The sequence below is a fragment of the Diadema antillarum genome, unplaced genomic scaffold (genome assembly GCF_040938485.1).
Source record: "Diadema antillarum isolate AM-2024a unplaced genomic scaffold, OU_Dant_1.0 scf00000036, whole genome shotgun sequence".
In the NCBI taxonomy this organism is placed as follows: domain Eukaryota; kingdom Metazoa; phylum Echinodermata; class Echinoidea; order Diadematoida; family Diadematidae; genus Diadema; species Diadema antillarum.
In genome coordinates, this window is record NW_027270925.1 from 819647 (window position 1) to 963825 (window position 144179).

Below are 144179 nucleotides of genomic sequence, written 5' to 3' on the forward strand. Positions count from 1 at the left end.
TTCTCATCTAAGCCAGGAGAGAGAGAGGTGTTGACAGGTTGTCCTGGAAGTGATTCCACCTAGGTCAATCCGATGGTTTTGATGACACTTTGGCATCGATAAGGAATTGTGTGGTGAGCCATGGCTGATAGAGTCAAGTCAAGATACATTTGAGATTGTGGAAGGTTGCAGCTCAGGCCACACCCGTGACACGCATTTGATAGTCGTCAATAACAGTGAGAAGGAAGTGGTGCTACATCCTAACACAGTGTTGACTACTGCTGTTCGGCTTGTAGCGCAGCAAGAAGTTCACACACGTATCACAGAGGAGACAGCTGAGGTGAACATATCTGAGATTCTTGTTGCAGAACATGATAAGCCAGTTGGGACATTGACTGAGAATGATGGCATCCACCGCAAACGTGAAACAGTGCATCGGACGGAGAGGTTTACCACCAAGGATGGATGGACCATTTTACTACCTGCTGGTGTCACTCTACCAGCAATGAATCCAGATGAGACAGAGGTAATCGCCCTGTTGCTCCAGGATAATGAAGGTGCTTTCTCAGAGGATGACCTAGATGTGGGAAAATGTGATATGATATGATACCCCACGAAATCAAGCTATCTTCAGAGAAGACAATCAGGATGCCTTACAGAAGGATTCATCCTAACCAAGTAACAGAAGTGAGACAACTTCTTCCGGATTTGGTTGACAGAGGTATCATCCGCAGCTCTTCGAGCCCATTTGCAAAGCCCTGTAGTGTTGGTTCGCAAGAAGTTGGGTGCCCTCAGATTATGCATGGACTACAGGCAGCTGAAGTTAACGTGGTTAAATCAGATTCATTCCTGCTCCCGAAAATTGAAGACACCTTGGAGGCAATGACTATTCTATTTATGTGTTACAGTAGTGTACAAAGACATTTGCTTGTCCTTTATTTTGTTTGCTAGAAATCTAATCTACACAGACCTTGAAAACAACTGCAATTTCATAAAGAACTTGACAGTACTGAATACCATTATCACACATGCACTTGTGAAGCACACTATACACAATATATGGAAAACCCTGATCACATTTCTTTTAAACTTTCTAATATTTCATTTGGAAATTCTTTACAAAATCACACACACATAAAAACATCATTATTGTAGTGACTTTTACAACAGTTTTGGAATGTAACGGCTATATCTTGTTACATTCTGACAATATACAGGCTTCTGGGTCAGAATATGTGCAGAATAAAAGGGCTCACCTGATAGCCAAGACAGAATTAGCCCTCTAAAATGGTTTGGACGGAATACTATGTAATAAAAGTCTTTAAATCTAGGCTGCAACTGTGCTTCAAATATGTCAAAATATAAATGAATGATTACAAGCACTTACAATTAATACAAACAAAATTGATTTCGTTTGATTTCTTTTCTGTTGCCTTCTCACTGAAAACTATTTGACAATCATAGGCTACTATAGAGCACTCCGGGTTATAATATGTACGAAATTAAGGGCTCACTTGGTAGCTAAGACAGAATTAGCCCTGTCAGAAGGTTTGTACGGAATGTGATATACATTACAGTGGACTCCTACTATAACAAATTCCTCTGGACCTGCAGTTTTCTTTTGTTCTGTTAAATTTCATTTTAGCTGAACGGTAAAGTATATAGAGATGAATATACATGGTAATATTGGGACCTAGATTTTTACTTCGTTGCAACAAAAATTTTTCAAATTCATGAAATTCTTCTGTCAAGAATTTTTTTCACTGCAATTGAATGACAAATTGCCCTTCATTGACCTAAATAAGCACTGAATTCATCAGTGTTTTAGAACCAGTAGCCATGATAAAAGAAATCATGGGCATACATACTCGAACAGAATTCAAACCTACAACCTCCTGATCTCCGGACAGGCATCATCTCCCCTAGATCACCAAGCTTTTACCTGACAGCAAAAGTTGATTCTAATCCTTATAAATGCAGCCGGTACTGCGTAATTATTCAAATTCACAAAATTCTTCCGTCAAAATTTATTTTTCATTGCAACTGATTGACAAATTGCCCTACATCAATGTAAATAAGCACTGAATTGATCAGTGTTTTAGTAGTAGCCATGAAAGAAGAAATCATGGGTGTACATACTCAAGCAGGATTCAAACCTACGACCTCCTGATCACCAGACAGGCGTCATCTCCACTAGACCACCGAGCTTTCTTTTATCATGGCTACTACTAAAACACTGATCAATTCAGTGCTTATTTATGTCAATGTAGGACAATTTGTCAATCAGTTGCAATGAAACAAAAATTTTGTTATGACCCAGTTTGTTAGAATAGGAGTGCACTGTAATGTAATGCATCAAGATAAAAATGCAACATATCTTTTCACAGTGAAAGAGTTTTATTGATACATTAGGTATACATGTAGTTATCAGATGTCATTTGAGATGAACACAGAGCATGACTGAAGATGGGTGTACATCCTAAAGGATGACAACTGAAAGACAAATATATCTTCATCATGATCAGTGCCCAGGAATCTTTCTCAAAGGACATGCTGTTCTTCAAGCTACCCACTTTATACATATACAAAGGACATTTCATTTCATTAATGTGAGCTATGACTCTGCAGTGTCTAGCCTCAGATCAAGGATGAATGTAGCCAGCAGGGAGAAATTTCACAGGACGGAGCAAGGATTGCACAGGTGCTGAAGGATTGTACCATTCTACAGTTTGCGAAAGACTCGGGATCCCGCATCATCTTCGGTTGCCTGAGAAGGAGGGAAGAGAGGATTGATGGCATACGTCATCAATCCAGCGATGAGATCTGGCAGAAGTTTTCTGCAGGAAAAAATAAGGAAGAAGAAAAGGAAAGAAAAAACATTATGAAGGCATAATTCCTGCAGTACATTACGACACATATTATGCGCATACATGCAAGCACACAGATTAAGCACATCTGTGAAGCATTGTACTAAGGTGTGACTTTACTTCACTAAACGAGGCTGTTATTCAAGTATACACACTAACTGGGGTATAAATGTAAAAAGTCCAGCAAGACTTACTACGTGTATCTTGTTTCTGTATCAATCATCACATACTGTAAACTCAGAATTTTTTGCAGTACATTAATTTTTGCGTATTTCGGGCTCCTTTCAGCTGGCACAAAGTCTAAAACCTGCAAAAACCTCTTTATAATGTTCAAGACTCCAAGAACATGTTTTTGAGCGGCTCAGTGTGAAAAATTAATCATGTAAAATATCAGCATTTACAGTAAGCATGTTGTATACAAACATATACTGGTATACCTAAAAAAAATTGTTGACTTTTGTTCCATTCTTGGACAAAATAACAAATGTTGTGATTCTGTGAAATCTTCACATGACATCAATTCTGACGGTGTATGATTTTTTTAAACATGATTTTGAAAGCAAAAAAAAAGATCAAGGATCTCAATTTCTTACACAAACACTTGAAAGCTGAAGATGGATTTATGTGCCAAGACCTTTTGGCAACAAATTTTTCATACTGTAGGCTTTCTGAGTTCCCCTTATGAGTGCAAACTGGCATCACCTGTGCTGCTCTATATCCCATTCATTATAGTATTTCACCACATACTCACTCTGCACAAGCGGGGGCGCTGTTCACCTCCAGCAGCCACACATTCAGACGAGAATCCACCATGAAGTCAAAACCAAACAGCTGGAAGCTGTGGTAGGCGAGTCCTTCAGTGCTTAGCTCCTGCCACGGCCAAGGACAAAATATAACCAATGTCACAAGGAGTACCAACTACCCGATATTCGTGTGGTGTTACCTGTGGGGTTGTTACACATTTTCTTTAGGATAGAGTCACATAGATGAACTGAAAATAGTCTCCACATGAGTGTGTATTAATACATTCACATGTACAGAAGACTGTGTACACCAGTTATAACTTGGGCACTTTGATTCAGAAAATCTTGACTTAAAAAACACACATAAATCACAAACAAACGAAAAAATTATTCATCTCTAGAAAAGGACAGTGTTTTAGCATTCTCTAGCAGGCCTCATAACAGGTCTGACAATGACTATTGCTTACACGATAATGATACTCAACTTCATATGATGTCCAATATTTAGTAAGCACAGAGAGAAAGACATTTCCAACTTACAAAAGCAAACTTATATTTGTGGTTGAAAAGAGATAGAAAAATTCAAGCAAGCGCTAAGCATCAGGGAAAGAGCCAGAAAATCCTACTTTAAAAAAATTTCAAATCAGAACAAAATCATGATATTTCATCATTCCTAGAAGTAACAATCTCAATGAATTTACTTTAATCATAGGAATAAGCCTAAAAGTAGTCGGGTCTATGATCATCTATTTTCATTAATTTCTAGATAATGACAACTGCCAAGGAGTGAATACGAACCTCTTTCACTGCCAGGCAGCAAGATCTGATTATATGTTCAATCTGAGGTAAGAGTTTCTTCCTGAAGTTAACTTGCCAGTGGTCCTCTAAAGTTCTACAGAAATGATAAAAAAAAAATTATAACAGTGGTAAACAGCTTCAGTATTTGAAATCTGTTATGTAATGAATAAAACTACAAATACTTAGTGTATACAGACATGAAGCACTGGTATTTTTCCACAGGAAATGGCTATTCATAACATTTTGAAGGTGTCAGTTCAGTGAAAGGGATGGTGCAACCATTTTCTTTTACAAGTATATTATCAACTTGGTTATCATATCAGAATTTCCAACTCACTAGTTTGATATTGTGAATATGAATTAGTTCATGGATGTGAATAGAGTACTTTGTGGTCCAAAAACATACAACTTTACCATCAACCAATCCCTTATTCTACAGGTTGATTGGAATATCCCATGACTAGTTTGGATTTGCCAATTTAGGAAGCAATAACTGTAAAAAGGAATATTTTAATGTGATTAACTTTTTTATTCTGATCGAGTAAAATATATTTGCTTTATATTTAATTTAGCTGTCTACTGACAAGTTTCTAGTACTGTAACTAGCAGATATCTATGCAGACAAAATGAGGTACCTTAAAAATGGCTATTATTATAATTATTACTACATGTATTACTACTACTACTACTACTACTACTACTACTACTATTTTAGTGCTGATATCATATCACATCAAATGCACATAAATGTCTACCTCGCCAATATTTCATGATTATAGTAGTTCTTGGGAGCTTTAAGTTTTTATTTGATTGATCAGTAAAATCTACGTTTCTGGGACTCACATACAAACATTGACACGCTTGTATGTAAACTCTTTTCTACTTGAGGAAAAGGAAGAGATATAGAAAAAAAGACATTATTTCACCAACCTGTTGAATTCAGGATAAAACATCTCGTTCCCCTCTTCATACTTTCCAAAATCTTTGGAATGAGCTTCCTGCAGTGAGATTTAAAAGAGAAAATCTAATATGTAAGTACTGTAATGTTTGATCAAGTGTGTCAATAAATCAAAAGTTTCAGACCATTCTCAAGCAAATATGCTACGTCAATATGGCATTCTGGATATGTATTTCATCTAGTTACAGTGGAATCACATTGTGTTCATTTCCTGTTTTCCTGAAATATCAAGAATTGACACATTAGTTCCTCAATGAATGACTTGTCAAGTGCTTGATATTCAAACAGGGGTGCATATTTTTACCAGTATTTTTAAAGACTCTTTCTGTTGTGTAGTTGAAAATTCTAAAGATACATGTATTAACATTGCATCACAAAACACCACGGGTATTGAAAGTATGTCTCACCTGAATACAGTGATTGGTGAGATGGCACACAAGATTGATGAGATCATGTGACTGGTATGGCTCTGCACATGTCCGTAGAACTCCTTCCTCCATCAGGTGAATGTTGTATTTGTGATCCAGCAGCACCCAACATCTACATGCAGTACGAATCACACAGAACAAATCACTGTATTACAAAACCTCTATTACATATAAATCATGTTGCTCGACAGAGCAAAGGAAACCATCTTCTTATGTCTGAATTGTAAGCAGCAAAGATAGTGATTTGGTTACCTTTTCCTGAGAAGGATACCAGAATTGAACAGGTACAAATATTTGAATCTATCTTGGAGGGAAAGATCTTGTCTGAGCTAAACACTTTAGATAATCATCACACACATACATAAAAAGATACTTTAGCAGACAGATTCAGTTGTCATAGATTCACTGATCATGGCCTTACAAACAATTAATTTGCCATTTTAAATATCAAACTTCTCACTTTAAATTGGATTTGCGGCAAAGTTTGCTGAAAGCAATGAAAGAAATGTAGTGCCTCCTATCAAACACAAATATAAACTAAAAAAAAATAATAACTTCATCCTGTGAACGTCCAGAACAGCCTGCACATCTACGTTTAGAATCTTTAACACTTCTACATCCAATATGACAATTAGCAGGGAAAAGTTGATCTGCACAGGGAAATATTTGAAGTATGTGACACTCCACTGAAGGATCCATGTGGCTGAACAATTTCTCAAATTACTGAAGGGACACATGCCAAGTTCTGAATATACATGATTCTGGTGTCACTGAACAAAGAATTCTTGCTTTTTTTACCGACACAATGCCATAAAGCACTCTCAAGGGCAAACCTGATGTCGAATTTCCTTCTTCCTGGCAGAAGCAGAGGGTCCTCTATGTACTTCTGAATGACGTGGGCCTGGGTTTGGCGATCTACGAAGGTAAGCAGCTCCTCACATTCTGAGGAGATTAGTATACCCTCCCCTGAAATGTAGAAAAGTAAAGAAAAGAAAACAACCAAGGGCATTTACGAGATTGCTCTTTACTAATGTGCCAAAAAATGGAAGGTTGCAGCTCCTATTTGTGCAGTGCCATTTCAAAATTTAAAATGGTTGAAGTCATTGTGCTCTGTGAAGACGACTCATAGAAACAAGTTCATAACATTCAAAGAATTTATCATTATACAGGAGTAAATGTACATGATAAACAGCAAACTTAAAATGAGTTCTCCATGTTGACAGAATGAGAGAGGAATGCATCAGTACATGGATGGAAACAGGTTCATCTAACATTTGCCTTTGGCAAAGGCTACTTTTATGCCATGTTGATGAAATTGTAACTTTAGTAGGAGGCAGTTTTTTTGCCACATCCTAGCAGCTTTAAATGATCACTCTGTCTAATAACTATCTTTCAAAATGATAGGCTGTCTGCAGCTCTGAGCTTAGTAAATGTTTGTGTGGATGTAGTTAGAACATATAGCATTTGATTACGGAGTATTGAAGGCAAGTTAGTCAATCAAAAGGACACACCTTTCAAACCAGCAGTTGATTTTGCAATCCACACTTCTCCCAAATTTGCATCCCTCCTTCCAGCATACGCTGATCTGAATGCTTCTCTTTGGTCAGACCTGGGAACTTTGAATGGTCTTTTCTTGACCACCACTCCAGCAGGGTCTTGTTCCTCCTCTTTGGGTTTTGGTCTAATGATATAGGTTTCTGGTAACCATGACGATATGTCCTCCCTACTCCTTTCTCTCCAGCTTGTCAGGGCATCAATGAGAGCAGCTTTCCGACTGAGTCTTCCAGAACCTCTGTAGCAGTTCACGAGTTGAAGGATCCCATCATCATGACCTTGATAAAAATGATATGATCTTGATAACAACACAGTGGACTCCCATTAACGAAGTCCTCAGGACCAGCAGTTTTCTTTTGTTATATCGAAATTTTGTTATAACCGAATAAACAATAAAAATACTTCGAGTGGATAATGTTGTGGCCTGAAGTTTTACTTCGTTGTAACCGGTACCTGGTATTTCATAATACCATGTTCGTTATAATGGCAGTGCACTGTTTTTACTATTATCATAACATTATATCAAAGCATAAATTCTATTGACGACTAACCGCACCAGTGACCCCAACACATATACGCGACTGGTTTCTGCACCCGGCCCGGGTTGACAACCAGTCTATTGAGACTCATACAATAGCAGATGATTACTTATGTTATGTAGAAGTTATTGTTGGGACTGCTCGACTGTCATTGACCATGTAACATGATACGTAAGATTATGATGAGTGCATAGTCTAGACAAACCTGCACGTCTTTCATTCAAGCACACAACAGAGTAGCACTATTAAACAACAGTAATCTTTCCAATTAGAACATGAGAAGTAGCAAGGAAAAAAACAAACAAAGTTGATTGTTATTCATTATTGGCATATTGCTGCAAATTACCCGTGGTATGACCAAAAAAAAAGAAATAAAATAAATAAAGTTAGCACACTTACCAAGCCTCCCAAAGGGAACCTTTATCGTGTTTCTTTCTGCTATGATTAAATTAGCCTTAACGGTGTCACCCGTCTTACGGATCCAGTCTGTCCTTTGAGAAAGAGTCTCAATAAGAGCGTGGTAAACGCTACCTTTGTCCTCGCGAACAACGTATGAATACATTTTGCTAGATTGCCTTTGGGCTTTGTTGAGTTAAAGAAATCTCATGGGATTGACTATGCAGCTGCAGATGTCAACAGAATGCTATTGTTGATTCAAAACTCAGAAACGCACGTTTGCTGGTATTTTGAAGAATGCATGATGAGATCGACGCTTGTCATTAACATTCAAAGTTCTTGCCAGTAGCGAGAAGACTGTCAGTGTTTCAATCTCGATCAACCACCGCCCCGGGTAGCGCAGCGCAGATCCGCTGAAACTGCCCCGAAGCTTCCCCGATCATCTTGTGGTCGATCGCTGTGAATACTGACGTTCGTGCGCTCCTAGCGCTAACATTCATACACATATTACATATGAGAGATGCGCGCGGGCTCACGCCTCCCGCCATAGCGAGGAGACTCAATGATCATGACGGTACACGAGCAGACTAAATTCTGTACTGCCAAGCTAAATATATTGAAGGTCTATGGATTATACTGACTGTTTAAAACATAAAAAGTAATAATTGTACTTATTATATATCTTTCAAAACAAAAAATATTAAAAAAAGATTTTTAGATTGATAAATAAATTGTAAAGATAAAAAAGCACAAATTTAGGCTATCAACGCCGATACTGGAATCTCATCGAAAATGGCGATTTGTCAGCGTAGCGTGTCTCAACTCTGCACGATTCTTGCAAGAAGTAAGCTGATTTTTACTAATTACAAACCATTTTCAGAAGTATATTCCGTCGTTATATATGCAATACAGTTTAGATTTACGTTCTATTTTTATTTGGGGTGTAGATTGGTAAGAGTAATTTAGATTGAGATAGTCAATGAGAATGAGACCATCGTCAACATGGTCAATGATCATGACGACTATGAGTGATATACTCTAACGAGTTATACAATGACATATCGAAACATTCACATTGATCTTCCAAGTATTATAAATGTGAATCTCTGACACAAAATGCTGAAAAATGGAGGAAGCTTGTTTGAGATTTGCATAGATACGTTGAATTACAATCAGGCAGGCAAATGAAATCTATTCTACTTGAAACAGCTGGTCTCACAAATGCAATGTACCAGAAATTCTTTTTATCAGTATAAGTTTTTACATTTCTCATATATACATACTGAACAAATCTCGACATATCTGGTATCGAAAGATAAGACGAATAAAACGATAACGTTATTCAAACTCATTGTCACAAAATGCATGCAGTTTAATGTACACCAGCATATTTACAAATAATTTCACGTATATCTTCGTGATATCTTTAATTGTATAAGACAGGAACAATTACATTCATATGGAATGTGTATAGGTCTATAGTATATGTAATAGAAACAGAATGATTTAGCATTTGAGTTTGTACTCAGATTATCATCAACACAGGAAATAATTTATATATGCTTGTATGTTTGTTGTTTTTTTAACATTCAGTTGAGATTAACTTTTGTATGTGAAATTAGTGAACAGCTACATCATAGTTTCAATGCATAAATGTGATTAACAGTTATACACAGATATATATATATATATATATATGTATATATAGCATGCAACAAACATTTTGATAAATGTAGCATATGTCGTAGTTGTTATGGTTCCTGACTTAAATTTCAAATATTGTCTTGTGAAATAAAATGATGTGTATCACTTGGTTACACAAATGTGCTGTAAATAAATCTACACTAAACATAATGAATGAATATATTATTTACACTGACAATGCTGCTAGTTTATCTTCCAGCATTGCATTACTCTTGGTACCGCGATGGGGGTCTGACTTCACGTCCATATCGCGTTATGTACCGGGTAGAGACTGATTTCCTATCAGATTGTCTTTGTCTTCTGTCTGGATGTTGTCTCCTTTCCTCACTCCTGTCGTCGTCTTCGAAGTGAACCCGTTTTGAAACTATTGGCTTCGTTCCGGTTGGCATCTCTCTCAGGTGAGATCTATTTCTCCTCAAGATGCTACCGTTGGGAGTTGCTACTTCGTAGGATCTTGGTTCCTGACGTACTTTGCTCACTTCGGCAGGAAGCCAAGTGTTGTCTTTGGGATTCAGAAGTCTCACTTTCTGTCCAACGTGCAGAGGCGGTAAATCTCTACCTCCATGCAAGTCGTGATTGTGTTTGATGTTCTCCTGTCTCTGAAACAACAAATCAGGCGTAGACGATTGTCTGGTCAGGTGGTGACTTGGAAGTGTTGTCCTGATTGGTCTTCCAAAGAGTAGTTCAGCAGGTGATGGTAGGTTGGAGTCGATTGGTGTGGCACGAAAATGTAGTAGTGCTGTCTGGATGTCTTGTCCAGTTCTGGTACACTTGGTCATGATTCCTTTCACAGTTTGTACCATGCGTTCAGCGAGTCCGTTGGATCTTGGATATCGTGGAGACGATGTAATGTGATCAATTGACCATTTCTCACACATCTCTTGGAATGGTCTTCCAACGAATTGTGGACCATTGTCTGATATCAGAGTTGCTGGTGGTCCGAAAAGACTGAAGATACCACTCAGTATGTTTGCGACTGCCGCACTGGATGTATCCTTCAACTTGCGAACGATTGGATACTTTGAATGGTAGTCGGTCACCAACAGGTATTCTTCCTTGTTGAAAGTAAACAAGTCAGTTCCAAGCTTCGTCCACGGCGAAGTTGGTATGTCGTGAGGTTGCAAGGGTTCTCTTTGTTGCTTGACCTGATTTTCTTGGCAGGCGTAGCAATTCTTTGAGATTTGCTCAATGTCTTTATTGATGTTCGGCCAATACACGGTTTCCCTTGCTAGTCTGCGGGTACGTTCAATACCTTGATGACCCTGATGAAGTTGATTCAGGATGTCTTGTCTGAGGTCTGTGGGAATGATGACTTGATTGCCTTTGAAAAGTACACCATCTGATACTCCGATTTCATCGCGGTATGGCCAAAATGTTCTGACCTCTCTAGGTATTTCCTTGATTGTGTCTGGCCAACCATTCGTGACGATTTGCCACAGAGCTCGCAAGGTAGGATCTCTCGACGTCTCTTGTTGCAGCTCATTTCTCTTCTTTTGTCCAAAGAAGATAAGGTCAATCTGTGATATGTCGATTTCCTCACAGATCTCTTCCACATTGACATCAAGGGGAACGTCTTGATTCTTGCTTGGATTAGGCATTCTGCTCAAAGCATCTGATATGATCATCGATTTGCCTGGCTTGTACTTGACATCATAGTCATAGCCTTGAATTTTGATGAGAAGTCTCTGCAAACGTGGTGGCGCACATCTCAGTGGCTTTCTGGTGATCATCTCTAAGGGTTTGTGATGAGTTTGGACAGTGAACTGGTTTCCGAACAGGTATGTGTGGAAACGTTGTATTCCAAACACGAGGGCTAGCGTTTCTCTCTCTATGTTGGAGTAGTTAGCTTGTGACGATGAGAGAGACTTTGAAGCAAATGCGACAGGTTTGCCTTCTTGCATCAAACAAGCTCCTAGGCCTTTTGATGATGTGTCGACTTCTAGGATCGTTGTCTTCCTTGGATCATAGTACTGCAAACAAGATTCTGCAGAGATCGCTTTCTTGAGTTCGTTGAAGGCATGTTGATGATCGTCTTGCCATGTGAATGGCACATCTCGCTTCAGTAGTTCACGTAAGGGTGATGCCTTTTCAGAGAAGTTGGCGATGTGTGGAGCGAGATAGTTAAGAAGACCAAGGCACTTCTGTAGATCTTCTTTGTCTTGAGGTGTTGGCATGGCATGAATGTCTTCAATCTTCTGTGGATCAGGGCGGATGCCATCTCTGGTATATACAGAGCCGAAGAAGTTGATGCTGTCAGTTTTGATGATACACTTCTTACTGTTGAAGATAAGTCCTTCTCTTTGGGCAACTTCCATCAGTCTGTGGAGGTTTTTGTCATGCTCTGCCTCGGTACGTCCAACAACTGCAATATCATCAGCGAAACAGATGCATCCATCTACTTGACCAACGATACGGTCCATGTGTTGCTGGAACAAGTCTTGGCTGACAGAAAGTCCGAAAGGTAGGCGTGTGTAGCAGTATCTGCCAAATGGAGTACGAAAAGTTGTCAGCTCCTGGGATTCTTTGGATAGGTGAACAGACCAATATCCGGATTTCGCTTCGAGCTTAGAGAAATACTTTGCTCCGGAGAAAGCTGGGTTGACCTCTTCAAGAGTCGGAATCTTGTGGGGACATCGTTTGAGATTCTGGTTTAATCTCCTGGGATCTAGGCATACTCTCAAGGATCCATCTTTCTTGAGAACTGTAGTAATCGAACTGCACCAGTCGGTGTGATGGTCGATTTGTCTGATGATGCCTTGCTTCTCCATTGAGTCAAGCTCAGCCTTGAGTTTGTCTTTGATGTGGACGCTGCACTTTCTTGGAGCATCAATGGTGGGAACAGCTCCTTCTTTGACATGTAGTGTTGCTTCTCCACGAAAGTTACCAATACGATCACACTGTTGCGGATAGAGCACTTGCAGGTCCTTGACAGATATCAACGGAGACGGTCTGTTAGGTGGACTACGACTCTGAGGGTGCATCTCATGGATTGTTACCACGTGTAACTCACTGCACATAGGTAGTCCAATTATCACTGGTCCTGAGACATCGACCACGTAGAAAAGTTGATCTCTCCACTCGGAGTCTTTGTACTTGCACGTGATCTGAAGGGTACCCAAACAATGTATCGGGGAACCGTTGTATGCGGTAAGACGTGCTGAAGTCGGGTGTACAACTGCTTGCCACCTGCTTCCATACATGGCCTTGATTGTCCGTAGAGGGAGTGTATTTCCACTCGCTCCGGTGTCGACCTTTGCATGTAAGATGTGTTGTCCACGTTTGCTGGGACAGATAATTCCAATCTTCACGAATGCTTCTTTCTGATGCACAGAATCGATAGATGCGTCTAGGTCGTTTCCCAGTACGATAGTGTTAAATTCCTCAAAATCTTCCTGGGTTTCTCCTTCTGGCTCTTTGGAGAACTCGGCTACCTTTTGTTTGGTTGGCTGCCTGGTGGGTGTCTTCTGTCTTCGTGGTGAAAAACTGCGGTTACCACCTTGGCGTCGTCTGCTTGGACTTCGTCCTCGAAGCACTTTTCCGTGTTTTGTCTTTCTGCAGCATTTAGCCCAGTGTCCTTTGGAACCACATGCTTTGCAAATGTCTCTGTAGGCTGGACACTTTCGTGGTGGATGATTCAAATTACAGTTACCACACTTCTTGCGTCTATCTTGGTTATGTGATAGAGCATCTACGTTGCTTGCGGAGGAGTCGATCGAACGAAGACACTGTTTGCCTACGGCTATGGCTTCGTATTTCCTGCCTTCATCAAGGAGGTTTGCTATCTTGTAGCCTTTGGGTTGGTCTAGAAGATCTTTCTGGAACGCCTCGATAGGTGTAGACGCAATGACTAGCTCTGTCACGCGTTCTGAGAGCTCATTTTCGGTAAAGTCACATTCTTTGGCTTTACTCCGGCATCTATTTAAAAATTCGTCGATAGTTTCATTTGCGTGTTGACGATATCGCATCAGCTCCAGTCTGTGGATGCAAAAATTTAGCTTGACTTTCAATTGACCTTCAAGAGTAGACCACAACATTGCAGGTTTTTCTTGATCCTCATTGGATAGACCGGATGCGTTAATTCTACGCAAACCTTCATTTCCTACTGCAATTTTGATTTTGATTGCTTGCTTCTTTGGGTCTTGGACATCGTTGTCTTGGAAGCATAACTCCATGCGTTGTTTGAATAACTTGAATTCTTCCGGCACATCAGCACTATTCCAATTCATTTCTGGATACTTTGCCATCGTGCGTTTTGATTTAGATTGAGTTGGAGATACAAATGATACAATGCTTGATATCAACGTCACACTGTGCAAACTTACGGCTGAATGGTTATAGATATAGTTTACAAAGTAAACAAATCAATAATAGTTTGCAAACACAGAAATATGTGACACAAAATCACTACTGATATACATGTATCAATAGTGTACACTCTCCAAAATACATCGAAACATGTCTAGATGTCAAGATTACCACAGTAATACACAGATGCATATGAATATGTCAAAACATTCATGTACACAAATAACGAATGTATGTAATTGTCCACACGCAAGTGTTCAAATGTCTGAGATAGTTTAATGAATTGTACTCATTCTCATTTCTTTTATCTGGTTGCATGGATTCAATGTTGATATCAGTCTGGATCGTGCCGTGTCTTGATTGTCCGTCCTCGCTACGTTGTAGCTTGCAGGGTAGATGAACTGCGATTAACGGAAAACTGCGTATGCTCTGTCAGAAATATCCTTCCGCTGAGTGATGGTCTCGGTAGAAGCAATGATGTCGCAATACACGTTGCTATGCCGATAAGATAAACACATTTCTGGCCAGTCCAGGATAATACGCGTCTATCTGCGTCTTCTATTGTTATGTCAACAATGGATGTCAATGGATACGGTGCGCTCAGGTAATGCGAACTTGGTCTATTGTTACGTCAACAATGGAAGTTCCTGGTTGAAACGCTCGGGTATTGCGCGTACTTGGATACAGTGCGCGTCGATAATGCTTGTTTACTACAGAACTGCAACTGTCCAATGTGGCGAATGTCAGTGATTCGTGCGACGAAAATGTTCTGACAACATTTTGTACGAGCTACACAGCTATATCTTACGATGTAGAAACGAATATAGAATGCTCTGCAAAGCGTTCATCAATCCGATGATATGTATTCGTATCGTTATTTGTTGATGAGCAGCATGGATGATAAAATAATCGGTTTATTCACGCACAGTGTTACTCACAAGACGAGTCGTTAAGCTAGTCCATGCACGTATCAGCACTAGACGTAGACGTGTTGTGCGCAGTGTCCTCTCGGGCGGTTTCAGCACAAGTCACTCATGATGAATTTCCCTAAGAAAACTTTAGTTCCGTGCTGATTTGGCATAAATCCGTGTCGGCACCGCTGCCACCATGTTGTAATAGTGGACCGGATTCAATGATGAACAGAGGACTCAGTTGTTTAACGATAAAATGAACAACTTTAATCCACTATCACAAACTAGCGTCATGTAATGACTGCTGCTCTGACCGTATCACTCAAATATAGAATACATGGAATATGCGTACACTTGTGATAAATGTAGTGCGCTCATATAACACAACAGTACTGTCTAGTATAGCTCATGTGTAACGCTAGGGCAGCAGGGCGCAGGGGGAATGCTGCCGCATGCACTTCAACAATAAATAGATTGTATTATACTACAGTATAAGTAGCCCAAAAAATTACACATGTTGATCATCAGATGTTTTTATTCTCTTTTATTGTAATTCTTGGGTGTGAAGAAAATCAATATCTTCGGTGAATATATATGACAACAAATCACAACATGAAATTAAATTATTCCAACTCTAATAAAATTTGAATATATAAATAAAGTGTCATATTTAATCATACAGGTCTAGCTACTGTGACCATGATTAAAAAAAAAAATCATGAGTTGAATTATATCCCAAATAGCATGTTGGAATAGTAGTAGAAGGAGTCAGGAGTCTGGATCCCTGTTTGTGGGCAGTTTCAATAGGGAGCTTTAGATTTTGACGCGCGGACGTTTGAAACGACGGGTGGGCTGGACGTTCTCCTCTCCCCTACGTCGCGTTGAAAAGTAGCTTTAGATTACGCTGGGACGCAACGTATAAAAAATAAAATTGCGCCCCCATATGATCGGTACCCGTACATGAAGTAGCTCTCTACGTTGCAAACTGTGCGGACGTAAAAATAGCCCGGTACACGTAGTGAAAATCTCAGGTGACGCAAGCTAAAAATAGATCGACTTGACGCATGCTTCTGCGCACGCTCAGATCATGGTTTTTTTCTTTTGAACGTCCCCACGTCTAAAATCTAAAGCTCCCTATTATTTAATAATGACGGCTTTTCTTTAGTTATTCCACAAAATCAATGGAACAATCTCCTTTTCAAATGGAATTTATCCAAGAATGTTTCTTAAATTTTGCTCATGTAACGCAAGCCGCCCATGATTCGACCACGACACTGTCTAAAATTTGCGTGCGCATGGTTGAACCTTGGCATAGGAGGTCAAACCTTGGACCCTTGGTGCTGGTGCCAATAATTGTATGCACAACTGCTTATTTAATTCTTAGAATAAACAGGGATTGGATTGATAGAATGATACCTTAATTCAGTACTAAATAATAAAGAATAATTTGTATGTTTGTCTTTGTCAGTGTTTAAATTCTTACAGTGCTTCACCTGCCATCTATACTGATTCTCTTTCCGCCAAGGTGTTGTCTTTTTATTTCTCCAAACTCATTGATATTTACTTTTCTTCATGCTTTGCAGGATTAGTCATAGGCGGTGGAAGCTCAACTTGTTATGGAAGACAGCTGTCTGTGTTAACATCCAAAGAATGCAAGCAAACCAGCCCAAACCTAGACCTATCTAGGCCAATTCCATGCCTCCTTCAGTCTTCCCAAAGCTACCAGATACTGAAGAGGTACACTAGTTGGTATAACACATGTGAGTACAAAGTCACAATGTCTGTTTTCTTGTGTGGTTTTGAGGAAAGTGTGCTTCAGGTGAGGGTGAAAATGTATCATGAAATCATGAGTTTTAGTGAATTCAACTTCTTTTATAAAATTAGATCCATATATTGTACCTCTTCATTAATGTCATTTGCTCTCTCTGTCACCCTAACAGTCAAATGTACAGTAGAACCTGGAAATACACGTAGAGATGAATTGGAATAGTGTGTTTTTTGTTCTGTTTAACTAGAGTGTAGGTAGAATGTACTTTTGGCAGGGGGGTGGGTGTGGAGTAGAGATGTCTTGCTGATCAATTTGCCAAGTAAATGAAAAGTTGAAACATACCAAATCGATGTGAAAATATATTTTTAAAGTTCTATGATTCACCAATATGAAAGATAATCAAGAAAGAAGAATGTAGGTTTTGAAGTTGTGTTTGATAATTTTGTGCTAGATTGACTTGATACAGGAGAGATTCTATGTCTTCACTGTCTCGTCACAGCCGTGGAACAGTCCTGAATATTGCTAGAAAGGTGAAATCTCTTCATACTTTATTTGCAGTGACTGCTGATCAGCTATGGAAAGGAATGGTGGCAACAACAGGGAAGGCTGCTCGCAAGGCCAGGGGCAAGAGACCAGCAAAGAGACTGAAAAAGGATCTAAACAGGGGACAAATCATCGGTGAAGGTGTGTACATGATGATTACACATTGATATCAAAGAAGTAGAACAGTGATGGGTCTGATCATTTGATAAAGGGACAGATAACTGTATGTGAGCTCATTTCAGGAAATAATGACTGGTTATTGTTCTGGCAGTCTGTTTATGATGACCATGAATCATCATGGCAGAGGGTCTGCCCCAACAAGATTTCAATCTTTAAAACTTCGAGATTTGTATATCTCCCCCCCCCCCCCCCCCCCCCCCCCCCCAGCTCCGGGGGAGGGGAGAGACTTGGGCCCTGCAGTACTTTTCAACATGAAGATCATGGGGTCTCAGGCTTATGCAGTATATCGTATGTAAACTGTTTTCCAGACCGTCTTTTTTTCTGATATGTGGCATGAATTTAATGTGGAGCTTTTCTTTAATGCATCAAGTGTCGGTAATCATATTTCTGTGATCTGGTCCTGTTTCTTTTTATCATAATTTTATCTGTTCATTGAGAGTATTTCATATGAAGATAGAATAAAAAAGTTCTCTTCCATTTGAACTCTAGTTTGATAGTGTACCATTGTCTCTTTCAGTTGTAGAATTATCAAAAGCATCCAGATCTCTAGGCTGTGTAACTGATTGGCTAATTGGCAACACATTTTAAATATCGGAGTTAATGATCATTTTGTCTCAAATTGGCAAATCTTTGTGATTTTGTTTCTGATTTCATGCACACTCAGTTGATTAAACTAGTTCCATCTAATCTTTCTCTGATATCCGAGACATGATAAAATTCAGAGGTGCTAATTTAATGAGGACAAGCTGAAAAATTTTGCAGCAAGAGTACCCAAGCACTTGTTGGGTTTGAGAAAATCAAATTTTCCTTTTTGCAATGCTGATGGCATTTTGTGTTATACCAGGCAAAGCAAGGATAGCATGGCCTGGTCTGAATGCACCGGTCACCCAGGGCAAGGAGGTATTGACCATCCAGCGGAAGCAGCCTGACCCGGAGCGAGAGGAGCGGCTGAGGCTGATTAGAGAGCAGTGGGACAAGAAGAGGAAGCGCAGGGTACCCCCCGAGGAGAGGGGATGGACCTCCAAGAGCTGGGGTGGACGCTCTCTTGGTCCTCCAGACCCGATTCCTGGAGGTGAGTTAAATCATGCAGTGCAATGATTGAAAATCAAATTATGATATCAGACTGTCAAAGAATCCAAGATAAATGTGTGTTGAACATATCAAAAGTACTGTACAAGCTGAAATTTTCGCCGTGGTTTTATTTTTGTGAATTTTGCAAATCGCCTTTGAACTGCAAAAATAACAACAGGCTAAAATAACAATGCGCAAATAACCAAGTTCAGTTAGACCCTCGCAACCGTGAAATTAACAACACGCGAAAATGTCCTCCAAGTATCAATTCACGAAAGTATCTGTACACAAAGATTTCAGCTCGTACAGTATTTGTTTTGTGTCTTTTAGTTGCAATTTGGAAATGCTTTATCATTATGATTTGAATGTTCTTGCCCTCTGTTTGCTTCTTCCATTTGATGTCAGATGGAAAAACGTCAAACTTACAATCAAACCCCATTTGGTTTGATTGGTAGAAATCTGTTTGCATTTCCATTTCATTTTTTTTTTTCATGGTTGGTTTTTTCTGTATTCTTTCAAACAAAGCAGGCACTCCTGGAGATAAAGGTGATGAAATTGAATAGTGTGACATTACTATACATCTTAGTGTTGATTTTAAACCATGATGAGCTCAGTGGAGTCAGAGACTTCTATCATATCATCCAGAGGAGGGTTATTACCTTGTCAAAGCATGATAATCAGACCGTCATTCCCTTTCTTTAATATGAGGTGCTTGAAAATTAATATTCGCATGTGAAATATGTGTCTTGGATTATTTTCCTACATAAGATTAGGAGTCATGTAATTGTCTCTACTTGAGGTGTGGAATTTTCTGCATAAATCATTGTGACTTCTGTCAGCTTTTTATGTCTTTTACTGATGCATGGAGATGATTTCATATTTTAACATAATGAATAAATCAATCACATTTGCTTGAGGAAAAGAAAAAAAAAAAGTTGTGACAGTACCACATGCATCATGAGCCTAAACACCCTTTGCTGTATCTTTCTCTGACCAGAAAACTTTGAAGGGTTTGATTCCCGTGTCATCACAGTCCGACGGGTCTTCAACATGACAGGGTCTGTGGGAAGGAAACGGTCCATGTCAGCTCTTGTCGTCGTCGGCAACGGAAATGGGGCTCTGGGTGAGCACATGTTTGCTTCTGTCATGCTAAAGGCTCATTGCCTATTGAAAAACCTGTTGTCCAAGCACCGTCTGTAAACTTTTGCTGTATCCTACCTACCCCTGTGGCACCTCTCCAGACAGACTGTTGTGGAATATTTGACATTCCTACTATCAGGATGAAATTTATTTGTACTCTCCTTAGATGCCATGTGTGAAGAGATCCCATCCCTTAATCTGCTTTGTTTAAAATTTCATTTTGCGACCAGCATGTACTGTTTGCTAATACTGCTACTATGTATAAGCCTACCAATCTAACACTTTCATGGGTCATCATTAAGTTGTGAGTTACATAATCCTTTGTAGATTTCTTCTCAGACAATAATTTTAAAGGCATTATTAACCATTTGCAGATAAAACAAAAACCAAGCTTTAGTGCTTCAAAATAGTTCTAAAATGTGATTTAAGGATGTAAACAACCAATACAAAAATTTTAATCAGTATAATCAATGTTAAGTATTGTTAAATCTACAAAATGTTAACAATAGTTATAATAAGATTGTTTCTAGAATAAACCATCTATAGTTATGGTTTATTGAGAAAAATAGTGATATTTCCTTATACTTTAGGTTTATTGCAAAATTTTTCTATGGTAGGATGTTTTGTGATACAACTGACCTACTGCTTATGTATGCATCAAATGTGAAACTCAAACATTTTTTTAGATACTGCTCCCAATAGTAAACAGTACCTTTAAAGAGATTTTACCCCCCCCCCCCAAAAAAAAAAAAAAAGAAAAAGAAAAAGTAAAGAGTATAACCTCATTGTGTGAACAGTTCCAATCCTGACCTAGTTTGCACTGTCTTTGATTATCCTCCAATTTTATCAGGTTACGCCATGGGCAAAGCACCTGATGTCATATCGGCTCTGAGGAAAGCAAAGAACAAGGCAGCCACCAATCTGCACTACATTGAACGATATGACGGCCACACAAGTAAGATCAACTTTGATACCCAACTGTATTCTGCATACTGTTCTGTTGTATTCTACATTTAGTTTTGATGATCAGTTGCAGATTATAAGAGGGTTATTATGCAAATATGTCTGTAAGAAATGAAGAGACTTTTGGCTTCCGTCTACTGTCGTTAATATCGTGTTGCGATATACCTGGTGAAAAACTTTGAAAACTTCAGATGTCAACTCTAATGGCAAATGGTGTTTGTCCAATGATATGCTAGTATTGGCTCACTGCTGTATGTGGTGGATGTCAATTTCACTTTTGAATGATTCAGTCTTGATACATAATGCTTCAGTAGAGAATGAGAGCAGATTGTTGTCACTTTTAACTTTAAAGACTGTTTTACACATGTAAACTTTAAAAAAAAGAAAGAAAAAAGAACTTTTGTTGCTTCAGTGTGCTTCATAAAATGATGGTTTTCTCTCTTTCTTGTCTTTGATTTTTGCAGTATACCATGACATTGAAACCAAGTTTCAAGTGACAAGAATACGCATGCGCAAGCAAAACAAAGGTGAGGTGACATATGCTGAGAAATTGTACTCACATTTATGCTTTAGCAGTACACGTAGCTTAGTAACATTTTTCATTTTTTTTCTTTTCTAAATACCAAATTACTGTGGAACATGATATTTTCGTGGCATGAAATTTTTGCGAATTGGAGCCGACAGCCTTTTTCGCGGCAAGAAATTTTCACGAGTTGCCTCTAACATTCAATGCATATAGAGTAGACAAGAACTTTCACATGCATTTTAATTTCGCGAATCTTGGCTCTCGCGAAATTTGCGAAATTAGAATGCACGCGAACATTCCTCGTTTTACAGTACTTAGAAGAATCAATGAAGTAGTTCTTTTTGTTAGTGTATGAAGATTGTGACTGGTCCGTCCATTATTTTCAGCCATTTTTTGTGCATTGGCTCATGGTAGTTTTTACCCAAGTTCATCAGGCATTCTGCTTCTTCACAGGTATAAGAGTATGGGAGTCTCGGGCATTGTGAATCAGTTTCCTTTTGCAAGAGAAAAACAGCTCAGTGTTGAATGAGTGTGTGTTTAGGAAGCATGATGTGTATAAAAGTTCCACAATATAAGAGTCTGGTGCAATATGTGGCTTGAATGCACTTTGTGAAAGATGTGATTATGATAGTCAGAGATAGTTATTCTTCCACAGAAATGAAAAATCTAATAATCTAAGAATCTTTACTTCGTTGGAGCAAGCATTTCGATATAACTTTGTTCGTAATAACGGGAGTGCCCTATGACTAGAACACACTGTCAATGTCATACTCACTGTACAGGCTATGGTCTGAGATGTCACCGCGTCATCAAGGAGATCTGCCGATTGGGTGGGATTAAGGACCTCTACGCCAGGGTGTACGGCTCCATGAATCCGATCAACCTGACCAGAGCAGCCATCAATGGATTTGTGGATCAGGTACACATGTGTTCCCTCGATGTGTCACTTATGAAATTCAGTGCAGTCGACAGCACATATCTCTAATAACCTGAACAAACAACAGGTATTGTAGACTTTGATGTGTTCTAGTTATTGCATGTACTGCACTCTTGGAGATACATGCGTGTTCCAGCAAGAGTTTAGTTGACATGGGAAAATGCCCCCCCCCCCCCCCCAAACCCTTACAGCATGATTTGTGCTATTGAGGTGTCTTGTATTTAACAACTGCCCTATACTTCAGACAGGCCATTCATTCTACTTGCCCGACTGAATTTTAGCTGCCCGGGCCAGTGGCTTTTGAAAAGTAAGTTTCGTAGCAGCCTGTCAGTGAGGCATGTCTAGCAATTCAAGAGGGAGAAATATTTTGCCCAAGATTGACAAGGTTTGCACAATTGGTGTATTCACTCTCATGTACAGAACTTGATTTTTTTTTTTTTTTTTGGTAGTATAGTGTACCTGTAGTGTTGAAAACTGAAACTTGAAGACATTGACTTCAACCTTTTAACCCTTCACCTTCACTTAATTTTACTCAGATATGTTTATCAATGAAGTGCACTGTCTTGTATCATGTTTGGAAATTAATGGAATAGCATGAAGTGGGTTTGAATCTGAACAGAGAGATGTCTAAATGGGCAAGTAGATGGACAACTGGTATTCATCTAGCATGGTGGTTGAACTAGTATGGAAAAGAAAAAAAAGTAGACGAATTGAAATATACTGCCAAGTAATGTCAACAATGCCTATTCCTCATTGCACCATGTACATATTCCTAGCAATTATTGAAGATTTTTCATATTGTATTCAGATCAAGATTCCATTTTGAATATTTGGCTGCTACAGGAAACACACCAACAAATAGCAGACAGAAAAGGGCTACACGTGATAGAGATGCGTGCCGAATGTGGACCGCTCCCCATACTGGTGGCATCGCCCCGGTCCAGAGAACCTCGAGACGACGTGGAGGAGGAGTCATGGGATAAAGAGCTCCCTCTGGAGTGGAAGGAAGAGAAGCCTCGCAAGAGGAAGAGCCACTTTGAGCGCGAGGGAACCATGATATTCTAAAGGGACAACTATCGGGTCATATTGAGACCATATAAAACTGACCTCCTGTGTTGTGAAAGATTGCAATGTGATAGCTTTGTGGACTAGAGCAGAGCAACAACTGTAATGTAGCTGGCACAGGATCCAGGATTCAGCAGTCTAGACTTCTCATCAAGTTACCTGTCTATTCTGTCTGTCTGTCTGTATGTGCATAGCAAGGTTTCAAGTGGAGTTTAACACAAGGCACTATATCATGCTTGCCTGCCAAATTTACAAGATTTCTGTAATGATGACTTTTGGTTTCTATCTTGTATGTCAATGTACAATAACTCAAAATTAATGTCTAATGAACAAGGCTATTAAACAAAACAAAAAACAAAACAAGTCAAACCTAAATATTGACTACTCTGTGGAAACCTTATTGGTCAAATGAGGTAAAGTGAGGATAGGGTAGATTAGAAATTATTGTAAACTATGAGAAAATATTTACTTTATTCCAATATACATTGCAATAACACAATGCAAAAGAAATGGAAATTGTGCTAAAGAGTGTGTGCTCAGATTGGTAAAGAAAACAGTAGAAGCAACGCTGCACACTAGATCTGGTTGGACGGTCCAGACCAGTAAAAAATCACTGTCGGACCAGTAACTTTTTCAGGAATGAACCAGTAAAAAAATGGAAAAACTGGCCTCTTGGTCTGACAGGGACAGGTCAGACCAGTAGAAGAAATGGGTTAGTGTGCAGCCCTGGTGAAAGTTATAGACTGTTAAAGACAGGCTAATGTCCTTAGACTAAAGAATAGCAAAAGGGTTTTGTTACATGCTCACAGATATCAATTTAAGGCAAGACAAACCTGAAACACCAATGAATATTAAAAATACCAGAATGAAAGGTACATGTATTTGTATTACGTGATTTCCTAGAAGTCTAAAGTGGCCATTGCATGTGCTGTACATGTACATTGCCCTACTTGGAACATCTTGAATGTGTATTATTTTGCACAGACACATCGATTTATATGTTATCATGCTTTCAAAGGTAGACCATTGTCTTAAGTTTATTTATTTTTTCTTAAAGTATGGAGACCCGTTATGATCTTTGCCAGTTTCTTTTTCTTTTGTATGAGTCAGCTGCAGCTATTCAATATCGTTCAGGTGTTCTAACCACATTTTGATGGCAGGATTCAAGTTTGGAAGGTCCAAGTTGAAAGGGGACAAATGCCACTTTCTTAAAACACTCATTTGTTTGATTCTAGATTGTAGTTTTTCCAGTAAGCGTGGAGACGTGTTTTGATCTTTGCTGGTTTCCAGTCCTTGGTTCATACTTAGTCTACTGTCCCATAAAAAATGAGTTGTGTGGATTGATCACTGCTCTGTCTCAAATTGGATCTATCTTGTAATGTCTACCACCAATTATTTCTTTATCAGTAATGCAGGTGTGTCGATTCTCTCACCCTTTTTTGGCCATATTAATTGATTGTGAATAAAACAACGAAAGTCATGAAGACATGATGTATCGCCAAAGAGCTAAGTAGCCTGTCTACATGACTGACCATGTTTTCAAGAAACGGGAAGGATAATGGAGTTGCAATGATGGTATGAATGATATTCACACGCTCAAACCCACAATATAGACAAATAATTCAACTTTAATACACAACTTACACAAACCTGAACTTGTACACCCATTTTTTTTTACAAGAGCAAAAACAAACTTCAAATGTATTCTGCCTGCATATAAAAACATGCTGTCACACATGTTTTCATGCATATGAACATCTGAATGTAGTGCAGTCTTGAACAAGAAATGGCCACTTTGTCATAGAGTGTGACAGTGTGTGATGTGACCATTGTGCAACTTTTCATTTTGCAAAGTGTGTCAATTGCAAGCAAGGAAATTAATGTGTAAGAGAACTTTCATATTATCAGAGGAAGTTAGAACCTAACAATTTCCCAGCAAGACTTACAAAGTACCATTCAACATACAACATAAATGAAAGCAAGTGGGACTGAATGAGTTACTAGTGCTGCAAAGACAAAACTGAAAAGTCACTGCCATTTTACATGTGTACCTAACTTCAATATGTATCAGTTCTTGCAGAACAACTTGTTCAGCAAAATGTGTAGTCAGTGCTTTCACACAGTTCACGAAAATCAATGACATTGGTGTAATATCAACTCACACTGTTGAGTCTTGTGTGAGAAATCAAAACGTTCTTTTGTACTGTAAAATTTTGTTTCTGTTTACGGCGTGAGTGGGTCTGGTGTATGTGTGTGTGTGCGTGTGTGTGTGTGTGTGTGTGTGTGTGTTTGTCCTGATAGTGTGTCAAGTGAAATCCTGCATAGCACTCTCTGTGACGGTGTAGCTGCCCCTCATACCTGTACACTATACCACAAACCTGTAGCCACATGTACAGTCCTGTACAGATATATGCATTCATATTTGCATTACACCAAGTATACCGACACCAAAACCACACACATTTCACCAAAGAGAGAGTATAGCAGTGCACTCATTCAGTGATACACAGCAGCTAACTGCAGGAGGAAAAGAAATGCGCAAAATGAGGTTGATTTTCTTATCACATCAAGTTCTATGAGCAGTGTTTGTCCAGAATAAAATAGCACATGATTAATTTCATTGAAGCAGGGGCAGCCTCCTTCCCCACTTTCAACCCTCCTTTTTCTTTAAACTTGGATCGTTGATTTTTCAAACAATTTGAATAGTAAATGAGAAAATCACTCAAGCATTATTTAAAGTACAGTGTACTTAGCTTGTTTTATATTTATGAATGTTGAAATGCAAAAGCCATGGATATCATGATTTCAAAGACATCATTTAAATACAGGATACAGTGCAGGGCAATCAAACCCAAGCATTCTCAAGCATTACAGAATCAATACATGTACAAGGCTCAATATTCGTGGTAACCCAAGATAACTAAAAATTGGTGTCGGACCATCAAATTTATCTTTTGGTAGCCCAATCGGGCAACTTAGATTAATAATGGATTGTTACTTTTGCTTGTATTTTGGGCCACCAAATTCCAAATTTAGATATTTTAGTGGCCCGAACAGGCCAGCAGACAAACACATTAGTCTTGGGCCCTGCCATGTATAAACTATTCTTTCAGTATCCACGTTAAAGGAGACCTCCGGATGATTTTCAGATTTTTACATTTGAACAACTATAAATTAGTAATACTGAGGACAGAGTTTCAGAATTTATGATGATTGGGATGAAGAATATGAATATTTTTAAAATTTAGAACAAAGTGCAATGAACAAGGATGATGACATGGCAGAGTCACCATAAGAATGCATGAGTTGGGGCTCAAGGAAGCAGAACAAAAGAATAAGGCATGCATAGCTTATACACAGGTGAACTCGCAAGCAAGCGGAATTGTAATGGAAATACACTGCTACATTTCTGAAATATGTGAACCTCCTATGTCATCATCCTTGTTCAGTGTAATTTGTTTAAGGTTTTTCAAAGTATTATTTCTCTGCTCAAGAACCACAATAAATTCTACAAATCTGTACATGGGGTTTTCGATTAATGTACTACATGATGTGAAATTATGAAAATCATCTGGAATGCCCCTTTAAGGATGAGCTTGAAACGAGGTTTCATGCATCTCATGGGGGCTCCCTACAAAGTACAATGATGAGGGAGAAAATACACTCACTGAAGGATTACTACAGCAAATTATTTTCATTTATTTAATAAATGAATGGCCTAGATGCTGAACTGACCAGATGGAAACACAATACCAAGATCTGCCAAACTCTGCAAATCCTTCCACAATTGCTGTGACAGATTCTTTGTCCAGCAAGAGGTCATTTATTTTTATGGCATAAAAAGGTTTGAACTGTGGACTGAAGCTATAATATCTGGGGACCATCTGAGTGGTTTGGATGTGCTGATGATACAGAGAGATAGAAGAATTCATTCCAATGCCGGAAGATGTTTATGAAAAAGAAGGTTAATTTGCTAATGGTATGGACAAGGCCTAGACATTCGAAGATGTGAGTGAAGTAAATGTACATTATAAACTTTTCATACATCAATTTGGTTTGTGTTTGCTGATTACATATCTTTATATCCTAGTGTAAGAATACACATGCCACTATAAAGATATCCATCACCATTCCATTCACTGCAGTTGATTTTGTCATTACCAGTGGGAGCTATCCACCTTGATATAGTACACAGTAAAGACATGCATATCAAACACACTCTTGCTGCCTCCAGATAAATTTTCTGTGTACAGCAATGATTCCAACATTGTACCTTGAATCAGTGGTTACATATCTCTTCTGATTGTTTCACGCTCCTTTGGCATCACAACAAACACACACTGTGGTAACAACTTTTTCAGTTAATTTTCTGAAACATGCACAAAAATTTCACTTTGGCACTGATGAAACCACTCTATTGAAAAATCCAGTTACATATCATCTGTGTTCTTTATAGTGATGTCTTAGTGTGGTACTACAATTTCTCTTTTCAAGAAAAGTAAAAAATAATACACATGAAAAAAGAACAATTGGCAGAAACATATCCTTGATAATTAAATTTTCCTGATAAAAGAAATCAAGGCACAGTTCGTTATGGGGAAAGGGCAAAATTTACTTTTTGTACTTCATTCCTCATGGTTGGTGGGAGACATGAGACATGTCTTCATATGCTCTGAAGTAAATATATAAAGTTGGCACTGCCAATTGTCACCAGCACAATATTGTTTTGATAGCACACACTCCACATCACACTTAAAGATGCAATTGCAACCAATCAGCCGATGGCGGTGTGTGGATCGCTGAGTTGCAAGCAATGGCTGATGGGCAAATGATTTTCCTGAAGAAGAGTGCACTTCCCAACGGATCTGATAAGAGTTCAGGCCGGTTTCTCATCTTTTGTTCTTTCTCAGCAGTCTGTGCAGGTTTGCCTTGACTGCTGGAATCAGGAGGGAAAAGTTCCTGTAATACCACTGTTTGTTGTAATCTTGAAACACCTTGCGATTGTCCTTCAGGAACTCCTGGTAAAACTCTGCCATCTCCTCGGCACTCAGAACCTGTTTCACGTCTGGTATAAAAAACAAAAAACAAAACAAAAAACCCCATACACATAAACAAATAGAAGCATGATTCATAAGCTGTGACATAAATGGCAGGCAGATTATTGCTTCTGGTAAAACAAACATTCACCAAACTATAAAACTAAAATTCGATCCATACTAAAATTTCACATTTATATATGAATGAATGTGCTTCAGGCACAAATAAACAGAAACATGTTACCGCATCCTGTTTTGCTAAATCTGTGATATTGCTCAGAATTTTAAAAAGAATCACAATAGATGTGAATTTTTTATGTTTTATATGCACATCAAAACTGACAACTATTGTCTCTACACTTTAATATCTAACCTTTCCACCGAAAGTTGTCACCTCACACAGGTTACTGAGTAACATGAGGTTTTCTCAAATTAAATATACAGTAACTTCCCACACAGAGCTACTTTCCTTGGCTAATTGACAACCACTTGCTGATCCATGAATTTACAGCAAGTGATATAATGATGCATATGATACACTTTGACTGAGGTTTTTCATTCATATACTCTTTCTCTACAATATGTCACAATGTAATACAAAAAACTCTTCTTTCTGTTTTCATATTTGAATCTGTAAGATTAGCAAAGCACCATGCAGTTCTGTTACATAAATGTTACATGTAAGAGATATACACACATGCACATCAAAGGGTACAAATGCTTACAATTTGTGTTGTAAAGAGTAAAAAGGGGTAGCATCTATAAGTGTTTACCAACATACAATAGAGCTTGTAGTGTTGATAGACACTTCCTAGAACAAGTAATAATACTTGAATCACCTTCCTTTGTTTTGTGTACACACTTGCAATATACTTGAAACTTAATGCTATCTTAGTAATGTTGCCAGTGATTTTACCTGATAAAACTTCACTATTTTCAGTTGGGATTTCAGCCTCCCTTTTCTTCTCCTCCAGACGACTTTTAACGAACTTTTCCTTGGCCTGTGCATGGGTATCATATGACAATTAAAACAAGGAAGGGAAAAACAGTGTAAACATTTCATTTGAATATATTCACATTCAATAATCAAGGTATCACAATATTATGGTCATACACGTGCAAAATTTGTAAAGTTGCTCCGATTAGAAATCGGCAAGAATTTATCATTTCATTGTCATTTACCTACTCACTTTTAATTTCAATGCCACAGTGTACTTTATAGTGCTCATCTCTACAGTGTATCTATTTTCATATCCCAAATTCTCTTACTGAAGCATGTATTAAAAAAAAAAGGAATCAAAATACATGTATATTGATTGAACTGTGTAAACTGCTGAAATAAATCATCTTTTCTTAAAGAACTTTTGATGCATTTTGCATAGAAGACTGATAACAGATGTAAAGCACAACTGATGTGATGCAATGGTGTGACATGCAGCGCAAATGCAGCATGGTGATAGATGCTACAGATAAGTGCAAATCAAATACCAAACTGATTCATTAACACTTAATTTTTGCAATTAAACATAATAAGCTGCTTTGATCTAAGGGTGTACCAGCATAGAATTAAAAGATCTTAAGATCATGAATGAAGATCACCAGTAGGTAGTACATAATGCCCCAAGCACAAATATACACACTTGCAAAAAACAATACCAAAACACTCTCGGGTTTTGCAATTTTGGCAACAGAACAAAATCGCAACGTGACACATGTGATGATAATAAGTATTATTATATTATCACAAAGGTTTTTCTCATAATGGCACAGATATGGATGGCAAATGAGCTTACTTTGATGAACTTTTCATTTTGTTGAGACCAAAACTGATGGTTCCACTCATTGGTGTCCTCCCTCTGCTCCCGGTACGCCCTCTCTGCCTTACTCTCGTTTTCCGGCTGTCGTAGGATCACTCGGCGGAGGTTGGAGCGCTTGTCAGCAGGGCCAATCCAATCCCGCTCTGGAAATGGAGGTGGGGCTGCTATGGGAGGTTGGTCATCTTTGGGGTCTTCTTCTGGAGAGGATGCTTTCTCCGGAAAATTGCACTTCTGTGGAAAATTAGATGCCAAAGGGATGTATAGTGTATAAAGAGAGAAATCATTTCATGTCTACTTTAAGTTGACTCTATCATTTGATAATACATGTAGCATCATTACTGCTAAAGTCATCAGTGTACCGTAACTTAAAAGCCTGAGATGCCTATATATTTATTCCTGTTACTGTAAATAAAAAGAAACTTTATTATCGATGATTTGTGTGCAGCTCAAGATGAATGCATGTTGTGTGAGCCAATTCAACGCAATTCCAATTCATGGCATGATAATAAAAAATTGTAATAACTAGACAGAAAGATCACTCTGCATTCATCATTGGGGATATGTTCTGCAGAGACTATGTCTGGCTTCATGGAGTGCCCTGCCCTGAGAATTGTCAAAGTCAAAGAAATATTATTTGACTCTTCCAAACAGACAGATTTTTCTGTCTACATGTATTTCGAATCTACCATAATCTATTTTAGACTCTGATTTACATTATTTTAGATGACACACAACTAGAATATAAATTGTAAATTTAGTAGGTCTAGATAGAAAAATCTGTTTGTCTGTAGCAGTGGAGGAGTGTTTTAATCATTTTTTAAAAATACTTGTACGGCTCTCCTCCGTGTATATTTAAGTAGGGGATTCCGTGAAGCCAGACGTAGTCTCCGCGGAACATTACCCCGACGCGCAACGCGATGTCGCGTCCACAGCAAGATACAGGCTGATCTTTCGGTCAAATGTTTTTAAAGAACCATGCCATGGCATGGTCATGCCTAACTGCCAAGCCCCAACGCTGCACGTTGGGGCTGTGCCGTTTTCGCATTCAGATCGAGGAGTTGTACAAAACGGTGCCGTTTCGGCGCTATATTTCCTTAATTTTTCAACAAAAAGTACTAGGAATACTTACATGGGTCGATTAAACCTAAATGATTAATTTCGGCGACTGTTTGATGCATTTCATTGCTTATGATGCAAAAAAATGTTGTCTTATAATGCGAATATCTTCAGCTTACCGATGCTCACTGGAACTCACAATCACTTGCACAGGCACACAGCATGCATGCATGCAGTGCAGTGCATTCTTGACAGCATGCGTAATGCGTACTAGTTAATGGATATAGCAGCAAGTCTCTCCACTGTTGCCCTGATAGGGCAGGCCGCTTATTACTCCTAAAAAATGTAGAAAATTTTGCAGTTTCTAGATAAATGGGTGAGAAAAACCAAGTCGAAAAGGTAATGTATATTTCATTTTTTATTGTCACTGTGTTCATGATAGAAATTTAGCCGTGCTTTATTTGTGAAGTCGCCGTGAATGTGGCAATGGAGTTATTCGTGATTTTTGCTCCCGCTCAGCTGTGAGGTGGCCGCCAGGACCGCGCCTTGCGGCGCGGTCTCCGGGGCTAGGTCATGCCTAACCCCGGCGCGGGGCGCTGTAACATAGACAAGTAACGTACTGGGGTCGCTGCTGCGGTTAGGTCATGCCATATGCATGGCCATGGCATGGGTGTGTGCGGGGATCTGCGGCTCCTGCAAGTGGACAGTAGAAAGATCTACACAGACAGCTAGAAACAGTCCTGTAGTTTGTGCTTGGGCAGTTGTGGTGGAAATGGTAGGGTACAACTTGCAAGTCAACGCTATTAAACGAACGGTACGACTAGCGACTTCAAGACATAGACAGTCGCCGAGAACTACTTACATTAATGTCTACGTATGGGACTGAGGATTACACTTGGTCAACGCTACAGCTTACAGACAACTTACTGATGATTTCGTGGTAAATTGCCTTGAAATAACAAAGTGCCCGGCTTGGTGTAATCTGGCAACCACAAGTAGTCTCGGAATGATGCTCATGTCTATCATCTCTGTTCAGCAGTAGGTCCAATAAGTTACGTCTGTCGAAAACCATACCCATCAGCCATCGCCGTCGCCGCCGTATGGGTATGCCGTTGTTGTTATTTTGTTTTTCTTTTTTTGTGTATCGAATCGTAACCTTTATCCCAGTCGTCGAAGGCTCAGCACTTTTACATGTGATGCTGTCTTTCTTTCGTGCGCTGGGATTACACAAGTTTACCCAAAATTACACAAAATTACCGCTTCCTGATTGGCTGTTTGTAAGGAAAGTCGTTGTTCTAGCAAGAACTGCCCTTTCAACACCTTTTACAAAACAGGATCCTAGACTACACAAATTTATGTTCTTTCGCCTTTCTCTGCACTGTCGGGATTAGTGATGAATGTATTAAAAAAACAGAGGGGATTAAAAAGTGTATGTATGTATGTTTGTTTGTTTGTTTGTTTTGTGTGTGTGCACATACAATATATAGGTCCTATACATTTTCTTTTTTGTGTGTGTAATGATAATTTGCAAGAGTGCATCACAAAGGTGATATCACACACTATGCTCAGTACGTATAGCAAACAGTAATAACGTACCATCACTTGTACACAATACAGGAACAGGTTTTCAAAAAGTTTGATATACAAACACTTCTTCAAGGCATTTTTTTAAAAAGTCACAACACCTAGAAAGACTTGTTTGAAGAAGATGCATGAATGCACTCGCACCTACAACCCATACACTCATGTCATAGTGGCCCAAGAACTATATATGACCCTAACCCAGGGAGGTGGCTCCATCTCTGCAAAACCCCTACAATGGTAAAGGCTGATAGCACATACACGTATTAATCAGCCTATTTGAGCTTCATTGATAGTTGAACTGAGTGAGAAAAAAAGATGAGGAGAAAGACAGAGATAAAGCTATAAGATCTATTAGATCTTTATATGTGTGCATATATCATACTCTCTAAAAAAAAAATCGAGTGAAAATATTCACTCTTAAAGGAGTGAATACAAAAAAGATTGAATTTAGAGTGAATTTGGTGTGAAATTTGAGTGAAAATGTTCATTTTCACTCATTTTAGAGTGACCTCAGGGATCACTCCCAAATCTTCGAGTGATCCCTGAGGTCACTCTAAAATGAGTGAAAATGAACATTTTCACTCAAAATTCACTCCAGTTTCACTCTAAATTCACTCTTTTTCGTATTCACTCCTTTAAGAGTGAATATTTTCACTCGATTTTTTTAGAGAGTATAAATAGATAAACAAATAAATAAATAAACAAATAAATAAATGAATAAATAAATGAACAAAAAATAAATCAATCAATCAATAGATAAATATATACATATATATATATATATATATATATATATATATATATATCATACATAGATAGATAGAGAGAGAGAGATATCAAGAGTAAAAACAGTCATATAAAAACATCGCAGGAGCCAAAAAATTGGACTGATGTTTCGGTCAAAACCTTTATCTAGACCTTTGATAAAGGTGTTTGACTGTTTTTACTCTTGATATCTATTTATTACACACCAACACAGAACTTTCATATTTTGAATATATATATATATGGGCCGTGACGCGAGAAAAGGGCCCTTAGGGCATTATATACCGAAAATGAGTTTTCACCTCCATATTGTACAAGAAACTCTGACGTATTTGGATATGCAAATCTCTGTCTGAAATTCCACTCCTAAATGCTCCAATTACCACATTCAAAACAGCATGTTTTGTCCAAATCCTGTCACTTTTTGATGCGTCTATGCATTTCCGCGTAGTTAGCTAGTTGATCTTTTTTGCGCGTATTGCTTTGTTAAACGTCCGCGTCGTTTTCTAGCGTTTGCGCGCAGCGCCGCTAAGGGCCCTTTTCTCGCGTCACGGCCCATATATATATATATATATATATATATATATATATATATATATATATATAAAGAGAGAGAGATACAAGGTATCAATATGCTATGAGATCCCTAATCCCCAGTAAGTGATATTAAGAAAGTATTCTCTTACTCTGGAATTGACACAAGGTATTTTGCCTTCATTTAATTCCATTTTATGGAGATAATTGTATGCCTTCTAGATTTGTTTTAAGAATGGTATATAACAAGAAAAAACAAAGTGGTGAGGGGAATTGAAAAAAATAATAAATGTGGATTCATTGATGTTGAGAAAACAGTGCAAGAATTCCAAATTTTTAATAAAATAAACAATACTTATTCCCTGAACTTCTAACATTTTTATGTTGAGGGCTGTATTACTCCCCTACCTTCTAAAAGAGGTAATTGAGTGTTCTTTTTATGATTTAATGAAAATTCCAAACGTTAAACTCACATGCCTGAAATTCTGTCTCAAAAATGTCTGTAACAGAAACAAGTGGAGTGAAAATTGTGCATTCAAATTTCTGAATGGCAATTTCTATGGATGATATTGAGTATGTAGTCTTGTGCACTAAATCCTACTCAACATAATTTTTAGCTGCAAAACTACAGTGATTCCGCAACAGTTCAGTACGGTATGTCATTTATTTGTTGAATTCATTTTAATCAGGTTGATAATATGATATTATATGTATGGTATATTGTAAAAATTAAGTTGCAGATTGGTTGCATGTTACATAATTTGCATTCTATTATTATTCGATTGCACTATCTATGAGGCATTATGTGAATGAGCTTTTATACCTATCTCGCTCTCTCCTATCTCTCTCTCTCGTTCTCGCTTCTTTCTTCCTCTCTCCCTCTCTCTCTCCCTCTCTTCAAACTACTTTTATGCAAAATAGTGCAACGTGTTGTAATCACCACTCTATTCAGAGTTTATTTGTTATCATTGAGATTCATTTGCAATATTCATATCTCTAGATCGAAAGTTTCCCAAGCAACATGTCTGTTTGATACGGTTTCATGGGGCGCCCTCCCCGTCCAGCAGTGGTCGTAATATGTAATTAAAATTTAGCAAGCCACACTAACGCAATACTCCTGTTGTGCAATAACTGTTCCTGAATGTTATGATATTGCAATATTTCCTGTTTTTTTTTATATTTCTTTTTTCTGATCGACATATTTTGTGCGTATTTTACATCTGCATTCATAAAATCGACATTTTATATTTATCATACTTAATATTGACAATTTTATATTCTTTTCACGATGGTGCAAATGTTATAACACACATATTTTTTCTTATCATAATGACAATGAGTTGAATTGAGATTCTGTATAATAATTGATTGAGCTTACGGGGTTGTATGTAATCAGATCATTATCAGAAAATAATTTTGTTATGAGAATAATTGAAACGTGAAATATAAATGAATGTTGTTATGTTTGTACGCTTATTGCATATGCATGGGTAGCCCCCCCCCCCCCCCCCCCCCCCCTTTATATGTATAAGGTATTTCGGTTTTTGTATAATTTTGATCATTAATGATATATGATATTGTTAAAAAGAAAGTAATGTTAAAAGATTACATGGATTGAAATGATGAATTGAATAGAAATATAAGATGAAAAAGAAATAGATTCCTTATTCTATATCTCCCTGTACATATCATTCCAAGTATTCTCTTCTGTCTCTTTCTATCTCTCTTGCTATCTCCTTCCTACCCCTTCTGTGTTTCTCTCTCTCTCCGCCTCTATACGCAAGTGTTTAATATTTCTTATGTCATCACTGCCGTCTTATTTTTTTCCAGTACATGTATAAACAAAATTTGAAAGTTATTGGAGAAGTATAATGATTTGTGTACATTTGAAATATTTTAGTCTATAAGTTTGTGTATTGAAATATGATGGTGACATGAAAATTATGTTTAACTTTTCTCACAGCTTTTTCAATGTGTATGTACAAGTGTATTTGATTAATTTTGATATTTTGGTCATCAGGTGTTTATATATATATATATATATATATATATATATATATATATAATTGTGTAGTTTTATATTTTAATTGAAGAATGATTGTATGACTATGTATGTTATCACAAAATGAAATGATATTGTACAAAATTCTGCAATTCAGCCATCTCCATGGCTGCAAATGAATTTTTAAATAAACCATTACCATTACCATTATATTTACAGAAAACTGTGGCTTCTCCATACCAGTATCTGACTCAATCTCTTCACAACACGGCAATAACACAAAAATAACACACAGGCACATGGAGCAGATTTATGTACACACAATCGTTTGTATTTTGTAAATTTTATGAGTGCAAGGCAAGAGAGAAAATAATAATGATCTAATTCAGCTAAAATTTTGAATATCATTACAGTGTGCACTACTGGACAGGGCTATAAACAGAGTGTTTGCTGACAAAGTAAAAGCATCATATAGATACTGCACTACACTAGCAACCTGCAATAAATGGTTTAGTTGTGTATCTTTGACTCGTAATCAACGCTTCCAGATAGATTTTCTGAAATTGTCGGTGAATGGCAGCAAGCTGGAATTGGACATTTCTCACATAATATCTACTTCAATGAGTGAAAGATAGCCTGGCACATCTAAGACTGAGTGAATAAAGAGAAATAGACCATCATTTTGGATGGTCATACCAAGACACCACTCCTGGCTGTCATTGCTAAGAATAAAACTGTCTGTTGCACAGCGATTTCATTGTTCTTGTGTTCTTGTAATGAAACCTACCAAAAAGTATATTCAAGTTCAGACTTGGACAGATGCTACTGTGTATTTCAGCAAAACAATCTCCATTGACAGTTAAAAGACTTGAATACATTTTAGCAAATAAATAACATATTTATATTAGATAATTTGAACACTTTACAAAAAAATGATGTACATAGTTTAATGACAAGTCAGCTTATCTTACAGCATCGAATCTTAATTGGTAGAAAATGAGGTAAGATACTCCAAGGATGACACAAGACTGGTAACCATGTAGAATTCATGAAGATAAATCTCTTCAGAAAAATACAAAGTAAGAGCACCTCATTAAGTGTAGGGTTACATCAAATGTAATGTACCCTTTACATCCAAAAAGCAAGAAAAAATAAAGACATACATTCTTTTCTGCACACTGAGTTCACACTGAAGATTTGCACAACAAGAACAATTTCAAATCCCCCGTCACTAAATATAAAAATGAGCAAAAACTGACCAGGGTTATAACATTACTATTATACTATTAAGTCTTATCACTACATCTGGAACCCTGTTTGGAGATTAGATTCTGCATAAACTTGCATTGTGCACTTAAGAACTTGGGCATAAAAAGTTGATGGTCATTTAAAAAGGATCCTATTTTTTTCTTTCTTTTTCAAAAGATAAATGGCTGTATACATGTTGCACATCTTTATCCACTGAATAGCTTTGATGACAAGTTATAATAAAGAGAGAACAATTAATCCTACAGAAGCAAGTAATTAGTCAGTTTAGCACTTGTTTCACTAACAATAAACCTTCCGAGAAACACAGGTTCTCATAGCTCAAATAAGTTTGATCATATTTCACAAAAAATGGCACCTGTCTGATTGTAGTGGGCAGAGTTTCTGTGACCTTTGGTAGTATCATATTTCAAAATCAAAACTCTACCAGTGCTTAGTGGATTGTGTTTAAAAAAACAACAACAACAAAAAAAAAAGCCCATTATTGACAAACACAGAATCTGTTCGAGAGCTATTAAATAATCTTTACAAACATATAATCACACACATAATTAAATGGCAAGTGCTTGCAGGAAACTAGTAAATCCAGTGAAACACAAGGGGAGGAGAGAAAAAACAGTGACTGGTAGGATGATAGAAAAACACGAAACAGACTTTCAACATGGAGGAGAGACTCAAGAGATATTTTGTCTGCAAATCAGGAAACACGGAAATGTAACTTACACAACCTTCTATGTGCAACCTCTGAATCTCACAGTCAACTTACTCTCTTAATATTCTTTCCATTGCACATACATGTCGTTTGTAAAATAATGTACTCTTTTCATAGTTCATCCTCTGTACAACTTACCCCCAAACAGCACACAAAGCATACCAGTACTCATTAATGTTGTGTCCAATGACAGAGCTCATGGCAATGTAACATGTGATGACAGTTTGCTTTAACTCTTTATGTGCCACGTTGGCACATCTGACTCAGCCGACGGCGTGCCAACTTCGCATATTCTGCTCAGATGCACAAAGCCGCCAAAACCGATCGATAGTTAGCCAAATGCCGCGGACAATGAAAGCATTTCTCGCGATTCCATTCCTGTCACATGTAGCGTGCATTTTATGTGGTTAGTGACTATCAAGCGGTGTTCCCTACTGGATTTGCGGGTAAATTCTAAGTTACAGGCACTTTTTTTGTGTGCAAAAGTCATGCCTCTACAATAATATAGGAACTAGTCATTTAAAAGAAAGACGATCATCGATTTGTCATACAAATTACATCAAAGCAAAGCTTGGAATTTTCGTCACAAATTTGCCCATTACATGTCAAAGGTATACGAAAATCGAGTGAACTTACACAGAATTGAAAAGCAGAATGTTTCCCCAAACCATGACTACATTGCTGTCTCAGAATAATGTGGCACACAGGGGGTTTACATCATGGCACATAAAGAGTTAATGGCAGCAGCCTATTTCACAAGCCTTCTTGAAGTATTATTTGTATAAATAAACGTGTTGATTACAACTGCACCCACTTTGATTGTGGGGGAAAAAACAATTTTGAAATTTATATTTTTCCATCAGTGAATGCATATAGGTACTCTGGGTAAAATAAATTGCGAATGAGTGATTTCTAATAAAGCAGCACAGCAGATTACAATATCAACATTACTTGAATGCCATAGTGTTATCACATGATTCTCTTCTTTTCTTTTCTTTTTTCAAACAGACAATAAATCCATTCGTATTTGCATTTTCCAAGTTAACTATTTAAGTGATCTACAAAATATCACCTTCCTCTACAAACAGTAGCAGATAATGTAATTAACTGGTTCAATTCTGCCAAATGCTGCATTGGCTTTGCTTCATATATATGCCTTTAGCTCAAATATTCCAAACTTATGCCAATACATCTATGTACACTCAGTTACAAAATAGAACCACTTTTTATCTCAGACGGCACCACAATGAATGCAACAGTATGTGACACATGAAGCAGAGATCAACGGCTGATCTATAGCATCTCAACATTGCCCAAAGATACATGCACAGTGAAATTGCAGAAAATAAGTCAGCAAGCCACAGTCGATGACTCCTGCTAAACTTCCATTTTGGCAGTCCATTCAATCTGATTTCTTTGCAAGAAAAAAAAAAATATGTACATAATTCTGACGGTTACCTACTTCTTCAATGCCGGTCTCAAACTATATATCATCCATATACTTTCCATTTCACAACAGATGTTCTGTAACTTCCATTCCGATTACAACAAGAAAATAATCTATAGCAATAATTATTATAGTTGTTTTAGATATTACAAATGTCGCCAAGAAGCCTTACTCTAAAACCAGAAACATTCATGAATAGGAGCCGACAGCCTTTGTTTGTGGCATGAAACTTTTGTGAATTGCTGACCATGAAAATATTATTACTAGTACTTGTATAGTGTAGAGCATTGTAATGGCATTCAGTGCATTGTGTAGACAAAAACTCCTGCATGCATTTTACTTTCATATATCTTAGATTGCAAAATTCATTCAAAACCCATGCATGCAAAAATTTTTGGTTTTACAGCACATTGCATTACTTCAATTATCTATGACAAGGCATTGTCATTTTGCTGGCACAAATATTTCTATTGGTGCATGTTTCAATGATGATGTCACAATAGTGTTCCTTGATGGCATTGGCATCAATAAAATTTGATTCACTTGGACAAACTATTTTACTTCAAATACTTTATCGTCTTTGTTATGTTACTTTGGAATCAATTCTGATTCTTACTTTTGGCAACTTACAATTTTTTGAAAGACACAAAGTGTATTTTACAGTTCAAGTCAGTTTGCCATGTATTTTACAATATGGGCTGTTAAATATGTGTTTCAACTTTATAATTTTCTTTTACAGAATATGAAACCAGTGCATATACTTCCTTGATATTTCCATTTACTTTCCCTTGAAAGGGGTTTCATAATCAGTACTTCAACTTTCTGTGAATCAACCTTGCTCTAACATGGGAAAATATGAATGTTACCACATGACAATTAATTATTTGATATTGTGTAATTGTTTTTCTTTTCTTCTTCTCTTTTTTTCAAAATAGTTGCATGATTTCACTAAAAAGAAATAGGACATATGAAGTTGGTCTGGAGTAGTTAAAGAATGCGAACAATTCATCAATATGTGTTCTTTTAATGTACTCTTAATGTCAGCATAATCTATGTGAAAATAGGCTGCAAACCTCTATCAAAAGTACATGAGAGCACAAATTACAAAAACAGAGAAGAAATATGAACATAACTTCACTAAATGTCCCATTTTTCTTCTTACAATTACAGCATGAATTAGTATCAAGTGCATATATAATCATTTTAAATATCTTTCTATTTTCACATCATATAGTCTACATTTACCCTTGAAATAAAACAAAGGGGGGGGGGGAAGAGAGAGAGAGAGAGAGAGAAGGGTGAGAGAAATGAAATAGCTGAAAAATGAAGAAAAAAAACTCTCACTTTTCCTGAAAGTTCTGTTAACACTTCGTCTGTTAAAAAATAAATTCCAGTATCTAGTACTTGCATTTATGTACTTTGTGGAATTCAAACCTTACAAATTATATCTGGGTATACATGATTGCTAACATGCTCAATACTGTTTGTTTAAAACCTTTGTAACACAAATCGTTGTAAATTTTGAGTAAGTCATTGAGGGATATACAAGCAATACCATCTTGGTTCTTCTATGTAAGATGTTTATTAATTGATTAAATAATGTTCATTAATTGATTAAATAATGTTCATTTAATGGAATTATTGAGATCTTTGGTAGTGAATCTTTGGTCTGTTAAGTGCAAATTAACCTTCATGTCTTTGATTTTATGGAAGAGTTATAACTTTCCTGGACACAAACAGACCATCATGATCCTACTAAATGTTGTATGTAGAAGCTGTTGCTAAGAGAGCACTTGTTAATTGCACCTTCCTTATTCTGATACAAATCAAAACATACTAAACTTTCAGTCTGCCCTACATAATATCTTGCAGGAAAATATCCAGTTGCTTGCAATTTAATCTCATTTTCATAGACGTAACAAACAGTCAACACACTGCATTTGCTAGATTCTACATGGGAAGAGCACTATGTGTTGTGCAAAAATATTTCTGCACATTGACATTGTGGAAATGATCACATGACAGTGATCACATGACCTGCAATAGTCTATTCACTGTCATGTCAACAAGGAAAATAAAATTTCACTCCAGGAACACTAGCATCCCAGTGTTTTATCTATGTATGTGACATTGATGATACATTACACAAAGCAAAGAAAAACATCATGTTTGGGGATTTATTCAGCTAATGATTCTGCAAACTGCCACATACCAGAACATGTATCATGCGACACGCTTGGAAAGGCCACAGGCTGAATCAAGAAAAAACAGAAAGGAAAGAAAGCAAACATCTGCGGATTTGTTTGATGTTTTGGAGGTGTTCCTGTCTAACGCAAATGTGATATTTAAACCAGATGTCTACATTCTCAGAGCTTGAAGTCTTGCACTGTCTCCTTGATGAGGAAATGAAGACCAAAAAATTGTTCTATTCTTTAGAAGGGTGTGACATGTGTTATCTATACCTTGCTTCATTTACAGTTTGTATGTCTACACAGCTGAGCTTCTCTTGGGTTAATACTGCATCTACACTGTAGACACCATTTTGTTCAAGTCTTTGCAGACTCAGTCAAAGTCTGTGGGTACCTCCAGCCCTGGATGAACGGTAATCTGCACATTGTGGTTCAGGCTGAAGGCGGGGAAGAAGACTCCCTTCATGTCCTTGAATGCCACGGGACCCTGGGGCTTGTCGTTGACGTAGAAGCACAGGACACGCTTCTCCAGGTCGAGGAGCACGCCCACCACAGATCCGACCCCGATGCCGCCCTCACAGCGATCGGAGTGGGCGTTGTTGTGGATGAACCAGCTGCGGTTGCTGTCGATGTACATTGACCACGACTTCTCGTCCTTGCCCAGCATGGCGTCCTTGCATGTGTCCAGTCGGGCCACGCCGAATGCAGGGTCGGGGTGCTTGTCGTATCGGTCAATGGTCACCTCCCAGTAGTGGACACCCTTGGAGAAACCCACGTTGCCCAGGACGACGCGGTCATCTTGGTTGTTGCAGGAAAGGGTCATGTTCTCATTGTTGAAGATTATGTCGGGGTGAGCTGTCCTGGGATCCGGATGAAACCAAGCCACTGTGTGACAAAAATCGATATAAAAAAGAGATATCTTTAACAATACATCATATTTCTCAATATCAATATCACAGATTCCAACTCTCCTGCTTTTGGCGAGAGAGCTCCCCCTTTGAGGCCATTTTCTCAAAATCTCCAGCTCTCCCACTCGGGTTTGAACTTCTCCCGTTTTACCGGTATGTCTCCCGCTTAAAAGATGCATTTTCTCATTTGAAGATTTAGCAATCTCCTACCCAACATTACTTTTGTCAGATATGTTTTAAAAATAAGGCTAAGATAGCATCAGAGGGCATCTACAACCCTACATTCCAGAGCCCCACCCACAAGGGATGTTACACTCCGCACCTGTGATGTGTGCTACATACAAACAAAACTGTGCCCACATTCGCACAATCAAAATCTCCCAATCGCTTGAACGTTCAAGTGGGAGAATCTCCCACTTAAAGGGAAAGGGACTGTTTACGATTGGGAGCAGAGATTTTAAACATGTTCGAGTTATCACATTTGATGCACATATGTAGGTCAGTTGTATAAAAAAAAAAAGGGTTAATACCTGAAATGATTAATAGTATTTCCAAACAACAAGTTTTTCATGGCTTCATTTTTATACACTCTAACCTAGCTTTCACACCTACTGAGGATGCTTGATTTGAAACACCATTGTAGTGAAGCATCACTAGCATCATATTCTAAATTCTGCATTCTTGCTGTTTGAATGCAAACTGGAATCGCAGAAGGTGATTTGAATCGTCATTCCAATCATGTTTCAAATAATGGTCTAAAGGTGTTTTCAAATCCAGTTTCGCCAGAATTAAGCAACGAAACGACCTTGTGAATGTAACTGAACTCCAATCCTGTTTTTGTTTTTGTTTATTTGTTTTTTTGAGGGGGGAGGGGCGGCGGAGATTACGGTGACCTTCCAACCAATCCCACAGAAAAAAGGCTCAAGAGTGATTGATGGGAATTGGAAAGAGGCAAAACCTCCCCTCCTTGCCCTGAAATTCAAAACTGCAGAATCCATTGAAGCCTTCCTTGGTCATGTGAACGAACGGTGATTCAAATCGCAATTTCAATCGTGTTTGCAATTCAGCATTGGTACGCGTATGAGCACGGTAAGAGACATTAATAACATGTATGACCATGCAGCTTTTAAAAGAACAACAACTAAAAACACTGTTAAAGTGGCTTGTTTGATTCAGCATAACACTTGATTTCCTAGAAGTTATGAATGCGTCATTTGATAAATGTAAACATCTGCCAACACAGAAAGCAAACATTTTGGGCATTGGTACGTAATGTAACGTGACGTACTTACAAGCCACATGGCGTTGGCTTGTTTGTTTACTGCCAACACTTTCACCACAGCCTTTTATTTGTGGAGGAAACAGCTGTTTAAATATGCATGCCCAGCCTTGGACCCTGATGATAACTTCTACAACGTTAACATGCTGATGAGAAATTTGTAATTCTGTCCACGCTACTTTGCAATTCTCATCCATGTGAATCAAACAAATTGGTCATAATTGGCATGGGGCTATTTCAATCTCCTTTCCTCTATGAAACTGGAGCAACTTGGTTACCATGGTAATGACCCAGTAAAGACGGGAAGATGCCTTCAGGGGCACCATCTGGGTTTGGAAGGGGAAAAAAAAGGTGAAATCCTTGATAAATGAAGGTAGAACGTTAATGATTGACCAAGCAGAACTAAGGAGAGTCACGGTGAATACGACCTGATCCCTGCTTGCTTGCTCCCCCCGTTCTTATAACACCCATGGTATCCCCTGCCCCACTACACAAAGAACACAAATGCCTCAGATGAAAGAGCCGCATCCTTCTTAATCTAATCTTCTTGGCAGGAGAACAAAATGGGTTTTACCATAGTTACTCCACTCTCAGGCCTAAGCTCTGACTTATCTTGTGTACAACTATTACCCGCTCAAAATTTAACGGTAGACTCAGAAAAGTAAATATGAGACAGAAACACCTCTTGTTAGTTATAAGGCTCATAAGTCCTTCATTACACTGCATTACAATACCATACCATTTAAATTTCCTGAATCTTTGTAATTTTCCTATTGAAAAAAAAATATAAATAGCAATAACAGAGAGAAAATAAGAAATATAAAATGTAATGAGGATATGATAAACTCTTAAACAAACAAACAAACAAACAAATAAGGTTTTAATCTTTAGAAAGTACAGAACAGATACAGGATTAATTTTAATGTACTGCCATAAGAAAGAAAAATATGTGAACTTTAAGATAAAAATATGCTGTTTTTTGTTTCATTTTGTTTCAGAGACTGCAGACTTCTTGTCTATCTTTAAATTCTACCACAAATTTCATGCATATATCTATCTTTATGATTTCATATCTACAGGCATAGCTTGAAATTGTTGGTCCAAGTGAGGCCCAAGTGAAAATATTTTTTGCATGCAGCGTTCGTTTCTTGCACTTCACCTAAGAACACAGAGATAGTCTACTAGTTATGACACTATCACTGTAAATAAAGATGAACAGGAGAAATTATCTCATCAACTGTCAACGCATGATCAGTTTTATCATTAGTCAAAATATGGGAAATATGAAGTGAGCCCTCTTTGGGCATTGATTGAATACAATCTGAAGGATATGCACAGCCTAGCAACTGATGAATGAGATGGGTTAATTGCCGACAAGTCTCTTCATGACAAAGCCATTATGGTTACCTGCATGAATTTCATATTAATGCCCATCCATGAGGTGGATCCACTTCTTTTGGTAAATATTTAACTAATGGTCTGCCAAAATCTTCCAAACTGCTTGCTGAGTTATCACTTCAGACATTTTGACAATGCTGACATTGGTCAGACGACAGTTCTTGTGAGGTTTTGCTGCCACATATTCACATACAACAGACATGTATGCAACTGGATTCATTGAATAAACTCTGTTAATTTCTTTGTATGCCTTTTCTGTAATTTCTGTCATTTCAATATTCCTTTTCTTTTCCCCTACAAACACTACTGGTGGCTAACAAATGATGTCACAATACTGATGCCATAACTACGGCAGATCTGTTTTGAAAAGCTCTCCCAAACTTTATCGAATTTGGCTCAAAAATGAAATGGAGCACTTAAAACAGCACACAGCAGAGAACACACAGGAATCTGATACCAACAGCAATTTACTGATGAGTTTTTCTTTTAAAGATTGATAGAGTTGTAGCCTTAAGACATAGAGGACTGTGTCTTTCTAAGATGTAGCTCCAGCAAATCTTGTTGTCCTTTATTAATATCACCCTAAATCCATCACAGCTGCCCGTCCCCGACTGCAACAATAGACAGAGATTACAGCGACAAGCTCAGAAAAGAGGTATTGATCTGGATATATATACCTCAGGCAAGGTTTATAGAAATCCAGTTACTACATTTAAACAAATCTCTCTTTAGGATTTCTCATAAAAGTCAGGCGGCAGAATATCAAAGAAAAAGTAGAGCAAAGTTTCTTTTACATAATAATGGTTCCTTCGAAGACAGCATTATAGAATGCATTACAGGTAGTATTGTTTTATCAACATTTCTTCTGCACTAGAATTTCTGTCAAAGAGATAAGATATGGTGTAATAAAAAAGAGAGAAAAACTTGGATCTTCCTCAAGAAGATATCTACATATTGATTTTTGTGTAAGAAACATTTAAAGCACATTTTTCTGTAACAAAGATTTGGGCATTAACAAGAATGGTTGATATCTCTGAACCTTCAACTCGCACCTAACAGTTAATAGTTACAGAATCATAATCTCTAGGGCAGAAAAGAAACCATAAATTGCATCCCAAAGTACACACCCCCTTAAAGATATGCCACAGCTCATATAAGCAAAAACAATTAGATAGTTCAGACCATGTTAAATTCATGAATTCCCTTCTACATGATAATGTAACAGTACCGCAACTATCAATGTGATCAATTTTGATTTGGAAACTTAGATCATCGCTGAATATTGTGCAACAATGAGGAAATCAAGGCAGCATTAAAATTGGCAATTCTTCCTCCTCAACCCTTTCACTTCTAGTATCTCTTTCTACTCATCCACGGTAGCCAACATTCACTTATCAAACTCAGGGAGATCCCTGAACATGCATCTCAGTGGGCAGAAATAATTCCCAAATTGGGGAGAAATCTTCTTTATACATATTTCCTTGTCAGGGACAAGCAGAGATGCTGAAATTTTCAAGAAGCCTCCTGCCAAAGAATCAGGGGGACTTTGCAGCTCTGTAGTCCTACTCACGCTGATTGAGAACCTTAATGTGTTAGTCTGCGCTAGAAGACTAACATACAGATAGCAAAGAGGGGGGGGGGGGGGTGAGGGGTAATCCTTCAAGGGTCATAACAGGCATTAGGAGGGGAGAGAAAAATTGAAAGGGCCATTCTTAATAACCGCTGAGAAGCGAGGGGGCTAAATTGGGAGGGTAAACAAGGCGCTGCAGGCAGTATTCTACAGTCACATAAGAAATACCTCTTCTGGCCGGCTCTAGGTAATGAGATTTCACAGCCCTTTTTGGAGCAGAGATGTCTACACTAAGAGGGCATAAAAGACGGATGTCTCGGTGGCATGAAAGACAGGGAATTACTGATTTGGCAAGCACTGCTCCCTCGCTTGACGGTTTCTGTACGTTGTCCCACAAAACACCTCAAATATCATTAAATCACTGACAAGCTCTAAGTGAATTGTAGGACTTCGTATGAATAGACTATCTCTTTTCAAATCAAAGTCGACCGATGTTTTGATTAATTCAGTGTTGCCATGCACAAAAGGCTGGCTTCAGTTTGCAGAGGTAGTGTATTCCTCAAAAGAACTTTAAAGGGAAAAATCATGCATTAACTGACAAAAAAATTGGAGCAAAGGTGCAAGGAGATGGTATGGCAACTTTGTATCACATTAATCTAGACATCAAGATGTCAAGTCAGACCACACAACTGCAATGTTAAACCCTTCACTGGCTAATTATTTGTGCTGGGACCATGTTTGTAAACTCTGATAGATGACAGTATTAATCTGCCCATATTTTAATATGTTGAAGAAAAAAAAAAACATTATCAAATCAATCATTTGATGTGTATCTGCTTGAACAAATGGTTAAAATAACTGGTGTACAATATCTGAATATGGTGAAAAATGAAAATACTTTCACACACCATGACTGTGAGCATTGAACTTGACCCCCCCCATCCCAGCCCCCCTTCCCCCCCCCCCCCAAAAAAAAAAAAGACAAGAAACCGGGTGTCTAAAATATAAAATGTACTTTAAAAGGAAAACAGTCAATAAAATATAAAATGGACAGTTGAATTATTTTTTCAAACATGGGAAGAATTGTTTGCTGATTATACATGCGATGTTATTCTGATGCTTGAGGAAAAGTATTATTTATACCGTTAAAAAGGAATGATAAATGGGGATATTATTATGTCTTGAGTCAAATACTCCACTTCTATGAATGACATCCAGCTCTCATGAATTAAAGTAAACCCTTCACATAAGAACAAGGGTAAATACAAAACAAACTGTACAAATATTTAGTGAGGTAACATCATAGGTAATTGAGTATCTCACCAGCACATGGTGAAATACAGAAAGATAATGAAACAATGCCTTGTATGTGGAGAGACATCAGATAAGGGGAAAAAAAGAAAAACACAGATTTTAAAGGACAAGTTCACCTTCATAAACATAAGGATTGAGAGAATGTAGCAATATTAGTAGATCACATCATTGAAAGTTTGAGGAAAATCAGACAATCCGTTCAAAAGTTATGAATTTTTGAAGTTTTTGTGCAGTACCCGCTGGATGAAAAGACTACTGCAGTGTATGAATAACTTAGATGTCACATGCGTACAACAATATAAGGAAAATATAAAGAGAATTTCACAAAATTCCATCTTTTGAAAAAAGTACACATTCCCCTGACTCGTTACCGATAAATGTTATGGGTAATATTATTCCCCCTGCCTTTAGAAAGAGGCAAGTCAATTGCTCTTTTATTATGTGAAAAAAGTGAAAATATGTTGAATTTTCTTTTATATTTTCTTTATACTGTTGTACGCATATGACTCACAAGCTGTAGTAGTCTCCTCATCCAGCGGTTCCAACACAAAAATTTAAAAAATTCATAACTTTTGCATCGATTGTCCAATTTTCCTCAAACTTTCACTGATGTGTTCTGCTAATATTGTTGCATTTTCTCAATCCTTATGTTTATGAAGGTGAACTTGTCCTTTAAGGAAGGAAGATGAATAGATAGGCAGATAGATAGGTAGACAGATGAACAAATGCATCTAGATAGATTGGTTGGTGGATGGATAGATAGATGGATGAATGAAAAGGTAAACAGATTGATAGATAGATAGATATATCGAGAGAGACAGACAGAAAGATAGAAAGATATATGAATATTAAGGTACAGATGACCAGATACATAGACAGGAAGATATACTTCAATGAATAGACATAGGTAAAGGAATAGATAGATGGACACAGATAGATAGATAGACAGATAGATAGATAGATAGATAGATATAAAGATATATAGATAGATGGATAGATAGATAGGTAGATAGATAGATATAAAGATATATAGATAGATGGATAGAAAGATAGATAGATAAATAGATAGATAGATAGACATAAATAGAAAGCTAAATAGATGGATAGATATATATACATAGATAGATAGGTAGATGGATAGATAGATAGATAGATGGAGAGATAGTGAGATAGAGGCATACGGAGGGAAACATAGTTTGCATAAGATAGAGAGATAGCATTGCACTGAATATTCCACACTGACTGCACTCTGATGTAGGTATGATGGACTAAATATATCAGTCTATGGATGATTGTATGTTACACATGTTTTATGATGGATTAATCAACCCAAGATCCTGATGTTTGTATAGTTTTAGACTTCATTTCTGAGTGACCACGCCTTACCCATACAGTCTGCTGAATCGTACCAACTGACTCCTGAGGGGTGAAAACAAACACATTCTAAGAAACACACAACACCATAATAGACAGCACAGAATGGTATATTTTTCTGCTTCTCGATTGTATACTGTATATGCCATATATTTCGCGAGTCTAAATTTTCGCAAATCGAGACTTTGTGAGTATTTAAATTCGCAATTGTGGAGTCCTGTACTGACTGGAGAAATGTGTACACATATGTCATATTCATTTCGGGATCAGAGTCAATATTTTTGCGTGTTTTTAATTTCGCGAATAACAGCTGACTCTCGAGATTCGAGAAAATAAAAACCTCGTGAAATATTTGGCATATACAGTAGTTGACTTTGCTCTCCTTGTTAAGCTGCAGAGTAGCTTGAAACATTTTTACTGATCACACTGCCCCACACAGCATGGGGTATGTTGTGTGCTAAGATCACAGCAACTGGATGACCTGGATGGTGTTCTGTGCATACAGGTACCACTTCCAGACCTGTACTTTACTATGTATTGGCTAGGGCAATCATTGTGTGAGTGTGTGTGTATGTTTGTTTGTTTGTTTTATTTTCATTGCTACAAGTCAACATATTCAATACAGTAGGATAAATGTTTTACATAAAAAGTTTACGGGGAAAAGTACACAGAGTGTTTCCAATCACGATCGTCACTTCTGGTCTTCCATTTGGGAACTCTGCATAAAATGCTGGATCAGTCCAAGTGTGCTTCTTACCCTCTGCAGTTTGTAGACAGATGGTCTCGCTGTAGTCGCCCTCCCCGGCGTGGTTGTAGGCCTTGACGCGGGCGTGGTAGGTGCTGTCAAAGTGAAGACCGTCTACTGTACACATGGTCTCCCTCCCACAGTACACCTCCTGTAAGATGAATGTCATTCACCGAATGGACTTGGTTCATATCTTAGGTGGTAGCTATTAAATGCACATGGTGGTTGCTTTTTAGACAAATCATACCCCTTCACAACAACAACAACAACAACAACAAATCAAATTCAAATTTCATTGTTGCAAACACTTTTTATCTTTGCAAAATTTTTGAACATGTTTGAAGTTTTTGTGTGTGTGACAAGAAAGACTGTGTGCGACAATGAAAACTATTTTGAATTTGACTGCAACTGTTTACAAACTTGACTGCAACTGTTTACAGCTTGCTTACAGTTTGAATTTGATTGCAACTGTTCAAGAAATAGATTGCAACTGTTTACAAACCCTGATGAAACCAAAAATTTGCTATATGTTGGCAAACATTCACTGCTCAGTGAGATACCCCCACTAAGGACCCCTCCCCAGACACCATACTCACCCTAAACTCGCCATTATTGCCATCATCCAGCTCCAGTACATAGCCCTCCACCCAGCTGGAGAGATGAGCTTGCCAGGCTATCGTCACGCTGTTATTCTCTGCACTGCAGTCCGATGGGATGATGGATGGTGCCTCGGGAGCTGCAACGAATGAAATGTGAACATTTCTGTCAAATTTGTATTACAGGGGATCTGACTCTTTACTGCTGATATTCATATATAAGTTTTAATAAAATGTCAGTTGATATCTAACACAATGATACTATGATCAATTTCTACCATATTATGTTGATGTGAAAAGTGGTATTATTGTGGACAAAACGGGAAAATAAGTACATTTCAATAAAGTCCATTTCAAAATCTTTTATTTTTATTTTTCTGTTTTTAATGTATGTGACATTTCAGAACAATTGCTGTGAAATCTCTCAGTGCCTTTTACGAACATTCTTGCAGCCAAGTTGAAATTCTATTGTCACAATCTGTTGTAACACATATCCTGGAACATTGCAAAATCTTACTAAGACCATGATAGTGAAATGCATTTATTGCGCTCTAATGTCAATACATGTTGGTGAAATACTTTTTGAAGACGATGTAGGATTTGGGATCATCAAAATTTCCTACAAAGTAAATGCAGAAATATGCTAATCCAACTGATAATTTTTTTTTTAATATTCATGACATTATATGACTGTAAAAGTTAATCAAGTCAGATACAAAATATCAATTAGAGCAGTCTTATCAGATGTATATTGAACAGGCAGCATTTCAAATTGGGTTTAAATGACAAAGTCCTATCTAAAGTGTTTCATCAAGACGAAGGTGTCAGTGTATGATAATCCTGGGACAACAAATTAATGTTTGCAGGTAAGCTATCAAATGTAATCGCCATTATTTTGTGAACTGTTAGGGTGGTTCTGCAAATTTTCAAGGAGCTGAAATCAGAAAATCTTTATAAGAAATATCTATATCCCACATCGTGTTATTCATGGATATGTATGAGAGGGGGTAATAACACTCAGCAGCAACAACAACAACAACAGAGTAAGGTTTACATTAAATTTGAAAGACATAAAGCCACATACTTTGACACTTAGTCCACATATCACAAGCATGGAAATGATAAGAGAAAGTGGGATGAACATAATGTACACTTCCACAAACACACATACAAATACAGCACGACATGATGTTGCCAATATTTGCTAACTTCCTGAGCATGTGTCATTGTATCTTCTTTTTTTATATACACTGTGTACATTGCAAGCGGTTAGAACCAAGACAAGATTATCAGAGGACAGACAGAAAACACTGCATCAGTAGTAAACTCACTGGAATACATTTCCACATCAATGAGAAAAGATTTTCCAGAATAGTATGAGCAAACATACTTTCAATTGGGTAGTTTGTTGTTGCTGCTGCTATTCTTCTCATATTCTTCCTTTTGCTCTTCCTTCTTTTCCCCTCTTCTTCTTTCATTTTACTTTTCCCCTTCCTCTTTTCCTTTTCCTTCCTTTTCTTTTCTTTCCTTCTTGTTTGTTTCTGAAAGCATATTTGGTATCTTCCTTTTATTCGCCTGAATAGAATCACAAGCCAGCCAGCCAGCCATTGGAGCACAGATGTTGACAGGGATACGATTATTTGTGACACGACCCCAGGATGGAATGAGGGGCTGGCAGCTTAGGCTGCATGTATACAACACTGTTTCAAGAGGATGCCATTGATTTAGGCCTATAGAAATCTGATGATGTCACAAATGCATGACCCCAGGATAGGGAAATGAATAAGTCCTTCAGTATTGATCCCACCTCATGAACATTAACCAGCCATCCAGGTGCTCACAGTAACCTCCAAAACACCTTCATCAGAGGCCTAAAGCATTTATAAAACTGGGCTTGAAGAGGAAGCCCCCTGCCCCTCCTCAAAAAAACAAAACAAAACAAAACAACAGAGGACTAACAATCCTACCTACCAACTGGAAATTGATGAAATTTTAACAAAAGCAAACAAGAGACCCGCGGGTCTAGCGCTCACCTGAGTATCGCAAGTTCACCTTTCACGCAGTCACTAATCTAAATTATTCACAGCTCTACCAAAATTTGACCAGGCATTCTGAAGTAGAAGATGAAAATGTACAATAAGGGCCCAAATTTTTAAAGATTCCTTAATTTGGGGAATTGGGGGCCCCCTGGGACCCTCTGGGTGGGGCATGGTGCCCATTTTGATAAATTGAGATCCTGACCCCCTAAGGATGCTACCTGCCAAGTTTGACGTAAATCTATCATGAGGTTTTCAGGAAGAAGATGACAATGTACGATTCAGGCCCCCATTTGGACCTTCCTAACCAACCCCCCCCCCCCCCCCCCCCCCACCCCTGCCCCCAAGAGGGGCACCCCTGGATCTCCTATGAACAAACTCGAAACTACAGTCATTAATGTACTCACTCATAGTATTATCTTAGCTGTATAACTTCTGATTCTAGAGAAAATTTTTAACGATTCCTTCATTTGGGGGGTTTGGGCCCCCCTGGGGGCCCCCTGGTTGGGACATGGTGCCCATTTTAACAAATTGAGATCCTAACCCCTTAGGGATGCTACCTGCCAAGTTTGGTGAAAATGGGTCATGGGGTTCTAAAAAAGAAGATAAAAATGTACAATTTAGGCCCCATTAGGACCCCTCCTCACCTCCCTCCCCTGGGTCCCAAGGGGGGCACCCCTGATTCTGCCATGAACAAACTTGAAACTGCAGTCATCAATGTACTAACTCATAGTATTAACTTAGCTCCATCACTTCTGGTTCTAGAGAAGAAGATTTTTAAAGATTCCTTAATTTGGGGGGATTTGGGCCCCCTGAGGGTCCCCTGGGGGCCCCCTGGGTGGGGCATGGTGCCCATTTTAACAAATTGAGTTCCTAACCCCCTAGGGATGCTACCTGCCAAGTTTGGTGAAAATGGGTCATGGGGTTCTCAAGAAGAAGATGAAAATGTACAATTTAGGCCCCATTAGAACCCATCCCCAACCCCTCCCCTGGGTCCCAAGGGGGGCATCCCTGATTCTGCCATGAACAAACTTGAAACTACAGTCATCAATGAACTAACTCATAGTATTAACTCAGCTCTATCACTTCTGGTTCTAGAGAAGAAGATTTTTAAAGATTCCTTAATTTTGGGGGGTTTGGGCCCCCCTGGGGGCCCCCTGGGTGGGTCATGGTGCCCATTTTAACAAATTGAGTTCCTAACCCCCTAGGGATGCTACCTGCCAAGTTTGATGAAAATCGGTCTTGGGGTTTTCAAGAAGAAGATGAAAATGTAAAAAGTTTACGCACGACGCACGACGGACGACGGACGACGGACGACGGACGACGGACGACGGACGACGGACGACGCACGACGGACGACGGACAAAGGGCGATCGCAATAGCTCACTTGAGCCTTTGGCTCAGGTGAGCTAAAAAGAGGGAAAAAACAGGAGAAAAAAAACCCACCAAGAAATCTAATGAAATTAAAGCCTTTATCAAATACAATGTACCTAGGGGATCAAAATTTGATTTTCATTGCAATTCTCCACACAAATAACGCAAATAATGCTTTTTTCGTTTGTACAAGTCTTTGCTGATTCTAACAGTATATGACACATCGGAAAAGAGCTAGGCTTGTCAACTATTTTTCTCTTTCATGTGTGAAAATAAGCATGTTGAATGTCACATCGTGAGTAAGAGTAAAACATTGTTGTGCGGCTCTCGTCGGAAAAGCAGGGCAATGTATGACTGGAGAAACGAAGTGAAACTGTAGAAATGCTCGGCAGTGCTGGTCGGAGGCAAAGACATGTGATAGCGGATCGATCAGGGACCGGCTCCAGACGACGTGGGATTTATAATCTCTTAAGTTTTGTGGTGTGCTATCATGCATGAAAAGTGAGACGAGGAGGGTTACCGCAGGACATCTCAATGCGAACGATCCTTGGGATGGCAAAACACGCATCCCCGCGGCGGCAGCAACACACACTGTTGCAAAGGCAAAAGCGCTACAGTAAAGACGACACCGAAAAATCTATCGACTTGCGACGGATCGATGTGTCTCATCGTTGTCTTTCACCAATCTTGGAGGCATCTAGTCACCGATACAAGTTGCTCACGCAAAAATTTGACAGCAAGGAAAAGGAGACCTTATCACATTACTCGCAGTGTATCTTTTTTGTTGTTTGCATTAAAAAATGCATGGGCTGGGGGGGGGGGGTAGGGAGAAAAGGGTGAGGGGCGGGGTAAGAAGTTAAAGGCAAGATGAGAGATTGTTACAAGTACCCATCCCTTTCGAAAGACTGCGAGATTGCATGGGGGAGAGCAGGGATTGTTGGAGTCTGAATAAATGCTCGAGGTTTTGGCTCGATCAATATTTTGAATTGGGGAGCGTGCCGAGGAATGGTAATGAAACGGGCCACGTACGCAACATGTTGCGAGAAGCCTAAGGGCTTGGCAGTCACCACTGCATGTCCTCCTTTCGCCTCAGAAGCACTATACCCAGTGACAGGCTCGTATTGAATACCAAACGAGATACCCTAGTAAAGGGTGCTCATCACGTGCATAACGTGAGAGCAATAGGGCGAGGTGTCTAACCATCTTGCCTTTTGTAACTGCCACAGCTTATTTTGAAAAATCGAAACTGCCCAGAAATAATTAAGCCGGTAATGTAAAGATATCAAGCTGCAACTAATGACCTATCACACTATGCTTTCTTTGTGTAATAGTACATTAAAATGCATGTATTTCGTTAATTTAGCATCACACAACCACACACCATTTAACAATACAATTACAATAAACAAATTTAACGATGACATGCAATTAAAACAGACAGCTTGATATCAAAAAATACAAAGAGAACTAAACAAAACCAACACCAAATGCATAACGCCACAGTATATATCGAACACGATGAGATATAAACATGATCCACATACAACACATTTTACTATTACACTCTATTAAATGTTCTAAGCAACCTGCAGCCCTAGCTCAAGTAAAACAAGAGTCTGATTTTGTTCCTATAGCATGCAAAAGCCTGCTATACGTCATTCCTTCCATACACAAGGATGATTTGAATGTCTGACTGGTCTTTGAGTTTCTGTGGTTTTCACCCATTAAAGGCTGGTCCCAATTATACTGGGGAAGGTGTCTGTGGAAATGTGTGTTACAGCTAAACCAGCTCATCCTCACTAGATTAAGAAGTTGTGTTGTACTCATTTTGCCCCACACAAGGCACCTGATGAACATTAGCAAGTTTCCTTCTCCCCTACTCATCCTTATTACAGCATCCATAAAGACTTTTGACATGATTGCCTTCATGTCAAAACAAAGGCACTTTAGTAAGGCTGCCAGCCTGGAGTGAATGTTTGGAGTAAGACACAGTGAGGGAGTGAAGTGATGGGGTGGGGGGGGGGGGGGGGGAGGGAGGGAGGATGCATGTAAGGGGGTGTTTATCCTTCCACTGCAGGTTGACAATTTTCCATTTTGAATGGTGCAATCTGGTGCATACTTCGGTCATGATGTCAACACATAAATCTTGATACTTTGGGCTTGGGCATATTGAATGTTTGATATATCAGGAATTTTGGGGACATCACTTCTGCTTTCAATTTGAGGTTCAGCATAAAAATTCATTTATCAGATTGAGACAGAGTTGGGTGAAGTGTGTGAGTCTCATGCTGATTGCGTGAAAGTTGGCAGCCCTGCCTTACTGATTTCGATGACTTAGTCAGTTTCTAGCTTTCTCTTCCAAGACAAAGCACCTATGTGAGTTCTGACAGGGTGTCTCCTAGCCTTCTCATCCTTTACAAGGGACCTGTCTGAGCTTTTACAAGTAAAAGTCGGTTTAACTCAAAATCTCTGCAAGCCCCACACAGGCTGCAGGTCACTGGTTTCAAACAGAGCAGTACAGAGGACGGACTGACACACACATGCACACACACACACACACATGTGAAAACACAGAAATCAGATATATAGAACACACAGGTGAAGGGCAGGTGAGGCAACAGAGGCACACTCTCTGAGGGGGGCTGACATGAAACCCAATCCGAAAAGGAGGACAGCCTGGAGGAACTGACATTAATGTGGCTGCACTCTTCCCCTTTAGAAAGGGGCGTGGCACTCGGTAGGGGGGCCCCTTCTGCACCCCTCTGATAACAATGTGACAAACATGTGTCCTGTTCCTGTTTGCTTCGCTCTTCACTCTGATGGCCTTGTCACAATGGCATGTCAATCAAATGCTAGTGTTCAATTCACACAGGTCAGGAGTCCCTCTATTAAATGGCCTCAATTTTGTCTTGATCATGTCTGCTCCGTGAAGGATCTTGTTTAAAATTTCTCATTAAACTAATTCCTCACTTGTACTTCTAATTCTTTGTCCACTGTAAAGTAAAATTCATATCATGTGTATCATTCGGTATGTTCTTTCCCTCCCTACCCTCTCCCTCTCTTATTCATTCATTATACATTTTTTTTTCTTTAAACTATTGGCAGGCATTTTTTCTTGGGGGGGGGGGGAGGGCAAAGAGAGGGAAAGACTGGGCATTCTGATGTAGAACAAAGCAAAATGGCTTTGAATGATGATAAAAGATGTAGCACAAATAGCATGGGTTAGGGTGCAGGAAAATCCAGCAAGTATGCATCTGCGAAAAGGGAAGTCTGACCTTTGAACTGGCAATATAAAGCCATGCAACATATTTGGTCTAAATCTGTTTCATATTCTGAACATTCAAGCGATATATATGCGGAGGTGTGCATTCGTCATCGCTGAGTATGGATTCAGGGCAAACAGCATGACTGATACAATTTGATTTCGTTCCACTTATTTCGCCAATCACAGCTACACAATGGGAGAAATACAGTCATATGAATGATATGACACACAATATGAAGCTGGATGGCCATTCTCTCTTACCCTTGTTCATGTCCACTCCTTTTTTAGGGTGATAAGGTGGAATGTAATGAACACAGACATATTGTTTTGGCTGGATAGAAATTGACCTCGCAATACATGCACCCTCGTGGTGCAACTAATATGAAATAAATCAATACAAAGTGTTTGCATTGATACCAGATGTATTTAAATGTAAAGAATATATTACAAGTATGAGAAAAAAATAGAAGACTTAATTTGCACAAAATATTTGAATATTTCTGCCTCATCAATCCTCAGATCATGTACCTGAAGTTAAATGAAGAAAACTTATGGAATTACCTCTCCATATATTTCATCCTCTCCATATATTTCATCCTTTCCATATATTTCACTATCTACTTATTATCTACTTTCCTGAAAATTACACTACATGTATTTCATCAGGCAACTTGGGACATTGTAGCATCTGATAAGAATATTGAAATAGATATGACCCAAACAACCTTTCCCTGTACTTGTGTGATAAACTTCACAGCAACTTGTCAATTTGATGAAAACTTCACGTCAAGCACTTAAATGCATTTATCTTCGGTCCATTAAACAGCGGTCCTAAAACTGGCATTCCACAACCTCTGGTAGAGGTTGGTTGCCATGGTAATGCCTGACACTGATTCACCTCTATAAATTAATCACCATCCCATCTTCTTGAAGACTAAATATTTACAACATAGAGGCCCTGCCCAGGGAAACTGTACAGAGTTGAAAGTAACAACCATGGAGCATGGTCAGCATTTGAAGTTTATACCTATGTTGATACACACAAAATTCTTCAGTGGTTACTCTTGCAGGAATGCTATCACTTTAGGGGGAAAAGGGAGGGGGTATGAAAAGGAGTAGTCATAACAGCATGTCCGTACATACTGGTGTAAGAGGGACATTAATTCTAGGGTTTCGTAAGATTTAGAACATGCACGTGTTAAAACTCTTGAAATGAATATGATTTGACATAATGATCTAAACTGCAGACACTGCAAGTGTCTAATCCACAGCTGAGATAACCTACTGGGTGATTGAAGCGTCTGCATCATATTGATTTTAGTCACGCCGGATGCATTGCCTTAGGCCAAGATGCGAAAAATCTGTCATTATTTAATCAATAGCAACCTGTTCGTGTAAAATGTCAATGGTTGTTTAAGGGTTAATAAGTAACACCCGAACCAAGGTTTTGTCAATCCCTGTATTGTCTGGGATGCTGCATAAATTTCCCGGTGGCCTGCAATAATTCATTGTCCAGAAAAATATGATATTGTCTCTACTTAAGAGGATATCATTATTCTGGCAAACACTTTACTCTCTAAAAAAATCGAGTGAAAATATTCACTCTTAAAGGAGTGAATACAAAGAAGAGTGAATTCAGAGTGAAATTAGAGTGAATTTTGAGTGAAAATGTTCATTTTCACTCGTTTTAGAGTGACCTCAGGGATCACTCCAAAATCTTCGAGTGATCAATGAGGTCACTCCAAAATTAGTGAAAATGAACATTTTCACTCAAAATTCACTCCAATTTCACTCAAAATTCACTCTTTTTTGTATTCACTCCTTTAAGAGTGAATATTTTCACTAGATTTTTTTTAGAGAGTACCACTCTCCACCCTCCTATGTAGTATGTGCATTTAACACTGAGGGTATATAGGGTCATTCTCATTTCAAAAAGAGAACTTGTTCTACAATCTTAAAATCATTTCTGTCAAGTGATAAGACATCTTAGGAAGAAAAAAAAGCCACAAACTTAGAATTTGAGATTGTTGCAAAACTGGGCATACCACATGTAAGTGCATGATAAACATTATTCATTGCAGACCCAGACATACATGTAGAGTGCATAAACATACCCATGTGAGGAAATTTCATATGAAAACATTCTCTTACAGAACGATGCCTAAATTTGTGCTTGATCCTAATTTGATGACAATGCAAATGTATTGTGATGAGGTAAGTTCATAAATTGGGGAATACAGGATACATTATGGCATGCTCTATGTGACTCTAAATGAATATTTGGTGACAAATATAAGTGTGCTTAAAGGAGGGGTTACAACTTTGAAAGTGAAAAATCATGTTGACTATACAAATCTATAAAGGGGCATTGGTATAAATTTTGGTGACTCTATACATGTATATAATGCTGAATCAGCTTATACATTGTGGTAAGATGGGACAGGGAAATAAGAGTCAAATTCTCACGTTTCATCTCTTTAAAGTTGAGCCTCTCTATGGCCTGGACAGCGGGGGCGCTGTCCAGTGTCAGATCAAACTCCGGGGCCACACGAGCTTGGAGAAGCAGCTCCTTGTCCCATGATTCCTCTGACATCTGGGCTCGCTGGACCAATGCTTCTGATACCTAGGAAGGAAATAACAAGTACAGTGACCTTTGAACTTGACCTTTACATTTTCACAACTTTCATTTCACGTCCACATTTGTCCATCAGTTTCTACTCTTCCTACAAAATCACTCTACCACTGAATGAAAAATAGGGATGATTTGGCTCAAAACTAGGAAAGAAAGAGCAGTTCCCATAGGAGGGTGTAGTAAAATTATCTAGAAAAATAAGAAACTCCTGTTGAAACAAGAGCTGGGAATTGTCAAAATTCAGATTCTTTCCTCAAAATTCAGTATAATTGGGAGGTTTGGATCTAATGAGTTTGAGTGTTATATTATGCATCAGAGCCTGATTATACCAGCAAACAAAACATCAGCCTTGCGTGTAGACTAACCATCCACAGCCTCCAGTCTTACAGGGAAACGGTGATGCAGGTCAATGGTAGGGAGGAGACGGAGAAGAAGAAGAGAGAATTGGTAGTGATGAGGAGGAGAGAGATGGAGGAGGACTGGAGGAAATATGAGTGATGCCTTTTGTCTTCAGCCGATGAGTCATCCGGACCTTAATACCAGTCTCCGTGACAACGCTCATAATTGTGGCTTAGATGCCTTACGCCAGCCCCGGTTACCGTGGCCTCCGTATCTCTCGTGCCATCAAACGAAAACATGGCTTATCCTTCCACTGCATTTGAACTTGGGAGATGAAGATATCATACACTTATGACTTCTACGGGGAAAGTGAAAAATGTCAGACTGTGCTTGACTTAATTTCATCTCCCCTGCATTTCTTTCTAAGATAGTACGCCCCTGTTTTTGTGATATAGCATAATTACATCTCTATAACAGGCCTGTACCAGAGATTGTACATGACACATACAAATGTAGTATTCAGTTCACACTGCAGACAGTAACTAATATTTGACATGGTGGTTTCTTGCAGTCAAAGTTACATTAATTACTCTCTAAACATTTACAGGATATTTAAAGAGATGATTTCAATTTTTTATTGATTAACAAAACTGTCTGATTTCAATTTAATGGACATTATCACTTTAAGGGGAAATTATTGCTTGATTCTTGTTTCATTTTCTTTAAAGCCACTGAAAACCTAGAAGATTGAGGGTCAGGACATTTTCATGCATAGCCAGCAAATTCTGAGAAATAAAATGTATTTACTAGCATCTTAGTATGAATGGTTGAAATGAAGTTGACATGCCCACTATATATATACAGCAACTATTGGTCATTTCACTTTGCTGTTAATCCATTACATGATCACAAATTTCATCTACCATCCTTTCAAAGTGCCAGGGACTTGTCTACAACCCTCACTCTACAGGCCAGATGGATGTGACATCTACGTATTCTTCTCACCTCCCATCATTAATACTGATCACAGCAATGATGACCTTTCAGAAGAAAATCACCTACATTCCAAACTCCTGGTTCATTTTTTTTTCTCAAACAGATTTCTGCAACAATCTATTCATATCAATCAATATCTCCTCCACAGAGGTCGTTTTCTTGCAATAATGATTCGAATGCAAAAGAGGTTTTTTTTTCTCTCTCATTGAAGAGAGTTAATTTTGCAGATGAAAGCATGTCATCTGGAATATATAAACTAATCTACATAAGATGTAAGAGATAAAAACCAGCCAAAAAATTGCACCATGATTTGTGCCAAAAACAAGCCAAGCTGTGACCGAAAGTGCAAGTACAACGTAAATCTGACTAAAAGAGCAAGTACAATGTATATCTCATGCTGCCATTAAAAAAAAAAAAATGTTTTACTGTTTAATTAATCCATATGGATTGGAGACTGCATACTCATGTTGATGAAAAGTATCTTCTCAGTAACACTAGAACTATCCATTTAATAACAGCTCAGACACACATACACATCTTCATACACGCATTTACGGACACAGAAGAGTACCACTTTCTCACACTAACATACAGATTATGATAAGTGGGCTGTCTACTGTCCTTGTGGTATCAACAGTTCCCTCATGCACCGCCCATGAAAAGGTTACTACACTGAAAAACCTTCCAGATCTATGAAAGCATCATATAACCAAATCACTCCATTACTCTATAAGATCTCTTCAACAAGGGTCACATCATTCACTGACAGCCTGGTGACAGTAGTGCCACTCATACATTTTTTTTTGTCCAGTCAAGTGTTTCTTTATAGCAAACTCATTATCTGTACATTAACTTCATTTTTCACTGACATATTCTTTCAGAGTTCAGAGAGAGAGAGAGAGGGGGGGGGGGGGGGGGGGGGAGAGCAACAAAAATATCAGTTTTATTTAGGTTATAATGGGTGAGTGCCTATAGGCCTGCATGTACATTTCTAGATAAATGAGCACAAAATATTTTTTTGACAGTAAATTTATTGGAATCAAATTTAATATTACCATCCCACACCCAAGCCCTTTGTACCTCAGAAGAAGGCACATGCACCTTACCCATAACATTGCTATTTTATGATGCCTTCTCGTCTTGATCTAAATAGTAATGATAAATAGACAATAGAAATTTACACTATGTGATTTTTTTTTTCAAGTTCAACTGCCAAGAAAGATCTACTTTATGCAATATGAGCAAAAGCATCACACAAACACACACACACACACACACACACAAGCAAATAAGTCGAAGGAAGCAGGTGAAATGAACAACTCAGCTACTTTTTGTAATCTGGGCAAAAGCAGCAATTAATCGGACTGCATTTCCAACTGACCTCATACCATGTCTAGACAACATGAATCATACAAAAGCCTAATACATTATAGCAGTGCCACATGAAATCAAGCCAGCTGCAACAGCTCTTTCTTTTTCCCAGCAAATGAGAAGCAAGAATTGATTTTTGTCTGCATGCTAGGACACTGATATGATATTACACATTCTTCATTTCTCATACGTCAATAACTGTCCTTATAGATTTTCTTATTCCCCAAAATATCTGTCAGTATACATTTACACCCCACTGTATCATCTACTCTTCCAGAATATGAGGCACTCTTTCAGAATATGAGGCCCTTTTTCAGATAGAGTAACACTCCAATCACTCAAAGCAAAATAAAATTCCCAAATAAAGTATCTTGGATCTTAGACATCCTCAATAGTTGGAAGTTCATGGACAGGCAGTCTCGCCAATGGTTTCATCATCAGATAGGTCACATAAAAATTACCCCCCCCCCCCCCCATCACCTCTCTTAGGAACAACAAACACACTTACATCAACACTTATAAGAAAGAACCAGCAAGTATAGACAATAAAGGCAAAAGTGCATTTATATTTAATATCCTTGTTGCATACCCATGCAGCCTGTCTGAAGATTCCCATGGAGACCAGCATCCAGAACAAGCTGCTTCAGAATCCAACATCTTGAAGATCCCTTCTCATAAAATTGTAATACAGCAGGGCTGCACACTAACCCATTTTTTTCTACTGGTCCGACCTGTCTGTCGAACCAGGAGGTGTCTGTCGAACCAGTAGGTACTCAGTTTTTTCCATGTTTTACTGGTCCATTCCTGAAAAAGTTACTGGTCCAACAGTGATTTTGACTGGTCAGGGACCGTTGGGCCAGTGCCAGTGTACAGCCCTGAATACGGTACGGTAGCTTCATCTAAACACTGATGAGTACTACGACTCATATACCTTTTTTTACACTGTTTTGATCTTCCTATAAGCATTGTTTGGTATGAAATAAAATCAGGATAACAATTCATAAAGGAATGGCAGGAGCAGTGTCTGACTGCTTGTACCTGACATGGTATAAAAGTATATAATGCAATATGACACAAAGTATCTTTTTTGCGCAAAATCTTATCTCATTAACTTGTCAATAATAACATCTGATTTTGTGACTACAACCATAATCTGTGATTCTGGTTTCCGAGACACAAAATGTTGTGACAAGACAAATTTTCCTTGATGGAAAGTTTGCCTAAGCAATGGTTTAAAAAAAAAAAATTAATTAGTCCCTACCATAAGAAATGCTGCTGGGTCCCCTTCCTTCATGACCTCTATGCTATACTCCAGCAGTCCTGTTGTTTGCTTCAGTTTGCTGCTGCACTGGCCAATGTGGTTCTTCAGCATCTTTGTCTTGAACTCCTTTTCTCTCTGAACCTATTGAGAAAGCAAGGAAACATAGACACATAAAAATCACAGGCACATTGGACTGGCATGTTTGCGAGATTCTAGTGAGATATGGTTGGCATCGCAAGTTGATTGCCCAACAATGCTGAAGTTTGATTTGCCAGACGATGACTGTCAGACATCTGAACAAGCAACTGACAGTGACAAATCCAGAAAGGTTGTTGAGGTTAACTGTGACAAGTCAAAAGCATCTTTATATTTCTCTAAGGTAAAAGCTCATTGCAGCTTATGCTCACATATACCAAGATTTTGTTGACATTCATGCACTGTGACATCAATGACTGTACATGCATGCATTTATCATGGAGAATGTCTCCCACACATATATTTATGCAGAATGCATAAAGATTAGTGAAACATTTTGAAGTGGTAGTTTGAGGGAGACTGGACGATCTATTCCAATCAATAAATTCTCACAGTTTTAGTGGATTTTACATGCCACTTTCTATAGATGGGAACTCAAAAACTATTTGTGACATCATAACACTAGAAAGAATAATACACAAAAATTTCTAGGACATCAAAGAGCACTTGATCTACAGTTGTAGCTCCTCCACAAGGTTTTATTATAATATTCATTTTAACCTATATCTCAGTAACAGGTCAAGGTATTGTGCACTTTTCAATAAAAATTATGATATCTGAATTCCCTCTTTAAGAAACATAACACTGATCACATTTCAAGGTTAAGTTCACATTTTTCATCTTTTAACCCTGATCTCTGACACCGTAAGCATGCCGTGCAGTCAGATCATCTTGCATCAAAACATGATCCTGGCAAAAGCCAGATTGGAGCCTTCATTCTGTATCATCAGAAGCAAATGGAGCCTGACTTTATCTTACATGAATAATGGTACAGTATGTTTCACTGATACAAATTAGAAATACTCTTTGGGGGAAAAAATGTTGCTTTCTCATGAAAACAAGCATTAAAAGAATAAAGATATCAAAACAATGAACAGTTCAATAAACACTCATGATAGCCACAGCTATAACATGCTTGTGTTGTATAAGAAGTCAGCGAAAGTTCAAATGAGAAGGTGTTCAATATACTTGACCCTTTTCCAAGGCTGTGCAAGAGCATCAACATGGACTCTTTTTTCCCCCTCATGAACATGGAACAAGCCACAAACATATATTCATCCCTCTCAAATAAGAATCCATGCTTGGATTAAGGGGGCGGAGTAATGGAGCAATAAGAAGAAAGATGATGTGGCAAGACAAAGCTCCCACACATTTGAGTGGGAAGATCCATATATGAGTCTTACAAAGAGAAAGATCTATAGGAAACAGAAAGCGGAGGAGTAGGTAGGAAATGTAGAGATTGAAATTATACAGTAAGGAGGCAGTGAGAAGCAGGCCCTGGTAAGAAGTGAAAATAAAAATGCATTACAAGCTAAAAAGTGTCTGAGGGTTACGAAAAATTTCTGCATAGTACGTATATGAGCATCAATATCACAATAACAATCTATATGAATGCTATCTTCTCCTGTAGCATAAAAGACTCATTTCTGTTTAAAAAAAGGTATGTGATAATTTGTTTTGAGAAAGAATTTCTGCCTCTGAAGCATACAGCTGAAACAAATATGCCAGAAGTTTTGGTATCCAGCCAGAGAGGAAGTAGTCTTTCGCCAAGACCCTCTCTCTGTATGGTGATGAGTGAATGGAGGCAAACAAAACAAGCTTGGCAGAGTTGGGCAGCGCAAGGGCCTTGACTAAAGGCAAGATAGGACGGGAAGGGCACTCTCCGGACGACACTGACCGTAATGGATGGGCTGTTAATACACATCATGCTGAGTGGTCAAGCTAATGGTCATCAGCAGGGTGTGAGACTGGCTACAGCTAAAAGGTGACAAGTGATGATAAGGGGTGTTACATCAAACACTTTTCCACAAATTGCTTGATGAGATGCCCCGTGGTGTCTTTGAATTACACATTGACAACATATGATCCATGAGTTTGAGTTTTGTTTTGTTTGCTTGTTTGTTTGTTTGTTCGTTTTTTTGTTGGTTTTTTTTTTTTTTTGGGGGGGGGGGGGTTTGAGTGCTTTTTATCATGATCATCAGAATAGAAAGCTTCTATTTAAAAGCCGAGACCAAATTAAACCCATGTTTCTATGCCGGTCGCAAAATCTGTGTTTCCCTTGCTATATGTGGCATTTAGCAAGTGTGTGAATGTGTGTATTGGAGTGCGTGTGTCTGTGGTTTTTCAGAGTTAGTGTGTTGGGCATTTTACATTTGGATGTTTCATAAAATGACTACCTCTGCTAGCGGGTCTCTCTTGTCAACGTAATCCCTGGCGGAATTACGAAGTATAATTTCAAATATTGATTAGGTATCATAGTCATTCATTTGTGTTGGGTATCAAGCCATTGCATAAACATGAATTGGAGTTGGCAACTGCAGAACTTAAATGTTCCGAAGTTGAGTATTACAGATTTTTTTCTACAGTATCCTAAATGGCCTTATTGCTTTATTATATTGCCATGAGTATAAAATCATGGTGCAATTGGGAAAAGTTTTCACCTTCCTTGCAGAAATAAATGACACACTAAAGCCATTAACAGAGCTGAAGGACAGAAAAATGACTGAGTACATGCTGCTTTTCTAAAAAGCACACTGGACACCAACTGATAAAGAAGCCCCCACAAATACATTTCAGTGGGTGCATAAAAGATTTCTACTGGTGCATCCAGGAATGCCCAGCATCAATATGGCCTTTCAATCAGCGCAATCCCCCATGGTCTGCTACAACATCATCCAACGCATCCAATCTGTCAGGAGTATTTGCCCCGCCATCACCACACGAGGCTCAGTGCCCCAGACCAGGTAGAATAATCAGATTACACGAATCTCGCATCCACACATGCCCAAGATCACAGAAACATGTGACGGCTTTCTGTAGCATTTTCGCGGGACATCAGCACCAATTATCATTGGGTTCGTCGCACCCGAAGATCTGAGGTGAATCAAAGTGGAAATGACGGATCATCACATTTTTTTTTTCTTCTTTGCCTCACATTTTTTTCTGGAGTGACTGATGTTTCACACTTGTGTCTGGCTGAAATGAAGACAATCAATGAACCATTTTATGAGCTCATCTGGATGCATTTCCTTAGATGGGTTACAGTGATGACACCATTCATATGTGATGGTGCCAAAGTAGGAATGTTCATCTTTACGTGCATCATGCACAGTCACACTTGAGTAGCTGAGCAGCTGTCTCGAATGCATAATTTGCATTCATGAAACCCTTTTTAATTTCATCGTAAGAATATGCTTCTAGGGCTTGATCCATTAAATTTGAATAATGATAAGCCAGGAAGGAGTTAAGACTACAAACTAATTATACACTTTTCATAGCTTACCTGATAATACAGAAGTAGAGCTGCACTCAAATCATTTAATAGGCAAATCAAGGAATATCTTACAAAAGTTTCCATCAGAAGGAAATGTTTGCTCTAAAGTCTCCAAAAATATCAATTTTGCAAGGGGTTATTGCCCTGGTGATACAAAGTAGCTGTAAGAAAGGTAGTCTACTTCATTTGTGTGTCATGTTTTTTAATTATTTTAATTGTTGCTCTTTTTGGGGATTAGTCATCCAGCTATGACATTGCATTCAACACACCTGCTTCCATTTTCCCATCATGCAATTTGTATCCATGTGATCTCTTTGTAAAAGCCACACCATGTGCCAAGTCTAGATGGTCCCTTGAAGATGGACCAACATGAATGCCACAATGTTGCACAAGTGAGATTCATGATGGCTGCATCATGCCATGAATTTCTATTCTGTGTTCTCGCCCACAAGTCGCAATAGAAAGTGCTTGGATAAGATCATTGTCCAATGAACAAGGACACCAGCTGGTAACGTTCTGTTCGCCTCAGGTAAGACAGCGTGTTTCATCATCTCTCGAGTTTTCACAACCTCCCCTCCATGAGTCAGCATCAAGTCATCAAGGCCGGTATTCGGGAGAGCATCATTTATTGATGCCGGCCTGCCTGGGCGATGGAGTGTGCGCTACTCACATCCAGACTGATTGATGTCTTGGTGATTACTGTGCCACAAACGATACACACAAAACTACATAGCACGTCCCATTTCTCCTGATTGTACAAAGACTTTAAATTACCTTCTCTTTCTTTCTGTTTTTCTTTTGAAGCCAGGTGAGACATGATGCAAGGGATGCCCAAACAATTGGGTGATGATGTGGAATGATGTTGCCATGGCAACAGCAACCACCACTCCTGAATCATACCAGTGACACATACTTTGGACACACATTTGTTGGTATAGTCTTACCTGCTATTAAGGCATTTGTTTACAAGAACTGTTGAGACTAGCCAAACAGAGATGTCTTTTGATCTGACTGAAATAAGAAAAGTTGGCACTCTGGCCCAATGAACTTAGCTTACTTTTCTGATACCAAACCAGCGTTTTCCACCCATGCAGTGCTGTATTTTGTTAAAAAGCAGATACCCGTTTCCATGTCTCCGCTGAAACACAGATAGTTTCCCTCCTCCCTCCTCAAACCTACCAACCAACCAACCTTCCCACCCCATCCTACCTCCTCCTAATATCGCTTGATTTGATTCGCTTGCATGTCATCTCACGACTGGCAAGCCTAGCGCTGCATCTCGGGGATCACGAGCTGATGACAGACCGGTCCCACTCTCCCCGTCCCATCGATGGACATCCTCCCGGATGTCACTGAGATATGATTGGTCTTATCTGGACAGTAATGAGCCCACTGGATGGGATGATGCCAAGTGGAGAACTTGAACTCGCTATAAACACCAAGATGAATTCTGTTGACAGATAATGGGGCAATGTTTTGCTACAGCCAATTTCAGTGAGATGCCAGGAAAAGTATCTATTTATATGAGAGATAAAACAGATACAAATGTATATACAAAAAGTAGGCATTGGAAGAAATGCAAAAGATAATACTGTATCATCACCTATAAAAATTGCAAATATTGATCTGAATGACAATAAAAAGTAAGAGAGATACACTATTACACAGGCTATACACAGGTTATTCTATCAAAGAGAAATAGACTAAATATTAAGTAATGGAACTATATGGTGATAAAAACAGGAAAAGGTAGACAAATCAACTCTGAATAGATCTCAAAGGTATAGGGATGACAGCAAAATTGACTCAGTAAATTAGACCACTGAAATACAAGTTATTTGACAAAAGCATTTGAATGTTAACATCTGTGATAATCAATTGCCTACATTTTGAGGCAAACTACTGTACACTAGCATTGATTTGTGTCAAAATCACATTATTCTTACAGAGTGCTCGGAACATATGAGACCACTCTATTATTCCTCATCAACCTGCTCAAATAAATAGTACGTAGTCACTTTTTCTGATACATCATTCAGAATATACTTCAAATTGTTACAGCCAAACTGGATAAAAATCTGCAGTAAATTCATGCAAAAATGATGACAAAGGAACCTTCAGAAAGACCCTTTACAGAATCCCAAATCCATCAGGTTCCGAGACAGGGTTCCTACAATCAAATCAACCTCTAAAGGCTAGGTTATCAGATCTGAGTAAGAGCTGCCTATAAATGTTCCCCTTCCAGGTCTGGAGGAGACTGATGTCTCTAGAATATCAAATCATGGTTTCCGGTGTTGCCCGCTTATTGCTCATCTGCCTGTACAAATAGTATGCCTTTCTCAGAGCTCGACGACCCAGCTCGCCTTACAAGTGCAGTCTGTGCAATTACTGTGATTTGGATCGGGATGGCTCAACTGGGAAACAGGGCAGAGATGAGCACGGGGGATTTTCACCGTCATTATTTATGGCTTGTCGGCATTCCTTGGGGTAGTCTTTTCTTTTTTGAGCATGGGAATTATGACTCAGTCCTTCCCGTCTAATTAATCCTCCATTACCGCATCTGCATCATACTGACAAGTGCAAAGGGAAAATGAGAAATAATATGAAAAACTCTGGAGCGGAGAAGATACAGATTTCATTGAAAGTGAATCAGAAAAGACAAAAAAAGAAGTTCTAAGCGACTGCTAAAGGAGCAGGGAGACAAGGGGAAATGGAATGAGAGGATGAAAGTGGCTACAGTTGAGTCAAAGGAGCCGAAAGTTGGTGAAAAATATGAAGGAAAACTGAAACGTGATGAGACTGAAAGACCCTTAACTATACAAAGAAATAATGACTGAAAAGTGAAAAGACTGGAGGGCCATGACATAAGGAAGTGAGCAAAAAAGAGAGACAGACAATATCTTAAAGGGATCGTATAGTTTTGGTTGAGACCTAATTTAAGGTTTCTAACATTTTTGAGTGAGATAATGAGAAACCTCTTATGAAATATGAAAGAGCATGTAACTATATGAGGAATTCAACGTTCATTTGATGAAAGTTGGTTTTGAAATGGCTGAGATATCAAAAAATAGCGATTACATTTGCTTTGTTTTACTTTGTTTTTGGATGTTTCAGTCATTCCCAACCAGATTTTCATCAAATAAACTTTGAATTCCTCTTAAAATGGTATGCTCTGTATTATATCTTAAGTGTTTTCTTGATATCTCGCAAAAAGTTAAAAGCCCAATTCTCATCTCCACCAATACTGTACCATCCCTTTAAGACCTTTGTTTTGCTTTACAATCTGAGAGGAGAAATAGAAGTATACTCTCAGAATGCTCTCTACATTTTGCATATTCCCTTGAGGAGAGAACATGCTGAGCATGGTTTGTGCTCACACATGAAACTGCCATGGTGATCAGATAATAGCTTTAGCCTCATGTTTAGCACAGAAACACTCGTAATTTATAGAATGTTTTTGCTATTCTGAGGCATGACAGAAAGTTAAAAATATTTATCGATTGATGCAACTCCATAGATAGAAAGGTCAACTTCAACAAAATCACTTTCAATAGCATACTGAGACATTGTACGAGTAAGACAGAGATTATTGTTCAGTTGTAATATGCGCAGCTATGCCAAGAAAATTCTGGCTGTACGCATAACTGGTGGGTCAGTGCCAATTACGAGCATTCTTGTGTCCAGTAAATCATTAGTCCAGTCTGACTGGTGGACTGTGACAACCACACTGCTATGGTTGGCTTTACCTGAAGTCTCCTACCAATTAGGCCATCACATTAATTAGTGGTGGGACTGTTTGCACTGTAAAAGAAGCATGAAATATTGTAATCAATAATCTCTACTGCACTCTCCTGGATAGCAATGAACTATTTTGGTTGAGTAGAATCGCACAGTATATGTAAGCATTGATCAACATGGAACTGAAAGCCACATATTTAAATGTATACTGTAAAAGTGGAAATTTTCGCGGTGTTGAAATTTTCGCGCATTTCGCGCAACCAGAAACTAGCGCGAAAATAAAAGCCCGCGAATATTTTTGCTTGCCATATGTTCCTGTGCGTGATGTCTTGATTCCGCCGAATTAAAAACACGCCAAACTCTTCTGACCCGGCCAAGCGCGAAAAATTAGTCGCGCGAAAATATCTACTTTTACAGTACCTTCACAATTAAAGGAAACACTCAGTTTGGGACACAAAAACTTTAAGAGAAAAGTATCCATGCATTTTGAAATGTCATCAGTGTACTTGTATTTTTATGTGAGTCACATTCCAGAGACTGTTCACTCTAAGATTGTCAAGAGACACTCCTTCAGTGAACAAACAACGTTCTGCTTTCTATACACTTGAATGACTAGCCTCATTCACACACATACAACTTTTCAGTTGTTGGATCTTGATGCAAAAATCAATTCAAACATGGTCAAAAACTCATCTGTCCACACATGCAGCACTTTAAATCTCCAAAAACTGTGGTCCCTAGACAATGACCAGGGCATGACCCCAAACACACTCATTTGTCCGAGTGTGGTAAGTTGCATCATGGGACTCAAGGGATTGATTTCTTTTTTACATGCAGTTCACATACACACAAACACACACACACAGCACAAGGTATACTGTAAAACGAGGAATGTTCGCGTGCATTTTAATTTCGCAAATTTCGTGAGCGCCAAGATTCGCGAAATTAAAATGCACGCGAAAGTTCTTGTCAACACTATATGCATTGAATGCCAGTTGCAATTCACATAAAATTTTTGTCACGAAAAAGGCCGTCGGCTCCAATTCGCGAAAATTTCATGCTGCGAATATATCATGTTTTACAGTATTATTACAAGGGTTAGAAAAAAATTTGAAGATGGACCATTTTTTCAAATATTGCAATGCAGATTGTGACAAATGCAAAGGAAAGGAGATATTCAAAACCCCTCACTAACTTTCAAGTATAATTAGGAGTCTGCGTCTAGAGAGTGTGAAAGAGAGAGACGGGCACAGAGAGAGAGAGAGACAGAAAGAGAGAGAGATACACACAGAAATGATATACTGTATGCACCAAATATTTTGCAAGGCCTTTATCTTTCATGAATTTCATGAGTCAGGTGCTATTCACAAATATAAAAGATAGACAAAAATATTAACTCTGATCCCGACATGAATGCACATGCCCACATACATTTCTCCGTTTAGTACTGTACACCACAATTGCATATTTAAGCACTTGCGAAATAGTCTAAACACACCCTTGGGTAACTTTTTTTAATTGCACTACCATTTAAAAATATGTGAGGAAACTTTGTAATAATTTGTACAGCAGTTTGTGGCACTATGGACAGGCTGTCAATGCAATGACAGTCATAAACCTATCTGTTAAAAAAAACAAAACAAAACAACAAAAACAAAAGCAGTGATGACGACTCACATTAATAATCGGGAGAAGGATGGGGCATCGGGGGCCCTTCTGGAAATTACCCTTTTGTGTGCTTTTCATGTGTAATCAATTTCAAGTGATTCTCTGGTACATTCGTATGTGATAAAAGCATGCTCATGGCACCATCTGCTCTCAAAGACTTCAAAATGTACATCCCTTTTTTCCAATATGATGCTCTGCCCGTGTCAGCACATTGCAATCAGAGAATGGATCGGCAGAAGAGTCTTAACGCGACTGAAACTTCAAGGGATGGGTTAGTAATGGCGGAGACTAGGATTGAGCTTTTAACTTTTTGCGAGACACCAATAAACCACTTATGAAATAATACAGATCATACCATAAGAAGACTTCAAAGTTTATCTGATGGAAATTGGTTTTGGAATGGCTGAAACATCCAAAAAACAAAGTAAAACAAAGCAATCGTAATAAAAGGTGGGTCCCACCTTTTACTAGGATCACTCTTTTTGGTTATCTCAGCCATTTCAAAACCGATTCTCATCAAATAAACTTTGAATTCCTCTTAAAATTACATACTCTTTCATATTCTATAAGATGTTTCACATTATCTAACCTAAAAACAGAAACCTGAAGTTAGGTCTAAACCAAAACTATACGATCCCTTTAAACGAAGACGAGGCGGTCACATGTCGCAGAGTGAGAGACCCCGTGCCCAGACACCAGCCTTGGACGGCGTATAATTAATTCATACCACGTGGAGCCAGGCTGCGGCAACAGACATTTGTCAAGATGAGGTGCAGAAAAGTGCTTGCACGATATATAAGACCAAACATTCGTATTTCCCCTTTCTATCCTTCTCTCCCTCTCTCTCTCCACAACAAATTGATATAAGTACTACCAATTGCATCAGTGTGGTATGTTTAGTATTTTTGCTACCCTGCACTGGCAAATTTGAATTCCATGAGAGTTAGCACTTGGGACAATGACAATTCTAAGAATTAGTTAATGAGGATTTCAGTTAGAATACCTTCATTTATTCATTTTTGGGGGGGCTGATTTCTGGTAGCCAGGAGCAAGCATATTAGTGCTACTTTCAAATCTCAGAAAAAAAAAAAAATCCAAAGTACCAAATATCTAGTGAGTGTTGGCTTATCCAAGATGAAAAAAAAAATGGATTTGTTCACTCAGGTATCCACACACTTTTAATGTGGTGAGGATGCAAATATCAGACTTGCACAACAATATTTCTTGAAGTATTGTAGACAAGTTTGTATTAAGCTATCACACTCTTTGGCAAGTTCATTTGAGTGATAGCACATAAGCTACCATCTCATCTTCTTTTTCACAATGTTTTGCATGTAGGAAAAGTCTCGCCAGCAAAATTTGGTCAGTACTTCCAGCATGAAAAAAAAAAAGATGAGCTAAACTGGGCTAGATTTGCCAAGCCTTTTTAATACACTAGTGCAGAAATGAATACACTCCATACTTGAATATGTGCTTGAAGAATAAAAATTCTTAAACTTTACCTAATCAGTACTCTCAGGCTTGAGTCTGTTGAATCATTACAAATGAATAACATAAACTACTCATGGTTTATGATTTATAGTTCTTTCAGGAATTCAGGAATTTCAGGAATCCTAGCATAAATTTGAACTACAATCACATCATGAACCATACAAATGTCTCACTTTACTTCATGAAAATCAGTTATGCACAAATGCACAAATGCACAATGCACAAATGCACAAATACACCCCATCAAAATGAGCATGCACCATTTTTACTTTCTTGTAGAAATTTCGTTCGTCTGCCAGGTTTATGAGGCTATCTTTGGAAGACAGAAAGACACACACACATGCACACACAAATAATACACATTGTAATTGGTTTGTTTTTAAGTCACTACATTCTTAGAAAGCCATGTTTAGCCCAGTTTTGACTTTGCCAATTTAAGCGGCAAGACCATATAAAATACAGACGGTTCTTTGTTGTGTCTCAAACTATTAGTGCACATGCAGAATCCCAATAAACCTGACAAGCCTGATTGGAAAATTGTAGCGGGAGGACTCCACCCCCACACTTAATTCCAATTTGGTAAAGAGCCGCATCGAGTACCCTGGGTAATATCTTTCGACATTAACGAAAAGAGTGGAATGATGCAAAGTAATGAAGACTGTATGAGCTCTAATGCTTTCAAAAATAACTTCACAGATTGGATTGATTACGTTGCATTGATGGTCATTTTATTGATGTTATTTGAGATGCTTGAGAAGCACTGTACCTTCATTGGATGGGGCATATCTTGTTATGATTTTTGATGCACCTCAGTTATCCACTTCAGAACAAAATAACTGTCATTTTCACTCAATTGCCTTTGTACTTTATGCGATGGCTTACATTCTGCTTAGAGTAGGGGCCACTCAGTTGTGACAGCATTTGTGTTATCTTTTATCATCTTTACAGCTGTGCCGATTTATTTTGAGTATTATGAATTCATCGAATTTCCTCTATTTAGTATTAAAGAACAGACTGCCATCATCTAATCTGATTTCTAAAGAGGCTTTCAAATCTACTTCTCAATGACAAGCAAAATCTATGTCAACAATGGTCAATAACCTCAGGAAATCAACAAAGAAGTTATTTTCAGTGCAAGGACTGAGAAATGCATGACCCTATCATGTTGAATATTAACATTCATTTCTTTTGTTTCTCTTCAATATCTGTACAGATATGATACTGACATTGATATCATTCTGGATGTTAATCACACGAGGAACAAAATTACCACTTTTATCTTCCTTTTACATCAACTTCAATCTTCAATACAGTCAAATGACTACAACTCTGTCTGCTACCACATAATAACATTTATAACTTTCTGTGCAATGACAGAGATAATCATTTTAAAATATATATATATTTTCATGGACACATTTTCCATTCTTTTTGCCTACATGGCTTTTATGAGTAAATGTATTATGAATGGGCCAATGATTACTTCATGTAAATGATACCAAATACAAAGTACCTGGTTAAAAAATGAACCACCAATATCATGTTGATAATCATCATCAATATGTTTACATGGGATAGAATGTGAATGACATTCATTTGGCAATTCCCAAGTCATTACAAGATTATCAAATCAGTAAAATGAACTTTGATACATCACCACAAAAACGTTAAGATACTGCGGAGTTGAGAGTAAAAATTACCTCAATGAGGAATTAAAGGAAACAGTAACAAAACTAGAACCGGAATTTGTCAACACTGACAAATTAGGTGATCCGATCTCTTTGAAAATCAATGATTTGAGTCCTGATCCAAATATTCATGACCATACAGGTTTTATCTGTGTTGACGGGACATTGGCCGTGTGATGTTTGGATTCTCATTTAGAAAAGGGAGTGAGACCTGCCATCTTTGGTACCGAATTCCGTATACACGAACGGAAATACAGAATGAAGTATACTTGACCTTTGACCTCACTTTGCACACCCAAGATGGCGTCAAAGCAAAAAGTGATTATTTCGTGAAATGATTCTTGTAACATGGTCTTTGCGTGTGCAAAATATGGGAAAGATAGGACATGTATTCACCAAGATACAGGATGAAACATTTATGACCTTTGACCCTAATTTACATACCCAAGATGGTGTCCGATCAAGTAGTTGTTATTTTATGAAATAATGTACGTGACATGTACTAAACATGTGCAAAATATGGGATTGATAGCCATTGTTGTTGTTCATCTATTGCACAGAAAGTAGTAGAAAGAAAGAAAAATAAAGAAAAAATTATGTTATTTTATAGAAATTTGAAGGAGAAGCATAAAAAAATCAGAAAAAGATAAAGTAAGGAAAGGGAGATTAAGATTAACTAAAGAAAAAGAAGAAAAAAAGTGTTAAAAAAATTTAAAAAAAATATTGGCAGGGCTGAGCCTCGAACCAGGGACCTTAGGATTACGAGTCGGATGCGCTACGCAATGACCTATTTCATTCTCCATAGGCCCTGTGTATTAAGCAAAATGACGCTGCATCGAAGCCTCGTGCCATTTTCCAGCAAGTTTTTCGACGTAATGCCGACATCGTATGAAAAAATAGAGGGCACAATCACGATAGCCCAAAGTCTCAGCTACAACATACTAAAATCTGGGAGAAATTCACCGAAGCATAAGTGAGCTAGTGCTCGAAAAAGAGAGTCATGTCAATTTTCACTGCCAGAAAAACTGCTCTCCCATAGAGATAACACGTAAACTGGTCAAATTTGACAATATTATTTTCAATCCATTTTTACGAGGTGATGCCGTCTTCCAATCAAAATGTTGTAATTATATTAATGAAAGATCATTTAATAAGCTACAACATACTGAAATCTGGGTGAAAATTGACCAAGGATAAGTGAGATACGCTCGAGTAAACTTGAAATTTGATGACGTCATTTTGAAATTTTACTTTTTTTACTTTATTAAGAAATTTGATATCTTTTGATCATTTTTTCAGCATCGTCAACCCATGGAATGACATGTACAACTCATCAGCTTTGAAAATATGTCAAGAAAATGGGGGGTCATCGTCCATCCTGGCGAGCAAATTCGGATTTAAAATTGGCGGTTTTTTGGCATTGTTGCACTGTATATCGCCATTGACGCGCGCGCGGAATTTCAACTTTGACGGGCCCGTATGACGTCATTTAGAGTCAGATTGACTTGAAACTTGGTAGAAATATTCCTTGACATTTCAGGCATCTGATCTGTGTAAAAAAAGTGGAAATTTCTATTGCATATGAGCTGTACGTGCGTATATGCGCGCGCGCGTACGCGTCCGTCCAATTTTTTCAATTTTTCAAAAAATGCTCCAAATGGTCTGAAACGTGTGCAAAAAAAAAATTGAGCTCGATTTGAGTATACAAATATTTCAACGCGCACGTACGCGCACGTTTCAAGAGAAAATGTGAATTTTGAGAACATGAGTAGAATGCGCATTAGTTGAAATATATGTGACGTAAATTTCATTGAAAAACTCTATTCCATTAATGAGATATGATTGAGAATGTGTTTTCATATAATGACGTCATAGTGACATCACGATCGACCAATCACAATGATACATTAGATTTGTCGTCTTTGGGACATGATACATATATGGTATGAGTTTGAAGTTGATACTCTGAGTACTTTTTGAGTACGTAGATACACAACTTTTGTCCAGAAATAAAGAAAGAAGAAGAAGAAGAAGAACAAAGAATCCATACAGATACAGAAGGTGATCCGAGAGGATACTCGGATCACCTAATAAGCACACATGGTTGTGCTGTTTTCTTGGCTAAATGGCCCTCAACCACCATCGCTATATACTACCATCGCTTGCTGCCTTGCTTGGTTTGTTGCTTGCTTGGCTGCACTGATTGGGTGATTAAACGGGGCATTCTGACTCATCTCGCAACGTTGGAGCAAGCGGTGCAATTTTCTGCCGCAATGGGCATGATTCACTGGGTTCCTACCACCCTAATCCCGCCGCAATTTTGCCGTCATTTGCCGGTCACAATCTTGTCGCGCTAAAGTGATTTCACGCTCCCAGTGCACACACTCACACATGTGACTTGCAGTGCAAGCTAATAGAAATAGAAAACATGATGTCGTCAATCTATGCATTCTTGAGGCAGTAGTCTCACCAGTTGAGTATTGTCAACCGGTGCTAACAAGGCTAGTAAGTAGGATAATTTCAAACATCCACAGATATTGTTGACTTGATTGACATCTGATGAGGAGTTTGTTGGTTTGTGAAGCTATCCTGTGCGCTCGACTGCTGATGAACCATTTGGCATCAGTAAATTTACTTCATATGAAGAGCAGTACTGGAAAAAAAAGGACTTTTATAATTTGAGCTATCACTTTCTCAAAGGATTGGCAAGAACTGCAGACTACGTCAGAGCACTGCACAAAAAGCTATTTAAAATTTCATGTAAAAGTTGTACAATTTGATCAAAATGCAGTACAGTCTTATTCACAAAGAGACAATTTACATGAAACTTTCATGTTTGACTTTTCAAACATGACTTTGTAACTTATCACAATTATTTCAGAAGATGTCTAGCAATGGAAACACAGACTCATATTATAATCCATGTATCAACTTCTCAAGGGACATGCAAAAAACATAGACTGCTTCAGAGTACTGCACACAAAGCTCTGTTTGAAAATGTAATGTAAAAAGCTAAACAATTGAATGAAAATACTTGTTGCAAACAGAAAAGGGGAATACTAATGAAATTTTGAGGACAGAGGGAGAGGAAATTAAGTTGATATATCTGGTTCTTTCAGCATCTTACCTGCAGGATGAGCTGCTCTTTGCGTTTCTGCACCACGTTGATGAGTTCATCAAACTTTGCCACCAAACTGGCTTCAAAATCCACACTGCTTTCCTGGTGTATACAAACACACACAAAGACACACACAGAAGGAAATCTCATCAAATATTAGTCCTTAGAGACGTGACTTTTTCATATTCACCACAGTCTTGACAAATTGATCTCTTCAATAAATTATAACATGCACACTCTCGATGGCAACTGAGTTATCGAGCTGAAAAGACCTTAATCACTTGCATCACCACTACCTGAGAACAAACAATACAATGCACAGCCAATATCAATCTAAGACAAAAGTTCATGCAATAGTGCTGATGTTTCAAAGAATAGACACCTTCATGTTTTTTGGTTTTAAGTTTAACCATACAGAAAGCAAGGTGATGTTTGCACCAAACAATTCTTATTAATGCATCATTCCATTAAGTCTCTGAAATAACTCTGAATTCAAATACACTCTAGGTGAAATGATGACAACCGTATCACATGGATCTACATCATTCTATTATCAAGCACTTCACTCACTAACATGGTTATCCCCACAAGAAAATATATGATATTGATTTAAACAGAATATGTCAACTTTGAAGTACATTCCTTCTTACAAAAGCTGAGAGAATAAAGGACAGAAAGCATTCTAAACAACATGGAACACCACATGATATATAGCTGGCAGTGACTTGAATTTTGCTGTACAAGTTATCAAACACTGAAATGAAATGGGAGAATTTAAGAACTTCTATTGGTATTTCTTGAATGATTAGTTGCCTGCATGTTTAGTTTCCAGCATGGTTAGTCACCAGCATGGTTAGTTACCCACACAGTTACCACCACAGTTGGTTGCCAACATGGTAAGTAACCACAATGGCTAGTTACCAGCATGGTTCATAGCTAGTACGGATAGTTGTACCAGCATGGATAGTTACCAGCATGGATAGTTACCAGCATGGTTAGTTACCAGTACAGTTAGGTACTAGCATGGTTAGTGATAACGAGCATAGCTGGTTATCAGCAATGTTTCCTTACCTGGACATGATCTATTGTGTTCTTCAGGTTAACCAGGAAATCCTTGGCACATTTGGCTTTCTCCGAAAGGGAAGTCAGAGCCTGAGACAACTCCGTCTGCAAGATAAAGAAATAAGAAAAGGTTAAAGAGTCACTGAAGATGTTTTCTTTCATTAATTTCAGAAGAAATGTATATAGCACAGTTCATTACGTCCAAAATGACTGCACTTCCCTGTGTGAAGCTTCACTTAGATATATATTCCTGTCCAGTGGCGGATCCAGGGGGGAAGCAACCAGGCGTGCACCCCCCTTTATTTTTTGTTGAAACAAAAGAAATAAAAAGAAAAAATGGGGAGGGGTGCGTGCGCCCCCCTTTAATTTTGTAAAGGCGTCCCCTCTTCACGGAATTCCTGAATCCACCCCTACTGTCTGTTTGACTGTTTAATTAGAAGTTTCGTCATAAGTCCATCCAATAGGTGAAGTATGGCTGAGTAGCTATAGGAGACAAGAACGAGGAAACCAGCAAACCAGCACAAACGAAGATAATTTTGCCCAAAGAAAACAACATAACAAAATACACTGTCATCCATGAGCACGATGTTTCATCTCAATGTCAAGTACTATCATCGCGTGACACAACAAGCGTGTGAGAGAAAGAGCGTTTATGAGAGTTTACGAATCAACAGGTCAGTAAACAGAGAGCTAGAGTGAGAGAAACAAATACAACTTCAGGGAAGAGAGAGAGAGAGAGAGAGAACTTGCTCGATGGGTAAATACTGAGAGTTAGAAAGAGATAAACACAGAGAATAATACTGGTAAATAGAAAAAGAGCCCTACAGTGACCTCAAAATAGAGATATAGCTAGATGGATAGATAAAAATGAAATAGATATGTTAAGAGTTTCAGATGATAATAGATAAAGATGTATAAATATAGAAAGGAAGAGAGACAGACAGACAGACAGAAAAACAAACACATGTGCCACACAAACATATATACAGATCATATGAACCAGAGACAGTCAAGGGTTGTGGAGAAAGCAAAGGTCGCTGCTTGCTGACGGGGCGCACATAAACATTCAACGTTCTGACGCTGTCTCCCCAACTCCTCCCCAGGGAGGAGATGCCCGGTCTAACCTCACACAATCGAACAAATTCTCCAGGCGCCTGTCATGCCTTGCTGCGTCGCATCACGATGCCTCCAATTTGTTTCTTTCAAACCATCCTGTTAAAACTCGCCAAGCCTCTCAAAAGGCACATTAGGTCAAAGACTCCTGTTGTACAATATTCTCTCATCTTGTCTTTGGACAGCCCTGCCACAACCAACACATCTCTTCAAAGGCGCATCAGGCAAAAACATCTAGTTGTCTCTGATCATCTTGTTTTTCTCTTCCCACTGACTTGGTAGAACCTAAATGTCCCTCAAGAGGCATGTTGAATCAAAACCTCCTGTTGTAAAATATTGTCTGCCTTGTCCAGTCGAATTCTGTGATGCTAAAAATCAAACAAGTAAATTATCATAGCACGGAGATAGAGCCAATGTTTCTACTGTAATAGCCACAAGTACATGTATCTATAGTAAAATATCTGTTTCCCTTGACTTATGCATACCAGGAAAAAAAGTGTCCTACAGGGTTTTTCTGTATTGCCTGTTGAAAGGGCAAAAACTAAGGGTGACCCTTGTTTGCAGCAAAACATGAAATGCCAGAAACTGCGAAAATAAGACATATATCAAAGGGTCCAGGGCAGGTACCCCCTGGACAATTACCCCAGACCCTTCCCCTTCCCCTAACCCTAATCCTAAATCCTGAACCTAAACCTAAACCTAACCCTAACTCAAACCCTAACCCTAACCCCAGGGCTCCACACTAACTTTTATTTTTGGTGGCCCAAAGGCAACATCTGCCCTTTTTTGGTGGCCTGATCAGGCCGCCAAATTGTTCATTTCTGAAATTTTGGTGGCCCGACGTGCGTTTTTGGTGGCCCCGGGCCACTGGGCCACCGGGCCACCGGGCCACCGGGCCACCGGGCCACCGTTAGTCTCGAGCCCTGCTAAACCTAACCCTAAACCCAATCTCTACTCTAACCTTATCACTAACCAGTATTCAGATAGGGGTAATTGCCCTGATATGCATATAAAGGATGAATGAAACATACCACCATGTTCTAATTTGACAGTACCAGAGAGAGAGACTAAGTACTGTAGAATAATTCTGATAATTTATCTTATCTTTGCTACACAGATATACATTTAGGCTGTGTTGCAAGAATCAGAAACACTGACACTGTGGTCCCAACAACTACTAACTGTGTGGTATTGTGAAACGCTCATGGTTCATGCTAAAGCTTGCACCACAACAGCATGATTGAAAGACAATGGCACTGGTTTACGCTGTGATTACTGCTGGCAACTTGGCTGTGCACAGTGTCCATGGCATATTATGGAGATGATCTGTAAAAGGGTTAATGTGAAATAAGTGTATACTCTTCATTGCAGGACAGTAGCCACACAAATTCACAAGCAGACATTTTAAGCAACACAATGCATTTTCATCAACCTTTTAACAAATTTTTGGCTCATATCTACTGTGACTTACAGTACAAGTTGAATTGAACAATCATGAAGGCAGCCTAGATTAACAACATCACAACTCGTTGAGCTCATAATACATTAGTCATTTGAACACATTCACAGATATTTTCGCAGTTATATATATTGACAAATGTGCTTGAAGATGGTTTTCTAGCTTCCTGCCACATATTCTTGAATGAAATGTGAATACTACTGCCAGGGGATGCAGAAATATGTGTTACAGACTTCTTTTTGTAATTTTAAGACCAATATGCTTTCATTGCAAATATGGTTCTACCTTATATACATCCCTGTGTTCTGCAAAACAGCACCACAGTATGAAAAAAACCACAAGCTATTCCTGTGCGCCTCCCCCCGCGGTAACCTAAGTCATTCCATGGGACAGCTTGGAGAGTAGAAAAACCTCATGAGCTTTTGTGGTGGGCAAGTACCTCAGCCAGCATTTACTATGCATGCATGACTATGCATGAGATGACATCTGATATGGGTCAAGTGTCCTACCCTCTCCTTCAATAAGTCTGGTTGATTTCAATTTTTCTTGGTCCTTTTTTTTCTCACAAAGGCGAAAACATACGTAATACATGGGTAATGGTTGATTGTTTTGCGTGAAGGGACTGTATTCGAATCAAAGCTGAATGCAAAGAAATTCAGCATGCTGATAGATGATTACCATTGGTACAAGCAACAGCTTGGAAGGACAGACGGAATAAATGTAAACATTTCCTGTACACAAGAGGGGTGGGTATATGGCATCAATACCCTTTTACCAAACATTGCTTTTTGGGTATGGAGTGGTGTGGTGACCCTTTACAATTATTCAGGAATCAATCCAGGAATGCTCCAAAGGGCAAGCTGCCATCTTTGAGCCACTACCTCTGAGGCTCGGAGGAGGGTCCAAGCCTGTAATTGAAACTGTGCCATCCATTAATTGGGGGAGAGGACACCTTCTAGGCACTCGTAAAAACACCGCCGGCAGCTGACAATCGAATGCCGGAGGTGCCACCCCCCTTAAGAAGACCTTCACTCATCACTGTGCTGATGCTATCTACTGCTGATGTGAAGAAAGCATTAGGTCTTCAGACTGCAAAAAGGGACAAACATTCCCTACCCTTCAGATTTCCAGGACATTCAACAGGACTTCCATTACTAGAAGCAACATATCGGGTGACATAATCTTCAATTCCTTGCACACCTCTTGCCCGATGAGTGACCACGACCTTTGACCTAAACCTTTGACCTCACAGTTGAAACTCTGACAGAAATGTCATACTGCACAAGATTTTTTTTAAACATGAAAAACTACGACGACAAAGTAGCAATGATTTTATCACTTTTCAAGCAAACTCATCAGAAGTAGCATGAAACTGGCAATATGGAAATTAATTGAAGCTGATTTATGATAAATATCATGTAAAGCAACAAGACATCTGAAGAAACTCTAGAGTTTAATGCCACCTAAACTGTTTCCTGTAGTTAGATTATAATGCTACAAAATCACAAAAATTATGAAAATAACCAAATCTTCTTGCATCGTGATTCACTCAAGACAGGTTTGTTAAATGTTATCTAGTTTAATTGTATATCTGCTCATAATTATGTGATAGTTGTGTTTGAAATGATTTTGTTTTGTGTACATGGCTATAACTTCACTTGGGATTACGACAACAAGAACTAATGAAAACAATACAAGACTTAGATATTTACAACTAAGCAGCCATAACAGACATAAAAATCTGGCTGTAAACCAGAAATTCAGATAACAGTGTTAGAATTCAGATGACAATTCAGAAAATGTGGTTGTAAAAACGGGAATTCAGGTAACAGTAGAATTCTATGCTCAGATGAGGTCAAGTTTACATGCATGCTTCATCCCCAGTACTCGAGCGAATGAGGGTCAAAAACACTTCTTTGTCTGCCGAGGCCAAAAGAAGGCTATGCTTGCTGTTTACAGGGCAAAACGCCACGCGGGAATATGCACCTGAGGGCAATTCATTCAGAAGCAGTGCGAAGGTGTGAAAGTATAAATAACCGAGTGGGCTTTTTTTTTACCACAGCTCCTGTGGCAGGGGAGGGCAGGGGGCTCAAAATGGGGGCACCAGGAAGATCCTTCACATCTGCCCAAAAATTAAAGATAAAACTCAAATTTTGAGTCGAACGATACAAGCTTGAAAAGGTTTACATGTTCAAATTAACTTACATGTAAAATATAATCAACTCATGATTAGAGGATGAATACACACTATTCCAAAATATGATATCCCTATTGGAAGAATGGAGCATATCTACTTAAGCAAACATATCTGTTGTTATACACTAGCCTGGGCAAATTAGATCATTACACATTTTTTTTTTTACACATAACCTTCCTAATGTCTGCTCATGTGCATCTATTATATTGTACAAGATGTATGATGGTTCACTACTTCTCTTTTTTATTATGCAGAAAATTCTTTCTCTCATATACACACTTTCCTGCAAATGACACCTCACTCCTATAAGGCCTTTTCAGAGAAAAACTTTGTTTAAGACTGTATAAAAAGTATTGCTTTACAATTGAAGAGCAGGGTTGGAATGGCATTGAATTTGCATACCCTTCAGTAATGCAGATGGTTATACTTGTGAACATTGTTTCCTTCTTTTTTTTTTTGCAATAACATTGCTGGGTAAACTGACATGTGGAATGTATACTACAATTATCAGTCTGGTACAAAAATGTATTACTACTTGACTATCAATATTGATCTGAATCATTCCTCCTAATGTGCATCATGCTATATTACTCAATAGTGTGCAACACTGAACACAATGACAACTTCAGGAAAAAGAGATAAAAGTCACAAAGTATTTATAATCATAACTTGAAAATCTGAAAGCTGACTTGTAAACCCAACAACCAAATGTGTGACAATTCCATTTTCACTTTCTTCGCATAGTAATATTCTTTACAAACGGGAAATATATAGTGTACCTTTAAGATGTGAAAGTGATGCTCCATATGTGAGGCACAAAAACAAAGCGAGCATCACTACACAGTCACTCGGCAAGACTGGGTGGCAAATTGGGGGATTTGGTCTGATCTGATGCGCGATGCAGTGTATCCGTTGACGACAGGGAGAATGGTGATATGTAATGTATGATGCGGGGAGCGGGGGGGGGGGGGGAGATGAACCGTCTTAACACTTGGTGGTGCTAGGTATAGGACAATGGTACACATATCTTGGGGGGGGGGGAAGGGGGAGGGGGTAAGGAGGAGAAACACCAATTGGCTAGGAGAGACAAACAATCCAACACTGGGTGGTATTAAGGTTAAGATGATGGTTTTATGATGAAAGAAAGGGTGGAAATGGAGATCTTTTAGCTAAGTAAGATGAAAAGTGCATAAAATACACGTTTAACATGTTTTGTACTATTTGTTTTAATCTGGAAGTCAATGTATACTGTGTACAGGGCTTCCTTGAAAAGCAGGTCTGCTGGATATCAGCAGAACTACACAGAATGTCCCTGTTATAAGATGTTGGTTGTGAATAAATAAATAAATAAAGTAATAAATAAATAAACATAACCACGCAATTTTGACTTGGCATGCATTACATATATGCATTGATCATGCATCAAGGAATTGGAAATTGTCGTGGTATATTGAAGGGACTGAGCATTGCTGCTGATCATTTCATGGCTGGAGCCTTTCACTAGAGTGCATCCTCTGGGTCACACAACATCCACTGAGCAAACAGGAGAGGGGGAAAAAAAACATCGCAGCCGGGGCTACGTTTGCCCGGATGTGGATCTTCAGGACCCTCTGGAATCCAAACAAGATTCAAATATAGCGGAGTGGAAGGCTCTGGAACACTGTGAAAGGTAAATGTGCATTGATCTTGACAACGGGCGCTACAAATTTGTCTCCACTTGTTAGTCACATGGGCCAATGGTGAGTCACACACCCACAAGCAAAAACAGATCACTGTCGAGAAGACAACTCTTTAATTTTTTCCATCAGTCAAACCTTGTTTTCTCTTGGACACTAACATTAAATTCTCTTAATCTAATTATGCTCGTTGATATGATCAGCTATAATATCTATATCTACCCAACAGCTTTTAATTTCACTTGCTTTGCTGTCCAGATTATGTCTTGATGGTTTCAATACAAAAACAGATACTTCATGAATTACTTGCAGACTACCACTTAAAACTACAGCCACTTCTTTGGCTCCAGTTTTTAGTCATCTTCTATTAATCCCAACATGCACTTCAGTGTGAATCTCGGAGGGCTCTTCTAAACACAGACAGATATAAACAAACATATAAACACACACACAAACATACTCATGGAAAGGCCTTCATATGTGGATCTGTCCACTGTTTATTCACTGTATGTTCATATGCTTTACGCACTTTCAAAACAGACACTACTGTAAAAGTGGAAATTTTCGCGCACTTCACACAACCACAAGCTAGCGTGAAATAAAAGCATGTGAATATTTTTGCATGCCATAAGTTCCAGTTGTTGATGTCTTGATTCCGCGGAATCAAAAACATGCGAAACTCTTCTTACGTGGCCAAGCGCGAAAAATTAGTCGCGAGAAGATATCCACTTTTACAGTATACAATATGCACAATCATGGTTTGGAGCAACCTGTAGCATATTAGGTTGTACATCTTTTCATATCATTCTATTTTTTTTTATGATCGGTAGCAATGTTCTTTCTGTCAAGGAATTTGAGGGTCATGAGTCCTTACCAGGTATGCATTCCTTGATTTATCAAATAGGGCTACCACACATCTACACATGTGGGGACATGTCTTGTTCACTATGTGGACTACATGTAAAAAACCAGTGAAAAGAGAATTTCCTTTATGGACAATAAAGCAATTCATTCATTCATTCATTCAAATCTTACTACGCAATGTAGAAAGTATGTATTGTTGCGAACACCAGGAGTCTTATGGTAACTGATTGACAAACTTCCCTTCAATGACATAAATAAAAACCAATTATTCAGTTTTTTAGTAATGGCCATGATAGAAATCATGGGCATACTAACTTGAATGGAATCAAGAATCTTATCACACATCATCCAACTTATGTCTACCCTAGATGTAAACCTACTTTAAGGTATTTCACACTACATTCACACAAACACAATTCCTATTATGTTCACACATCATAATCTTGTATCTTCAAAAACTTTGTGAATGGTTCTCACTTGTGGATTGCCACAGTACATGTATGCCGTTGCTTTGTTTTAGGAAGCTTGCATGAACACACACACACACACACACACACATGCACTCATATCAAATACAGAATTGGTTGGAGTGTAGCATATGAATACGACTGAAATGCATGTACCTATCGGACTACTGTATACGCCATATGTTTAGTGAGTCTAATTTGTCACGAATACATACTTCCTGACAATTTCGCAAGTGGTTAAATTTGCGATTGTGTAGTACAGCACTGAACGAAGAAATGTTGCGTGCACATTACATTCATCTCGGAATCAGAATTAAATTTCTTTGATGTTTTTGAAATTAAGGAATATCACCCAACTTGCCAAATTTGTGGACAGATAAACTTCGCAAAATAGTTGGTGCATATAACTAGTTTCAGACTATACTATGGATACAGAACCTCCTAGCTGAAATGTCAATGTCCGCTGTTGTGCAATGTCACATCTACCAAAGATGTCTATGAGGTAAATAGTTAAAATCAGTACTTAAGTGCTATTTAACCTTTGCTGCTGCAAGCATTTCTGTTGGCCATGTCTCTTTCTTACAATATTACCTTCCTTATGAGATACTGTTTAATCTTAAACACCCCCTTGATTCAGGAAGTATGTGTATACTGTAAAAGTGGGCATTTCGACGTTGTGAAAAATTTTGCGTACTTCGCATGACAAGAAACTCGCACAAGAGTAAAAGCACTTTTTTTTCTTGTTACAATATTCTATAATTCATTTTTGCAGAATTACAAACACTCGAATTTCATCTAACCCAGGCAAGCACGAATGACTTGCACATAATTTTTTTTACAGTACTGTAAACGTCAATATTTTCGCGCGATTAATTTTTCGCGCTGAGCGGCTCGAAAACGTATTCGCGGGTTCTTAAATTCGCGCTCCGCAGCAGGTTACTTTACTGTAGTACACATTCACTGCTTTCATCCAAAGCCTCTGCTACATAGCTTGCTATGCCAGCGTACGACAAGCGACGTAGCGAGCGGCTCGACTGCGAGTACAAGCACTCAAATACGTAGTACAGCTGTGACTCTAGTACCGTAGTCACGGGGGACTGTAGCATCGATGCGTGCGGTGCACACATGCATGCTACAGTACACAGCAATCTAGGGTATCGTCTCTTCGCACAGTACTAGTAGCGTAAACATGCCTGTACATTGTACTTTTACAGTATATCAAATTTCAATATTATTGCTGTTGGGAATATGAAGAACATAAATTCAGTTTTCATCCAGTATAATGCAACTCTAACTTCAACATTTAGTGACAGACTTTGATGCAAACTGTCACATATAAACTCTGCTTCCACATGTTCCTGACAGCATGATTATACAATTTGTTGTTTTGTAAGAGCCACCTACTGTACAAGTGAATATGACATTGGCCCCTTTATAACACAATCACAGTATGAAACACACATTCACACAATCTCCTCCCCATCCCCCATGCTGGGCATGTTAACCTGTTGAGGACGGGCTGATTTTGCTACAACATGCATTTCCCATAGACACCTGTCAGAGTATACTCGGGACTTGTCATCAACGGGTTAAGGCACTTTTTTAATTCTGTAGGCATAATCAACAAGTATAAAACTTAGTTTGACTGGGAAAAGAAGAATTCACAAGCTTTCTCATGTATGAGAATATGAAATGATTTCATGATTTATTGCAAAACTAGTCACAAAATATCCATAGATATGACTCTAGAGCAAAAGAGGGGTTAAGCTTATTTAGGGCATACTGAAATCTTACACTGGTTAATGGTAGTCTGCTTACAGAATATCTTACATGCAATGAATACCTTTAAAGGGAAAAAGCCACATATGCCCACTTTACACATGACTTTTTGATGACTTCAAGACATTTCACTCTATACATTATATAAAGTATCAGACACAGATTAGGGCAAACACCTGTCAATGCAACACAACCAATATCAAGACACGACAGAGTCTTTTTTGACTGTACACATCTATTTCAGTGTATGGCAATGATTTGAAATGGTGGAGGCATACCTTCATCTGTGCAATCTCTTGTGGGGAAGGATTTCCCATTTTTAACAGAAAAAAAAAAAGGATGCCGCGATGCAGTCAAACAGGTTTTGTTGTCAGTGTCATCTGCTTAGCCAGCCCTACCGCGAGGAGCCCATGGCTCGATTGTTGTCCGTGCAGCGACGCAGTACGGGGATCCGCGTGTGCATCCACCACGGGCAAATACAGGAGTTGTATGCACAGGATAACCGGCATGAAGTCAAGCGGCGCAAGGATGCGTTCCTATTCACAACCGTATCGCTGCCCTATGCAACAGGGATACACGCTGCGACTAGAGCGCACAAGATCGCTGAATACAAACATTAACGCTATTCACCGCATCCACTGATGCACTGAGAGTATGCTCCGCAATTTGATGAGTAAGAGAGACGCCGATAGAGCGGAAGAGACCGTGAGATGAGGGATGGTGTGTGAAAGCGAGCATCAGGGAGAGAGGGGGGGATGAGGGCATGAGAGAGAGAGAGAAAGGGGGATGGGAGGGGAGAGAAGAGAGAGCAAGAGAGAGAGAAATGTGGGACAAACTGCAGTGCAGGTATACATAAAAGAGTTTTGTGTGTGATTGTGTATGTTTTCATGGTGCATGTATGCACATGGGGGGTTTCTATAGATTGAGTTTCTCGCACCCAGCGATTAGAATGCCCTGGGCAATTTTAGAGCCGTAATGGACAATTCAATTATGTGCCTTGATGAGTCATCCTCTGCGTGCATTCTCTTGACTTGTCCACGCTCTCAATGCGCTTCTCCCAAGTGGAGGAATCATCACCACGGCAACCAGGAGCTCTGGGCTGCATCCCTCTCTCTGGAGACTGGAGTGGATGCGAGCGGTCCACAGTCTGGCCACTCCATGGTGCACCAAGCTGAAGGCCTGTCTACCCTTCCCACCCCCCCCTCCCCCTCCACCACCACCACCATTTCACTCCATTGTCCATGCTTTCCAGCACACTGGATGCAGACATGTTGGTGTCTGATTTGAATTAGTGCAGGCTCACTAGCCATCAAATTGTAGCAACAAGTGCACGTCTTCGGTGCATAATGCTAAAGATCATTTCAGTCTGCAAATTACATCTAAAACAATCTTATCTGTCAGATTTGTGCCATCATATTATATATACATGTATATATATATATAATATATATATATATATACAGAATTATGGAGACTAATCATGCCAATCTTAACTTGCACATGTATGGTTTTTCTTTTTAAGCCAAAATGTCATGAAATTATTCAAATTTCCTTCTGACATTCGAGGTACAGAAAGTGTAATTCAGTGGCAAAGGTGACAGCATTCATGAAAAGGTAGTCATATTGCGTCCTAGTCTTGAATTCATCAGTTAGTCCATGGGCCAAGAGCCGAAAAATGGGTTGTTGGTACCATCCGAGGTGGCAAAACCTTTTTGGTGTCATTTTGTTTGTCGGACATAGATATGCTTATCAAGCTATGATAGCATTTCCAAATGAGTAGCTTAGTCATAATAAATGGATTTTCAACCAATTTGGGCTCGTTTTTATATCCCTATACTTCTGAATCGAAACTAACCGCTATACAAATACGAGCACTGCCTTCTGCATGTCCACAGGTGTTCTGTTGTAAACGCGGTGCACTTAGTCTTTATTCAAGGCAGCGAAGGGAATTTCCAAAGGGTTATGATGTCCACAGCTGTCACGTGGTGCGCTTAGTCTTTATCTAGAACAATGTACCGTTAATCATATCTAAAGTTCCTAATAAAAGGGATTATCTATACTGTTTTTATACAGTACCACCCTCTCAACAAATACATCAGTTTTAAACAAAAATCACTCTGTTCATTTACAACATTATTAATAATATAATGTATTGTAGTATACCGGTACAATGTTTTTGCATAATCTTTCATTGTTGGATGGAAATAAAGCGACATTGGCGTGGTATTAGCGTTTTCACCGTAGCGTTTTCAGCGGAAAATGATAAATAATTGAAAAATACGCTAGAATTCACTAGAAATTGCTTTTTTGTTGTTGTTTTTAGATAAAGGGATATACACTGTATTATAAGCTTTGGATATTCCCTTCGCAGTCTTGAATATTAGACTAAGCGCTGTGGACATCATAATCCTTGGATATTCCCTTTGCTGCCTTGAATAAAGACTAAGCGCACCGCGTTTACAACAGAACACCTGTGAACATACAGAAGACAGTGCTCTTCTTTGTATAGCGGTTGGTCTCGATTCAGAAGTACAGGGATATAACAACGAGACCAAATTGGTTTAAAATTCATTTACTATGACTAAGCTACTCATTTGGAAATGCTATCATAGCTTGATAAGCATATCTATGCCCGACAAACAAAATGACACCAAAAAGGTATTGCCACCTCAGATGGTACCAATATCAGGCCTGGCCCATGGACTAAGTCTAATGCGTCTAATGCAACTGTTTCAACAAGAATCCATTCCCTCTACAGCTAATACCTCATCAGTGTGCAATATTTCTGGCGACAGCATAACTTACATTTTTGTCTTTCATATCAAAAATAGGTAGGGAAAAAAATGAAAACAGAGAGTCCAAGAAAGAAATCATACCCTACAGAAAAAAGAATACACTTAAATGATTAAAAAAAAACCCCTGAGGATCAAAACAAATGGAGTTTACATAGTTTATTATGGCACAAGTGCAAAAAATACTTTGGCGAGACTGCATGAAAGGGCATAAAATATAACATCATCCTGTAAGTGACACCTTTCAGGATAGCATAGTCTTCTTAAATGACAAACTATTGATAAAATTCACTCATATCATCATGTTCCAAATAAAAAAAAGAAAAAGTCATTTTCAAGATTCTACAATACTCAATCATGATCACAAAATAACACAATGCCCTGAGTGCACTTGATTAAATCAGTCTTGAAAGTTTTCTCAATATGATCACACGCTGTCTGGCTTTTTAACCCCAATTTCATAATGTTATCAGGAAGAGCGACAGAACACTTGTTTCTTTTGCTTGCCAGCTGTATCTCAGTGGAGGATTCCTTTCGCGCTCTACATCCCTTTTAAAAATCAGACCAGGCAAGAATCATCTCCCTCGATTCAGGTGGGAAACGAAAAACCCCCCTTGAGGGGTGCTGAGGAGCAAACAGACAGCATCATCTCGGATGCGGGGAAGAGGAGTCGATAAAGAGCGCCACATCAGTAAACAAGCCGATGACTAACGGCACCGATACGCTCTTACCTGCGGAATCGCGATGAAATAAGCTTGCCGAGTGTACGGCAACGGTCATGCAAACGATGGGCGGATAAGAGCTATATATATCATATTCACTGTCCAACCACACGGGCTGCAGAAATCTTGCCCATTATCACCACACTGCACTTACTGCTCTCATTATATCCCCCACCCCACCCACACACCCACGTCGTCATCATCTTTTACAGTAAGTGGCCTTCAGCTGAAGGGCACGGAAGAAGTCACGAATTCAAAATAAGCTTGCTTTCAATTTAAAGGGAGATTGTCGCACTTAGCAAATCCTCCTCTTGTATAAGTTTACCATATGGTGATAAACCGACATAAAAAACAGCTCTATGTCTTCCCTAAAATTGCATTTAGATTTAGCAAAGAAAAAAAAATCAAAATGTTCGACAGCTCTTGGTATTATTTTCACACTTGTATTACAAATGTAGGACTTCTTCCCTTTTTTATAACTCAAGTACATGCTGCCTTGGTCCATGACATCTACACGTATCACATTTACACAAATTAATTGAATCGTTCTGTCCACGACATCTGTACTAGTGACCAATTTCTATTTATTTCCAGGCTCACCATCATAAGGAGGAGAAGAGGTAGCTATCTTTAAGGTGATGAAGGTGATGACTCATCGGGGAATATTCATCCCGGCACTCAGTTCATTGCAAAACATGAAAGTTTCATGACAGGTGGATTCCATATCTTGACATTGTATACACAGATGGAAAGGGGGGAAAAAGGTGAGAAAAATCTCAGATAATCACAATCCTCATTTTTATTAAAAAAAAAAGAAACAAAAACAGGGAGCTATTCATTATTTATGATGATCTATTAAGGTGTTGAATTAAATTCTATAATGGTATGAAAAGTATTACCAAACATACTATTGACCATGTAGTACATGGCATATTGGAGGTCATTAAATTGTCATATGGTACAAAGATACGACTATCTAGCTCAGGTATTATATCCACAAGATATTTTTCCATTTAGATTGGAAATATTGAAATTTCCACTTTTCCAGATAATTGCCCTTTTCAAGGTAGTGTCCTAGTAATATGACTGGCATAATACCTGCTGAAAACTCCCTCCCTACCTGCTTATTTATCCATTTCAGGGTACTAGTAGTTTGGAGGTTTAGCATGTCGCACCAGATGGCTTCATTAAAGAGCACTAGCATTTTACTTGTCCCTTGTGTATGACTCATTTTACTGACTTCACCCTTTAATTTCACTATTTCACATCTTTCTCACTGCTGTTAACATCTCCTAGAATAAACAGAAACACATGTTGACGTGTAGAGATAATCTTCATTGCATCTAAGTGTAGCCTGCAACATACTGACATGTCCACGATGAATGTATTTGTCATTCGCATGGATGTCCATCAAAGAACCATGTCCTTAACTACACAAAAGAGCATGATTCATACAGAAATTACCGCTACTCGCAGTCTGAGTGCAATCTTAGAATGATGTCTGACAAATAAGTGTGTGTTGGGTTTTTTTTCCCAAAAATTCTAGCCTACCATGCAAAATAATTTTAGCATGTACAAATATATATTTGCACATATAATTGCATGGCAGACAAACGGCATTCATTAATATTAAATGATTACAAAAATGAAGCTGATGTTGTGACGTATGAAAAGTCCTTTTGCAGCTGCTGACAACAGGTTAATGTTGTTATGATTCTAAGTTCAATGTTTTCAGCACATCTTCTAAAATCACAAGCTTTAGAGACTCTAGTGACTGAAAAGTATTTCACAAATAAATTTAGGAGCTAATGCCCTTCTACTGGTCATATTATGGCAATTTGTGGCAAAAGATGGCAAGCTTTACACATTCAACTGACTTCCATGATTAAACCAAAAAAAGAAAAGAAAAAAGAGTGTGACTCACAGCTAGCATCTTCTACATATTATGTGGCTCTATATGAAAATGATTAAAATTATACGTACTGTATATCATTTGATATCTTGTTTTAGGTAATGCACTATGATAAAAAATGAAAACAACCTCAACTTTGAACTATCCACGTATTATTCAAAAAGCTCCACAGTTAACCTATTCTTGTTTTTCCAGGTAGTAACTTGATAAGGGCAAAAACAAGACATTCAGCATGGAAAAATTTCCAGACTGTTATTAGGCAACAACTACAAAATTTGCACTACTAACATTTCTACTCATGTTATTACACACACACACACAAACACACAAACACACACACACACACACACACACACACACACACACACACACACACACACACACACACACACACACAGAAAATATCCATGGTGTTTTGTCTCAGAGTTGATCTCCCCATTACCAAAAACACTAGAAAGCACAATTACACAGAACATCAATCTCACATGCAATATGATAGTGCACTCTTGAAATGTGGGCATAAAATAACTTGGGCATCCGATCCCCCATCACCCCCCCCCCCCTCCATTCCTTGATGAAACTGCATCAAGAACGAAGAACCCTGGAACAGCACCACCCACTGAGCTAACACAGCAGGAGGCTCCCAACAGAGATATTCACCTCCTCTGCTGTATCTCATTTGAATGATTTTGCCCCAGCACAAACCGTAGCACAAGGGGTCATCTGCTGCCATTTACAGGTGAGTTCGCAGATGAGATTGGGAGGGGAACGAAAGCAGAAAAATCAAAAGGCGAGAGGCTCTCGGGTTGTTGACCTTCCTTTCCTTTATGCCTACATGAAGGTTCTTGTTTAACCCATAAAGCGCAGCCGAGTGAATGTAGACTACATGTAGATTCCATAGTTACCGCATGCATGCTATTCCTACTGATGCACGAAGACATGTGCATCATCTGTTTTATACAACAGTGGACAAATCATCTGTTTTATACAATGGCGGACAATTTTTGCCAGAAAAGTACTGTTTTCATCGTATATTCCAGTCATTATCAACGCTTGGCAAATTTACTGCATGCATTTCCTTTTGGCTTGCCATAGATGCATCTGTGCATTCGTAATTACTGGATGCATTGTAAATCTACTATATGCATGGCTAGCCATCAATGTTAAGTCAGCGAACGCTTGCTAAGCGCGCTGACTCTGGCTATTTGTTATTACTGGATTCATAACATGCCATCTCTTGTCGAGTGCATAAACTCTGTTATTACATGTGCGATAGCATGTTTACATTGTCTACTGCTAATGATCTCAATGATTATTTGATATCGAACGTGCAGCCAATAAAATTTGTTGCACAGTTCTCAACCAATGAGACTGCAGAATTTTCTCAACCTGTTCTATTACAGGGGAGTAAAGTGGTGTATAGAATTCTATGACTTTCGATATTGTCCACAAAAAGCCTATACATCCATTCATCATTTTTATTCTAATCTCTGCACCTCACTCATGGTTTATCTCTTCTAACCAGGCAGATCTGTACATTCTTCATGAAATGTATTGAATCATATTTACCAAGTAATGGTCATATTACCACCAATCCAGGCAAGTATATGATGCTCTAGCACTGTTAGCATTGATGACAGCTTCACTGATATTGCAAATGGCTGTTGCTTATTTTCTTCTCTATGTCCAATCAGATAATGCTAGGGATGTAAGACCTAAATTGTGTATTTGATACTGGTGGTCATTCTCCTCAAATAGAACTGCTTGAATACTGTATAGGCCGAATATTTCGCGAGGTTTTTATTTTCACGAATTTTGCGAATCGGGTGCTATTCGCGAAATTAAAGACGCGCGAAAATATTGACTCTGATCCCGATGTGAATGTGATGTACACATGTAATTTTCTCCGCTCAGTACAGGACTCCACGATTGCGAATTTAACCACTCGCGAAATCGTCGGGAATTCCCGATTCGCGAAAATTTAGACTTGCGAAATATATGGCGTATACAGTACAGTATGCTCCTTCATTATTCATTTTACGTACTGAGATTTAGTTAAGCCTTCAGCAACTAAAGATCCCATACATAATGGCTTATTGTTCCCTGAAAGGTACAGCGATATTACTCTCATTTTGACAACTTTCGAAATTATGCAAAATAGATCACTGCATGTTTATTTTTGTCTATTTTAGAGGTTTTGTTTATTTGAAAGCTTTATTAAGACTTTACCACGAGACTTGTGTCACAGAAATAATTCTGACATACTTATGTTGACCTTTGACCTCTTTCAAATTATGAAGTAATATATTCTATATGAAAACAATAAAAATAGTTAAGCATAAAACTATACAAAAAAAAAAACAGACGGATGGTTTCGGGCAGTTTAAGGAGTAATCTGACCAGTGGTTTTGGGTGGATCAGTTACTAATCTATAGGTTAGATTTTGTATGTCTCCTGACCACTTCATGCAGTGTGCTACATAGATTCATGAGAAAAAAAAATTCTCCCCATGTTCATGTTGAGTTGAATAGAGGTAAATCCATGGAGGAATAGTGAGAGTTTCAAATAGAATTAGAAAAAAATTGGCAAATGTCACTATTATGTGGAAACAAATGGAATTTTAGAATTTTTCTACATTCCCATTATGTTCAAATTCTTATGAGTCTTTCCCAGTTCTGTCTACTTGACTTTTCATCTCACATCAAAGTTGACTTCCTTTCTTCATTACCTGTTGAAACAAATCCAAAATACCAATCCTTGTCAGAGAAGTTTTCCATGTTGAGTTGTGCTTGATTCTTGAGGTGCATTTGTAATCTCAATGGTTTTAATACTTCTGGAACAGAGCTTCGCATACGGACCATGTGCATTCTTCTGTGCATGTGTGCTGGGAGCTGGGAGCTGTGAGTTCGATTTACAGACCACTGAGTTAGTTTGCAACAGAGCTATTGTATGGATTGCAACTTGCACTTTGTGGATGGAGGGGAGTCTCATTTCAAAATCGAATTATTCTGTTACCTCACACATGATTAGAAACATGTTCCAAAGTGTGATTACAAACAAGAAATGTTTACACTCTAAGCAGGGACTAAGCGAAAGAAACCAATTCTCACAAGACCAAATGCATTCAATCTACAGCACTTAGGTAACTTTGCTGGATTCACTGAAAACATAGATTTACTCAAATCCTGCAAAGAATTTGAAGAAACGCAAGGGTGACCAGAGATTCTCCTTCGTTAGGAACCAGGAATGCCCATCACAGCCATGGGGTAATTGTCACCTCATTCTCGTCAGCAGCACAAATCACATGCATCGTGTTTTTACATTGCTGATTTATCATATCCACCTGGCGCTGTGGCCATTATAGACTACCCCCGAAGGGGTTAGGTCAACAGGGTGACAGCTGGTGATGGACCCAGGAGAGACTGGGGAGAAGGCATGGAAAGTCCTGGACCTGTCATCTCCGATCGATCTCAACCAGGAATGCAGATGGATCTCACCTCCAAGAGGAACAAAATTGTCATGTTACCAGGGTCGGTGAACAGCTTCGGCACGCCTCCCAATTTGGCGTGAAATTTCCTCTGTCAACAATTGGTATCTGTATTGCCTTTGGAAATATACCAGACTATAAACAACCTCCTGTACCTTAAAACCAAGAAATGTGATTTTTCTATCCTTTTAATTTGGATGATGTCAAAAAAATAAAAAAATAAAAAATAAAACAAACAAACAAAACAAAAAATCTTTCAGTAGTGCCAATTGAAAGCTCTGGTACAATTTTAGTGGAACATAGGACAATCAAACCTAAACAGTGTAAAACTTTATTTATGTCACCTGAAAAGAGGAGTACAGCTGTATATGAAAACAACATGATCAACACAGATGAAAATTCCCACTGCCAGTCATTTACTTGGTCTTACCAATCTCTCATACCTGTATTTATGTTAGTTATTTTCAGCATGGCTGGAGCTGTGTCTTTGTGTAAGCTTGCAATCATCTTTCAATTATATTTGTCAACACAATCAATTCACAGTTTAGAGTTTGCATTTTCAATTACTTGACTGACTCATTGTTGAGAAAAGTTAGTAGAACTAAAACAAGATTTTCATGAAATTCTGGATAAAAATATACAGCATGCCAGTTGAGATAATTCCTATATGATTGAATCTTGCTGGGTATGTCATGCAAATGTAAATATTCATGAAGTTGTATGAAGGGAACATCTCTTATATCTTCTTTCAATAGTGTGCCTAGAATTTCTTCGAACCGTAAGTTTTTGTTTTGCTGCATTCTTGGCATGGAAACTTTGAAGTATAAAAACTTCCCATACTCATGTAATAATATTTTAGAGTATTTTTTTTTTTAGAGAGATAATATCTTCAAAAGCAACTTCTTTTCACTTAAACACATAAATTTTGCAAAAATGGCAGAAAGCCAAAGTAACATCTGTGCAAGATATTGAATAGAGACTAGAAAGATGACAGAAACTGGTATGGCCTTTAAGTTTAAGAGCATTTGGTTTGAGGTTTGGGGGTTAATTGGGGTTAGAGGGAGGAGAATATTGATGTTCAACTTGTAACCAGGCACTCAACATGCATATTTAATGGAAAGAAACTCATGCTGCCGAACTATACGACATACAGGTATACATGTATTGGTATGTGTTTGTTCGCATAATTGTCTGTTTGTGTATCGATGTGTGCATGTGTGTGTCTATCACACGTGATACAGAAATAGATTATGTAGAATTTGTAGATCTGACTTCAGACACATTGCAATACAAATGACACAACTTCTGCATTTCAGACAGTGAACAATTGCATAGCTTTTGGCAAGAAACATCAAGGCATTCTGATGCAGTGCCCGTCTTCAGCTGCTATGATTACTCAGTGGCCATGGATATCCTCTATATGACTTGGACATTCTAAACAGGAAGCTCTATCACTGAGCACTTTTTAGCCGCAAAACAAATGTCATTAATGATGATTTTTATATCACTTTCATCACAAATGGCCTGTTACATGTTTTATGTTTTGGCAAAAACATTGTTTCCTGTATATTTTGTCACTAAGCGTAGCTTACATTCTAAGGGGACAATCTTCCTTGATTTGACCATAGGGAGCGAGAAAAAAAAAACAGTTTAAGTGACCATTGCAATCCACACATGACCAGATCAGGGGAGGAGGACAGTCAATCACACTTCCTTTTGGCTGGGGGGGAGTCAGGGATCCCCCCTCCCCAATCATCGGTGGTAAGGTCACCAGCATGAATATACTGCAGCTAAAGCCCTTTTTACACAAACTGTGTTTCTTAACCCTGTTATCGTTAGTCCCGTACCAATTTTTCAGCTTTTTACAGTCGCCAATAAATCCCATACCAAGCTCTTGTCCTGGGCTAAGGAAGAAACTGACCTTTCTACACTCGTATTTCTTAGCCCTGTACTTTCCAAACACATGAATATTCATGATTACACTGTGCACTGTACAAGTACACACACGCACCGGCAGCACTTGATTACCTCGTTTCTGATTGGACAGTGGAGGGTCGGACTTCGTCTCCGTCGCTTAGCCCCAGATTATTGTTCCGTTCTGTTTACACTCGCTTGCTTGGCACCGCAATTGCGGTGCTAACCCTGCTATTTTGCAGGGCCAGATAGTACGGGATTATCGGTGGGGCTAGCCCACTTTCGCAAAAACAAGTGTAAACAGAAAGTGGGCTAAGGAAAGTCCGGTACCAACGGTGGGGCTAAGGCCCCCCCCCCCCCCCTTAGCCCCTTGCATGTTCAACACATGATGCTAGTCTGTGTTGTGATGTATGTTTAGTTCCTTGTGTTTTTTTAGTATTCATTTGGTGTTTTATATGTAATGTAATTTGTTATTTATCTGTTGTCCATATGTGTTTATGAATGTGTGACAAAATCAAATTTCCATGCCATGTTTTCATACATAATTTGGACAATAAAGAAATGAAATGAAATGAAATTAGTAGAAAAGATCCACACAAGGATTGACTACTTGTGCACAGGGAGCATTCCTGTAGCCCCCCCCCCAAAAAAAAAGACCAGAAACAAACAAACAAACAAACAAACAAACAAATTCTAACACATGCTCATGTTTCACGAAAGTGAAAATAAAAAGAAAACATCATTCTATTAAAGATATTAGTTCCTGCCAATTCAAATATTCAAAGCCCCTCAAACCATCAAGTGAAATAAATTTTACTATTTAGAAATGTGCGACAGACTTTATGATACTGTAAAAGTGGATATTTTCTCGTGACTAATTTTTTGTGCTTGGCCGTATAAGAAGAGTTTCGCATGTTTTTAATTCCGCGGAATCAAGACATCAAGTACTGGAACATATGGCACGCAAAAATATTCACATGCTTCTTTTTTTTCGCGCTAGCTTCTGGTTGTGCGAAATGCGCGAAAATTCGGCATCGCGAAAATTTCCACTTTTACAGTAACCTCCACAGATAGCCCTCCAAAACTCTTAAAAAAAAAAAAAAATATATGTATATATATTAATAATGACCCTGGTCTTCACCTTTCCCTAAGCTCATGATACATAGCTTTGGCTTACTCATGGGTTTCACTAAAATTCAAACCTTGATGTAACATCACAACCATCGCTATTATCTAAAAACTAATTTGAACTTGACAGTTTCCTGAGATATTATGATATCATGTTGTGTTACAGGAGAGGAATGTAACCTTTGAACTCTCAGTCATGTGACTGAGCAGCGACATTACTCTTGCAGACAGTGACACTACATAGTCCTTTTATGCCTTCCACATGTTTCATTATTCCTCCCACCATCTCCCCCACCCACTGTCTTATTTCTTTCTCCATCGTCGGTAATAAGAGTTACGTTACTCTGCCTCCCAAATGGTATTGTTCAAACTGACACAAGTATAGATGATCAAAGAGTCTTTCTTGCTCTCAAAAGAATTTTTCTTGGAATTACAAAAAATGCTGCCATCTTAGGGCACATGACTGAATTGTCCATGACAGACAATATATTGATAATGAAAGATTGGGTAACATTTCCAACACTGACAAAGAGACAATTATTGCATGTTCTTCTGAGGTGGAACACACTATCAATAGATTCAGCAGCCACTCAGAAAACAAAATGGCACCGCCACAAAGTTCATATTCTACAGTGCAGGTTGGCATCTTAAATCACCTTGCATTTTACAATCACCAAGAAGCAATGACCTTTAGAATCATTAGTTTGCTGGCTGGCATCCTATTCACAAATCTATTGAAGAAGTCTTCCCTGCAGAATGGTTAAAGCTCCTAAAGTGCTTTAATAGCCACATGACTTCAAGTACTTTTGATGTTCCTAAAAATGCACCACGCCCACATCCATCGCAATGACATTATTGCATGCCTTGGAGACATAAATATAGATCTATTGAATTCCTCGCATTATACTACCCTTATACAGATAGAGACATGAATTACAGCATACCATTGCCACATAGATCTCCCTTCCCCTTGTTTCTCACATTTGGCTATGTCATGTTGACTTGCCATCTGGTTGAACTGTGCTAAAAGTATTAAGGGGGCCAAATCTCACCAAGTTCAGGGAGTGACATTCACCTATGTTATTATCGGTAGACTTTGCTTCGAAATTCCACTCTGTTATGATTCACAAAGGACATGTTACAATATTGAAAGATTTGAGAGATGTTTTGGTATTACATCAATAATGTATCCAAGAGCTCACAGATTTTTTTTTTTTTTTTTTGGGGGGGGGGGGAGGATGGTGGTATGATGATAAACTCAGTTTGGGATGTTAAAATGACAGCATACACCACAGTTTTGGTTGAGATGGGGCTTCGGGTTCCAACTTTTTTGTTGTTGAGATAATAAGAAACCTCTAATGAAATCTGAAAGAGCATTCTCAGAGGAATTCAAAGTTTATTTGATGAAAATTGCTTTTGGAATGGCTGAGATATCCAAAACAAAGTGATTGCAATAAAAGGTGGGACTCATCTTTTATTCGGATCACTTTGTTTTACTTTGCCATCTCAGCCATTCAAAACCGATTTTCATCAAATGAACTTTGAACTTCTCTTAGAATTATATGCTCTTTAACTTTCATAAAGTGGTTTCAAAGTATCTAACAAAAAGGTAAAAGCTGAATCCTCATTTCAACCAATACTATGCCATCCCTTCCAGACATCTGCAAGGATCATTTACAAGTTAACAGATTTGTTCTTTTTTTAATGAAAATGAAATCACATACTCTACAGATATCGAGAAAGAAGCAAGGATAATATACAACATAGCAACATCTAATGCTTGCTCAATAACCTACAAGGTTTCACATACCATTATAAAGTTCTCCTTTCTTGTTTAGAAATATCTCAACGACAAGAGGGGGGGGGGGGGGGGTGGGGAGGGCTGTCTGAAATTCTGTCCAATATTGCTGAAATCATGATGGATGGTATTCTAATAGCATAGGCTAAATTAGCCTGAGCCTTAAGTCCAGATTAGTGGTGGATTATTTGCAAAAGCTAGGCGAGGCCTAACTTTTGAACAATTTCCACAGTGCAGCCTCTTGGATTATGACTTTAAGTTTGGATCCCTCTTGTGTTTTTTGTCCTTTTTACACTGAAGTGACAAAACCCAACAAATTTCAAGACTTCAAACTATATCACAGCACATGTTTCATGACCGGTGCCAATAATTAATCACTTTGGTTGCTTTCCCATTATGATGATTTTCTCCTCTTAAATGAGAGATTATTTCTAACTCGCAAGTACTGTCCAGCTGGATGCAAAGGTAATGGGCTTCATACCTCGGTGATGAAGAATGGACATGTACATATTAAAAGCAATTTCACAAGACCCCTGCCTCTCCTAGGATGTGAGTAATAAATATCTCCCTGCCCTCACACACTGCCTGTAGATCATCCAGGTGTGTGTCTGATCACGGATTACGACAGGACCGTAATAGAGATGATTCACGTGATTGCTAATCCCAGCCTGCTTGTGGTTGAGTGGATGGTGCAAGATTGTCTCATCCATACATCCCTTGTCTAATACCTCTCACCTCACAGGCTCGCATCCCGTTGGGGGCATTATCAACTCGGTTCTGGTGCAGAGTTAAGGTTTCCACACAACTTTCGGGGAGTTGAGGGAAGTTGATAAATGCAAAGGTGTTTTGATTATGCGGTTAGAAATGCCTTTCTGAAATGGCAAAAAAGTGCGATTGCACACGTGTTTGAGCCGGAAACGCGTTTCTACAGAGTTGATAAACGCAAAGTCATTTTGAAACACGTTTTTTAGCTTGGATCTGCCCATGCCAACCACTACCAACTACACATCTCTGCTCCTTGGGTCGAACTGTGCAATGGAGCTGAGCAGTGACAAGGCCTCCCAATCGACTCACAATTTTGACGGACGCAACATCTCAAGAAATGCAATCCGAAAGGCGTTTGCAAACGTGTTTTGATAGTGGGTATATTGAAATGTGATTCAAACGTGGGAAACTTGATAAATGAAGCCTATGATTCCTTTCAAGATCTCTTGGCAAAACTTAGCTTCCTCCGCTGGAAACATGTGCCCCTTGCTTGCCAATTGTCTTTCTTCCACCAATAAAGTGGTTTATCAGAGGATATATGTGACAGAAATTCTCACAGTGCATTAGGTAAATGATATCAAACAACTTATAGGACTTATCAACCTTGTGGAATTGCAGGGTGGTGTTGCTTTTTTATCTTCTGTTACGCAAATGATTAATGAATTAAATGTATGGTTTCTGCTGATATTGGGAGTTTGTATCCTTGCAAGGTTGCTCTCTTTAAAAATGGACCTTACCTGAATTTCACATGCACCAATATAAACTTGAACATGAAATGATTTTCATTCGCTATCAAAATAAAGTGACAGAACTTAAAAGGCAGTGTTTAGTATAGTGAAATCAAATTTGTTTTCTCATAAAAAAGATGTGAAAGCAATTCTTGCTTATCTTCAATTTCATCTTTCTTGAGCTGCTAATTTTGTCACTTCCCTGTTTGACACTAAAATGCAGGTGTTTCACTACTAATGGAATTTCTCCTTCAATTCATTTAAACGACCAGAATGAAATGCCATTATCACTGTACTGCATCGAATTGAATAAAGACATGCATGTTTGAAGAGAATTCATCAGGGAAAAATGTTCTTCTCATTTATTGAGATTATTACTCTCCAATACAAGGTATGTGGAAAGTCACAGGTATATGAGGCTAGTCCTTTAAGGATATGATTGATGAGTTCAATTACAGGGACCTGGACACTTCATAAAGTGCAATGGCACGGAGGAGGGTCACACTTGTAGAAGGCTTGAAGTTATTTTGGTTCTTAAGTGGTCATGACAGTCCCCATCCATGGACTTCCTCAACTTTCCTTTTGCACAAACTCAAGTTTGCCCTCTAGAATTAGTCTTAAAAAAGACCTAGTTCTTTATAAAAGTATTCCTGTTGTACATGGTAGGCTATGTGTTTTGGGTGAATTTTGCACATACCCCATTTCCTTCGTAGTGTAATGCTAATAATCAAATTAATAAAAACTTACACTTGCAAGTGCCTAATAATATTTTTGTTTTTGTTTTATCATGGTTTTTATTTTGGACTGATCATGGACTGAAATGATATGATACACTGCATCAACCATCATGTATTGAGAACAGACTACAGATTCAACAATGACCCATGGGAGGCATTCTTTGTGTCATTGTGAAGAGGACAGCCAGTCAAAATCATTAGCCCCAGCCATTCATTTCTTTGTCCCCAGCTCATTATGAGCAACCACAGCCTGGTTGGGCACAATGACCTCTTCAGCTTTGAATTTGAAACCAGCTTGCAGAGTAACCTTTCCACAGCCACAATCAGAAGAAAACAAAGTCGTCTCCGATATAACTGAATTCTCAAAGGATCTTTACACAGGGCACAAATGGTTTTATGATTTTTTTTTTTTTAGTATGATAATGAAAAGAAGATTTTGCCAAAGCTCTGTTCATCATATCTGCCTGTCTCATAGGAGATGTCAGCCCAAGGAGTTAAGCTCGTTTCACTAAGCAACAGAGTTGGAGCCATTTGAGTATTTCAAAAGTCATTTGATGTGGTGCTTCACATCTAGGCTTTAGAGAAAAAACATCTGCAACAGTAGCCAGCGGAGCTGGGGGCCAAATATTGAGGAATACCAGTACACTGTAAAAAATTAATACAAATATACTGGACCTTTCTCCTTGAGTCATCCCTTCCTTCCACTTGATATTGCTCTTCATTTGTTTTATGCATGAAATGTCAGTAATTTGGCAGATTTTTTGATATATACTGCATTACCTTATTCATAGTATCACAGACTCCAACCCTAAGCATCTCCTAAACAGAAGATTCTCCCGCCTGGACCTCTTAGCAAACTGGAGACTCTGATCGTGTACACAATATTACATGCTCTTAAACATGCACATCACGACCGTGAAGTACGACGTCCCTTGCGACTGCAGGGTCCATGGCCTGCTTGGTACAAAGCCCTGGAAACCATGTACTAGCTTTTTGGTGATATCTTACTCTAGCCTTCCTTTTTAACACATTATTTTGTAATTAAACTAAATTTCAGAGGAGGAAGCTCCATTCTAAGCAGGAAGGATACGTCTTGCGTGGGAGACACACAGCCAGAGTGGGACAAATTCAAACTCAAGTGGGAGATTTTGCAAAAAATGGCCCTAAGCTGTAGATCTCCCATCGGAAGCAAGAAAGTTTGAGTCTCTGTTGTATGTCAAAATGAATGATACATTATCAAAGAAAGAGGAAACTGATTTTTTTTTAAATCCATCTTCACTGAAACATCAGACTCTCTTTTTTTTGATAAAATACATAATTAATGTAAGTATTTGACTTCACAATCATGTACTAAAATGACCATCTGCTTGCTGCCATGGTACACCATATTGACTGCTGCACTAGTAATCAAAGCAGGGTACCCCCCTCCCCCTTGTCATTTGTTCAATCTCTTTCACTATCTGGGGTTTCACTTTCAAGAATGATGAGGGAAAACAAATCTCCTGATGCAATGTCTAGAAATTCTCTTAGGAAAATATATTCCCAGTGGAAAGAAGGCCCAACAGAAAGTCATGTATACACATGTAAAGTTGTCATTTCTTTTTGACCATAGATTCATTCCTATGTGTTCATCAACCACAAGGTGATCCAGACCCAGCAAACTGTAAAGAAAGCGATGATACTGATATTACAGCAAATTGATGATGCATGCACTCAATTTCCCTCCCCTCTGAGTACGGCTGAGTGCAGAAAATAATCACTGGGGCACTGTTTGATGTACTCTATCAGCCCTTATGCAATCTGTGTATGCAGGGCATGGGTGGGTGACTGCTGATCGTATTAATTACCCACTCGGCAGAGATGATCAATCAGCCACATAACGATCAAAATAAACATTTGTGCCGACAAGCAAGATGAATCCAGACAGGAAAAGAGTGCGTTCACTACACCCTGTGGCACGATGACTCAAGCAGGATCATTTCACAGTCAACAATGGCAAAATTACTTGTCAATTAATTCATGTATCAATCGAACAATGGCTTACAAAGAAAAGAAAAAAAAAGACAAGATACAAGGAAGACAATACTAATTCAAGACTGATTGAAAAAATAAGAGTACCTAAACAGCGGAGGAGACACACCCTCATGCTTCCTTGATGCAGTCGCAACACATACAGTATGTACCTAGAAACTACAGGTCTGTATATAAAGACCTTCTCGCTCTAATGACCGATGATCTTGACTGTCTCTATTAGTTGTCAGAGTGGTCTGCAATGTGACACTGGATCTCTAGTACAAGAAGGTCATTTGTCTTTAGATGTACTAGCTGGGTATTCTCTCTGCCCTTGGCTACTGTTGATGGAGCCTAAGAAAACTATTGGTTTTTACTATTGATTTTCTGCAGTAGAGTAGACCAGGCTTTGTTTACACATGTACAGGGTGAAAACAGGAGAGAAACAAAATTTGACTATATTGATATTGCCCGAGAAAGTACAGTGTCCCTTGGGAAGGCCATGTCAGGTTTCTTCCAGGAACACAATTTCCATTAGGTTTTGGTTCTCTATACACAAACTCATCTGGCATAAAAATTTAGCTCATATTGCTGAATTGCAAACTTCAAAGCCTTCCCATGTAGATACAACATTACAGTATGGGACATAATGCAATGATTTGATGGTGGAGCACAGAATTATGAGTGCTTGTTCTATGGAATACTTGTCTCATGCTTGCCCAGCAAGCAGTAGATTACAATCCTTGGTCACGCTGCATTCATGAACTTTTTTTTCACTTTTTCAGAAGATTGAGCATTTGCTCTTCATGTTGCAATGCTACATTGTTAGATGCAGCATAGTGGACTAATGATTGTGTTTAGTTTAGATGTACAACATGTATTCTAGTTTTGTAGGGCTAGGGGAACTTTTTATGATGATTTCACACTACTATGCTTCAGGGCAGTAGAAAAGACAAAAAGTTCTTTAACCTTCAAGCTACATTCTATACACCAATTGGTATTCTACTTTGCGTGCATTGATCAACCAGCTTCTATGATATCATCAATTGCCTTGTAAAACAACTTTTATTTACCGAAGCAATTTGTCTGGTACATGCTATTATTCATATGCCAGCCCTCGCCTCCTTAAAAACAAACTAACAACAGAAGAAAAAAACATGTTCCATAACTGACGAACAGAGACAGGGCAAAGTGGAATTAGCCCCAACACTGACGGGAGAAACCATCAGCAGCAGAAGAAAAACAGCTTTAGAATAAATCACCAGAGATCTATTTATCACCTGCAGTTGAGGCGCATGCATATCAAGGCAATCTCGCTTGGCAGACTCTACTCCCTTGCCTGGCACGTATCAGCGAAAATCTCGGTGTGTTCTCCATCCTAGCTTTTCACGAGACATGCCAATTCTGACGGCTCCCTAATGGAGGTAATGGCAGGGGATTTTTGTAGAGCATGTTTGCACATATAATAGCTCGTACATATTATCTGACTTTTACCATGTACAGTAAATAGGCAATGTCATCAGTTTGAACAGGGATAACAGACGTACGGTCAGTCTTAAACCACAAATAAAAACCACTATGAAAGTCCCTGTCTGGATAACATTATATTTACTTTGAAGAGATATTGTTGTTGCACATGAATGTGACCAAATAAAAACAAAGGATGAGTTAAGATTTGAGCAAACAACAAGTACAGGACTTGCAAACAGTCTGAATGGCAGCACGTTAATCGTTATCATTATCATCTTCGGATGAAGTAAACTATGCTACTTAAAGGACAAGTTCACCTTCATAAACATAAGGATTGAGAGAATGCAACAATAATAGTAGAACACATCAGTGAAAGTTTGAGGAAAATTGGACAATCGATGCAAAAGTTATGAATTTTTAAAATTTTTGTGTTGGAACCGCTGGATGAGGAGACTACTACAGCTTGTGAGTCATATGCGTACAACAGTATAAAGAAAATGTAAAAGAAAATTCAACATATTTTCACTTTTTTCGCATAATAAAAGAGCACTTGACTTGCCTCTTTGTAAAGGCGGGGGGAATAATATTACCCATAACATTTGTCGGTAACGAGTCAGGGGAATGTGTACTTTTTTCAAAAGATGGAATTTTGTGAAATTCTCTTTATATTTTCCTTATATTGTTGTACGAATGTGACATCTAAATTATACATACACTGCAGTAGTCTTCTCATCCAGCGGTTACTGCACAAAAACTTCAAAAATTCATAACTTTTGAACGGATTGTCTGATTTTCCTCAAACTTTCACTGATGTGTTCTACTAATATTGCTACATTCTCTCAATCCTTATGTTTATGAAGGTGAACTTGTCCTTTAAGCACTTTTGTACCACAGTATTCTGTACAGTCATAGTTGTGCACTTTGGGGAGTACAGACTGTATTTAGCAAATATTGTCAAAAAGTATTGAGTATTTTTATAAATAAGCAAATACAAAATAGTAGCACATATTTGGGGGTCATTTCATCTTCTTTAATTCTGCTTATGAAACAAGTTGATCTTTGATCAAGTATGGTTCTTGAATAAAACTTTCACAGCATACCAAAATTGATGCATCAATTAGTGCATAGATTTAGTAATATAAAGTAATTCCCTCACTTTTAAAGTTTAAAGAAGATTCATGAAATCTCGAATAGAAAGGTCAGCATTGGAAATATGAAAAAGAGTAAATTTAGAAACTTTCGGCAATGTACCTCTGTGCTCACACTCAATAATGGCAATAATTTACTGATAACTTTCCAGACCTACACATTTGCTACTTGAACTTTCCAGAGAGACACACTTCGCATTCATATTTCTGGTGGGTGAGATGGCTCAGTGCCCGTAAACTCACTCCTGAAATCATATCTTCGATCCAAACTGCTAACGATAACAAGATGGGGGCCTTGTTTGCGGGGAGTGTTTTGGGTTGAACCGTACCAAAATATTCTTGCTGGAGGCTAGTCCTCAGAAGTGAACCGCTGGATTTGTTGATACTGGTAACAGAGCAACGGAGGGAGGTGCAGGAATGCAATGCCATCTTTATGATGACCATGATCTGCCTAAACACTCCCTGCGACTGCCCAGTCATAATAATCATCATCAAACTATTTTAATGATGCTAGAAGAGAAACTGAAAAACACAATAGGGTCACCCTTGTGACATCAAAACACATCAAGTGGAATGTAAGTCAAGCATTGAATATGTTTGATAATGTACTGTATGTATGGCTTGGACATTGTCACTTTGGGGTTTACACTGGCCCAGGCATTATGTTTTGTTACCTAAAATGGGGAATTAGACATTCCATTTGATCTATTCATATTTTCATTTTTAAAAAGAACATGAATACACAGTGGGGTATATGATCCCAAGATAGACACACTATAGAACTTTCTTCACAATACTTTTGACACCAAATGTAAGTCTTTGGCTGTCTGTTGTTAAACTACCTACTAAATTAACAATGTGGAGACCATATCAAAACTTGGCAAAAATATAATCATGACAAATATTGAAATACTATTGATAAACCAGTAAGTCATCAACCTATTAGTCTTCAATGGACTTGAATAAAAAATTGGAATTAATTTCCTTTTTCTCTTTGACTTTAAAGAGGTGAGTTGTAATATCCTTCATCCATTGAAATTGTCTTAGTTTGATGATTACACATTAAGAGGATGGGTTATATTTGCTACATTACTAACAAAAAAATGATAATTTCAAATAGATGAAGTGATAAGATTGTTTGTTAAACACTTAATATAAGGTACTGAGTATATCAATTGTCATTATCATTTTATTAAAACATTTGAACTTCATTGAAATTCTACAATCATCTTATTTGTGTCAGGACTATTCTACTAGGATTTCAACTATTTTATTCATTTTTATTTTTTATCTTCATACGCTACATATGTACTACATTTGACATTAAATGGTTTCTACAATGAGCACTTTCAGTGATACAACTGTAAAGCATTTGAGGGACGTGCTTGCACTGCGTGCATGCCATTCACTACAGATTCAGCTCAGGTCTCCTTGACTGATATCTTCATTCATTATTCATATTACATGAGGCAAGATACAACTGCCAAGATTGATAATCATGCATGCCAAAGACGGACATGAAGCGCACGATAACATCTTCAGATTTCGCATGAAACAGAATCAATTTCACTTTCAATCACAATGAATTGGCAAACGCTGCAATCCTTTGCACCCCAGAGCCATGCCCCCACACTTTTCCCAAATATCATCCACAGGTCCACATCCATTCTAAAGAGGTTGTGATCTTTTATTTATTTCGCGTGCCATGCGGGGGGAAACCGCATCTGCAAGTGAACAACCCAACAGGGGTACATCCATACGTGACTCTCATTGCTGAGAGATCAAATAGCCTCATACAAAATTCATTTCGATGCTGTAATCGTGCAAAGGAGAGCATGCGAGGATCTCCAGCCTTTTTTTCCCCTGTTTTTTCTTCCAAATTGGAAAGTCACCTCCCCTACTCAAGTCTCACGTCTCTTGGCTTATGTTTTCCAACGATGAGCAGAAATGACCTGAATGGACTGGAGCAACCCCACTCTGAAAAATCTAAATTTTGAGGGGCTGATTTTAACCCGTTGAGGATGAGTCCCGAGTATACTCGGGCAAGTGTCTATGGCAAATGCGTGTTGTAGCAAAATCAGTCCGTCCTCAACGGGTTAAGGTTGGTCCTATCTTGTTTTGACAAGGAGCTGAGAGACACTGAATATGAATAAAGTTAAAGGACTGTGAACATTTTCAATTGAGCCCTAAACACCCCCGCCCCTCAAAAAAAAATATAATAAAAAATTCCTGTGATGCCTCTATCAAAACCTGGATGAGAGTTGATCAATATTGCACCTCACTTTTTTGCTAATTTTAATTTTGTATGAAGAGGCATTCATTCCAATTAAGCATATGACCCTTATGAATAACTTGTAGCGAGTGTGACCCAAACAGACAGATCATGTCAAAATACAACATATCAGTATGACCACATTAGACTATGACGGCACGGCACGCGACAAGAGCAGGAGTTTTCAAATCTAGCACAGGGAACGGCATGCGGTTGTGGACAAAAGCCACAGACATCACTGAAAGGTGAGAAGAAAAAAAGGTCTGCTGGCTGGGAAATCTCCTGGACTGGAACCATTCAGTCTCACATGAGTGAAAATGTAAGCAAATACAGAGATGAGCGGTCAGTAAGAATAGGTGCTTAGAGCGGGACTTGTAAGGTTTCTCAGCTGGAGTTGCTTTGTTCAACACAGTGTTGTTCCAATTTCAGCGTTGACAGGGCAACGTTACCCTGCCAAGAAGTTTAGAGACGCTTGGTTTCCTATCTTGATATCCCTATCATGTTAGCAGGAAACATACAAACATAAAATATACCAGGCAGTCTCATGTTGCACAATGCTACTTTTTAACAAGTTTCAACAAGGGTCTGCTGTAGGAAAATGTATTTTGGAACAATAAAAATATCAGAACAGAAAAAAAAAAGCCCCTGCCTCAGATGAAGATTGCAGTGACACATTCTACAGAATCTCATCTCAAGAAAAGGCAAACTCCAGGTAAATAGTAAACCACTCTTGCCAGCAACTGCTAATTATACAGGATTTTTTACATGAGCCCTGCTTCGGGGGAAGCAAATCAATACCATTTTGGAATGTTTGCACGAGAGCTCACCTCAACTCTGTGTGACTGGAAAAAAAAATGCATACAATAACACACGCTGCTCTAAGGCTGGGTGATGATCGTTACTGGATGCCTGCCTGGTGAATTATTATTCTAATAATGGCAAGGGACTGCGATGTTTGTAGGCAGGAAGTGTACCCAGTGTTAGACAGTTGTTTTTCTCTGTGTGCAGAATACATTGTAAGTTGTTTAAAATGCAGGAAAAAAGATGGTGAAGCACACTTTCACATTTATCATACTGAATTGCATGTTTATAATTTATTTTGAAATGAAATCCTCCTGTGGAATGTTAGCTGATTAATACATATTAAATTTTATCCATACCATCGGGTCATGATTTCTCAATCAGCTGTCCTACATAAATATTGTGTTAGTCAGTATATTTCATCTTCAAATATGTAATATAACTGCTGGATGCGACAAACCCAACATTGTTTTTCTGTCATATATTGAACACTTTTGGTAAATAGCTTCTAATTTTGCAGAGATGAAACAGTTGAAATACCCGAAGTCAAATCTTTGTAAAATACAAAATGCGCTGTTGAATTCAGAGGTGCAAATCATCAAAGGCAAGAAGATAATTGCTTTTGCGAAATTAACCCATGACTTGACAGGTTAAGCCTTTAACTCTACATGTAGTGAGAGATTGCAATAAAAGCCAGATTGGACACGTGGATTGTTCTCGAGAGTAACTGACATACATTATGTTACAGAGTGAGATACAACAGTAATTTTTTCATATATACATTGTACGTGTAAATCTGTTGGTTGATTTGATATTCCTATTGTGACTGTCACTAACAAATACAAATGTTTGTTCCTATTAAACTAACTAGGGTGGTGCATCATTATCCAATTAGTCTCTTATCTCATAGTACATATATTTTTATGTTCATAATCATTTACCACTTGATTTGTTAATCCAACTACAATAAATTTTATGTAAAGGAAGATTCCACAACTTCAAGTTACCCCTTTTGTTACCATGAATAAGTAACAAGCAACAAATGTCAATTTCATTTTGAAGCTCTCTAACAGGGTTTATGATCAAATCCAGTCTTGAAGAGATTATGCCCACTGCTGAGACTTCTAAAACCTGAGTATTATCTACCAACACAGCTCAGTTATTGTTGCAAACAAGAATGGAATCCAAAAGCTCCATGGAGTATTTGGAGAATTCCTATGTCCATTAAGAGTAGCTAGACCTGATAAAACAAGCTCAAATTAATCAGTAGCAAGGTGATATCATGGATATATGAAAGGTATATATTGCCCCTAGTTAAGTGGATCCAATGAATTTAAAATATTCATAGAAAACATATCAGTGAACTTTACAGAAAATATCCTGTATAAATACATTTAAACAGGTCTTACAAATTTTTAGCTTTCTTAATCAATCTCATCTCATGGCTGGACAAGATGGCCACAACAGTTTGTAATATTACAGTAACTAGCAGAATATGTTAGATATAAAGAAAGTATAAAGAGGACTTCTCATTTCATACATTGTAATTCTAGCATAAAGATAAAGCACTTTACTTACCTTCTTCAGTAGTAAGGTGGAAAAATATGATACTTAACATATCTTATAAGTCCAATGGAATGTGTATTGATAAGAAAAAAAAAGTTAGGTATTCGATTTACATTTTCTTTATATCATATTATCTCGGTATAGCCTTCCAATCGAGGGAGGATGGACACATGGATTTTACTAAAACTTGTACACATTAGAACTTTTGAAGAGATGGTCAAAATTTTGTCATATTTTGCTGATGTGTGAGTGTGTATTGTTATTATTTGTTTGTCTGTTTTTTACTCACTTATTCCTTTATATTCATATATGTTTGAGGCCTGGGTTACTTCGTCTCTGACATACATCTAATGACTTAAATATAATGAAATACCTTCTGACTTTTGGCCATGGCTCCTAGTGCCTTTATCTCATGCTTGACATGTTTACCCTCATTCTGGCAGACGTAGCACACTGGAATCTTGCACAGCATACAGAACATACTCAGGTTTTCATCCGCATGTTCCTGGCATGTGGCAATTTTGGGCTGGCTCTTACCACCTTTTGCCTTCAAGCTTCCTTTGGCTGGGCTGACCAGACTGTGTTTGGCCAGAGGTCCCCGGGCTGGGTGGCAGCTGAGCCTGCAGGCACTACAATAAAATACTTCACATTGCTCACAGTACACTGATGCATCAGCAGCATTCTGTTGCTGTTCACAAAGCTGGCATTTTACTATGAGGTGCTGAGCCTTGCCATATCTGGAAACAATTGACTCTAGCACTCTGTTTCTAGGGAAACCGTTCACACCTTTCTCATCTAGGAATATCGTGCGATGGCACTGGGGGCAGCTGATACGCAGGGTCTCTGGGTTGGCAGACGTGTATCCATTCTTGGTTACCCCAAGTCCACTTGATGTTCCCGAACTTGAGCTTGTACCACTTGCTTGACTAGGAGCGTATCCACCAGCAAAGCTGACACCACTATCACCATCACTGAACGCGCTGAGGCGGTCCGCTTCGGGGAAGTCAAAGGAGAAATCGTACTGAGCCGAATTCGGTTGTTGTTGCTGCTGCTGCTGTTGCTGTTGTTGATCGCCGGGTTGTAAAACGGAAGGTCCACTAACTTGGATAGCCAGGACACATGGAAAACATATACTATGGGAGCAAGGAAGAATTACTGGATTTGCATAAAATCCTCTACACGCGTAACATCGTAGCTCGTCCTCCATCTTCATTCACTCGATTTAAAACGCCGAAGCCAGCGTTTGACGTCCTCGGTTCCCGTTCCACTTCTATCGCTCTCCTGCGAAATGGCAATCCGTATTGACAATGAAGCCTGCCCATTCAGTACGGTTCGGCGACTAGCGTGCGTTCCGTTCACCTGCGTGCTCAACGATCATAATCATCGTCTCGCCTCTTTGTAGCGGGGGAGCAACTATAACGGAAAATCGATAGTGGTGTGACTCTAAGCCTACCAAAATTCGCACAGAATACAATGGGGCTTGTGGGTTTCGATTGTTTTCACTGGGGAAGGGGGTCCGTTAATGCCCCCTTTGCCTTGATGCCGATTACGATAAGCTTTAAGTCAGATTTGATATCTGTTGCGTTTCTCCGGTTTCCGTTAATACCTGCCATTTTGAGGCTTCCCTTACTTGAACGCTGTGAATTATATTTTGTCGTAAAGCGAGATTATATTCCAACCCAATTATACACTTCAAGAAATAATCAAGCAGATTCACAATGTCCACACTCTTTATCAATAATATCAACACCGTCAATGACAGTAGTACATGTATTTTAATGGACAAACCAAACTAATGTCAAATCAACGATACATTCATGATTGACATGCACGATGCAGTGGTACATAATGTGCGCTCTCAGGGTAAGATGTAAACTGCTCGAGGGGGGCATAAGGCACCCCCATGCACGCGATATACCAACACGAAACGCGTAATATAATATGGGATTTATTCGTACTCGTGAGTATAAAAACACTTGTATGGCTACCACTTCATTGATCTGCGAGTTGCCTGGGTCTTCGCGTGAGATAAAAGCTGAGAATTTTTAGGAATGTCTCAATCGCACTATCATGCACTATATACACTCTCAATATTGCTATATCATAACAATCGTTAATTTGTCTGCAGCATGTGGTTTATCTGTTTTCCCATAATTGTATATGAGAAAAATTTGATACGTTCCCGAGTATGACTTACTTTACGTCTGTTTTCTTTCACTTCTTTAGTTTGGGCCTAAGCTGAATCCATGCAGCTAATTTTGTTGTCACACTCAGTTTCTATACTGGGTGCCAGATGTCCAAGGTTTCGTCGATTATCACGCTATAGCATTTTTCATTAGATTCACTATGTTCTTTGTTGACCGCCATGTTCTAAATATTTCATAGTGCATCCAAGCTGGATATAATGCATCATTCTATTTTGTTATATCTAATGTAGGCCCTATATTTTTTTTAAAGAGAGAAATGCGAAAAAAATAAATTTGAAAATGAAATTGAAAGACTATAGGCGTCAATCCCATAATCGGACTGTCTTACACTTCGAGAGAGTTTGAAAGTAACATTTTCCTTAAAGAGAACAAACAATAATATTCCTTAATTTCCCTATGAAAATGAATTGATAATTAGGGGCATGTTCGTCATAGAATTTGTCAGAAACTTCCAAAACTTTCAGAAACATTCAATTTTTGTAATTGTCCAGTAAAAACTCAAAGGTATATATAAGGGCTCATTCGTGCACATATTATCAATTCAAAGTGCAAAATGTAGATTGCAACCGCCGACGCAGGACTTAAGATAAAGCTAAATCATGGCTCGACACTAACTTTTTTGTTTGGTGGCCCGATGGGGCCACCAAAATCCTAAATTTCAAATTTTTGGTGGCCCGAGAGAAAAATTTGGTGGCCCGAAAAAAACCCAATAAAAAACATTAAAAGTCTTTTTTTTTATAATGAGTCAAATATTTAAGTTTTATGATAGTAAGAATTAGAAGTTGGACATAATTATCTACTCATAAACAAACTTCAACAAACTTGCAACACTCACTCTCAGGCACTCATTCAGTCCATTTTATCCATCCTTTAAACAAATTTAACTGCTAATTTCCGTCGCAAAAAGTTGCGAATTTATTGACATAGGCGGGCCACCAAATTTGCCCTTTTTTAAAATTTGGTGGCCCGACTTTCATTTTTGGTGGCCCCGGGCCACCGGGCCACCGTTAGTGTCGAGCCCTGGCTAAATGATGAGCAAAAGTCTTGATTGCGACTTTTTCTCTGCAGATATTGATTTTATATATTCCTAGTAGATTGTAAAATCCTAATGAATTGAAACTTCATAATATGCTTTTTCTGTTGATCATTATTATACCCTATCCTAATTCATTCGCCATAAACAAATGGCTAATATGTCAACTCGCACTTAACTTAAATTGAATGTGTTTATTCATCTGCATGTTTATTCAGTTAATGATGTACAAAATTAAACCTGACACATTAACGATTTCAGGTTTGTTTGTTTTTTGCAACTGTGCCACCGATCAATGAATAATGTGGCAATATCGTTGTTTATACATGTGACATTGATCCATAAAAAGTGTATTTTTGAAAGAAGACATATCCAAAGACTTAACCTAAAACTTAAGTGATTTTACCTATAAGTTTTAGGCTCTTGTTCACTGTAAAGGAGTGTGCAGGCCATGGCCGGCGAGGGTTCATGAAACATCAGGAAAGGATAGAATGCTCTTTTAATTATTATTGCTTTATATTATCTATTCGCCATGTGAAAATTGTTGTTGCTATAGGGTCTACTTTCCTACATGTACTTTAGTGTTATCATTCCACATTGCACGGATTCATTCATCCGTGATAACGCTAAAAATTCGTTAGTTCGGTTGTTACCAATGGCACTCAGTATTGATCCACGTTCCACACACCACTCTTTACAACTATGCCTAAATTGAATCCCATGGATATAGAATGATGTCAGACAAACAGAATGATAGAAATATCATCAAAATCATGTAAAATAAAATAAATGGTGCGGAAAGTTATGGAATTTTGAAGGTTCACATGTTTTCTCCGAATAGCAAGATTAATTGCAGCTTTAATCTCAATATGCAAATTATCTGAGGTATAATGGCGTTGTCAACTCACAAAACTATTAACACATTTTTGTGCATAAATGCATTATAAAGATATATCATTTTAGTCGATTAAAAAAAAAAGCATTTTAGTTGATTATTTGGTAGGTTTGATCGTCGATCCCCACAGCCAAAGTTGCATTTTTCTTTGCAGCACAAAGACACCAAAGGTAGCCTACATGTTTTTCTTCTGGAGTTCACCCACCAAAAGAAGAAGCGCAACGGGCGCGCGCCCCCTCTTTACTTTTGTTAAAACTAAAGAAAATTAAAGAAAAAAAGGGGGAGGCGTGCGTCCCCTTTGATTTTGTAAAGGCGCCTCCCCTATATGGAATTCTTGGATCCGCCCCTGCTCAGTGTGATTCTTTGTGGCGTCATTACTTCATCTAATGAATTTGATACGGTTTACCAGTCGGTGTCTTCTGAACTATATGTGTTATACGTCCATATTTCATAGCACACTTCTCCCAGTTGGTTGCTTTATCTTTTTTTTTTTTTTTGATTATCTAAAGCAAACTCAACGAGGTGCGGAATAGCATTTTATACTCTTTTTTTCGCTCTTGTTTTACAGCACGTAATTACTTTTTTTCTGTTGTAAATTCAATTTATTGAGTGTCCCAAATCTCTACCAGCTAATCTTTTACTTGATGGGCTTCTCATTTCCGATTAACACAATGATTTTGAACAAATAGTTTAGTATTGTATGGCCGTGTTTACATATTTTGGGCATTTTTATACATTCTTTTTGCAATTGCAACTGGAAATGTGATTTTGGAAATAAATCTTATTGGAAGCTTTGCTGACCAACAGACTTGGATGTCAACAATCTTGGTCAACACCGCTTAAATCCACAATAATCATGTTTAGTTGACTTCTATAGACAGCTTTCCCTCTATGACTTGTAGCATGATAAATCCAGCGATTGATTGAATGTCTTGTGAGTTAACTGTTATGGTGGCTTTTCTCCAGTCATTTCAGACCTCAACACCGAGGTCATTTATGCCGGGAGGAGTTCATAATTATCCCGAAGGTAAGATGGACGCTGCAGACCATAACAGGATGACCGTCACGTCGACGTGAGATCAAAGGGGAGTTTCAGTGCAGTTGAAAGTTAGTCTGAAAAGAAGGAGTACAATTTTCTCGGCTCAACGATGAAAACTTGATTAAAATCGGAGGAAAAACGAGGAAATTGTGAAATTTCAAAGTTTGCTAATTTTTCCCCAAACAGTTCTTGAACAGTCAATACAAATATGCAAATAGTGAAATGTTGATGTCATCCCCTCGCAGCTTGCCACATATATACTATGTAATTTGTTTATGTAGATTTGGTCATTTCCAATTTTTTATTCAAACGCGATTTTGCCCAAGTCTAAATTCTTGACATATCCCACTGACCATTATTTTGAAGTTATTCAACCGTGCAGGATTAACATTATGTTTACACTTAAACAACAGAAAACTGAATTTTCGTCATTTTCTTCTTTTTTGGGGGTGGGGGGGATATAGGGGTATACGATCAACTGAAAAAATGATGCCATTGTCAGCTCACTTTTTTGCATATTCGCATCAACTGTGCGAGAATTGTTCTGCGGAAATCAGTGAAAATTCACAATTTCATAACTTCCGGTCAAAGTTTTTATCCGATTTTGATCAAATTTTCACTGTGGTACTTGTAATATTTTACTTTTTCTTACATCAGACTAACTTACAACTGGCCTGGAATTTTTTTTAAAAATGTATACGGGATTTCATGATAACGCACAGCTGTATCATATAGAATTCACGAATCGGTGACATCAATCGCAACCACACGCTGGAAAAACTGAAGTAATGATGTTACTATATATACCTCATGTCTTGCCTTCGTTAACGCACAAAGTAAAAAAAAAAAATAAATAATAATGTCTTTGATCCATAATTCACCGAGCACAACCCATTCATACTGAAAGCTATCACTGCCTGTAAGATAGGACATAACAACGATTAAAATTTCATGCGAAAGAGACACATATTCAATTTATTTTGATATCATTCGAAAAAAAAACCCAGTAGTTTTCTGTGGGCAGATCAATAAATTTATGGACTATTTAAGACAGTGACATTATAATCAAATCTATAAGTTGCTTGTGATATAACTGCAAACTTGAGAAATCGTAATTATGTCGGATTTTAGTGAACGTCTACTCTTGTATAGATGTTTGATATTACTGTATGTTCAAGTCAACTTGAATATAATTACAGAGTATATAATGCTTTTTAATTTCCATGAATACTGTATAGATTGTATGAAGAAACACTGTCCCAAAAGAGTATTAAGAAAGTCGTCAACCATACAGGGCATTACAAGACATCTTTCCTACTTGCCCTTGGTAATAGGCTGTGCATACCCCCCCCCCCCCCCCCACACACACACACACACCCATGATTGCATTTGTAATTGACAAGTGTCCATTAGTATCACCTTTATTATACAGTGAATTCAAGCTGCCAAGGGCAAGCGATAGAGAAAAGTGCTGGTAGGCCTACACCCAGCAATATTACCCATCGAAATGATGTTGCTCGAGTAATTTCTTGCCTCTCTGTACAGTGAAGCATACTATGATAAACTTGGCTTGCAGGCATTATAATAGTGTTGATCGCATCAGCGCATTAACCTAACGCCCTCACCGTTCTCTAGCTTTCATCCTTTTTCAACTGCATGGGAACACAGAACTCTTACACACATGGGATTTGTTGATCTCATAGTGCAATGCCTTTATTTGCAACTGTAGAACCGGAAAGCATATAGCTCATTCAAATTAATAGGAGCCTACTCCGTAATAAATCAAAATCACTTCTGGAGCAAAATCAAACAAGGGAGAAAAGAAAAATCACTACAATAGGATAAAGATAACAAATGTGTCATAGAAAATCCTTGTTGATTGCATTATGTTTTGTTTAGTTTTATTTTTGTTCATATTTTCAATCATTTACCCCATGATTGTATTCGTTAAAGCAAGCAAAACTGTGGCATCTCGGGCGTTGGATTGTACCGAATATTTGCAAGGGACGAATTTCCCTTTGGCAAAGAGGGCATTTTGAATTTCCGTTTGTTACTGAGTTAGGGGAAGGTAGTTATTGAAGGAAGTGGTCAAGTGGTAAAGCTACCAAGTGCGAGAAAAGATATTGAAATGAAGAATGTGCTGAAGATACCAACCAAGCATGAAGCAAAAATGAAATGGAGGGCGAAATAACGAAGAGAAAATTTAAAGATTATACTTGGCTGTTTTGTTCTTGAGGTTAACGAATAGTCAATCAAAATTAAGAAGTAACACAAAATATCCAAATTTAACAAGGTGTAAATAGATACAAACAAAACAGAATGATAAAAAGAAGCAAACTGAGAATAGATCTACAGAAAATAATTATGATACATTGTACATGTTAATTATTCTTGGATCATGTAACTCGTTATTACCTGATCTAGCGTAGCATCAATTTATTTGGGTCATGAATAGTGATTGGAAGGCGTGGGATTACTATATATACCGCACACGCATTTAATATACAATGTTACTGACTGTAGCAAATATGCTAAGAGTACCGGTAAGTCAATTAGGGTAGTAGCCGAGACACGATATCCAAATCTAAACAAAAAGACATAGCATCCGAATAAAAAATCAATTTCATTGATCCGCACAACCTGGCCAAGTGTGAATCGTCAACAAGTCTATAGATGGCGCTCTAGACGAATGTATAATGAGTCAAGATGGAGCGCTCGAGAAGTTGTTGCTATCTGTTATTCAGTATATCAGACTGTAACTCGATTAGATCGACATCTTATCGGTGAATGTTGTTTCTGTATTCTCATTTAGTGATGTGACAAAATGAAGAAACAAATATGTTGTACAAGACATTTAGTGAGAAAATGGGAAAAGTTCAGTGAGTTTGAGAGAGAGAGAGGGAGAGTGAGAAAGAAGGGGCGAGACAGTGAGAGAAACTAGAAGAAAATTGAAAAAAAAAATACTAGTACATCAAATTAGCCAGGTTCATATTGCCATGCATAGAACTTCGATCAATGTCATTGGTGCACTCGTGTAATAAATGTCTGCATTTTATTACACATTGTGTGTGTATGTTTTAATTGTTCTCAATGTGTATTTTTCTTTCACATCTGTTTATGTATTCTTTGACATCATCCTTCTTTTTTGTGTGCATGATCGCTTTGTATATATCTATACATTAAAAAGAATGTAGGTTCATCAACGTGCGAAATGAAAATTGGGAAAATAGCATAGGGGCCTACAGGGAAGAAAAAAGTGTGTGTGTGTGTGTGTGTGTGTGTGTGTGTGTGTGTGTGTGTGTGTGTGTGTGTGTGTGTGTGTGTGTGTGTGTTTGCGTGTGTATGGATTATGCCAAGAGATTACCTATGAAATCTCTTTGGTGTATGACATACGCATTTGAGTCTGTACTTTTGTGTAAGTATAAATCTGTAGGGGCCGACATGAAATCCTTTCTTATTGCATAAAAAAGACATTATTTGATCAAGCGTCATAATGAATGGAATACTAGCTGTCATTTTTATATTTACTATTATGATTCAATTCATTTCCAATTCATATTCATTTTCAAAAAAGAACATAACATACATTTCACCTTTAAAAAAATGTCAGCGCGCGGTAAGGTTATGTTTTTCCGCTGAAGACCCTTTTTTCTTTTTTCTTTTTTTCACCTGAAGAAACCCGGAAATGGAAGGGGAGGGATCAGCTGAGGACCTTTTTTTTTTTTTTTTTTTTTTTTTGGTTAGCTCATGAAACCAGGAAGTGGGCCCCACACTTTTGAAACGTTCCGCCGGCCCTGTGCACTATACAAGTTCGCTTTTTAGCAGCCCCTCAATTTTCATTTCCATTAAGTCCTTAATGAAACAAGATGGACTTCTACTGTTCATGTGACATTATAGGACCTATGTTGCAAGAATGTACCGGCATTTTGACGTTTGTTTTACCCATGTATATTGTTTGGAAATGAAAATAAAACAGGAATGATCAGAAAGACCATAATGTCACTTTTGCCCAGACCTTTTTTTTTTTTTATTGTACCCCTCCCTTTTTTCTCTCTCTTTCCCCTTTTCTTTTAGATAGTATTCTTATGCCAATTGTGATTTCTAATCGTTTTTTTTTTATTATTCATAATGTAACTGTTATGAAAATCAGTGAAGACATAAAAAAAAATACCAAGTACATTATCATAATAAGAAACCTTGGTATTTCATCAAGCTGTGGAATATTTTGCGTGTGTGTGTGAGCGTTTTCTTATTCGTCGGTCCGTTTTTCATATTACAAAGCTTTATAAATTTGTTAATAATAAGACAATGTTTGTGTTTGTGATGGGGGGGGGGGGGGGGGGGGGGGGGGGTGGGGTGGTTGGAGGGGAAACCCTGCATGGTAGAGTATACGAACGCCTTCTTATCATCATGAAGAGTACGCACGGAATGGATGGAGAGAACATACGTACGTACGTCTGAGCGTGTGAGACTAAGCTCTGCAGAGATTGAAACGATCAGACTCTTTCTCGGTAAGCACAGACAACTCTCTTACACTTTTACCTGGTTGATTGCTATAATTTTTTTGTTGTTGGCATTTTACGGCCACTACATCGGTGTCGAGACTAGTTTGTAAACTTCAGCTGTTAATCAGTTAGTTTGTGACATAACTCCGTCCAAATATATGCCCAAGTAAATGCAATAGTATTCTTTGGTCCCATACGTAGTATTCTGTGTTACTCATTGAGTAGACTCAATTTTAGAATTATGATATGGGTAGTGTCTATAACCGGACACCATGGTATTACTGGACACGCACATTTTTGCGTACTAATGACATTCTGTACGCGCGAGACTTCGTAGATTAACCTCACAGAACTTTGTGTGGACCGAAATCGCAAAAAACGCGACATAAAAATGTAAAAACACGAAGAAATTCATATTTTACCCCAAATTCATAGTTGAGTGACCCGCACCTCGTCATAGTTAATATTTATGCATGTTTGAATCACATTTCGTCACTGAAATTCTATAAAATCCCACTCACAGGAAAAATGCTGAAGATTCCAATAGAACCAAAAGTTCACTGATCGATATCGGAAATTTGTAGCTATCGACTATCGTCCTCAACGCGAACGATGCAGCTATGCAGAATAGTTGTGCGTTAATTAGGGGCCAGCAACTTGTCACCCGCGCATGCAGCTCCCATAGACAAAGCACGTAAAATAGAAGTTGTTGATTTCTCACAAGGACACAGGTTTTATTGCCTGAACTGTTCGCAATGTTCAAGACAGACATTTTACCATAAAATACGAAATTTGAGCCTCATTTGCAGATTTTTTCTTTGACATCCGCTCGGTGAGAATGTGTACGGTGATTTGTGAGATGATTGTGACTCTGGTGCAAGGTATAGGTGCAAAAGACGTTGATTATATCATTGCGAAAATCGTGTCCGGTAATACAATGTGATTTTGCACCGCGCAAAAAGACAACTTTTTTCAGAAGGGTATGTTTGAAGCCTATTTTCTAAAAACTGGAGCGAACAATTGACATAAGTTGGCTGAATTCGTAATTTCCAGGAGTCTGTGAATAAGTGGTGTTATTTTTAGCCAAAATTTCATCCTCTGAGTATGGAATTCAAAGCCACGAAAAAAAAAGCGTCCGGTGATACGATCTACTCTCCTACCAAGACAAAAAAAAAAAAAAAAAAAAAAAAAAACCACCCACTACTGCACTAGTTGTTGTCTTTTTTCTAAGGTATTAGAGCTCTTAGTTTGTAGATTATTAGATAAAGTGCACCTTAGGACTAGGAGAGAGAGAGGGAAAAAAAATGATGCGCAGTAACTCATTTAGCAATCCTCTGCTGGAACTTCGTTCTTGAATTGTTTTTTTTTTAATATAAATTTTATGTTTGATATAGGGGTCTCATTGTTAATGTGGTTATGAACTGGCCTTGAGGGATATGACATTATTTGATGGAAACAGAATTGCATTGCCCGAGTCAAAAACCAGGGCAATAATTATGATTCCAGTGAGTATCCTCCAAAAAAAGCCAGTCCATATTATCATTATTATATCAGACATCTGGTCTTGAGTGATCATCAAAATATTGACAGTGAAATGCAGTTGTAGGCCTAGTAGTACCAGTAATCACATCTTAACATGCATTTCAAAGAGGGAAAAACAGACATTAGGGCAATTTGTAATATCTTTGGATGCACTGCTACGACTAGGTATCTCTTGCTAAGTGCGCGAAAGCTTGCCAAGTGCATTACCGATTGCCAAGTACAATGCACAAACTCTTTTGCCAGAAGTGGGCAATAGCATGTTTACAGCTTATTAGTATGCGGTATGCAACTTCCATGAGTGTCAGCTCTACCTTATTGCCCACTATTTTACACGCATTTTGCCATTGACCTTCCAGAGCAGTCAATAGCAAAATTATTCACCAGTCAAAAATGATGTCCATCAAAACTCGGGTAATACATAATTACAGTTGCCCTACTCGGATGTCTGGTAGTGATAAAGTTAATAATGATAATACATATATGCTTAGTAGATCTGGAAGGTTCTCAAGAGTCAAACCATTGTTTTATTATTATTTTTTTATCATCTTGGACCTCTGATGATAGTTTTGATGACTGCCTATTCTTGTTACTATTTTCAGTATGGTAATATAGTTGTATTGTAGACGATAATCATTTTTACCTTGTAGTAATGTTATTAGTTGTTTATTTGACCATGGGTTATACTGTAGTACAAGTGCAAACATTTGTTTGTTTGTTTGTTTGTTTGTTTGTTTGTTTTTATGAGGTGTATTCATTCTTTAATTGTCACTTTCCATGCTGCAGATGCCACAGACTGAATCATGTCAGGAGGTACCAAGTGGCAGCGATGGAAGAAGAAGAAGATGACTTCATCCACTCCGAGTGAGTTGAGAGGAGGATTATTGGCCACAGAAGAATGTAGTCCAGGTTCACAATCAGCAGGGTCCACAGCAATGCAATCATCATCAGCATCTCAACAGTTATCATTTGTATCATCATCGCCATCATCATCAGCTCCTTCATCTTTGTCATCACCGTCATCATCAACGTCTGGACCGTCCAAGGCACATCCACAGAGCTCATCATTTCATTCCAAGAAAAGAAAGAAATCGAGAATAAAAGATTCTGCGAGTCATTTCCCTGGCCCCACCAATCAGCCATCCATGATGCAAACTGATGAGCATCCGAAAAGAACAATACCGAGCAGCAGTGACTCTGTAGATAATGAGACCAGTTTGAGAACTCATAATGTCTCCAGTGTGAATGAGACCAGTTTGAGAACTCATAATGTCTCCAGTGTGAATGAGGCTTCGTGTTCAGCTGGAAGAAATATCACTCCCAAGAAGTCTCCACCTGATATCCTTTTTACTGTGTCGTAATGACCCGAGTGTAACTGCTGAGAAGTTTGTAACAGTCTGTGAGAGCTGAGAGTTACTGTAAAAGTGCAAATTTTTGCGGTGTTGAAATTTTCGCACATTTCGCGCAACCGAAACTAGCGCGAAAATAAAAGCACACAAATATTTTTGCTCACCATATGTTTCAGTAGTTGATGTCTAGACTCCGCGGAATTGAAATTACGCGAAACTCTTCTTACCCCATTGATCGCAAAAAATTAGTCGTGCGAAAATATCCACTTTTACAGTATAGCTTTATTTCACAAAGGGTGGGGATAGGCATGGAGAACAGTGAGCATGTCAGAACAATGCCTCTTGTACTGTGTGAAAGGATTGACTTATAGATAGTGTTTAAACATTGGTTTAAACTGAATTCTCTTATTATTTTCTGAGGTTTTCAAGATGATATGAGATATCTTAATGAAATGTGGTTTAATGTATTTTTACTGTATGGTGTGGATGATCAGAAGTTGTCAAACTTTGAGATTTAGAATTTCAGCCCATTGCACAAATGTTTTGATTAAGACAATCTAACTTAATTCTATTGTACATAACTTGTGATACGGTAATTTACATATGAATTTTTTGGGTCAGGTTCAATATCACAAATGAACCACAGCCTCACAAACATGTTCTGCAAGATTCTGTGAAACTTGGTACACCATGCCATGAAAGTCAAATTAAGATGATATTTGATTTGTTTAAAGTGATGGGTCAAGGACCAGTGATTTTATTAGTGGTGTAATTAGAGCATTTGTGAAACAGCTGTAGAAATAGTTGGCAAAATTCAGTCAAACAAAACAATTTGAGAGGAGGAATTGAGTTGACAAGATTACCTGAAAGAATTTGGGCTTGCCATCTCAAAGGTGAAATGATTATAGTTTATAGCCCCTGGTGAATTAGAATGGTAAAATTGCACAAAATCAAATCTTAAAGGTCAAGACAAGTGGGCAGACCTTATGCAAGTCTGTGTTGCAGAATTTTTTCTTGTTCTGTAAAATTAGATTTTTTGTTACATGACAATCTGATGGAATCTAGTTGTAGTCTGTGTGACTATTTTCTCTTGGCTAGATCAGTCACACTAGAAATACTGCAAGCAGAAATATTACCGATTTATAGGGTTCTTGTATCCAATCTTCACACCGGAAATAGTACAAAAAGAAATATTGCTGATAAGTTACGGTTCTTGTATCCAAGTTTTAATGTAGCAGTGTGATCTAAAAGACAGTTTTTTTATCAAACCTTCCTTGACAAGTATGAATACATCTCCCAGGGTTCTACTATGATGAAGAAAAGAAGAGATACTTCCGCATCCTTCCAGGCCACAACAATGTCAATGCTGTAACCCCAGAAACAATACGTCAGAAGGAAGCGGAAAAGAAAAGGGCCAAGATTCTTGAACAGAAAGCATCACCGCATCTTGTTGACAGGGTAAATGGCAGTTTAACAGCGCCAGTGTTATAAATACATACTTTGGGCTGGATAGGCTAAATATTACTGAAGCATTGTGTGTGTCCAGGCATGGATGTGTTCACATTTAAAGGTGAACTTGTCCTTTAAGTTCAGGGAGCATACAGCACATTCACAGAGATCAGCTCTTTTGTTGTATTTGGATGGTAAGATGTTCCTTGACTCATCCAGCTCCAGTGATGAGTGTCGCTACATTGACTTAACTCTGAATACCTTTCCTTGAAAGATAGGTAGGACACTTTCTTCTAACAGAACGAGTTTGAGCCTGAGCTTATTCTTTTAGGGCAAGATGTATTAGTACATTTGTATATGTTGCATATATACTTGCTTATTTTTGATGCAGTACATGCAATGTGAAGCAATTGCATTGGTAAATTCAATCTTGTATGATACTGACACTCACGATTGCACTCATCTCTGCATTCAAATAATGGAGATATTTTGTAAGTGCAATGCACTGCTTTAAATTTTTTTTTCTTCACTTCTGCAGATCAAACATGATATGGGAATCTAAGTACGGAATGCACTTGAATTCATGATTAACAAATCTTAATTTTATTTACTTTCTCAGTCACCTCATGGTAAGAGAGTCCCCCCAAAGTCAATGCTGCAATATTTCACAAGTAAACAGAAAGGGACCACCTCATCGGCTCATTACCAGAGGTAAGTTTGTGTTGTTTCTTGGAACATATTCATAAACATTATAGTAATTAAAAAAAAAACAAACTTATGCCACATTGGCCCGAATTCACGAAGGTGGTACAATTGAAACCATGGTTTAAACCATGGTTTATGCAAATTTCTTCTTCATAAATGCGATTGACAGATTGCGTATGCCAACCGATGTTCCATAGCAAATGCGCATTGATATGTGCATGTCAAAGGTAAGCCTATGTCACACTAATTTTAGACCATGGTACAAATTTTAGACCATGGTCTGAACCACCTTCTTGAATTCGGGCCATTGAGTCTTGATGTTTTACCCGTAGTAAGGTTTTAGTCAAGACTGGCTCACTGGCAAGAACTCTTCTGAAGGGGTATCTCACTGAGTAATCTCTAAAATGTTTGAAATTTGAAACTACAAACTTTTGTGACAGGGCCCTTCAAGATAAGCTGTGTGTATCCTAGCTTATCACAAGAGAAAGCTGCATCTTAAAGAAAGATTAATCTTGATAGTATCGGAAGGGGAAAAAGAGCCATGTGTCATACCCTGTGACAAATAAATTACGTGCTCTTTAATTTTATTACTAATACTATGACATTTTTATCTAAGTCAGTGGTCGAGATTGAAGATATACAATAAAAAAAAACAGTTAATAGAGAAGTCTTTTGTAACACTTTAATGTGTTTCTTTTTTTCCAAGGCTGGCCAGGGAGAATGCTGTGAAACACATGGAAGTGAAGCCCACATCAGAAGTTACTCCATTTCCAGACAGATATTTTGATGGCGAGTCTGGTTACATTTCTCGTCTTGAAGTAAGAACACTATGATGGCCTTTGTGCTGTTCCCAAGTATCTTACAGAATGTGGAATCCATTGATATTCCCCTTTTATTTAATCAAATTATGGCTAATCAACTTGGTTGTCATTGAACAGTTTTGCTACAAAATGACTGATGTAATATTACTGATCACCAAAGGCATGTTCATTATTTATTTATTTACATGTATTTATTTGATGAGCAGGTTGTGGTTGAATTAGATCTTTACTAATATTCATATGTCATATCATGCTCATGCTTTATCGTTGCATTGAATACTGAAGAGCATGTATAACAGCATTGAATGTTTTTTTTTTATGTGGATAAAGACTGCCAAATTTAAAGTTTACTCATCTCTGCTTTTTTTCAACAGCTGGACAAAAAGCAAAAGCATGTTCTTATGGTGATTTCTGATGATTACTTGAGCAGGTAAGAGACTGCTGTATATCAAATAGGTTAAGAAAACCTTTGTCAAGCTGAATTTCTGTTACAAATACTGGCGTATTGGAGCATATCATGAAATATTTGGTCTAATATGATGCAAGAATACATATAAATCATCACTGTCTAGATATCATGTTGTGCAGAGATAAGTTATTGATAAGTGAAGTTTTTCGTGTGTTTGAATGTATATGTGATGATGTGTATGTAGAACATGTGTCACATGTATTTATTTTTTTTTTCATCCTTCTCACTTAACTAGGCTGTGGCAGGGTGAGATTGTTTGTGTGCCAAATCCTCAGACAGAAAGGGAAGAACTGACCATTGCAAACTGGACAACCGTCAATATATTGACTACACGCAACTGCATGGTGAGGTCAAAGTCGTGTCCTCTTCGAAATACTTTATGGGCCTATGTCATATACATGTAGCTTCCAAGGGTACTCTATCTTACAGGTGCTATCACTTGTCAATGTTTGGATATGTTGTGTTGATTTTAGTTTGTCTCCATGGCAATACGGCTTTGTGGGTAATTTTTAGAAGACCAGATTCAGTTTAGTTCTTATCACCCTGATGTAATCAGAAACCGTTATAGATTTGGGTGTAAAGAACATCGGAAAATTGAGGTATGATTCATTCAAATGTAGAGAATATGAAGGGAAAGTTAAACTTAACATACGCATAGATGTCTGACATAATCTTTAGGACGTATGTTTGCATACATTTGTTCGCTTTCTTATCCAGGTTCAGTATTTTGTCTTACTTGCTTCATTAAATTTGAACAGTATAATGCTAACTAGCCTATCATTCACAGTTTGTTTATATTATTTACTCCTTTTTTTAGCTCACCAAGTGAGCTATTGCGATCGTTCTTCGTCCGGCGTCCGGCGTCCATTGTCCGGCGTCCATCGTCCGTCGTGCGTCATCCGTCGTGCGTCGTGCATAAACTTTTTACATTTTCATCTTCTTCTTGAAAACCGCAAGACCGATTTTCACCAAACTTGGCAAATAGCATCCCTAGGGGGTTAGGATCTCAGTTTGTTAAAATGGGCACCATGCCCCATCCAGGGGGCCCCCATAGGGCCCAAACCCCCCAAAATTAAGGAATCTTTAAAAATCTTCTTCTCTAGAACCAGAAGTGATAGAGCTAAGTTAATGCTATTAGTTAGTACATTGATGACTGTAGTTTCAAGTTTGTTCATGGCGGAATCAGGGGTGCCCCCTTTGGGACCCAGGGGAGGGGGGTAGGGAGGGGTCCTAATGGGGCCTAAATTGTACCTTTTCATCTTCTTGAGAATCCCATGACCGATTTTCACCAAACTTGTCAGGTAGTATCCCTAGGGGGCATAGGATCTCAATTTGTTCAAATGGGCACAGAGTCTCACCTGGAGGGCCCCAAGGGGCCCAAACCTCCCAAAATTAAGGAATCTTCTCTAGAATCAGAAGTGATAGAGCTAAGATAATACTATGAGTTAGTACATTAATCACTGTAGTTTCAAGTTTGTTCATAGCAGATCCAAGGGTGCCCCTTTTGGGGGTAGGGGGGAGGGGTGGGGAGGTCCAAATGGGGACCTAAATTGTACCTTTTCATCTTCTTGAGAATCCCATGACCGATTTTCACCAAACTTGTCAGGTAGTATCCCTAGGGGGCATAGGATCTCAATTTGTTCAAATGGGCACAGAGTCTCACCTGGAGGGCCCCAAGGGGCCCAAACCTCCCAAAATTAAGGAATCTTCTCTAGAATCAGAAGTGCTAAGAAAATACTATGAGTTAGTACATTAATCACTGTAGTTTCAAGTTTGTTCATAGCAGATCCAAGGGTGCCCCTTTTGGGGGTAGGGGGGAGGGGTGGGGAGGTCCAAATGGGGACCTAAATTGTACATTTTCATCTTCTTCTTGAAAACCTCATGATGGATTTTCACAAAACTTGGCAGGTAGCATCCCTAGGGGGTTAGGATCTCAATTCATTAAAATGGGCACCATACCCCACACCAGGGGCCCCAGGGGGGCCCTCAATCCCCCAAAATTTAGGAATCTTAAAAAAGGGGGGCCCTTATTGTACATTTGCATCTTTTACTTGAGAATGCCTGGTCAAATTTTGGTAAAGCTGTAAATAAGATTAGTGACTGCGTGAAAGGTGAACTTGCGATATTCAGGTGAGCGCTAGACCCGCGGGTCTCTTGTTATGCTCTGAGTTGTAGATCCAAACTAAATCTGCTCTCTCTTGTCTTTCTCCTCGTCCTTCTTCTCCTGCTCCTCCTCCATGTTCTCCTCCTTCTCCTCCTCCTCTTCTTCTTTTTTCCTCCTTCTCCTCCTCTTGTTCCTCTTCCTCTCCCTCCTCTTCCTTCATAAGTTACAATCTGGTTGATAAGCATTCTGCTTTCCATTCTTGTATGTAATGTCACATGTGTTTCTCCTCCCCATGCCTCTCTTGCAGGTCACACATGCAAGTTGGGCTCAGATGGGTGATGGAAAGGATCTCTATGCTTTGTATCCTTGTAAATAAAACTCCAGTCTTGATGGCCTATTAGTGCCATTGTGAGAAATGAGATTGATCTACAGCACAAAACAACAACAAAACAAAAAACAAACCCAAACAAACATAACACACAAAAAAACGCAGAACAAAACTGCCATAAAAGGAAGCAATTGAGACCGCTGTAATCATGGCAAATGTTTGTGGTGAAATCATACGTGCAAGGAGGGGAGAGAGAGAATGGCAGAGAGGGGGAAAGAGAAAATAGCACAGAATATTTCACTTAACCCACTGAGGATGGACTGATTTTGCTACAACACGCATTTCAAATAGACACCTGCGCGAGTATATTCGGAACTCATCCTCAACTTCACAGCCTAGTTGATTCCTGTTGATTCCTTAACCACTGTTATTGATTCAGATATGCAATATCAGGTGGGACCACAAGCTCTGTCCAGTTGTTCAAGTGTCCATCAGGAGAAGGTAATATCTTGAATACCCTGCAGTTGCGTTGCCTTTCTTACGTCGTGTGCACCTGTTAAAATGAGCCAATAATGATGTGACCATTTTTGAAAGGAGATAATTGTATATTAATGTATTGTGATATTTCTATTCAATTAGTTATCTCATCCAACCTTGACAGAATTCCCAAAATATGTCTTATGAGATATTTGGCTTTCAAACTCACTCTTAGTGGACTGTACAGTAAAACATTACAGGTGTACCTCTTCACTTCCTGTTTGGATACAGTATGAAATGCCATTTTTCAAGGCACTTTAATATGCACTTCGCCTCACTCCCAAATTATTCTATACAATGTATGTATTCAAGCTGAAACTACAGTATGCAGGGAGGGATGATGTGATGTCAAAAGTTTGATGGTCATTGTGCAAATCAAATTGTGTTTTTCAATGAGGATGCCACTTAGAGTAATGTGAACATGGAGCTTGCTAGATATTAATGTGGTATACTAGGAATATTTTGATTAAAAAAGCATTGTCATGTCATGTTTGAGCAGTACAAATAGCATGCATTGAAAGGTTACCATTCAATTATGAGAGTGCAGACTAAGCAGCAGTGATTGTATCTATTTGATTTTATCTAAATGTTGAATTCAGGAAGCTGCATATCATTAATCAATTAATCATTACCCAAGGACAATTAAATTGCACCCTTGAAGACCTGACCATGCAAATAGTTGATCTGCGATATATCATATAACGTAGTGTTGTAATTCGATACTGCATAGTTTATGTTTCATGCTAGCGATGCACAGGTAACGCCAATTTCTCCTTTAAATAATTTAAGATGGAATCAGCCACATCAGCTACCGGTACGAGAGCAACCATGAGATGGCTTGGACCTGTGCATGGAGTAATAGCCCCACCCTGCCAGCACATCTTGCTATAGGTCAGAATCTTCTCAGAGAACTTCCAGCCGAGACATTGACTGTGACTTTGTTGGGGGTCACATGACCCTCACAGTTTGTCGTTTAGGAATTCAAGTGCTGTTTCACACCTTGTTCAACTTGGCTGTGATAAATAGAATAGCCATTAGATGAATAGAATGGTTGAGTTCCACCAGATGTGGACTACTGCAGGCCTATACGCCAAACATTTCACAAGGTTTTTATTTTCACGAATTTCGCGAGTCGGGTGCTATTCGCGAATTTAGAAATGTGCAAAAAATTAATTTCATGCCGATATGAATGTGACGTACACAGATACATTCTCTGTTCAGTACTGTACTCCACAATTGCGAATTTAACAACTCGCAAAATTGGCGGGAAGTTCTGATTTGCGAAAAATTAGACTAGCTAAATATATGCCGTATACAGTACTTGCTGATACAGTCTAGCACCAGCACACACAGTTGTAGCAAAATACTGAAAAACATCGGTCAGAGAATAAGTGCTATCAATTAAATTGCAAAAATGGTCCTGGCTTCAAATTACACAAACAAAATAATTAAATATGCAGTTTGTGTGTTAGAAAGAGCGAAGCTTGAAACTTGACAATAATTCTTGTCTGTCACTGACCTACGGTGCTTACTTCAAAGGATGAAAAACTGAAGAATATTTGTGTAAATGTACCACCAGGTTTTTAAAATGCAAATTTAGTCACAATAATAATGACTCTTTTTGCACACTCTTCTGAAATCTTTCTTTTAACGGTAAAAAAAAGTAATTTGAAACACAGTCGTATATTATTTATGTCTGCTATTTTAACGAATCTGTTACATTCCTTCTCCCCTATAGGTTCAACCAGAAAAGCCATTGTTGTAGACACCCTGTCTGCCAGTAAACAGAAACTTCACACGTGCCACAGTGATGTGTTCTCTCAAGTGTTTTCCAGAAAAGTGAGTGACTGCACACACTGATATACCATGCTGCCATTTCTGTGGATTCTTGCAAACATTCAGTACGGTGTGAATCAACCGAAGTGCACTTTTATAAACAGTACACTCCTGCTATAACAAACATGGTTGTAACGAACACGGTTATAACAAAATTCCAGTTACAACGAAGTAAAATTCAGGCTGCAACATTATCCGCTCCACGTCTTTTGTATTGTTGAATTGTTCGGTTATAACAAAATTTCGATATAGCGAAAGAAAACTACGTTATAATGGGAGTCTACTGTACACAGTGAAGTCGTGAGTAATGAGGAGCTGTTTTGTATCGAATGCTTTAATACATTGATGTCCCCGTACTGTTTTAGAACATATTGATTATATAAATTGCCAATATCATTGATTGCAATAGAATGCACAGTATCTGGTCTAATGGTTGATGGTTCCTTTTGCTGCTTTGAAGTGCATTCATTTACTGATTCAGTACTATCATAAACTGTCCTGATATGTTTTTTTTTTTTTTTTTTAATGGAATACACATCATTAATGCCTCTCTGTTGTTGGGAAATGCACTGGTATACTTCTCCCACAACACCATGTGTGCTCTTCACACATTCCACATGCTATGGGGCTGCACATTGTTATGCAAGCCTGTAGTTCTGTAGGCATTGTGCATGTTAGGGTGTAGATGACTTTTGTTACAATGAAGTCCTCTGGACTGGCAGTTTTTCTCATTTTATTTAAAAAAAAGAGATGTTAGCCAATCAAATAAAGTATATGAAGATATGTAGATAATTTTTGGGGCCTAAATTTTTGCAATTGCTTCAAACGCTTATGTCAATGATCAATACCATGGTTGACAGCGGTGTAATCGTGTGGTTCAAACACATGTCAACGATGCCACTATGGTCTCTTACCACGCCTTCCAGAGTCCGGTGCTGTACAACGGTACGCGGCGTGGTGAGGTGCTCGGTGTGGACCTCAGAATCCCATCCCACAGCCATGTGGACATGACGGCGGTCCTGAGGCACAACGTGTCGGTCTGCAGCATCCAGCTTCTCCGGGACGAAAACTACCTCATGGCTGGTGACCTTGGTGGCGAGGTGAGAACTTCCTTTGGAGAAAGACGGCAGTACTAGCAGGTCAAATAATACTGGGTTATATGTACTGCAATAATACACATCAAGTCTTACGCCTCGAGGATCTTTCTCATGCTCGCATGCCTTTGAAACTTTTTTCTCACACCTCACAAAATAAACTCAAAACACACACAAACACACACACACACACACACACACACACATCAAACAAACTTTTGATTTCCCTTATAATTGTATGCTCGTTAACATTTCATAGAGTGGTTTCTAAATATCTCACAAAACGTTACAAGCTGAATCCTCATCTCAACCAGTACTGTACTGTCCCTTTAAGTTTGCACCAGATCACATAATTTATATCATAGCTCCAAAATGCTAAAGCTTCTTCAGTTGTTCAGGTGGCACTGATGTGCCACAAATTCTCACACCTAGCTACTCTTTGGCCTTGATATCTCTTGGCATACTAGCCACTTTTTAAAATTTATTTATCTCTGTCGATAATGGCTCATTTTTCCAGAGAGTGTATTGAGGTAAGCCTTAAAGTTTTAAGTATGGCAATGGAGATGAGAAAATCTAGCTCCATTCCAATGTGTAGGGATCTCCTTGTACATGAATTTGTTTTTACATAAGAACTAAGGAGCCACTTTACACTAATTTGTACTCAAGTTTTAGTGTTTCTGGAGCTTCAGTATTGGGATGTGGTTATTGAACCAGGCTTTCCTATGTCTGTACAATTCGATTAGCAGAGGAATATATGAGGAGCATTCAGATCAGTCTTGGGGTTCAATTATGCAATTATAGGTTGAACCAACCCTTCAAAATCCGATGACAACAAGTTTTAAGCTGTCATTGCCTCTCTAACTTGATAAATATCAAATCTGTGCTGTGCATGTCATCATCAAACCTCCACTCTAAAATCTCATCGAGACTTCGAGCACTTCGCCTATGTCTCTGTGAGGCCATGCTAGATTAGATAGCATTTCACATGTGTGACCCCCAATTCTGCATTTGGTGCCATGGCTTATTTTCAATTTTATTTTTTCATTTTACTTTGTTTTTTGTTTTTTTTAATCTCTACATGCAATCTAGATCAAGCTGTGGGATGTCAGGAAGAGTTCCGTGGTGCAAGAGTTCAAAGGTCACCATAATGAAAACTACCACCTCCCTGTCAAGGTAGACTTCACAGAGTCAATCCTTTATGCTGGTAAGTTACAGAATTGTGTCTCTTCATAACATCCTCCTCAGAACATTAGACAAGGGTTTTTGTTTTTGTTTTTGTTTTTTTGTTCTCTCCATAGAAATATAATATGATGTGTCTTTGTCTACCTAGTGTCAATATTTTTTTTTTGGACATTGGAGAGCAGGTAAGATAAATACAGTAAGAGGAATGCAGATAGAAATACATATCCGTATTTACGTCCGCACATATAGTCTTGGTCCCGTGGGTGTGAAAAATTTTAAGAAAGTAACTAATGTGCTTGGAATTCAATCCCCAAACCCAGGTTTAATGGTGTGATATTCAGATGATATATACATTTTCAGAAATGTCAATTACATTAAGGATTGCACCAGGGAATAGGTACACAATCATAGCATGTTTTCCCTTTTCAGACCTGGAAGTTCTGAAATCATAATCCATATTCGGTAGGTCTCAATTGATTATCAATGCAGTGATAAAAATGATACAAGTGGGTAGAGAGAAAAATCAAAGAGAGAGGAAAAGAGAGAGGAAACATTCAGAGTGACCATAGATATACCCATGTTTTCGTCGAAATATTCATCCTCCTATAATTTCCGTGTTTAATCTTTAATCAGAGCCTCCAGTGAAATGTGCAAATGTCATTCAAAAGAAATTTCTGAATGTACCATATAAATGAATGTCATTTCATCTTTTATATCTAGAGCATTTGCGTTTCGACACATGACAGGTGCTAGTCTGTAAAGTGCATTGAAATTCTAAGTCTGAAATGCACTTTATGGTAACTAGCTATTAATAATGTCTTTATTATCATTCTAATTTTCAAAGCGTGGATTATACATTTGTTTATTTGTTTGAAATCTGTTTCCATTTTGTTGTGGTGTCTGTCGTATAGTTGGGCAAGACAAGTACACCAGGTTCTGGAGTCTGAAGACGGGGGAACTTCTTCACACCATACCTTGCCCCTCTGCTTGCCAGGATGACCACCCGCCTGCCGCTATCTACTCCCAGAAGTACAGTTGCCAGGGACGACCAGGACTCTTCCTTGGTCAGGAAAGGCAGATTCAGTGGTATCCCATGAGATAGCCCCGTGATCAGGAATGTTGTAGGTTGCTTTGCTATTGAGGAGTGTTTGGGGGTGGGGTATGATGTGAGAGATGAGGAAGTACTGTGAAATATTCTGCGTGCAGGTGACTGCAAGGTTTGCAAATTAGGAACAAACTGTATAGGCAATTCCTGTTACAATGCTATTCTTGGTACCTGCAGGTTTTTTGTTTTGGGGCTTTTTTTTTTTATTCGTTATATCAAAACATTGTTACAGCAGAATAATAAAGTATATAATGATATAAATTATAGATAACAATTCTAGGACCTGAATTTTAAGTTTATTGTAACGAATTTCCCTACAAGCGTGTATGTTATAATGGGAGTACACTGTAACATATAACTAATGTAGAAAATAACTTTTATAGAGCATACTACAGAGATATAATTCTCTCTTTGAAAGTAGAGCATCTGCTTAGCGTCCAACATGCACATGTAATCCGAGTTACCACTTTCAAAGAGCCTATTACATGTGCTAGTCATGTTAAAGACATCATCACAATTTGTTGGAAATATCCACTGTCTTTGTCAAGAAAATAGTTTGCTCACATAGTTCTATGTTAAAGTCTATGCAGAAATGGCAACACAGGAGTGCTGCTGGAATGCTCCACTATTTTTCAATACAACAGACAAACTCATCGCATCCAGTCTAAAATAGCCCAAAGCTCATCAACATTAAAATTTGTACTGTACTGGCTATATATATTTGTCTTTCTGGGTCTGTAAATTTACCTGTGTCAGTCAGGTACTTCATACTGCCTTAGAATATGAATTTTATCAGGACGCTGCAAATTTTCAGCAAATCTAGATAAGTTTGTTAAGTTATGCCATTAATTGTTAGATACTAATGTAAGATAATGGTGTTTGGAGACGTCATGAAAGATGTCCACGTCACAGGACCATGATATCAGTGTCTGTGAAATTTATACATTTTGTACCCTGTAAGACCAAAGTATGATTTTTATTATTTTTTTTGGATAAAAATGTCTGGAAAAAAGATCTTTTACCCAGGATGGGTGATATTCAGCAGTGCAACAACGTGCTTGAAAAATGTTGTAGAGAGTATTGAAAATGTACCTGTGTAGAAGATGTGAACTTCTTATCTTATTCAGACTGCAATGTTGCAGTTGTATGACCAGGAACTATCCCAGAAGAAAAAGAAGACAAATCTGCCAGATTCCCCCCCCCCCCCCCCCCCCCCCCCCCCCACACACACACACTCGCATGATTTGTTTATCTATTACACCAATCTGAAGGAGAGCAGCCAAATTTGTGAAGGAAATAAACATTGCAAAGGATCCGGTTGATCCTGAAACCTGATCTCAAGTGTTGTTGTCTTGTCTGAGTTTGCCTACTGGTTGCATTCTATGAATAACAGAGACTTTCCAGTTAATTGTGTGTCGAGGTCAAAAATCGCAGATGTACTCTGTCCTTGAAAACATGGCATCCGTTTACCGTGTCATGTCCAGAGATATTCTTTTTTTTTTTTTAAAATGATCATACATCACCAAGTGCAGTGAATACTGAAAAAGAAAATATTTTCATGCCTTGATTTGTAGCACCTTGGAGCCAATGGCCCTTTTGGCGGCATGAAATTTTTAATTGCCACTGGTATTCAGTGCATATAGTGTAGACAGGAACTTTCATGTGCACTTGAATTTTGCAAATCTCGGCTCTCACGAAATTTGTCAAATTGAAATGCATGCAAATATTACGGTTTTTACATTATGTCAAACATATAACAAGCTATGCTTTATCATAATAGTGAGATGTACTTCTATTGCCTTTTCTTAAAAGTGGAAGAATAATTTTTTTTTCTTTTTTTTTCAGTGGGTAATCTCTGTGATATGAGGCAATGGCAGATAATGTGTACATTTACTCAAGAGAGAAACCACCAACAAAGACTGTGGGTCCAGTTGATTGGGTTTTTCTTTTGACGATCTGGGAGGCTAAGGATGGATGAAATATAAATTCTGAATTCGTTTGTATATATTATAGAGTCTTTTGTAATTCATACACAGATATCTTTGTGAAACATATGACAGATGGTGTAATCGTGAGAGAGAGAGAGAGAGAGAGAGAGAGAGAGAGAGAGAGAGAGAGAGAGAGAGGATCAAGGACAATGGTAGTATGCATGGCTGTACCCATCAAATCCCAGCAACCATGTATTTATTGTTTGGTGCTGTATACTTTGATGATAATTTGAACTATTCATTGTTAGTGCTTTATGAGGATAGTGCAAGATTCTATTTTATATGAACCCTGAACCCCTTTGATGTTTATATATAATTGTATTATTTGGTTGCAGAATTTCTCAAAGTCTCTTAATTATTAAATTCATAACTGATGCTAAAACTGGCAGCACATCAAAGAAAATAAATATTCCAGGTTATCTCTGAAATTGATTTTTTTTTTATTTGCAAGATGTAAAGAATTTGACCTGAAATCTAATCTTTCTCCAGTGCAAGGTATGCAGTGAAATTCAAAGGTGCAATTTACATTTTATCATTGCCAAGGTGATGATTTCTGTGGTAAACTTCACCAGAACTTTAGATGAGCCGTAAAACTAATTTCACATCTGGACAAAGCAGAGATGCCAGCTTTTACTTTTTTTTTCTTCTGGCTGTGTTTTATACTCTTTTTGTCAAAACACTGCCAGTTACATTGGAAATATTGTTTCTCCCAAATTGTATTACTACACATGTCTATTGCAGGAAAGTTACAAATACTGATTTCCACCACAAATATGCCTTTTTCAGCCTCAGAATACTATTAAACAATAAATGAAAACGTACAAAAACAAGAACGAAAACGAAAATGAAAACCAAACAAAACGTAATCACCAAGTCATACTTCAGGATGTCACGCTATATTGAAAGTTAGTGAGAAAAACAGATGGAATGTGATGTCATTTTTTCCCCTGTCAGAGTTAAAGCACAATTCTCGACCAGAAATGGCATAGTTTAAAATAAAACAGACTATCCATTTGCAAACACAGCAATTGAGATTTTCTCTAAAATAATGATCAGTTAGATATGAATTTGTATCAGTATAGAGACTGAGACATAATTGTGTTTGAAGAAAAAAAAAACTTCGGAAGTTTCAAGTTTTTTATGTGCAAACTATATGTCAAGTTGTTAGGTGATTACATCATCAACTCACTCATTTGTAAATTGATGTATACTGTTCAAGAACTGTTCTGTGAAAAAAGGCAAAACTTTAAAATTTCATAATTTTCATAACATTTATTCGATTTTGATCAGATTTTCCATGTTGTTTTTGCAAAATTTCACTAGCTTTTAGAGATACGGACATGTATAAAACTTTTATAGATATAATACTATATAATAACATGTTGCATTAACAAAATCATGCCTATTTATTGTGATTGCAAACAAAACAGAAATAATAACCGGGTGTAAGCATGAAAGGATAAAGTAGACTCATATCCCTCCCTAGAGCAGCCAAATTTGTGAAGGAAATAAACATTCAAAGGATCCGGTTGATCCTGAAACCTGATCTCAAGTGTTGTTGTCTTGCCTGAGTTTACCTACTGGTTGCATTCTATGAATAACAGAGACTTTCCAATTAATTGTATGTCGAGGTCAAAAATCGCAGATGTACTCTGTCCTTGAAAACATGGCATCAGTTTACCATTTCATGTCTGCAGATATTTTTTTTAAGTGCAGTGAATACTGTATCATGCCTTGATATTGTAGCACCTTGGAGCCAATGGCCCTTTTCGTGGCATGAAATTTTCGTGAATTGCCACTGGCATTCATTGCATATAGTGTAGACTGGAACTTTCATGTGCACCTGAATTTTGCAAATCTTGGCTCTCACAAAATTTGTCAAATTGAAATGCACACGAACATTACAGGTCTTACAGTTTGTCAAACATATCAAAAGCTATGTTCTACCTTAGTAGTGAGATATACTTCTATTGCCTTATGAAAGGAAGAATGATGTTAGTTTTGCCTTGTTTTTTTTTGTTTTTATTTTAATGGGTAATCTCTGTGACAAGAGGCAATAGCAGATGTACTATGTACACTCACTCAGAGAGAAACCAACAACATACACAGTGGGTCCAGGTGATTGAAGTTTTTCTTTCACTGTTTGGGAGGCTAAGGATGGATGAAATATAAATTCTGAATTCTTTTGTATATGTTATAGAGTCTTGTGTGATTCGTATGTAGATATCTTTGTGAAACATATAACAGATGGTGTAATCGTGAGAGAGAGAGAGAGGGAGAGGGGGGGGGGGGGGAGAAAGGATCGTGGACATTGGTAGTACAGTATGCATGGCTTTACCCATCAAATCCCAGCAACCATGTATTTATTGTTCGGTGCTGTATACTTTGATGATAATTGAACTATTCATTGTTAGTGCTTTATGAGGATAGTGCAAGATTATATTTCATATGAACCCTGAACCCCTTTGATGTTTATATATAATTGTATTGTTTGGTTGCAGAATTTCTCAGTCTCTTAATTGTTAAATTTCTAACTGATGCTGAAACTGGCAGCACATCAAAGAAATCAATATTCCAGGTTGTCTCTCAAATCGATCTTTATATTTTATTTGCAGGATGTAAAGAATATGACCTGTTTAATCTAATCTTTCTCC

General features: G+C 38.3%; 5 protein-coding genes across 5 annotated transcripts; 2 read left to right on the forward strand and 3 right to left on the reverse strand.

Moving 5' to 3' along the window:
* Positions 1 to 2588: 2588 nt before the first annotated feature.
* Positions 2589 to 8438, reverse strand: LOC139744993 (tubulin--tyrosine ligase-like). The gene is made up of 8 exons (XM_071655400.1): positions 8266 to 8438; positions 7285 to 7605; positions 6607 to 6739; positions 5753 to 5885; positions 5318 to 5385; positions 4388 to 4481; positions 3598 to 3716; positions 2589 to 2816 (listed from the first exon to the last, which is right to left on the reverse strand). Exons 1-8 carry the CDS (start codon positions 8426 to 8428, stop codon positions 2702 to 2704), a joined length of 1146 nt encoding a protein of 381 aa, XP_071511501.1. The 5' UTR covers positions 8429 to 8438; the 3' UTR covers positions 2589 to 2701.
* A 6418-nt stretch (positions 8439 to 14856) lies between these two features.
* Positions 14857 to 23430, forward strand: LOC139745659 (small ribosomal subunit protein uS5m-like). The gene is made up of 9 exons (XM_071656057.1): positions 14857 to 14875; positions 16766 to 16942; positions 17509 to 17634; positions 18518 to 18745; positions 19742 to 19867; positions 20735 to 20839; positions 21312 to 21374; positions 22156 to 22292; positions 23154 to 23430. Exons 1-9 carry the CDS (start codon positions 14857 to 14859, stop codon positions 23373 to 23375), a joined length of 1203 nt encoding a protein of 400 aa, XP_071512158.1. The 3' UTR covers positions 23376 to 23430.
* A 4485-nt stretch (positions 23431 to 27915) lies between these two features.
* On the reverse strand, positions 27916 to 32336 carry LOC139745002 (COA8 family protein CBG23705, mitochondrial-like). The gene is made up of 4 exons (XM_071655410.1): positions 32212 to 32336; positions 30205 to 30459; positions 29328 to 29412; positions 27916 to 28440 (listed from the first exon to the last, which is right to left on the reverse strand). The coding sequence occupies exons 1-4, from the start codon at positions 32308 to 32310 to the stop codon at positions 28265 to 28267; spliced, it is 615 nt and encodes a 204-aa protein (XP_071511511.1). The 5' UTR covers positions 32311 to 32336; the 3' UTR covers positions 27916 to 28264.
* A 9725-nt stretch (positions 32337 to 42061) lies between these two features.
* On the reverse strand, positions 42062 to 116652 carry LOC139745011 (E3 ubiquitin-protein ligase TRIM9-like). Its single transcript, XM_071655423.1, has 9 exons — positions 115714 to 116652; positions 80545 to 80640; positions 79483 to 79575; positions 64242 to 64382; positions 60109 to 60265; positions 57904 to 57921; positions 50968 to 51107; positions 50384 to 50522; positions 42062 to 42668 (listed from the first exon to the last, which is right to left on the reverse strand). The coding sequence occupies exons 1-9, from the start codon at positions 116551 to 116553 to the stop codon at positions 42157 to 42159; spliced, it is 2136 nt and encodes a 711-aa protein (XP_071511524.1). The 5' UTR covers positions 116554 to 116652; the 3' UTR covers positions 42062 to 42156.
* An 8348-nt stretch (positions 116653 to 125000) lies between these two features.
* LOC139707915 (DDB1- and CUL4-associated factor 4-like) lies at positions 125001 to 139656 on the forward strand. The gene is made up of 14 exons (XM_071619912.1): positions 125001 to 125025; positions 127345 to 127896; positions 129199 to 129365; positions 129976 to 130067; positions 130768 to 130879; positions 131257 to 131312; positions 131587 to 131695; positions 133763 to 133815; positions 134223 to 134284; positions 135110 to 135211; positions 136059 to 136159; positions 137083 to 137256; positions 138340 to 138454; positions 139344 to 139656. Exons 2-14 carry the CDS (start codon positions 127362 to 127364, stop codon positions 139532 to 139534), a joined length of 1869 nt encoding a protein of 622 aa, XP_071476013.1. The 5' UTR covers positions 125001 to 125025; positions 127345 to 127361; the 3' UTR covers positions 139535 to 139656.
* The last annotated feature ends 4523 nt before the right edge of the window (positions 139657 to 144179 follow it).

What these genes read in the sequence shown, in the direction of transcription:
- LOC139744993 (XM_071655400.1), bottom strand. Translation starts at nt 8,428, where the DNA reads ATGTATTCATACGTTGTTCGCGAGGACAAAGGTAGCGTTTACCACGCT. An exon ending in AGAAGGAAATTCGACATCAG is followed by an intron (nt 5,886 to 6,606) that starts GTTTGCCCTTGA and finishes TACTGCATGTAG; the next exon opens with ATGTTGGGTGCTGCTGGATC. An exon ending in TTTTATCCTGAATTCAACAG is followed by an intron (nt 4,482 to 5,317) that starts GTTGGTGAAATA and finishes TCATTTCTGTAG; the next exon opens with AACTTTAGAGGACCACTGGC.
- LOC139745659 (XM_071656057.1), top strand. An exon ending in ACGATATGACGGCCACACAA is followed by an intron (nt 20,840 to 21,311) that starts GTAAGATCAACT and finishes TGATTTTTGCAG; the next exon opens with TATACCATGACATTGAAACC. An exon ending in CATGCGCAAGCAAAACAAAG is followed by an intron (nt 21,375 to 22,155) that starts GTGAGGTGACAT and finishes CTCACTGTACAG; the next exon opens with GCTATGGTCTGAGATGTCAC.
- LOC139745002 (XM_071655410.1), bottom strand. Translation starts at nt 32,310, where the DNA reads ATGATAGACATGAGCATCATTCCGAGACTACTTGTGGTTGCCAGATTA. An exon ending in AAAATGAAAAGTTCATCAAA is followed by an intron (nt 29,413 to 30,204) that starts GTAAGCTCATTT and finishes ACCCATGCACAG; the next exon opens with GCCAAGGAAAAGTTCGTTAA. An exon ending in AAATAGTGAAGTTTTATCAG is followed by an intron (nt 28,441 to 29,327) that starts GTAAAATCACTG and finishes TTTTTATACCAG; the next exon opens with ACGTGAAACAGGTTCTGAGT.
- LOC139745011 (XM_071655423.1), bottom strand. Translation starts at nt 116,553, where the DNA reads ATGAAGATGGAGGACGAGCTACGATGTTACGCGTGTAGAGGATTTTAT. An exon ending in AAGAGCAGCTCATCCTGCAG is followed by an intron (nt 64,383 to 79,482) that starts GTAAGATGCTGA and finishes CTTTCTCAATAG; the next exon opens with GTTCAGAGAGAAAAGGAGTT. An exon ending in CTGTCTACAAACTGCAGAGG is followed by an intron (nt 42,669 to 50,383) that starts GTAAGAAGCACA and finishes TTTGTCACACAG; the next exon opens with TGGCTTGGTTTCATCCGGAT.
- LOC139707915 (XM_071619912.1), top strand. Translation starts at nt 127,362, where the DNA reads ATGTCAGGAGGTACCAAGTGGCAGCGATGGAAGAAGAAGAAGATGACT. An exon ending in CACCGCATCTTGTTGACAGG is followed by an intron (nt 129,366 to 129,975) that starts GTAAATGGCAGT and finishes TTACTTTCTCAG; the next exon opens with TCACCTCATGGTAAGAGAGT. An exon ending in CTCAAGTGTTTTCCAGAAAA is followed by an intron (nt 136,160 to 137,082) that starts GTGAGTGACTGC and finishes CACGCCTTCCAG; the next exon opens with AGTCCGGTGCTGTACAACGG.